The sequence below is a fragment of the Petromyzon marinus genome, chromosome 56 (assembly GCF_048934315.1).
Source record: "Petromyzon marinus isolate PM22_M1 ecotype Great Lakes invasive population chromosome 56, UKy_Petmar_22M1.pri1.0, whole genome shotgun sequence".
NCBI classification, from domain to species: domain Eukaryota; kingdom Metazoa; phylum Chordata; class Hyperoartia; order Petromyzontiformes; family Petromyzontidae; genus Petromyzon; species Petromyzon marinus.
This window is the reverse complement of record NC_133722.1, coordinates 8385871-8506598: the sequence shown is the minus strand read 5'-3', so window position 1 is coordinate 8506598 and position 120728 is coordinate 8385871. Positions and strand designations below refer to the sequence as shown.

Here is a 120728-nt window from a genome sequence, read left to right as displayed (position 1 = left end):
GAGGGAGAGAGAGAGACACACACTTAGGAAGAGAGACACACAGAGACACACAAGAAGAGAAACGCACTGGAAGAGAGACACAGGAAGAGACACACAGAGAGATATATACACACACAGAGACACACACAGAGACACACAGAGAGATATATACACAGACAGAGACACACACACAGAGACACACAGAGGCACACACAGACAGAGACACACACAGACAGAGACACACACACAGGGACATACAGAGACACACACACAGACAGAGACACACACACACAGAAACACACACAGACAGACACACACACAGACAGAGACACACACAGAGACACACACAGAAACACGGTGGTGTAGTGGCCTTGCTTGTGCACCGCTGCCGTCACAGCAGCAGCATCGCAGGTGAGCTGAGTCATTTAAACACAATACATTGGGGGAGCAGCGTCTGCCACTTCATCCTAAAAAACAGTGCAAATCCTAAAGAACAATGTAAAGAACAATGTAAAGAACAATGCAAATCCTAAAGAACAATGTAAAGAACAATGTAAAGAACAATGTAAAGAACAATGTAAAGAACAATGCAAATCCTAAAGAACAATGTAAAGAACAATGGAAAGAACAATGGAAAGAACAATGTAAAGAACAATATAAAGAACAATGTACAGCCCATGGCCTCTGTTGGAAAAATTATCTCCTGCGAAGTTTGCTTTGAAGGTCGGTTGCTGTTGTTTTTATATTGCATATCGTTTAACACGAAGGATGTATGTACTGCATATTATCAGAATAACATGATCCATTGTATGTTTATTAACTATAATTAAGCCGATCAGTGATAGAGACTGCATATTCTCAGATTAACTAGATCTATTGTGTTCATTAACTGTGCCTAACCCAACCAGTGATAGAGACTGCATATCATCATATTAACGATGACCTTCAGACCGCAGCTCTTTCGCTGGCATTGACTCTTAATACCTCTCACACCACGGTTAATGGTATGGTTTACAACATGGAGTATAATAGCGCCTCGCAGCTGTCTCTCTCCCCCTCCTCCGTTCCGACCATGGATGAACTCGTCCGTCTGAACGGAGCCCGTAGCTATCCGTGTTGCTAAAGTTGAGGGTAAGAATCCACCCATTTTTTCGCCATATAGCATTGTGATATATAACGACTTATTGTTGGTAGCTTAGCTGATTGGAGAATATAGAGTTTATTGATAACATTGAGGTAATTTATATTTTCGTTTTTTTTTATTGGTTCACCGTATAGTATTCATTATATATTGTAGTGTATACCCAGTTACTGTGAATAGCTCAGATGTGTAGGCTTTGACTTCAACATAGCCATTTCTGTGAACAGTCACAAGCTAATCACTCAGTTATATCAATGCTAAATTCTCCTAGTTATTTCAATGGTAAATTCTCCTGTTTGATGTGTACTAGGTGCCTCTGTTAATGTGTATGCTCTGACTTTAACATAGCTATTCCTGTGACCAGTCACAAGCTAATCACTCAGCTATTTCAATGATAAATTCTATGCTAATTCCTTTGTTAAGGGGTGCCTTTGCGGATGTGTATGCTTTAACTTTAACATAGCCATTTCTGTGACCAGTCACAAGCTAATCATTCAGCTATTTCAATGATAAATCCTATGCTAATTCCTTTGTCAAGGCGCTTTGTTTCTTCTCACACAGCTTAAAGGTCGCGATCTGAGCGTGGCTTTTTCGCTCCAGCGCTGTCCTCCAGACAGTCTCGTCCCTTCACCTGATGAAGGCCGCTTGTGTTGTGGCCGAAACGTCGTGAGAATTTTATTGTGTTATTTCATTTTATCAATTTATTATTTTATTCTCATTCTACGTGACTTTACCGAAAGAACCAAAGAAGATGATCAATTGTATGTTCATTAACTGTGACTAACCCAACCAGTGAAAGATACTGCATATCATCATATTAACATAATTCATTGTAACTTACATGACTAAAGGCTCACAATTCTGACTATCGCCTGACGAAGCTGGTGGTTGTTTTTGTTGTCATCACCAGTCAAACGTCACGCTACTACTGGAATTGCACATCCATCATAGAGGGTTTTTTTGGGGGGGGTTAAATCGAGTGAATATATAAATGTGTCGATAAACACGAACGCCACCATCCGACGCAGCCCCATTTAGTAAAGGTTTGTCACGTAAAAAAAAACCGAAATATTTTAACATCAATAAAAGTCCGCGACTCTAGGCCACCCCAAGCGCCCCTAGTCCTCGAGCACACTGGACAACCCAGTGGCCTCCCAGGAAGGAGGACCCGGGTGTGATTCCCGACTCGGGCGCCTGTCCGAGTGAAGTTTGTGTGTTCCTCTCCCTGTTCTGTAGAGTGAGAGTGAAGTTTGTGTGTTCCTCCCTCTGTTCTGTAGAGTGAGAGTGAAGTTTGTGTGTTCCTCCCCTGTTCTGCAGAGTGAGAGTGAAGTTTGTGTGTTCCTCCCCTGTTCTGTAGAGTGAGTGTGAGAGTGACGTTTGTGTGTTCCTCCCCTGTTCTGCAGAGTGAAAGTGAAGTTTGTGTGTTCCTCTCCCTGTTCTGTAGAGTGAGAGTGAAGTTTGTGTGTTCCTCCCCTGTTCTGTAGAGTGAGAGTGATGTTTGTGTGTTCCTCCCCTGTTCTGCAGAGTGAGAGTGGAGTTTGTGTGTTCCTCTCCCTGTTCTGTAGAGTGAGAGTGAAGTTTGTGTGTTCCTCTCCCTGTTATGTAGAGTGAGAGTGAAGTTTGTGTGTTCCTCTCCCTGTTCTGTAGAGTGAGAGTGAAGTTTGTGTGTTCCTCTTCCTGTTCTGTAGAGTGAGAGTGAGTGAAGTCTGTGTGTTCCTCTCCCTGTTCTGTAGAGCGAGAGTTAAGTTTGTGTGTTCCTCTTCCTGTTCTGTAGAGTGAGAGTGAAGTTTGTGTGTTCCTCTCCCTGTTCTGTAGAGTGAGTGTGAAGTTTGTGTGTTCTCCCTCTGTTCTGTAGAGTGAGTGTGAAGTTTGTGTGTTCCTCTTCCTGTTCTGTAGAGTGAGTGTGAAGTTTGTGTGTTCCTCTCCTTGTTCTGTAGAGTGAGAGTGAAGTTTGTGTGTTCTTCTTCCTGTTCTGTAGAGTGAGTGTGAAGTTTGTGTGTTCTTCCCTCTGTTCTGTAGAGTGAGTGTGAAGTTTGTGTGTTCCTCCCTCTGTTCTGTAGAGTGAGAGTGAAGTTTGTGTGTTCCTCCCCTGTTCTGTAGAGTGAGAGTGAAGTTTGTGTGTTCCTCTTCCTGTTCTGTAGAGTGAGTGTGAAGTTTGTGTGTTCCTCCCTCTGTTCTGCAGAGTGAGTGCAGAGTTTGTGTGTTCCTCTCCCTGTTCTGCAGAGAGAGTGTGAAGTTTGTGTGTTTCTCCCCCTGTTCTGTAGAGTGAGAGTGAGTGTGAAGTTTGTGTGTTCCTCTCCTCGTTCTGTAGAGTGAGAGTGAAGTTTGTGTGTTCGTCTCCCGGTTCTGTAGAGTGAGTGTGAAGTTTGTGTGTTCCTCTCCCTGTTCTGTAGAGTGAGTGTGAGAGTGAAGTTTGTGTGTTCCTCCCTCTGTTCTGTAGAGTGAGAGTGGAGTTTGTGTGTTCCTCCCCTTGTTCTGCAGAGTGAGTGTGAAGTTTGTGTGTTCCTCCCTCTGTTCTGCAGAGTGAGTGCAGAGTTTGTGTGTTCCTCTCCCTGTTCTGCAGAGAGAGTGTGAAGTTTGTGTGTTTCTCCCCCTGTTCTGTAGAGTGAGAGTGAGTGTGAAGTTTGTGTGTTCCTCTCCTCGTTCTGTAGAGTGAGAGTGAAGTTTGTGTGTTCGTCTCCCGGTTCTGTAGAGTGAGTGTGAAGTTTGTGTGTTCCTCTCCCTGTTCTGTAGAGTGAGTGTGAGAGTGAAGTTTGTGTGTTCCTCCCCTGTTCTGTAGAGTGAGTGTGGAGTTTGTGTGTTCCTCTCCTTGTTCTGTAGAGTGAGAGTGAAGTTTGTGTGTTCCTCTCCCTGTTCTGTAGAGTGAGTGTGAAGTTTGTGTGTTCCTCTCCCTGTTCTGAAGAGTGAGTGTGGAGTTTGTGTGTTCCTCTCCTTGTTCTGTAGAGTGAGTGTGAAGTTTGTGTGTTCCTCCCACTGTTCTGCAGAGTGAGAGTGAAGTTTGTGTGTTCCTTTCCCTGTTCTGTAGTGTGAGAGTGAAGTTTGTGTGTTCCTCCCCTGTTCTGTAGAGTGAGTGTGAAGTTTGTGTGTTCCTCTCCCTGTTCTGCAGGGTGAGAGTGGAGTTTGTGTGTTCCTTCCCTTGTTCTGCAGAGTGAGTGTGAAGTTTGTGTGTTCCTCTCCCTGTTCTGTAGAGTGAGAGTGAAGTTTGTGTGTTCCTCTCCCTGTTCTGTAGTGTGAGAGTGAAGTTTGTGTTCCTCTCCCTGTTCTGCAGAGTGAGAGTGAAGTTTGTGTTCCTCTCCCTGTTCTGTAGAGTGAGAGTGAAGTTTGTGTGTTCCTCTCCCTGTTCTGTAGTGTGAGAGTGAAGTTTGTGTTCCTCTCCCTGTTCTGCAGAGTGAGAGTGAAGTTTGTGTGTTCCTCTCCCTGTTCTGTAGAGTGAGTGTGAAGTTTGTGTGTTCCTCCCCTGTTCTGAAGTGTGAGAGTGGAGTTTGTGTGTTCTCCCCCTGTTCTGTAGAGTGAGTGTGAAGTTTGTGTGTTGCTCTCCCTGTTCTGTAGAGTGAGTGTGAAGTTTGTGTGTTCCTCCCCCTGTTCTGCAGAGTGAGAGTGAAGTTTGTGTGTTCCTCTCCCTGTTCTGTAGAGTGAGAGTGAAGTTTGTGTGTTCCTCTCCCTGTTGTGTAGAGTGAGAGTGAAGTTTGTGTGTTCCTCCCCTGTTCTGTAGAGTGAAGTTTGTGTGTTCCTCCCCCTGTTCTGTAGAGTGAGAGTGAAGTTTGTGTGTTCCTCTCCCTGTTCTGTAGAGTGAGAGTGAAGTTTGTGTGTTCCTCTCCCTGTTGTGTAGAGTGAGAGTGAAGTTTGTGTGTTCCTCTCCCTGTTCCGTAGAGTGAGAGTGAAGTTTGTGTGTTCCTCTCCCTGTTGTGTAGAGTGAGAGTGAAGTTTGTGTGTTCCTATTCCTGTTCTGTAGAGTGAGAGTGAAGTTTGTGTGTTCCTCCCCCTGTTCTGCAGAGTAAGAGTGGAGTTTGTGTGTTCTCAACGAAAATGAAACTATTCTTTTTATTTCACCAGATAAGGCCCCACTGAGCTGCTACGTAGCACTTTTTTGCAGAAGCGACCCTGGCCATCACAAATGATAGCGCAACAGAGTGGCTTATCAAGTGGACATTTATAGCAACCAAATACTCTGAAAGCGTGTTGCTTCTAGATGTGGAGGAGAAAACCGGAGGTCCCGGAGAAAAATCCAGGAGGAGAAGATCACGAAAACTTCAAATATACTGTACAGCAGGCGTCAGGGTCGGTATCGAACCTACGACCTCCTGTATACCAGGCGAGGTAGTTAACATCTCTGCAGTGTGAGTTTTTGTGCGTGAGTGACTTGCGGTGTGTGGGTGGCTGGGGTAGTGGGTGAGCGGTTGAGTGGGTGGGTTCGTAAGTTGGTGAGTGGGTGAGTGAATGGGTTGGTCGGTTAGTGAGTGAGTGATTGAGTGGGTGTGTTAGTGGGTGAGTGATTGAGTGGGTGGGTTCGTGGGTGAGTGATTGAGTGGGTGGGTTAGTGGGTGAGTGATTGGGTGGGTGGGTGAATGAGTTGGTGAGTGCGTGAGTGAATTGATGGGTGAGTTAGTGGGTGAGTGATTGATTGGGGGGGTTAGTGAGTTGGTGAGTCGGTGAGTGAATGGGTGAGTGGTGAGTTATTGAGTGGGTGGGTTAGTGGGTGAGTGAATGAGTGGGTGGGTTCGTGGGTGAGTGATTGAGTGGGTGGGTGAATGAGTTGGTGACTTGGTGAATGAATGGATGGGTGAGTTTGTGGGCGAGTGATTGAGTGGATGAGTTAGTGGGTGAGTGCTTGGGTGGGTGGGTGAATGAGTTGGTGAGTGCGTGAGTTAATAGATTCGTGAGGTTGTGGATGAGTGATTGAGTGGGTGGGTTAGTGAGTTGTTGAGTGGGTGAGTGAATGGAAAATCAATTAGACATGTGTTCTATCGCAAAGGTCCCCAACCTGTTTGGCACCAGGGACCGGTTTCGTGGAAGACAATTTTTTCACGGACCGGGGCGGCGGAGTTCATCATTGGGTCTTTCCCCCTTTTCAAAGAATCTCTCCCGCGACGTTTATTTTACTCACTTTGGCTACTAGGGGTTAGCAGCTTGTGGGCTTACCAACACTGTGACTGAGACACAGTCACAGTGCGGGAAAGAGACGCGGACGGAAGTGGTAAATAAATAAAATAATGGGGGCGGGCCACGTGCGGACTCACCGCTCTCACCTCCTGCTGCTGCTGTGCGGCCCGGCTCCTAACAGGCCACGGACCGGTATCGGTCCGCGGCCAGGGGGTTGGGGACCCCCTGGTATAAATCTATCGGACACGTACTGCCCTCTAGCGTCATACACAAACATTCGGAAAGCAGTAGCTCATGCTGCTGCTGCGTTTGCAGTGACGCCCAAGCACAATCAACAACTCGGCACGCACGTAACGGACGACACTATGAGCTTACAAGCAATGTATATGTAATCTGCGACGTTTCGGGCAATGGCCCTTCTTGATAGCACATAGGGAGGCCAGGAGAGAGACGGAGCGGATGGTAATGAGACTGAACTTGTGTGCACCGTGAGATTGATGAGAATTAACTTTTTTCAAATATTTTCTGATGACCAGTTTTTTTTTAATCGGTGCACGGATAGTTAGACTACTACTACTAGTAGTAGCGATTGAGTAGCAAGACAAACCCCAATTCCACAATCACAAAAGTATTCCTACTCAATGGTAAACTCCCCGGCTTGGGTAGACCTCCATCCAGCAGTGGATTGACCCTGGCTGCTGATGATGGTGATGATGGTGGTGCCTTGGATAGGCATTCATCCAGCAGTGGATTGACCCTGGCTGCTGATGATGGTGATGATGGTGGTGCCTTGCATAGGCATTCATCCAGCAGTGGATTGACCCTGGCTGCTGATGATGGTGATGATGGTGGTGCCTTGGATAGGCATTCATCCAGCAGTGGATTGACCCTGGCTGCTGATGATGGTGATGATGGTGGTGCCTTGCATAGGCATTCATCCAGCAGTGGATTGATCCTGGCGGCTGATGATGGTGGTGGTAGCTTTGGAAGGCTTTAATCCAACAGTAAATTGACCCTGGCTCAAGATGACGACGATGCCTTCAATGGAATCGGTTGCTCACATTTAGAATGTGGAATCAGCGTGCCCGTGGTGTGAGTCTTCCAAAGCGGACAATTCAGTCATCCTGCCAAATCCATCAGCATCCCCCCACCCCTCCCCTCCCCCACCCCCCTCCCCCCTCTCCATCGCCCCCCCCCCCAAACCCCCACCGTTTGCACGGCCCAGTGCTCTGTAGGGGTTAAGGTTGGTACTCCTCCATTGAAGGGCAAAATGATTTCATTTCAACTTGTATCTGCCAAAGACGCCCCAGGCCATACCTAGCAAGCCGAGGGGGGCGGGGGGGGGGGGGTGTTGGGGAGGGGGTGGGGGTGTGGGGGGTTCTAGACATCTGCGGAAGTTCCCCGAGCTGCAAGTGGAACGATGTCCCGCGGTGCAGTGATGTTCAACGCACCGAGCGGATGGCTGTTGATGATGATCCATCCTGCTGGACATCTGTTGAGACATTTTGTTTTTTAAAAAGAGCTTTAGAGCTCATCGGATTCTTCCAGTATGAATACACATTCTGGGTTCCTCGATCTGCCACCAGAAGCTCGAGCCGACATTTAGCCCGATTGATTTAATCCTGCGATATATTATATTCACAGTATATACAATATATACACGGTATATATGCTGTATATATATACACGGCAAGTGACTGATTAACGCGTGGAGTTCACACGATAACGGAGTTCATACGATAACGCATTTTTGCCATGAAGCGATTTTTTTTTACATTCGGGAACACTTTCGCACAACGTGGAATGCGCTCCCGTTATAACGCAGAACACAACCCCGTTATAACGCAGAACACAACCCCGTTATAACGCGGAACGCGCTCCCGTTATAACGCAGAACACAACCCCGTTATAACGCGGAACGCGAGCACCGTTATAACGCAGAACACAACCCCGTTATAACGCGGAACGCGAGCACCGTTATAACGCAGAACACAACCCCGTTATAACGTAGAACGCGAGCACAGTTATAACGCAGAACACAACCCCGTTATAACGCGGAACGCGCCCCCGTTATAACGCAGAACACAACCCCGTTATAACGTGGAACGCGCCCTCGTTATAACGCAGAACACAACCCCGTTATAACGTGGAACGCGCCCCCGTTATAACGCAGAACACAACCCCGTTATAACGTGGAACGCGCCCCCGTTATATCGCAGAACACAACCCCGTTATAACGTGGAACGCGAGCACCGTTATAACGCAGAACACAACCCCGTTATAACGTGGAACGCGCCCCCGTTATAACGCAGAACACAACCCCGTTATAACGTGGAACGTGCCCCCGTTATAACGCAGAACACAACCCCGTTATAACGTGGAACGCGCCCTCGTTATAACGCAGAACACAACCCCGTTATAACGTGGAACGCGCCCCCGTTATATCGCAGAACACAACCCCGTTATAACGTGGAACGCGAGCACCGTTATAACGCAGAACACAACCCCGTTATAACGTGGAACGCGCCCCCGTTATAACGCAGAACACAACCCCGTTATAACGTGGAACGCGAGCACCGTTATAACGCAGAACACAACCCCGTTATAACGTGGAATGCGCCCCCGTTATAACGCAGAACACAACCCCGTTATAACGTGGAACGTGCCCCCGTTATAACGCAGAACACAACCCCGTTATAACGTGGAACGCGCCCTCGTTATAACGCAGAACACAACCCCGTTATAACGTGGAACGCGCCCCCGTTATATCGCAGAACACAACCCCGTTATAACGTAGAACGCGAGCACCGTTATAACGCAGAACACAACCCCGTTATAACGTGGAACGCGAGCACCGTTATAACGCAGAACACATCCCCGTTATAACGTGGAACGCGCCCCGTTATAACGCAGAACACAACCCCGTTATAACGTGGAACGCGAGCACCGTTATAACGCAGAACACAACCCCGTTATAACGTGGAACGCGCCCCCGTTATAACGCAGAACACAACCCCGTTATAACGCGGAACGCGCCCCCGTTATAACGCAGAACACAACCCCGTTATAACGTGGAACGCGGGCACCGCTATAACGCAGAACACAACCCCGTTATAACGTGGAACGCGCCCCCGTTATAACGCAGAACACAACCCCGTTATAACGCGGAACGCGAGCACCGTTATAACGCAGAACACAACCCCGTTATAACGTGGAACGCGAGCACAGTTATAACACAGAACACAACCCCGTTATAACGTGGAACGCGCCCCCGTTATAACGCAGAACACAACCCCGTTATAACGTGGAACGCGAGCACCGTTATAACGCAGAACACAACCCCGTTATAACGTGGAACGCGGGCACCGTTATAACGCAGAACACAACCCCGTTATAACGTGGAACGCGCCCCCGTTATAACGCAGACCACAGCCCCGTTATAACGTGGAACGCGAGCACCGTTATAACGCAGAACACAACCTCGTTATAACGTGGAACGCGAGCACCGTTATAACACAGAACACAACCCCGTTATAACGTGGAACGCGCCCCCGTTATAACGCAGAACACAACCCCGTTATAACGTGGAACGCGAGCACCGTTTATACGCCGTTTCGGAGTGGTGCCCTCGTGTGCCGCGTTGTTAAGCTATCTATTGCGGCCAGGTCGTTTCTGACAACAACAACAAAAAGTTACATTAGCTCAGTGGGGCCTTACCTGGTAAAATAAAATCAGTTAATAGCAGTGACTCGAGAGGTGCCCTGGAGTACGAACACACTGAACCCAACCGATTCGTGGATGACTGCGAGGCATTGCGGGAGATTCCCTGCGCGGTCGGTTTGTGGTGAAGCAAGGGTTAAATGATGTGAGTGGTGGTGGTGGTGGGGTGATAGTGGTTAGGGAGGGTGGCTCTATTTGGCAAGAGGTTTTTACCCCCCACCCACCCCACCCCATCCCACCCGCCACACGTGGAGTGGTGGGTGGGGTAGGTGGGGTAGGGGACTTTATTTTGCATGAAAACACACGCGGGGTCACGGGCTCCAGGCCATGCGATGAATGAATTCCATCGAAGACTTAACGCGTCTCCTCCATCATCATCAGCGGGCACCGTCAGCTGCACAGAATTACGACGTTCAGAAGCAACCATCGACACCGTCATAACAGAACAAAGCCAGCAGTAAATAGCAATGCTTGTTATTATTATTCGGAGTATTGTTATTGTTATAATCTTAATGAATTATCCAGCAGAGCCACGCTGCGTCGTGTGACTCATTTTCAAGAGGATCCTGCCGCCGTAATGCAGGGATTATATTTTGTCGAAGACAGGGTTGTCGGAAACCAAAATAAAAAGGAGAGCCGTGTCATCATTTTAGTTCGAATTCGGTTTAACAACAACAATAAAATCCCCAACTCTAGATATCAAGAGGCAGCAATGCACCGTGGTAGTGGTGATAGTGATGGTGGTGGTGATGGTGCTGGGTCATGTAGCCCGCATGCCCAGCCACCGCATGCCTAAACAGCTTTTGTTCGGCAGGATAGAGAGAGCTAAACGGGCGCGGCACGGGCTGGAGAAGAGATGGAGTGATGTGGTACAGGAGGATGTGGAGCTGAGTGGACTTGCCGATGACTGGTACCAGCGGTGTCAAGATCGGCCTCTGTGGAGGAGGCTCGTGAAGGACGCTACTGGGCAGTTGGAGGCAGTCGCCCTCCAACAACAACGGAGGGCGAAGGAGCGACGCTCACAACAACGAGCGGAGCGCCGGGTGGCTAAAGCACAGCAAGTTGGCACGGTGGTGCATAAGCCACTCATCTCAGTCAGTCGACCCATGGCACCTGGGTCTGCCCCGTCACCTCCTGCCAGAGGGCGTTCGACACTTCACGTGGCCTTAACGTGCACCTAGCCTGGCACAAGCGTCGTGGTGAGGTCACGGCTGACGGCGATGACGGTGATGGGTCCCTGAATAAACAACGGGCGTGAAGCGGCACTGTTAAGAGCCAGCGAGCGGCTCCGATTGCCGCTAGGGTCAGACCTCCTTCAGAGAGAAGGGGGGAGCTGTGTCCCCCTCTCTCTTTATAGGGGGGGGGGCAGAAGGGGGGTGCCATGGGGGGCCACGATAGTTATCGCTTCTATTTGGGGGGGGCACTGGGACACGCGATCATCCTCCTCCTCGTCACGCGTTCAGAGTTTTTTGGCTGCTGCTCGAAACGTCTCGACGTGGTGACGATGAATCCCACTTCGTTGAGCTCGATGTCATTAGCGATTGGCAGGTCGCGTCTGCAACAACACCAACAACAACAACAATAACGAAGAGCCACGTAGCGAGCTCAGTGGGGCGCTTAGCTGGTAAAAATTCAGTAATAAACAAGTCCCTGCAGGGTGGGCTGGTAGGAACATTGGAATTTTGCGCAATTTTATTATACCCAACAGCACGAGATTTCACTTCGTTAAAGTATTGAAAGGTGACGGACGGACGGACGGACACATTAATCTATCGCAGGCTGGTACACTCAGTTTACAACTTCGTTCCTACCAGTAAAAGTCGTCGTGTCGTAGAATTATCAGGAATAAAAAGTCGTCGTCTCGTAGAGTTACCCACTCATTTAACCCCACCGACACGCGGGGACATTGTTGGTGTGGCGAGGCCAGGTTTCAATGATGTGAAAGCGGGGTAGGGTCGTGAGTGGGGGTGGTGATGAGGGAGGAGGGGGCTCGGTAGCCAAGCTTGGGCATCGTCCCGTGCCCAACGAGATGTTAACTCCCTCGCCTGGTACACAGAAGACCGCGGGTTCGATCCCGACCCTGGCGCCTGCTGCTGTATATTTGGAGTTTGTGTGTGTCTCATCATCATCATCACGGTGGCTATGAGATGTTAACTACCTCGCCTGGTACACAGAAGACCGCGGGTTCGATCCCGACCCTGGCGCCTGCTGTATATTTGGAGTTTGTGTGTGTCTCATCATCATCATCATCACGGTGGCTATGAGATGTTAACTACCTCGCCTTGTACACAGAAGACCGCGGGTTCGATCCCGATCCCGACCCTGGCGCCTGCTGTATATTTGGAGTTTGCGTCTCTCTCTCTCTCATCATCATCACGGTGGCTATGAGATGTTAACTACCTCGTCTGGTACATAGAAGACCGGGGGTTCGATCCCGACCCTGACGCATGCTGCTGTATATTTGGAGTTTGCGTGTCTCTCTCTCTCTCTCGCCACGTGGATTATTCTCCGGGTTCCTCCGGATTTCTCGCCCTCCTCAATTAGAATCAACGCACCTCCTCCTCTACGCCCTCGGGAAAGTGAGTTGGAACAGATGGAGGAGTTGTAACAGATGGAGATTAGTCCACGCTTTGCTGTACCACCATCTCCTGGTGACCCAGGGTTACGGCACCTCCTCCTCTACGCCCACGGGAAAGTGAGTTGGAACAGATGGAGGAGTTGGAACAGATGGAGATTAGTCCACGCTTTGTTGTACCACCATCTCCTGGTGACGCAGGGTTACGGTACCTCCTCCTCTACGCCCACGGGAAAGTGAGTTGGAACAGATGGAGGAGTTGTAACAGATGGAGATTAGTCCACACTTTGCTGTACCACCATCTCCTGGTGACCCAGGGTTACGGCACCTTCTCCTCTACGCCCACGGGAAAGTGAGTTGGAACAGATGGAGGAGTTGGAACAGATGGAGATCAGTCCACGCTTTGTTGTACCGCCGTGTTCTAGCGAGCCAGGGTACGGCACCTCCTCTTCCTCCTCTTCCTCGACGCCCACGGGGAAGGGAGTTTATCAGCCCATCTTTGTGTGATCCACCAACCCACTGCTGCCTCCACAGCGCTGCTGGGTCACAGGCAGAGCCACGTGCGTAGTCGGGCTAAACGATTAATCGATTTCAAATCGAAATCGCAATTTGAAACAATGCGGTATAGCAAATTGCAAAGGCTGCGATTTTTTTGCGATTTGAAAAGTCATATTACTTTCTTATTGGTATTGTTTTATTATTTTATTATTCTAACTTTATTTATTTAGCTTAACATTTTTTTTTTATGTTTGAATGTTCTATTTCTTTTAAAACATTTTAATAAATACATGTTGGAAGCAATTAATACATTTTCAGTTCTCATCCTTGCATTAGAATATATCGAGCAGTTCATATTGTGATGGTATCACGTGGTAATGCTCCATCACGTGTTTTAAGTCTATGTCAGTGAATATTGAACTAAAGCTTGACTTTTAAAAATGTAATCGCGAATCAAGTCGCAATCGCAATGTGAGAAAAATCGCAATTAGATATTTTCCCCAAATCATATTCTTGGTTCACGTAGGTAGATAGAAGAAAAAAATGTTTTAATTATAAATTCATTGAAGATTAAAGCAAACAGCCCACGCTTAATGAAGACCGCTTGCGTTGCGATCGAAACGTCGTGGGTTTTTGGCTTTTATTTTTTATTGTTTTTTATTTAACTATTTATTTTATTTTCTACCTACGTGACTTCACAGCAAGAACCAAGAAGGTGAATTCCTGCAGTCACGAAAGTTTTAAAGCCCAAACATTTTTTCCCCCAAAATCGTTCAGCCCGAGTGCGTCTACACTGCGCCACGTGAATCGCGCCCCCTGGCGACTACCGCGTGTGTACTGCACCGTCACAGCCACGTACAGGCCGGCGGGCACTTCAAGTTTAATTTATTTCGTTAAAGTTTCATTTATTAGGTATAGAGCCCTGTGAGCCATGCGGCTCTTGAGTCGGGCGCAACCGCAACAAACAAAAAAAACATGAACAGAGAAGCATCTTAAGGCGACGACGCGCAACATAATCATCCTGGGATAAACCAGTGTGATGCAAATTCTTGGCTCTTTCGGTAAAGTCGCCACGTAGAAGGGAAACGATAAAATAATAAAAATTATAAACAATGAAATTCTCACGACGTTTCGACTGCAACACAAGAAGCAATCATCATCAGGTGTGAAAACCACAGCAAGAAATTTTGAAAAAAGTGGCGTTTTTTTTTAACGTTAGCACCACAAAGAGCGATTTGACAGTTTGTTCAGATGGACGAGTCCATCTATGTTCGGAAAAGAGGAGGGGGGAGACGAAAATAATGGATGCGGTCTGAAAGCCACCGTAAGCGTGAACAATCAAGACCAGAAATGGTTTCATCTTCTTTGGTTCTTTTGGTAAAGTCACGTAGAATGAGAATCAAATAATAAATTGATAAAATAAAATAACACAATAAAATTCTCACGACGTTTCGGCCACAACACAATCTGCCTTCATCAGGTGAAGGGACGAGACTGTCTGGAGGACAGCGCTGAGAATATTATTGTGTTATTTTATTTTATCAATTTATTATTTTATTCTCATTCTACGTGACTTTACCGAAAGAACCAAAGAAGATGAATCCTTGCAGTCACGAAAGCTTTAAATCGAAACAGAAATGGTTTATCAAATCCTTCCAATGATTGTTAAACTGGAATCCATCTTCTCGGTTGAAATTGTCTCTGTGTTTGTATATGTGGATAGCCTCATGAACGAATCTCTCATGGTAGCCAGATGGCTTGCAAATGTTCTTGCTGTGGTTTTCACACCCGATGATGATTGCTTGTGTTGCAGTCGAAACGTCGTGAGAATTGTATTGTTTTATATATTTTTTATTATTTTATTGTTTCCCTTCTACGTGGTGACTTTACCGAAAGAACCAAGAATATTAATCCCTGCAGTCACGAAAGCTTTAAATCAAAATTCAGTGTGATGCAAGTCAAACAATAACAACCATGAGACAATTTAGATTAAAGTTATCAGGCCAACTCCGCACTTCCGCAAGAGACGTGGCTTCTAAAACCATATGTTTTCGAAATCACCAAAATAAAGCTATCAAAACAATGTCACAAAAGTAATTCAATAGTTGGGGCTGATGCTGAGTCCACACGTTAACACAGCGTGAGCTGGCGAGGGGCCTCCTTAGCCGGGGGGGGGGGGGAGAGTCTAGTTCACCATGAGAGTCCAGTTCACCATGGGAGTCAGTTTACCATGAGAGTCAGTTCACCATGAGAGTCCAGTTCACCATGAGAGTCCAGTTCACCATGAGAGTCCAGTTTACCATGGGAGTCAGTTCACCATGAGAGTCCAGTTCACCATGAGAGTCCAGTTCACCATGAGAGTCCAGTTTACCATGAGAGTCCAGTTCACCATGAGAGTCCAGTTCACCATGAGAGTCCAGTTTACCATGGGAGTCAGTTTACCATGAGAGTCAGTTTACCATGAGAGTCAGTTTACCATGGGAGTCAGTTTACCATGAGAGTCAGTTCACCATGAGAGTCAGTTTACCATGGAAGTCCAGTTTACCATGGAAGTTCAGTTTACCATGAGAGTCAGTTTACCATGGAAGTCCAGTTTACCATGAGAGTCAGTTTACCATGAGAGTCAGTTTACCATGGGAGTCAGTTTAAAATGGGAGTCAGTTTACCATGAGAGTCAGTTTACCATGAGAGTCAGTTTAAAATGGGAGTCAGTTTACCATGAGAGTCAGTTTACCATGGGAGTCAGTTTACCATGGGAGTCAGTTTACCATGGGAGTCAGTTTACCATGAGAGTCAGTTTACCAAGAGAGTCAGTTTACCATGAGAGTCAGTTTAACATGAGAGTCAGTTTACCATGAGTGTCAGTTTACCATGGAAGTCTAGATTACCATGAGAGTCAGTTTACCATGAGAGTCAGTTTACCATGAGAGTCCAGTTTACCATGAGAGTCAGTTTACCATGGAAGTCCAGTTTACCATGGAAGTCAGTATACCATGAGAGTCAGTTTACCATGAGAGTCAGTTTACCATGGGAGTCAGTTTACCATGAGAGTCAGTTCACCATAAGAGTCAGTTTACCATGGAAGTCCAGTTTACCATGGAAGTTCAGTTTACCATGAGAGCCAGTTTTCCATGAGAGTCAGTTTACCATGAGAGTCAGTTTACCATGAGAGTCAGTTCACCATGAGAGTCAGTTCACTATGGGAGTCAGTTTACCATGGGTTGTCAGTTTACCATGAGAGTCAGTTTACTATGAGAGTCAGTTTACCATGAGAGTCCAGTTTACCATGGAAGTCAGTTTACCATAGAAGTCAAGTTTCCCATGGGCAGGAGTTGGCGTTTATCCACACTGGGAAATGTGAGCGTGACGTAGTTAGTCACTCAGCTGCGCTTTATATACGCTGATAAATGTTAGCGTTACGTCATTACTCACGCAGTAGCGCTTATCCACATTGGGAAATATGAGCGTGACGTCATTAGAAACGTTAATTTAGGTGACAGTGGAGCATTTGGCTGTTATAAATTGCCACGTGATTGGGGGCCGTCCATAAATGACGTCACGCGATTTTGGACAATTTTTTACCCCCCCCCCCCTCGTCACACGGCGTCACAAAAAGTCAGACCCCCCCTCAAATATGACGTCACAAAGCTCTGCCCCCCCAAAAAATATATATATAAAACATGCTTCAAATGGCTTTAAACTATTGTCATTGTAGTGCGTATTTAATGTGGCGCTGCACTCTGATGTTGCAGGAGAAAACATTTATTAAAAAGTCTATTTAATTAAGTAGAACGTGTTGTCAATATTTATTTAAAGTTGCGCATTTTGATGTGACGTCACATTTCTCAACCCCCCCCCCCCCCTCGTCACACATCGTCACAAATGTCTGACCTCCCCCCCCCCTAGGTGCGTGACGTCATTTATGGACGGCCCCTTAAGCACTACGTTGAGCTATCATTTGTGGCCAGGTAGCTTCTGGAAAAATAGGGGAATAGCTCAGTCCGCCTCACCTGGTAAGATTGAAAAAAATGTAATGTAAAATTTAGTTTTAAAGCTTTCGCGACTGTAGGTATTCCATATTCTTGGTTCTTTCTATAAAGTCACGTAGAAGGGAAATAATAAAATAATGAAAATAAAACAATTAAATTCTCACGACGTTTCGTATGCAACACAAGCAATCATCATCAGGTGTGAAAACCACAGCAATAATGTTTTTTTTCTTCAAAAATTTCATCGAAACGTCGTGAGAATTTTATTGTTTGATTTTTTATTTGTTGTATTATCCCCCTTCTACGTGACTTTATCCGAAAGGACCAAGAATAAAAATGTAATTATTTTTGTTGTACGCCATTTGTTTACCTTTCCTATACTTCTTCTTTGGTTCTTTCGGTAAAGTCACGTAGAATGAGAATAAAATAATAAATTGATAAAATAATATTCTCACGACGTTTCGGCCACAACACAAGCGGCCTTGTTGTACGTGGATGACACTTTTGTCATCTGGCCACATGGCCGGCCTGCTCTAGACCAATTCTTCGACCACATCAATTCCATACACCCAGCCATCAGATTTACCATGGAAGTCGAAATAGATGGCAAGATACCTTTTTTGGATGTCCTAATTAAAAAGAGACCTGATGGTTCAATGAGCCACTCTGTCTACAGGAAAGCTACCCATACGGATGCTTATCTGAAACCGGATTCCCACCACCATCCATCACAGAAGAATTCTCTCATCAAGACTCTGTATCATAGAGCCCAATGCATATCCGACCAGGAACACATAAGCAGTGAACTCAAGCACGTACACCAAGCTCTTAGGGCTAATGGTTACTCCGACTATACAATCCGCAAAGCTATCACTCAAACCATGAAGAAGAACCCTCTTGAGGAGCCTTTCAAAACCATCACTTTACCCTACATTGCTGGGATCACAAAAAAGATCTCCAAAATCTTGAATAAACACAAGATCCAGGTCCGTTTCAACACATTACATAAAATCCGTGATCTGGTTCCGTCTGTAAAAGATGTGATTCCGGACATACAATACCCTGGTGTCTACAAACTAAGTTGCCTCTGTGGTAGTAGTTACATTGGAGAAACCAAACGCCATATCTCGGACCGCATTCGTGAACATAAAGCAGACCTTAAACACGGTAGGACCAACACCTCGGCCGTAGCAGATCATTGTTCTAATTCAGTAGGCTCACATGCCATTGACTTTTCCAAGACGGAGGTTCTTTGTAAGCCATCTGGCTTCCATGAGAGATTCGTTCATGAGGCTATCCACATATACAAGCACAGAGACAATTTCAACCGAGAAGATGGATTCTATCTTAGCAATCATTGGAAAGATTTGATAAATCATTTCAGTTCTTGATTGATTGTTCACGCTTACAGTGGCTTTCAGACAGCATACATAAAAACAAATTTCGTCTCCCCCCTCCTCTTTTAAAAAAATAGATGGACTAGTCCTGGGTAAACTGCCAATCGTTGCGCGTGACGCAAACGTTAATTTTTTATATATATAAATAAATAAAATAAATATGCCGTTTTCAAAATAAATTTATGCAAACCGACACACCTGATGATGACCGTTTGAGTTATGGTCGAAACGTCGTGAGAATTTTTATTGTTTTATATATATTTTGTTATTTTGTTGTTTCTCTTCAACGTGACTTTACCGAAAAAACTAAGAAGATGTGTGACGTGTTTTGTTGGCAGAAACAAGGGGAAAAACCCTGATTTAAAGCTTTCGTGACTGCAGGGATTAAAAATATAAAACAATATTTTTTTATTTCTTTATTTAAAGCTTTCGTGACTGCAGTGATTCATATTCTTGGTTCTTTCGGTAAAGTCACGTTGAAGGGAAACAATAAATTAATAATAATAATATATAAGACAATAAAATTCTCACGACGTTTCGACTGTAACACAAACAGTCATCATCAGGTGTGTTTCTTGCCGTTGGTTTTCACACCTGATGATGACTGTTTGTGTTACAGTCGAAACGTCGTGGGAATTTTATTGTTATATATTATTATTATTATTTTATTGTTTCCCTTCAACGTGACTTTACCGAAAGAACCAATAATATGGGAAACCCCTTTTATTATATTTTGGTACTGGCAAAGGCGATATAATGATGATGGGGGGGGGGGTGAGAAATGTGACGTCACATCAAAATGCGCAACTTTAAATAAATATAGACAACACGTTCTACTTAATCAAATAGACTTTTTAATAAATGTTTTCTCCTACAACATCAGAGTGCAGCGCCACATTAAATACGCACTACAATGACAATAGTTTAAAGCGATTTGAAGCATGTTTTATTTGGGGGGGGTGCAGAGCTTTGTGACGTCATATTTGAGGGGGGGGGTCTGACTTTTAGTGACGCCGTGTGACGGACGGACGGGGGGTCAAAATCCTCCAAAATCGCGTGACGTCATTTATGGACGGCACCTCATCCGATTTCTCCTCCAGTACAGCATAAACACCGTCCTGTGTGCTGAACTCGGAAATTTAATTGTGACGTCATCGCGCAGCCTGGCCTGGTCACGTGCACCTGAGAGAACCGTTGCGCGACGTTACGCGTAGGACGTGGTGACGTCAGCGCGCTATTCGTGGTTGGTTGTTTGGTTACGTGCGGGGGGGCCGAGGGGCGGGGCTCGCTCTTGCCCACTCCAAAGACAAAGATCCCCCGTGTAGCCTTAGCCGACTGCTGGGGCAAGTGCTGTTAGCGAGCCAGCATCCACGCCCGGCCGCCTTTGTCTCCCCAGTGGCGATGTTTATTACACACCGCACCGGGTACTCGTTTTGAGGCTGAGTCGACTTTGGGACAGACCACCAGGACCGGGTTCAAGATAATCGCCACCGGTCTTGGTGACCTCGAGCGGGGAATCGAACTCGGGTCGCAAGGGTTCTCGGAGCGCAACAGCGCGCTAACCGCTGCACCACCGCTCCTTCACCCGCCCGCCCCCACACCGTCAACTAGCGTTAACCACGTGACTCAAACGTGCCAGCGCGAGACGTCACGACTGTCGGATGATAGGAGGGGGCGGGGGCATTTGGGGGGGGGATGGAGAGGGGCGGGGTTTATGGGGAGGGGCGGGGTTGGAAGGTGAAGGGGGCTGGGTTAAATAGGAGGCGGGGTTTGTGGTGGAGGGGCGGAGTCGAAGGAGGCTGGGGTTGGAGGATGAGGGGAGGGGTCTTGAAATAGTGGGGCGGGGTTGGCGGGTGAAGGGCGGGGTTTGAGGGTGAGGGGCGGGGTTGTAGGTGCGAGGGGCGGAGTCGGAGGAGCCCGGGTTGGGGGGCGAGGGGCGGAAATTTTGATGTCGAGGGGCGGGGTTGTCGGCTGAGGGGCGGGGTTTTGAGGTGGAGGGGGCGGGGTTGGTGGGGTGAGGGGCGGGGCAAGGGGCGGGGCCCGCTTCATAAACCTACGTCACTCGCTCCGTGCTATAATCTCTGTCTGTGTCGGGTTAAGCTTGAGTCGACTTCTTCACGGCGTCTGGATTCGACCGAAAGATTCAAGTGCTTTAAACGACCCCCCCCCCCCCCTCGATTACAGGTGACAATAAAGCGAACAACAATCTGTCCTTAAACGCATTACAAGCGTCGTTATTGTTGCCGTGGTTTTGTTTCGAGTTAAAGGAGATTGTTAATTGCGTCATAGATGGGCCGCTGTTCAGGCGACGAGCGCGCTCTGTCTGAGGCCTTGTTGGCCGTTCGTTAAATTATTGATTCGCATTTAGAACGCGAATGACATTAACAGATGGAGCAGTGCAACGCGCGTCCCCAGTTAAACGATCGTTAAATGTACAAATTGCTTAATGCGCGGTGTTTGAAAGGTTTTACGTTTTGTTAATATTTTTTTTCTTTAAAAAATCGTTGGTTGGGCAATGGTAACGCCGCCCCTCCCGTCGGCGGCCATTGCCAGCAAGTGGATAATGGAGGTCTCGTTTGTTGTTGTTGGTTTTAATGGTGGTGGTTTGTTGTTGTTTTTGCCTCAGGAAAAACACGCCATGGAAACCTTGTTGGGAGATCGGCGCTTCAACGCGCGCACCATTTTCGACTTCAGCTGCCTGTGAGGCGTTTCCCCGGGACCGTCTTTGTCTTCCCTCGTTTGCTTTTGGGGGGGCATCGTCACCTCACAACCGTCATCATCATCATCGTCGGCATCATACCATCACACTCCTGTTACACGCCGACTTCTGAGCACAGCAATTGTAGATGCTCAACCCCCGCCGTGCACATCACTCTTCCACTGCTGCTTTGGAGTGTCTGAGTAGCAATCGTGTTAAAATCCCATACCTGTCAACCCCTTATCAGTGTCCTACCTTATTACTGACCAATTCAGACATTATTGGTCACCCCGTGCCCCCTTATAAATCTCAACGTTCATCCTACAAAGTCCCATCACAAGGGAGAAACATAAATAGGCAAAAAAAAACTATTTTTGTTGCCCGTATTGAAATGGCTGTACCACCGTATGGACCTAAAAACTCAATTTCGTTGTTCAAGAATACAGGGTAAACTGTATGGGTTGACAGGTGTGTAGTTTATAGTGCATACCTGGCAACCCCTTATATGTGCCCTACCTTATTACTGACCAATTCAGACCTTAATGATCACCCCGTGCCCTTTTAAATCTCAACGTTCATCCTACAAAGTCTAGTATTGAAACGGCTGTACGCCGTATGGACCTGAGTACTCGATTTCCCTGTACAAGAATACTGGTAAAGCGTATGGGTTTACACGGTATGCAATCTGCACACCAGTTTGGCTACGTACGGTGCAAAAGAAGTTCGACATACAACCAACCACGACCATCTCTCACCATCGCCACCACTTCATTGCCACGCACCCTTCTATAGCCTTGGGATAACGACATTTGCAAACCCACTTCATACATTTCTATCTCGTTCACAACTTTATTATAATTGCCACATTGCAATACTGCCTTCAGCTCAGTTATCTGCCTTTTTAATGTTTAGAACTGCTTTTTGTGTGTTTTAGTTTGTTGTCATTCCCCCGCACCTCCGATTAGCACGTATGGTGCGAACGAACTTTAACATTATATCTATATTCTTAGCTCTTTCGGTAAAGTCACGTTGAAGGGAAATAATAAAATATATATAAAACAATAAAAATTCTCACGACGTCTCGACCATAACACAAACGGTCGTCATCAGGTGTGTTATGGTTGAAACGTCGTGAGAATTTTTATTGTTTGATATATATTTTTATTATTTTATTATTTCCCTTCAACGTGACTTTACCGAAAGAGCTAAGAATATGAATTACTGCAGTCACGAAAGCTTTAAATCAAAATACTATATCTATTTTTTATTTTACCAGGTAAGGCCCACTGAGCTGCTATATAATGTAGCTCTTGTTCAGAAGCGACCTGGATATCCCATGATAGCTCAGCAAAAGGGGCTTAACATGTGGAAATGTAAAGCAGCCAAATACTCTTCAACGCGTGCTGTTGATTCTAAATGTGGAGGGGTGGGGGGGATGGGGAAATCCGAAAGAGCCCGAAGAAAAATCCACGCGAGTGCAGGGAGAGAGACGCGCAAACTCAAAATATACAGAAGGTGTCGGGGTCGCGACCTCCTGTATACCAGTTGACACATCGTCACCGTGGCGCCCCCCCCCCGTTGTAGCATGCAAGTTGTGGTATGACACTTACGGTAACACCAATCTACCATTGGGCCTGGAAAAACGATATTCGTGGGTGGAAAATGAAACCCAGCTCCCCGTGTACCTCCTTGATTTCCTTAAACGCGCCCATCTTCTTCACACGCAGCTGCTGTCACTTATTTCCTTCAACCCACCCACCACCAACCCTCACAGCGTTCACATGCCTGTTGAGCTCATACTTAACCTTTTGCCCTCCCCAAAACCTTGATGTCACCGACCCTCGCCTCCACTGCCATTCTACCCTCATCGACCTCAATTTCGCCACCTTTACCGGCTGTCAAGCTTCCCGCTCGACTCCTCACTCAGCACCCTCACCACAGTGGCTAGGGAGATGTTATCTACGTTGCCTGGCATGCAGGAGATCCTGGGTTCGATTCTGACCCTGACACTTGCTATATATTTGCTGTATATTTGGAGTTTGCGTGTCTCTCTCTGTCTCCCTGTGGTTGCGTGGATTTTTCTCCAGGTCCTTCGGTTTTCCCCTCTACATTTTGAATCAACAACACGCGTTTAGGGTATTTGGATGCTTTACATTTCCACGTGAAAAGTCGTTTTATTGAGCTATCATTTGTGGCCAGGTCCCTTCTTAAAAATAAGTTAGTACCTCTGTGCTTTATCTGGTAAGATAAAAAATAGTTCATTTGTATTTTTTAAGCGATTTGTTTACCTTTCCTATACTTTGCACTCCGAAAGTGTTTTGTTATTGTTTTTGTAACGTTATGACCCCCCTGCCCCTACTGGACATCTGTGAAAAAGAGCTTTATAGCTCATCGGATTCCTCCAGTTTAAATAAAGATTCTGTACTCAAGCCAAAGTGATTTCCTGCTAAAATGAACAATTGAGGTGGTGCTCATCTCTTTACGACCCCACCAAAGCCAGTGGTGGAAATTCCACATTCCAAACCACTTTTCGCTTCTCCCATAATGCAGTACAGCAAATCCATTTTATAGAACCTAACCCTGCAGAGATATATGATGGGCTTGAGTCAACCCCGCACCAGGATTATGAACTCGCAATTGCGAGCCGCCCGCTCTGCCACTGAGACCAACCTGGCCAGTTTTTAATGGATAGAAACGACACCACGTGAACAGGACTCCCGTTATAATCACTTCTGTGTAGTGTTTCCCTTTCCCCCCCCCCCCATATGCAAAGCTGAGCCATTGAGCCCATTCACGCCGCGATTAAGTACAAGTAATAAACGATTTCACCTTTTAAGTTAACATCCCCTCGGGGAGTTGGTGAACCCGCCAACACTGGCGTCCAGCATTAACGTGGCTCCATTTGCCACGAAGCGTGATGTTGGGGCCAGTTTCAGTTTGAAAGGGTGTACTTCTGCAAATAAGTTCATGGCAGCTGGAATGTCATGTAATGGACACTACAGTTTTCCAGTTTTTGTTTAATATTTGGACGTGGTGTGAAATGGGAATGGGGAGTGTGTATTTATATTGGAGGAATCCGATGAGCTGTGAAGCTCTTTTCATCACGGATGTCCAGGAGGTTTTGGTCGAGATGGAACAGTGGTGGCTTGCAATCGGTAGGTGGTGAGTTCCTATTCTGGTTCGTGGTTGACTCGAAGATATAGTGGATGTTCAAGATCAGCCGACATCACTTTCCAGAGGTAGTGCCGGTGTCAAGAGTGCAACTTAACGCATATTTGTAGGCTTTCGCGACCAATATCCATAAAAATGCTTTTTTTTGGTTAGGTCGCATAAATATAAATGTCTACAAACCTGCCACCACCCGACACAGCAAATTGGTAAGGTTTCTCAGGTAAACAAAACGTGCCAATTGGTTACTACAGTACTTCACCACACCGCTGAATTGTAAACTCACAACATTTATAGAGTACCATGTTTTGCTGGTGATTACAACCAGCTTAACCAGGCAACATTTCCTGATGAAGCTGGTTGTAATTGCCAGCGATTGGTTACCAGTAGTAACTAATTGGCACTTTTTGTTTACGTGGCAAATCTTTACTAATCGACCGGGTTTAACGACACTGATATTTGAGAACTCTAACCCAAAAAAACTAATATGGAGTGCAATGTTGCCAGCTTTGAAAATGTTACCCCCCTTACCCGATTGTAATATGGACGGCGAAAGTTGCAGGAGCCCTCCTGAAAATAGTCCTGAGACTTGGTGAGCCTCTGTCTCCTGGTTAAACGAGCGTGATAATAGCAATAATTAACATCCATCAGAAGTCTTATTAAATGGATTCACCTTTGTACGTAAAAGGAACAGTGTGTTGGACTGTATGGACCTGCCGCCCATCATAGGAATGTGCAAATGCTACAGCTTAGGGCTGTAAACAAGAAATGAGCGAAGCCTAAATTCTCATTTGAACGGGAGATCACTTCGACTTTATAGTTACTACTATGCCTATGACTTCGTCTTCTTTCCTATGCCAATAACTAAATGAGCCCATCATCCATAATGCAGCTGTTGGCGGCTCAGGGATGCCAATTGGCCCATCGCAATGACAAAAATGTAATTTAGTAATCGGCGTCCACGATTTGTTTAAATCGAAACCCCCATCGGGTTAGTTTGGATTGATGCCATCGCAAAACATTTTGACCTCGTTTTATAAAACATAAAAAAAAAATTGGCATTTGTACGGGCGCCAGGCCTCGGGCTCGTCCGTGGAATATCTGTCGCTCGTGCTTTGTAATGGGCTCTTGTTCAATTAAAAAAAAAGCACAAAAACAATGGGCATTTGTCCTTCTAAATGTGACAAAACATCCATCAACTTTCGAACGTTTTGATTTTGCTGGTACTGCGGACTTTGCACGTCCTTTTTGAGACCTTGAGGTCTTGCGGTACAGTGCCGTGATAAGATCAAGGTTTTTCGCAAACACAGCTCCGCCGCCCGTGTGTGTGCGCGACATTGTCTAAATAGTTCCGTTAGAGCGCCCCCCCCACCCCACCCACAGAGTGAAAAATAACCTCAACACATTTCGTGAAATAACACAAACAATTGTTCGATATGTAACATTTCATGAAAAAATACGAATAGGTTTTACCCTTTCTGGCAACCAAATAGGTGTTCAAACACCACATAGAAACCTTTTTTTGCAAGGAATCATGTCTGCATTAACCACACGTACCTTGTGGTGAACATGCAAACAAAACATGCCCTGATAATATATGGGCATTGTCCTTGAAACTGATTGGCCTACACCAATGACAGCCTTCTTTCGGGCATAGTCTCGACCAGAGAACGCCAAAAGGCGAACAGCATGGTTCCTCATTCGTGAGCAAGAGGATGACCACCATGGAGATGCAGGAGTGAACTGCGTGGTAACATCACTGGACGATGAGAGATGATGGTATATGGAGGCCTTCATCAGGCAGTGGCTAGGGAATGGCTGATGATCATCATCATCACCATACTCTGCTGATATCTCTTTGAAAAGGGCACCACGGTGGCGAGATGTTAACTACCTCACCTGGTATACAGAGTTTTATCGGTTCGATCCCGACCCTGTGATGCCAGCTGTATATTTGGAGTTTGCGTGTTCTCCCCGTGGTCGCGTGGATTTTTCTCCGTGTCCTCTGATTTTCCTCCACATTTCGAATCAACATCACACCTTTGGAGTATTTGGCAATGAATTTCTACATGATGATAAGCCACTTTGAGCTATCATTTGTTAATGGCCAGGTCGCTTCTGAAAAAGAGCTGTATAGCTCGGTGGGCCTTGGTAAAGTAAAAATTGTTTATTAGTTTAGAAAGGCTCCCTGACTAGACCTCCCTGCTACCTTCTCTACTACATGTTGAGGCACGGGTCTTGTTTTTTTTTTACTCCATTTTACAACTTCACACTCATTCTTTAAGATTGTACAGCAAGGTCTCAGAGTAGGCGGGGGTTAGGTTCCATGTACCCCGCGTTAGCTGGAATTCGTGCAAGTCGGGGTTCGCCTATACGCGTGTAGTATATAATGTATATATACTACTGTATAAACTATATGCTATATACTATATGAGTGTATACAGTGAGGGAAAAAAGTATTTGATCCCCTGCTGATTTTTTATGTTTGCCCACTGACAAAGAAATGGTCAGTCTATAATTTTAATGGTAGGTTTATTTGAACAATGAGAGATAGAATAACAACAACAAAAATCCAGAAAAACGCATGTCAAAAATGTTATAAATTGATTTGCAGTTTAATGAGGGAAATAAGTATTTGACCCCCTCTCAATCAGAAAGATTTCTGGCTCCCAGGTGTCTTTTATACAGGAAACGAGCTGAGATTAGGAGCACACTCTTAAAGGGAGTGCTCCTTATCTCAGCTTGTTACCTGTATAAAAGACCTGTCCACAGAAGCAATCAATCAGATTCCAAACTATTCACCATGGCCAAGACCAAAGAGCTCTCCAAAGATGTCAGGGACAAGATTGTAGACCTACACAAGGCTGGAATGGGCTACAAGACCATTGCCAAGCAGCTTGGTGAGAAGGTGACAACAGTTGGTGCGATTATTCGCAAATGGAAGAAACACCAAAGAACTGTCAATCTCCTTCGGCCTGGGGCTCCATGCAAGATCTCACCTCGTGGAGTTGCAATGATCATGAGAACGGTGAGGAATCAGCCCAGAACTACATGGGAGGATCTTGTCAATGATCTCAAGGCAGCTGGGACCATAGTCACCAAGAAAACAATTGGTAACACACTACGCCGTGAAGGACTGAAATCCTGCAGCGCCCGCAAGGTCCCCCTGCTCAAGAAAGCACATATATATGCCCATCTAAAGTTTGCCAATGAACATGTGAATGATTCAGAGGACAACTGGGTGAAAGTGTTGTGGTCAGATGAGACCAAAATGGAGCTCTGGCATCAACTCAACTCGCCGTGTTTGGAGGAGGAGGAATGCTGCCTATGACCCCAAGAACACCATCCCCACCGTCAAACATGGAGGTGGAAACATTATGCTTTGGGGGTGTTTTTGTGCTAAGGGGACAGGACAACTTCACCGCATCAAAGGGACGATGGACGGGGCCATGTACCGTCAAATCTTGGGTGAGAACCTCCTTCCCTCAGCCAGAGCATTGAAAATGGGTCGTGGATGGGTATTCCAGCATGACAATGACCCAAAACACACGGCCAAGGCAACAAAGGAGTGGCTCAAGAAGAAACACATTAAGGTCCTGGAGTGGCCTAGCCAGTCTCCAGACCTTAATCCCATAGAAAATCTGTGGAGGGAGCTGAAGATTCGAGTTGCCAAACGTCAGCCTCAAAACCTTAATGACTTGGAGAAGATCTGCAAAGAGGAGTGGGACAAAATCCCTCCTGAGATGTGTGCAAACCTTGTGGCCAACTACAAGAAACATCTGATCTCTGTGATTGCCAACAAGGGTTTTGCAACCAAGTACTAAGTCATGTTTTGCAGAGGGGTCAAATACTTATTTCCATCATTAAAATGCAAATCAATTTATAAAATTTTTGACATGCGTTTTTCTGGATTTTTTTGTTATTCTGTCTCTCACTGTTCAAATAAACCTACCATTAAAATTATAGACTGATCATTTCTTTGTTAGTGGGCAAACGTACAAAATCAGCAGGGGATCAAATACTTTTTTTTTCCCTCACTGTATATACAATGTAAGAGTGTATATAACATGTATATAAATGTACATGAATCTATATATAGAAAAGGGAAATTTGTGAATGTGTGTGTGTCTGTTCGAAATGTTTAGCATACTTCCCGACATGCAACAAACTTGAAATTTGGCATGTGGGTAGTTTCCAGACTGCACACCATGCAAAAAGTATAAAAATAGATTTGTATTTTTTTTGGGGGGGGGGTGGGGGGTGCGTGCGCAATGCATATATTTTGCACGGAAAGTGAGCTGGGACGTCACATCGGTCATGTGACCCGCGGAAGCGTTACGCAGTGTGCCTGCTGACGTCACGCATCCCCCCCCCCCAACCCTCCGCGAGTAAAGTGCCATACAAATGTGTTGTAGGTCTAAGGCGTTCTTTGCACAGCATTGCTTTATTATTTGAGTCGTTTACTGCCGTACGCACCCTGAAAGTTGTGTGGTGTGTCTGCAGCAAGCGCGTGTATGTGTGGGGGGAGCGGTAGTGTAGTGGTTGGCGCGCTGCGCTACGAACCCGGCGACCCGAATTCGATTCCCGCTCACGGCCACCACCCGTGACGATTATTTGAACTGGTCCTGGGCATCCCCTAGGTCGACTCAGCCTCAAACGAGTGACTGGTGTGGTGTGAACATCGCCACTGGGGAGACAAAGGCGGCCGGGCGTGGTGAATCCAAGTCCTGGGCGAAGCCGGGTAGTAAAGCTAGTATTTCATCAAGTACAGCAATGTACAGTAAATGATTCACTAATCATCTGCAGCATCCAGGTCGGATAGCGAACACTAGATTATTATTGACACTTATTAACACAGGATTATTATTAACACAAGATTATTATTAACCCTCTATATTATTAACACTAGATTAGAACACCAGACATTGTTTTGGACTCGTTCCTTGCGCGGACGATACCATTACAAGCCCTCAAATCCACGTTCGCGTGATGGCGGGGAGGGGGGGGGGTGACTTAACTCGTTTCCTGCCCTGTACCTGTAGCGGAATTATGAGTCACAAGTGTAAGTGTGAATCGGGGTCGGTCGCTTGTGAGCGGATCCGCGTACTCTTGAGCCCCCCCTCGTACTCTAGAGACCTTACTCTTTTGCTTGCTATGACATCGGTGGAAAAAAAAAATCTCTTCACTCATGTAGAGTATTTTGAAGAATGGGACAAAGATGCATGCTTGGACTCGGAGATGGCTTGTGAGCCAAGCGAATCGGTGGGTACCACGTCGGGTGGCAAATGACACGTGTCCACCATGAGCAGTATCAACTGTGGCGGTCTTCATTCGTTTTCACAGGGGGGCCACTTTTGCCAATAAGACATCAGTGTGAGGGGCCGCCACACCATTTGAAGACATTGGTTAGTCATTTTAACGTTGAGGGTTTTCGCTTTCAATGTTATCCAGTGGTAAATATTGTGGGTTTACTCTTCAACACGCGGGTGTGCTGAAGTAGTAACTAATTGCCACGTTTTGTTTACGTGACAAACTTTACTGATTGGCTGTGTCGGGTGGTGACTGGTTTAACGACACATTTATATTTACGAGATCTAACCCCAAAAAAACCCTCTTCTGAACCTTGGGGCAAAAACTTAGTGTACATGCTGTCTGTTATGCTTTGTATTTATTATCATTTTTTTTTGTAATAGGCAATGTTCTCTATCAAGCATACTATGGCAGCCTTGTTTAAGAGAGGTTTTTCTCATCAGAAGCTACGACAGTGCGTACACACATTTGTGATCGAGAGAGGACATGATTCAAGAAAATCAATGTTGGCATTCGCCACCCTGGGTGTTACTGATAAAGCCATTTTTTTGGGCCCAGTATAGTCAAAGAACCAAGAGACAAATGGCGCCGTGTCAGCTGCTGCGTTACGAATTGACGGAATGGGAAAATTTCTTTATACTGGAGGAATCTGATGAGCTATGAAGCACTTCTTTCATGGATGCCCAGCAGCTATCTAAATGGCACTCATTCTCTTGCCTCTGATCCCTTGTTTCCCCCTTTATTTCCCCCACCCCCTGGCAGGGAGCCTGACACACGCCAACATCTCAAGAATGTCTACGCCACCCTGGCCATCTGCATGCTGGTGGCGGCCGCAGGGGCCTATGTCCACCTCTACACGGCCTTCCTGCAGGTAGGGAGACCTGCAGCAGGGAGTGGGGTAACCTGTTACGTGATGTCGTGATATAGAAGAATGGTAACACTGCTGTGTCGTGCTGTTGATGTCGTGTGAAAGGATGCAAACATTTCACACCGCTGTATTGTTTGGTGTTTTATGGGCGAGTGATCTCGTTAAATCTGATGGGGGGGAGGCGCCTTTGGTTGTTGCCGGGCCTGCATGGTGTCGCTGATGCCGCTGTAGCTGCTGATGCCGGTGGGAGAGCCGTTCACCACCAAACATTTGACGGTGTCATCCTGTTGATCTCGTTTGGAGGAATTGGCACCGCTTGTTGCAGCACGAAGTTATGTTTTTTACATCCAACCGTTTCCTTGCGTGGCGGAAGCCGTCGCAAGATTTCTCCGCCGTTAAGCGTGCTCCGTGAATTTTTGTTCCGACGGTTACTTTTTGCGCGCGAACGAGGGAAGTTGTTCCGGACTTGCCCGAAAAGTTTCGCAAATGGGGCTTCGATCGCAAGTTTTGGATGATGCGTGAACTTTTTTTTTTCTTTCGGGTTGATGCGAAAGTATGGCGTCGTGAAAAATGACGTCGCTTGAAAATTCGGCACGGACGTGGTGGTTTTTTTTCCCACCATAAGCGGCATCCGGTGACATTTATCTTCCCGTACATTTGTACAGCGCCTCAACCAAGGCGCTGTACAGTGAACTAACTACGGTACAAGGATAGTTGGCGAGATGAAACGAGACGGAGTGGATGGGGATGTGTGTAAAATGAGGTGGTGGTGGTGATGATGCGTGGCATAAACGAAGATGGAAATGAGATGAGTGGATTGATGATGGGTAACCACGGGGAGTTGGGGATGGGGTCACAGGTGTGATTCCACCTGGGGGTTGGGGTTGTGTGTGGGTGGAACTAATCCCACCGTATTCATCCATTCCCTCAACATTTCTGTAAGGTGATTACATTTTTTTCCTTCCCCATCCTCAGCACTTCAGCCGTGGATTTTTTTCGGAAAATATTTCTGCCAAAATTGGCAGCCTTTTTGGTTGTGACTCATGCCATACAAAAATGATTGATCAAAATTATCACAAGGTGCCCCAACCCCCCCCCCCCCCCCCTGCTGTCAATCTTATTCTGAATTCTGCTGTTTAAATGTGGAGGTTGTATTGTGCTACCAGCGGTGAAGACGGTGAGTTTTATTAACTGTGAAGACCTTGAACTCTGCTGTTGCTGTTTACTCTGAAGTACAGCGAGTTTTATTATTAACTGTATGTTGAATTATGCTATGACTTGTTATTGACAGTGAAGACATTGCATTGTACTATTAACAAAAAAATGAATTGAATTGTCGCCGTTTACGATGAAGACATTGAATTGTGCAATGACCGTGTCTACATTCAATTGGCTCGCCACGCAGTGCAAACGCTAATAATAATTAACTGGGGCGATGTGAGATGTTAACTCCCTCGCCTGGTACGCTGGAGCTCGTTGGTTCGATCCAGACCCTGACACCTCCTGTATATTCGGAGTTTGCGTGTCTCTCTCCCCGCGGTCGTATGGATTTTTCGCCAGGTCCTCTGGTTTTTCCCTCCACATTTAAGCGTCAACATCACGCATTTAACAGTGTTTGGCCGCTATAAATGTCCACATGATGATAAGCCACTTTGTTGAGCTATCATTTGTTATGCCGGGTCACTTCTGTTGAAAAAAATTGCTAGAATTAGAACTGTATAGGAACTTAATTTGTCCCGTTCACTTGTGTGCAACTGACCTCCAGGGGAACTTCTTGATGACCCTGGTGAGCATGGGCTTGCTCATGTGGCTGATGTTTACGCCTCGCAATGGGCAGAACGACGCCAAGCGACTGGGCATCCTGTGCGGCTTTGCCTTCACCGTTGGTGAGCGGGAACGCAGGCATCTCGGGCGCCGATGAATGATCGATTCTAAAGGCCGACGGCGATCTTTTGAAGGGCGCTGCCGGTGACGTGTGATGGTCAATCCTCCGATTAGCACGGTTGGCTACGTACGGTGTGAAAGAAGTTCTATATAATACATGTATAGACCCACGCAGACGATAGACTCGCACAGATCTATACACTCGCACAGACGATAGACTCGCACAGATCTATAGACTCACACATACGATAGACTCGCACAGATCTATACACTCACACAGACGATAGACTCGCACAGATCTATAGACTCACACAGACGATAGACTCGCACAGATCTATAGACTCACACAGACGATAGACTCACACAGATCTATAGACTCACACAGACGATAGACTCGCACAGATCTATAGACTCACACAGACGATAGACTCACACAGATCTATAGACTCACACAGACGATAGACTCGCACAGATCTATAGACTCACACAGACGATAGACTCGCACAGATCTATAGACTCACACAGACGATAGACTCGCACAGATCTATACACTCACACAGACGATAGACGCGCACAGATCTATAGACTCACACAGATCTATAGACTCACACAGACGATAGACTCACACAGATCTATACACTCACACAGATCTATACACTCAGACGATAGACGCGCACAGATCTATAGACTCACACAGATCTATAGACTCACACAGACGATAGACTCACACAGATCTATACACTCACACAGATCTATACACTCACACAGATCTATAGACTCGCACAGATCTATAGACTCGCACAGAGACCCATAGACTCACACAGATCTGTAGACTCGCACAGAGACCCATAGACTCACACAGATCTGTACACTCACACAGAGACCCATAGACTCACACAGACCCATAGTTGTCTTTCCCCCGCACCTCCGATTAGCGAGGTTGACCACGTACAGTTGATTATACATGCACATATACGCGTGTATTTAAGCAATTCTAGAATAACTCGGGTGGCTCGCTAAAATGCACGGAGGCCTCCAATCGAGACCTTTGATCAGCCTCCGGAATAATATCAAACAAAACAAAAATCCCCTTGTTGCGTGTAAAACAGTTTGCTTACAACACATATGGCATTGGGGGCGGGTGGGGGGAAACTAAAGTGGAAACTAAAGAGGCTGTATTTCACACAATGCAGTTGTTGCAGTGTGATGACAGAATCGTGTGGAATGTGCCCGAGCTTGTTAGAAGCCGAAAGCACAACAGGTTTGAGCCTGGATAATGTTTGATTGGGGTGACCACAATACACACCTAGGCTGACGTGTGGAGCTACATCGTCACTACGTGAGAACGGTTCAAGTTGACCTTGTTTAACCTCCCTGGTGAGAACTCGAGAGACCAGGAGCTAAGCAGGTTTGGACGAGCGACCCGGGTCATGAAAATGACAAAAGCAAATTGCGTAATAATAATAATAATAAGTGGAACAAGTGAACCAAATAGAAATGAAAGTTAGAAAAAAAAAACAGCTGCATTAGAAGACGTTGAAAACGGTGCACTTGCGTAAATAATACGAATTAAAATAAATGTCCTGCAACATATGTTCGCTCAGACTAATTAATTGAAGGAAGGAAAAAAAACCCTCATTGTTGAGTTACAGATAGGTTAAACAAAAAAAATAGTAGTGCGGTGCAATCCACTGTTGCGGTACTGTGTTATGCTCGCACACCTACACGTAGTGCCTTCACGCACCGACACCAGCATGGCGAGATTGCGGTCACAGTGGCCCCGTTTGTGCTACGGGTGCCACTGCGGCTGCAGCGTTGACGACGTGGAGGCTCCGCAAGAGCCTCCACGTCGGACGCCCCGACGCGAACCGCCGTTGGTAACCCGAGGCGTGGCGTGGCGGCTGGTGGCTTGGGGTTAGACCGATGTGGCTCCGCCCACCTCCCCGTGCGCGCGTGCACGCACGCACTCGCGCACGCCCCCCAGCCGTGGCCCTGTCAGCCAATGGCTGCGCGATTAACATCGCAACCCCCCTGCCCCCGCCCCTCTTTTTCCTGTTTCGCTACACCGCTCAACGATTGCGTCAACTTTTTCAACGCCAAACGCGCCCCTGCTGTTTGCGAAGGGGGAGGGAGGGGGGTGCTCTGCCGCCCGATAATGTTTTTCCTTCCGTGTACCGCGCCCTCGCTGTCATTGCATCGCGATCCGTTGACTCCCCCACACACTTGCGGGGTCCGTAGATGTCCATAGACTTGCATATAGACACATGCACACACGTAGACACACACGAGAAACCACCCCTATACACTCGCAAATTAGAGAGACACATAGATGTGCGCTCAAACTATACGTACCAATGTCCCTGTATAGACACATTCCAGGCTGCCTGGGCAAGTGCTGTTAGTGAGCACCTACGAAGGCCAGCAAGGCACACGACGGGGGAGGATGGCCAGCACCACATCCCGACCGTCATTGTCTCCCCAGTGCACAAAGACAAAGATCCCCCGGGTAGCCTGAACAGACTGTTGGGGCAAGTGCTGTTAGCGAGTAGCACCTATGAAGGCCGGCACGGCACATGGGGGGGGGGGTGGGTGGCCAGCACCACGCACGGCCGCCTTTGTCTCCCCAGTGCTGATTATGACACACCTCTCCGGGAGTACTCATTTGAGGCTGTGTGTGTACACGCGCACACACAAATATCCCCCGTGTAGCCTCAAGAGGCTGTAGGAGCAAGTGCTGTTAGCGAGCAATTATGAAAGCACCAATGGCATATACACACTCGCATACATACTAGACTTATACACACACCGGGGCTGCCGTGGTATTAAGGTTAGCACACTCCCCTCACGATCCAGAGGTTGCCGTTTTAACTCCGTCTCCTGGGGCGAGTTGTGGGTATGCCCACCTCCCTTCCAAGAGGTCTTGGTCAGCGTGGAAGAGTAGGCCAAATATCTTCTAGAGCTCTCGTATAAGCCCTTAAACCAGCATTGGCGGGGACGAGCAATTAATTTCTATCTTGAAGTCTCTGACGTGAGGTTCCACTAAAGCAGTGGTTCCTAACATTCACTGCAGCCTTGCACCCGTTTGGTTCTCAGTCGTTAAAACAATTATACATACAGTACCCTGGTGTCTGCAAACTAAGTTGCCTCTGTGGTAGTAGTTACATTCGAGAAACCAAACGCCATGTCTCAGACCGCATTCGTGAACACAAAGCAGACCTTAAACACGGTAGGACCAACACCTCGGCCGTGGCAGATCATTGTTATAATTCAGTAGGCTCACATGACATTGACTTTTCCAAGACAGAGGTTCTTTGTAAGCCATCTGGCTACCATGAGAGATTCGTTCATGAGGCTATCCACATATACAAGCACAGAGACAATTTCAACCGAGAAGATGGATTCTGGCTTAGCACTCATTGGAAAGATTTGATAAACCATTTCAGGTCTTAATTGATTGGTCACGCTTACAGTGGCTTTCAGACAGCATACATTAATTTTTCGTCTCCCCCCTCCTCTTTTCAGAACATAGATGGACTAGTCCTTCTAAATAAACTGCCAAATTGCTGCGCGTGGCGCTGACGTTTTTTAATAAATAAATAAATACACCGTTTAAAAATAAAGAAATTAATGCAAACCGACACACCTGATGACGACCGTTTGTGTTATGGTCGAAACGTCGTGAGAATTTTTATTGTTTTATATATTTTTTATTGTTTCCCTTCAACGTGACTTTACCGAAAGAGCTAAGAACATAAAACAATTATGTTGACAACTACGTAGGGCTTGATGAAACAAAGTAAGTTGTAACTTGCGTACCCGTGCGTAATTTGTATTTCAATTATTTACCTTCTGAGAAAATCTGGCCATGTCTCGCACCCCCAGAATGGGCATCTCGCACCCCCCAGGGAATGCAGCGCACACCACAGGTTAAGAACCACTCCACGAAAGAAATGAGTCGAACTGCAAAGCGTAGCTGTTTCGATGGGGTTTAATTTCAATGCACGATTGTCAAAGTTAAGCAACCTCTCCCTGTTAACATCCGAGCAAAAGAGGGCGCCTGCCCTATCCTGTCTGTTGGTGACCCCACTGTGTTTGGAATGCCTTTACATTCTCGGCTTGCGTCTTGTGTTAATAGATTTGTGCTTCGTGGTGAACGTTTTGTGATGAGAGCTTGGAGGGGGGGGGGGGTGGGGGGACTTGATCCAGCAGTGGATTACCCATGAATGACGACGGCGATATTGTGACACTCCAATGTAAACGTATGTCGACTCATCTTCTTAGCTCTTTCGGTAAAGTTACGTTGAAGGGAAACAATAGAATAATAAAATATATATATAAAACAATTAAAAAAAAAATTCTCACGACGTTTCGACCACAACGCAAACGGTCGTCATCGCCTGAAACGGTCGTCATCACCTGAAACGGTCGTCATCACCTGAAACGGTCGTCATCACCTGATGTCGTCATCACCTGATGTCGTCATCACCTGATGTCGTCATCACCTGAAACGATCGTCATCATCTGAAACGGTCATCATCACCTGAAACGGTCGTCATCACCTGAAACGGTCGTCATCACCTGATGTCGTCATCACCTGAAACGGTCGTCATCACCTGATGTCGTCATCGCCTGAAACGGTCGTCATCACCTGAAACGGTCGTCATCACCTGATGTCGTCATCACCTGATGTCGTCATCACCTGAAACGATCGTCATCACCTGAAACGGTCATCATCACCTGAAACGGTCGTCATCACCTGAAACGGTCGTCATCACCTGATGTCGTCATCACCTGATGTCGTCATCACCTGATGTCGTCATCACCTGAAACGATCGTCATCACCTGAAACGGTCATCACCTGAAACGGTCGTCATCACCTGAAACGGTCGTCATCACCTGATGTCGTCATCACCTGAAACGATCGTCATCACCTGAAACGGTCGTCATCACCTGAAACGGTCGTCATCACCTGAAACGGTCGTCATCGCCTGATGTCGTCATCACCTGAAACGGTCGTCATCACCTGAAACGGTCGTCATCACCTGATGTCGTCATCACCTGATGTCGTCATCGCCTGAAACGGTCGTCATCACCTGAAACGGTCGTCATCACCTGATGTCGTCATCGCCTGAAACGGTCGTCATCACCTGATGTCGTCATCACCTGAAACGGTCGTCATCACCTGAAACGGTCGTCATCACCTGATGTCGTCATCACCTGATGTCGTCATCACCTGAAACGGTCGTCATCACCTGATGTCGTCATCGCCTGAAACGGTCGTCATCACCTGATGTCGTCATCACCTGAAACGGTCGTCATCACCTGAAACGGTCGTCATCACCTGATGTCGTCATCGCCTGAAACGGTCGTCATCACCTGATGTCGTCATCGCCTGAAACGGTCGTCATCACCTGATGTCGTCATCACCTGAAACGGTCGTCATCACCTGATGTCGTCATCACCTGAAACGGTCGTCATCGCCTGAAACGGTCGTCATCACCTGATGTCGTCATCGCCTGATGTCGTCATCACCTGAAACGGTCGTCATCACCTGATGTCGTCATCGCCTGAAACGGTCGTCATCACCTGAAACGGTCATCATCACCTGAAACGGTCGTCATCACCTGATGTCGTCATCACCTGATGTCGTCATCGCCTGAAACGGTCGTCATCACCTGATGTCGTCATCACCTGAAACGGTCGTCATCACCTGAAACGGTCGTCATCACCTGATGTCGTCATCGCCTGAAACGGTCGTCATCACCTGATGTCGTCATCGCCTGAAACGGTCGTCATCACCTGATGTCGTCATCACCTGAAACGGTCGTCATCGCCTGAAACGGTCGTCATCGCCTGAAACGGTCGTCATCACCTGATACGGTCGTCATCGCCTGAAACGGTCGTCATCACCTGATGTCGTCATCACCTGAAACGGTCGTCATCGCCTGAAACGGTCGTCATCACCTGATGTCGTCATCACCTGATGTCGTCATCGCCTGAAACGGTCGTCATCACCTGAAACGGTCGTCATCACCTGATGTCGTCATCGCCTGAAACGGTCGTCATCACCTGATGTCGTCATCACCTGATGTCGTCATCACCTGAAACGGTCGTCATCACCTGAAACGGTCGTCATCACCTGAAACGGTCGTCATCGCCTGAAACGGTCGTCATCACCTGATGTCGTCATCACCTGATGTCGTCATCACCTGATGTCGTCATCACCTGATGTCGTCATGACCTGAAACGGTCGTCATCACCTGATGTCGTCATCGCCTGAAACGGTCGTCATCACCTGATGTCGTCATCACCTGAAACGGTCGTCATCACCTGAAACGGTCGTCATCACCTGAAACGGTCATCATCACCTGATGTCGTCATCACCTGATGTCGTCATCACCTGATGTCGTCATCGCCTGAAACGGTCGTCATCACCTGAAACGGTCGTCATCGCCTGAAACGGTCGTCATCACCTGATGTCGTCATCGCCTGAAACGGTCGTCATCGCCTGAAACGGTCGTCATCACCTGATGTCGTCATCGCCTGAAACGGTCGTCATCACCTGATGTCGTCATCACCTGAAACGGTCGTCATCACCTGAAACGGTCGTCATCACCTGAAACGGTCATCATCACCTGATGTCGTCATCACCTGATGTCGTCATCACCTGATGTCGTCATCGCCTGAAACGGTCGTCATCACCTGAAACGGTCGTCATCGCCTGAAACGGTCGTCATCACCTGAAACGGTCGTCATCACCTGATGTCGTCATCACCTGAAACGGTCGTCATCACCTGATGTCGTCATCACCTGAAACGGTCGTCATCACCTGAAACGGTCGTCACCACCTGATGTCGTCATCACCTGATGTCGTCATCGCCTGAAACGGTCGTCATCACCTGATGTCGTCATCACCTGAAACGGTCGTCATCACCTGATGTCGTCATCACCTGAAACGGTCGTCATCGCCTGAAACGGTCGTCATCACCTGATGCCGTCATCACCTGAAACGGTCGTCATCACCTGATGTCGTCATCACCTGAAACGGTCGTCATCACCTGAAACGGTCGTCATCACCTGATGTCGTCATCACCTGAAACGGTCGTCATCACCTGATGTCGTCATCACCTGAAACGGTCGTCATCACCCGATGACGACCGTTTGTGTTGTGGTCGAAACGTCGTGAGACTTTTTTATTGTTTTATATATATTTTATTACTTTATTGTTTTCCCTTCAACGTGACTTTACCGAAAGAGCTAAGAATATGAATTACTGCAGTCACGAACGCTTTAAATCACAATTTGTACGTCGACTCTTTAGCCGGCCCGTTTTGGCAGTATGCGGCCGTTCTCTCTGCGTTCCTGCAATGTGTAATGAGACGGCGTTGTCCCCTCCTCTCCTCCTCCCCCGTGTAGGACTCGGACTTGGCCCTCTGCTCGACTTTGTCATCGCAATCAACCCAAGGTAAGAGTAAGCACGCTGTCAAATTGCAGTGCCACGTACGGGAATCTTATCGCCATCAACAGTGTTCAGTTTGTTTTTCACGCCTACCCACCCCCGCACCTCCAAATTAGCAAGGCAGGCTGCTACGTACGGTGCGAGCGGAGTTCACACGTACATGCTTGCAACGTCGGGCATGATGCTTGCAACGTCGGGCATGATGGGCGTCCGAGAGTTGCTTCCGTTATCTTCGCGATCGTGCGATGCAGTCACGAACAGCAAGGAAACAAAAGGCGCGTCCCCGTATAGCCTCCACCGACTTCTTGGGGCAAGCGCTGTTAGTGAGCACCTGCGAAGGCTGGCAAAAAACGCACGAGGGTGTGGGTGGCCAGCACCAACACTCCCGGGTGGTGATGTTTACCACACCGCACCCTGGTACTCGTTTGAGACCGAGGCGTCCTAGGGGGGAGGCCCAGGACCGGTTCCGACAATCGTCGCCGGTCTCGGTCGTGAGTGCGAATCGAAATCGGGTCGCCGGGTTCATAGGGCGGAGCGCTAACCGCTGCACCACCACTCTCCGTCTGACGCCTGCACATGAACAGATTTCCGTACTGCCCATGTTTGCGCGCGTACACTCAAGATGGGCGCTTCATAGTTTCATTTATTTGGTATAGCCCCGTGAGCCATTTGGCTCTTGAATCGGGTGCAACCGCAACAAACAATAAAACATGAACAAGAAAACTTCTTAAAGTGACTGTGTGACTGTGCAAACAGAAAATCCAGGAAAAAACATCAAAATATTCCTAAAATAGCACCGTACACCAACGCTGTGTGCAAAAATCCCAGTGGGATGTAAGTCAAACAACAACAACAAGAAAACTTAGATTAAGGCCATCAGTCTAACTCTGTACTACGATAAACAAAAACATGGCCAAACCAAAAAACTTTTAGGAATCACCAAAATAAAGCCATAAATGCAATGTAACAGTGATCATAGGAACTGTGACCAAATTTTTAACAATAAACTACATAAATAACATGTAACACCAAACCCTAGAGCCACAGCTGGCTGCACGAGTCACTCCACAAACACCAGGAGCATCGGCTTATTACCCGGCTGCCACTCACTCAATGGCCGTCGGTCACCGCCCCTTCTAACAACGTGTCCAGCCCCATGTCCCCTTTATTTTTGTCTGAACGACGTCGCTGAGCTGCGGTTTTTGCTCTCCCGAGTCTTACGTGCTCGTTTTTCTGTCTCGCAATGTAATTCCAAGCGTACGTTGTCTCCACGCGACCTGAAATGGTCGACGAATATGCTGTGGCCACTGCTGCATCAACGTGAAAAGGATTTCGCAAACTTGCACGCTCCCCGATCCGTGTGGTGTTCCTCCTGGCTCTCGGTGTAATACCCAATTGTGCACATTTCCATTTTTGGAAGAGAAAAAAACGTCTCGACAATTGTTTACTTTAATTGTTGTGTTCTTGTTATTTTTTTAAATATTTTTTCGGGCCAATAAATTATTCATGAAATGTAAAATTAGTCGCGACAATCGGGAAATATTTTTTTGCTGGGATGATCGTGGATCTTATGTCTTGCGATAAATTTCAGCATCGCCACACGGCAGCAACTCTCCACTGAACCCTTATGACTTCACAAAATTGGTCTTCCTACTGCGGTCAACTTTAAGTTATTCCGGGGTAATGGGAGGGATGCGTAATGTGATAAAACACAATAGGGATGATGCAAAATGAAGACAAATCAAGCTTTAAAAAAAAACAATCGTTTACCTCTGTACAATGTGGGCTCGAAAGCGTTGTCCGTTTTTGTTGCAATTTACAGCAATCGGGTTACTTCCTGACCATGTTTAAGGGGCCGTCAATAATTCAATTTGTGCGTGCATGCGTGTGTTCCCTTGCAGCATCATTGCCACCGCCTTCATGGGCACCAGCCTGATCTTCGGCTGCTTCACCCTCAGCGCCCTCTATGCCCGACGCCGCTCCTACCTCTACCTGGGAGGTGAGGCCGTCGTAGAGTTGTGACCGTTGTTTAACCTTCTTTGGTTCTTTCGGTAAAGTCACGTAGAATGAGAATAAAATAATACATTGATAAAATAAAATAAGACAATAAAATTCTCACGACGTTTCGGCCACAACACAAGCAGCCTTCATCAGGTGAAGGGACGAGACTGTCTGGAGGACAGCGCTGATGAAGGCCGCTTGTGTTGTGGCCGAAACGTCGTGAGAATTGTATTGTCTTATTTTATTTTATCAATGTATTATTTTATTCTCATTCTACGTGACTTTACCGAAAGAACCAAAGAAGATGAATCCTTGCAGTCACGAAAGCTTTAAATCGAAAGTTGTTTAACCTGTAGACGGACGATAGAACCGTTGAGACACATGGAACATCGCCTCTTTTGTGAGGGCGCGTGCGTGCGCGTCCTCACAACAACAACCGCCATTGGCCACTAAGTGGCGGTGACATCACCACGGCGCTTGTGCCAGGCTTTGTGCACTGCAAGGCCACGTAGAGTGTCGAATGCCTGCTGGCAGGAGGCCACGGGACAGACCCAGCAGGTGCCACGGGTTCACTGAGATGACTGGCAGATGCACCACCTGTGCCCCCTGCTGTGCCAGCTTTTTTGCTGTGTTTTTTGCCGCCCGGCGCTCCGCTCGTTGTCGCGAGCGTCACCTGCTCTGCCCTCACACAACTCGCACAGAGTGGTTTCATTCTCGCTCGCGACAAATAACAGTGTCGCGAATATTTGAACCGGTCATTGGCGGTCCCCTACGTCGACTCGGCCTCAAATCAGTACCTGGTGCGGTGTGTAAACAAAGCCACTAGGGAGACAAAGTTGGCCGGGCGTGGTGCAGGAACCTCTTTCGGCACCACGGTGGCGAGACGTTAACTACCGCGCCTGGTGTGTACAGGAGAATCGTGGGTTCTATCCCAACCCTCTGGATATTTGGGAGTTTCCACGTTCTCCCCGTTGTCGCGTATATTTTTCTCCGGGTCCTCCGGTTATTCCCCTCCGCATTTAGAATCGACGTGCGCTTTAGATTGTTTGGCCGCAGTAAATTGTCCACGAGCCCACTTCGTTGAGCTATCATTTGTGATAATCTGGCCGCTTGTGAAAGAGAGCTACGTAGGAGCTCAGTGGGGCCTTACACCAGGTAACATAAAAGTGTTGTTTAGAAAAATATTGCTGAGACTGGGTGGGGCTTTCATGGGTAAACAAGCGTAAATTGTCATCTATTTACGCACATTTGTACGGTTACTTTTGTGTGCAATGTGTTTTGTGCAGGAACTCTGATGTCCGGACTCTCCTTCCTGCTGATGATGTCTCTCTTTAACATGTTCTATGGCTCCGCCCTCCTCTTCAAGGTAGGTCATGTGACCTGTGTACCGCCCTGCAAGTTTCTCCTGGGAACACAAGGCGCTGGTTTTTTTTTACATGAATTTACATTGCGATATATTGTAATACTAGAATATATACATTGTAATACAGGTTATCTCGAATATATATTGTAATACGGATATATTGTAATACGGGTAAATGTGTCAGTCGTGCGTCATTAACAAAATTGTAATTTTACTGCAGTTTAAACTGCGCGGTTAAAATGTTGGCAACTTGTATACCGGCAAGATCATCTTACAATCAACACCGGTTCGGACGGGGAGCCGGCGAAGGGACATGAGCACAGGTTCGTGATGCGATGCTGAAAGTGTGGCGTACCAGTGAAACACCCTGGCGGCGGACGCATTTCAAAGCCGCTGCAGTCTGCTTAGGAGCTGGCTCGGGGTTCCAGAAGAAGCAGCCCGCTACAGGAGTCAATGCGGGAGAAAGACAGACGCGTGGGTCGGCCTTTTCGGCGTCCGCGGGTGGTGGGGATGCGGCTTGAGACGGGATGCGTTTCTCGGGCGGGAGAAACAAAAAAAAAACATTGTCTCCTCACGGTGCTGTTGACATGGGACTGAAAACGTTCGATCGAGAAGGATGCCGAGGTGTGTTGACGCGTGTGAACGTACAAAGACGCAGACAAAGATCCCCCCCCGTCCCCGTATGGCCTTAACGGACCGTCGGGGCAAGTGCTGCTAGCGAGCACCTCCACGAAGGGCCGGCAGGGCTCAACAAGGAGGCGGTGACGGCGGCTGGACAGCTGTGAACAAGAGCTTCGGAGCTCATGGGATATTCCTCCAGGGCAATTAAAGATTCAGATTCCGTGTACGCACCGCACTGACCCCCCAACCCCTTCTCCGCCTCTGTTCTCTGCACCCGATGGGTTCAGTGATGACGACATCTTGCACTTTTTAAGACCAAAAGCACGTGCCATTGCCTCGCTGTTCTGGCAAATTGCCCGATGGTTGCCGCTTGATGGAATTATACCAGCGAAACGTCACGGTACTCGCATGGTAGATGTCGTGGATTTACTCTACCGACGCAACACCGGTGGGCTGCAGTTGTTAAATAATTGTCGCGTTGTTTAGGCGACAAACCTCACCGGCCGTGTCGGGTGCCGGAAGGGTTACGACGCATACTGACGCGATCGAACACGAAAACCTTCACTGTGAAAATAATAATTGTTTCCGTTTGCATCTTCGGCGCAAAGCACGGTTGATCGGAAAACGCGGATGATCATCCCCAGGAATAGCCGAGAGTTAAGCCGCGCGCGGGTCGCTGGGCCACATCAGCCCTGTTGGGGCGGCTCGGAAGAAAGTACTGCGACGAGCCGAACGTGGGGGGGAAAAAAAACGTGACGGGATCCGTTTGTGTACGTGCACGACTTGCGTTTGGGGCGCGTGTGCGTGCGTAGCCAAAACGCCGTTTTAACACGCTCGCCGATGTCGCACGATAAACATATATAGGAGGGCTGCGTTTCAGGGGCAACTGTGCTGGCTGTCGTGTGCGACAGAGCCATTTCCCGGAACGTCGCCTCTTCTGAATGTTTTTTAAGTTTTTTTTTTCTTAGTAAGCGAAATCGACCGGCTGCGCTTTGAGTTTCCGCTAAAGCTGAACTGTTGTCGCAAGCGATAGCGGTGGGGGGGGGGGTTGTGTTTTTTTCCCCACCACGCGTCTCAAATCTGCGAGCACGCTGCAGGTACAGTTGACCGGAGCCGTGAATTATTAACGTGCCTTCGTGCAAAACCGCATGCCGTGTTCCTGCCGTGTCAGCACCCATGGGGGGTGTGGAGGTGGGGGGGGGGCGATGTTACGTGTGTAGCATTGGCTCTCAGTGGCTCGTGCCAATGTCTTCAGTGTGCTACTTTTCCTCGTCCTCTCTTGCCATCATCGTTATCCTCCCATCAATGAGATGTTAACGACCTCGCGTGGTATTCAGGAGTTCGTGGGTTCGATCCCGAGCCCTGACACCCGCTGTATATTTGTAGTTTGCGGTGTCTCTCTCCCCGTGGCCGCGCTGATTTTTCTCCGGATCCTCCGGTTTTTCCTTCCATGCTGTAAATTTCCACGTGGCGGTAAGCCACTTTGTGATGGCCAAGTCGCTTCTGAAAAAAAGAGCTTTGTAGCAGCTCAGTGGGGCCTTGCCTGGTAAAATATATTAAAAAAAAATTGGTTTGTTTGAATTACCCGCAATGGTTGTGGGGGGGGGGAGCACAATGATGCCTGATGGGCTCCCCTCACCTTTGCCGCCATTTCTTCATAGCCGTTTGTTACACGCTTTTATTTAACTCGCTCCGTTGTTGTCGTATCCTCAAATCTTGTAACTAAATTTTAACCCACTTCCCGATGTGGTATCGACTGAAACCGTCGCATACTTGTGTCATACTGATGACAACACTATATTCTATCGTTAAAAATACAAAAATATATATTTTTAAACATTCTTTTTTATATGTTATGTTTCGGCCTGGGTCTAATTGTCCACGCTCAACTGACGTTGGCTGTAATTGGCCACGGTCCCGTACGTTGTGGCAAGCTTTGCGGCCATTTCCTGGAGTCGTGGAGTTCTGCCATTACTCGTACGGTACATTTTACTAAAGCGTGTTTAAAAAAAAAAGTATTTTTAAATATTACTTATCTTGTTCTCCACTCCCGTCACCCACCCACCCACCGGGGTCCACGTTGTCAAGATTTTTGTTGTCCAATTGACCTTCGATTCCTTCTGCCATGCCCTCTTGAGATGATGCCGGATGGGTGTACCGTTTCTTAGCCAGTGCATTTAGTTATTTTCCACGCTGGGCTTTACGTCCTGGAGCTGGTCGGACACGCGCTGAGAACCGGAACAAATGTGAAAACCGTCGCCTGGACTTTCAGACAACCAAAGCGTTATTGTGCGTGCGCACGAGATCATTGGCTTTTGCTCTGTTAACGTCGGCCTCAATCCTTACATTGCTATGTTTGGTTTTCCCCATGCCCCCCCCCTCCCAACACCCCCCCCCCCCCATTACACCCCTCCCCTCACCCAGGCCCAGATGTACCTGGGGCTGGTGGTCATGTGCGGCTTCGTGCTCTTCGACACGCAGCTCATCGTGGAGAAGTGCCGCGCCGGCGACAAGGACTTCATCTGGTGAGCGGCGAGCGCCAACAGAGACGAAGTTCCCCCGTGTAGCCGTCGGAGACCGCTGGGGCAAGTGCCGTGAAGCGAGCAGCTTGCGAGGGCCAGCACGGCGAGGGAGGGCGGGAGGGAGGGGTGGCCGGCACTATGCCCGGCCGCCTTTGTCTCCCCAGTGCTGATGTTTACACACCGCACCAGGTACTCATTGGAGGCCGAATCGACCTAGGGGAGGCCCAGGACCGGTGCAGATAATCGTCACCGGTGTTGGTCGCGAGCGGGAATCGAACCCGCGTCGCCGGTTTGTCGTGCACCGCCGCTCGCCACGTGTGACCGCACACACACACGCACACACACGCACACACACACGCACACACACGCACACGCACACACACGTACACACACACACGCACACACACGTACACACACACGCACGTACACACACGCACACACACGCACGCACACACACGCACACACACGCACACACACGCACACACACGCACACACACGCGCACACACGCGCACACACGTGCACACACGTGCACACACACACGCACACACACACGCACGCACACGCACGTACACACACGCACACGCACGTACACACACGCACACGCACACGTACACACACGCACACACGCACACACGCACACACACGCACACACACGTACTCACACGCGCACACACACACATGCACACACACGCACACACACGCACACGCACGTGCACGCACGCACGTGCACGCACGCACGTGCACACACGCACACACGTACACACACGTACACACACGCACACACGCACACGCACACGCACGCACACGCACGCACGCACGTGCACACACGTGCACACACGCACACACACACACGTACACACACACGCACACACACACGTACACACACGCACACACACGTACACACGCGCACACACACGCGCACACGCACACACACACGTACACACACGCACACACCCTCTTTCACACGCACAAGCGTCTCTACTCGTGAACCCGAAATCCTTTCACAAATGTAGAATCCTTCGTGTCTTTTTTTGTTACTTAAGCCTGTGGTGGCCCGTGTTAAAGTGTACACGGACGTGTGCTGTCCATCCCCCCCCCCCGCCTTGAGGATAACGAATCGTGTTCGTTGGGCGCCGAAATGCCTCGGCAACTCCAAGCGCCTTGCAATCTCATCTCAGTCGTTACAATGCCCTGATCCTGCTGCTGTTTCGCCACACACCGGTTGTGTGTTGGGAGAGTAAACTCACCACGACATTTACAATGCCAGTAGTGGATTTACTCTCCCAACACACCAGTTGTGTGTTGTGAGAGTAAACTCACTACGACATTTACAATGCCAGTAGTGGATTTACTCTCCCAACACACCGGTTGTGTGTTGGGAGAGGAAACCCACTACGACATTTACAATGCCAGTAGTGGATTTACTCTCTCAACACACCGCTTGTGTGTTGTGAGAGGAAACTCACTACGACATTTACAATTCGAGTACCGTGACGTTTCGCCAGTAATTACAACCAGCATCATCGGGTGACAGGACACAATCGTTTAACGACACATTTATTTTTACGTGCTCTGATAAATAAAAAAAAACCTCAATTGTGGACAATATTGGTCGCGAAAGCCCTCCTGCTACGTGTTAAATTTATTAAAAAATTTCCAAAATTGTACCGTGAGCGCCACAACCGTTCCATGGTCACGTGTGACTGCGACTGCAGGCACAGCGTGGACCTCTTCCTGGACTTCATCCACATCTTCCGCAAGCTCATGATCATCCTCACCATGAACGAGAAGGTGAGGGCAGACTGCGGCCTGCACGCCCGTCGCCACGATCTCTTAATGTCGTCGTCGTCGTCGAGACATTCTCTGCTAGGTCTTCCCTCGCTTTCCCATTACTTCCATTTTTGCCCAACAGCAACACTCGTTAAATTTCCCGTTGTCCAGCCCCAACGTATGTGTCCAAAACGTGCCAGTTTATGGTTAATGTATCGGCGCGGTAATCACCCAGGAGTGGGCCCGCTGCATTCCAACCACAAACCTCTGCAACGAGCGGCGAGCGCACCACCGCTGTGCCCGCACTGGAAGCGGGGCGCGATCTATAAAAGTATAAAACCACCACATGAACATCATCATCATCATCATCGAGGCATAGCAGTCCCCCCCACCAGGCAAATCCTATCCTTCGCTCGCCGCCAAGCTGCACGCAAGCAAAGGCCGTGGTGTTCGGAAACACCGCAGGCATTTACAATTTTGAGTACGCCATTCCGCTGGCGATTACAACCGGCTTCATCGGGCGATTTTTTTTTTTGTTTTGTTTTGTGCCATAAATTTTTAAAGAAGTCTTCCTGTTTCCGGTCTTAAATTGAGTGAAGGCGTTGCCATCATTGTGAGGCCTATAAGGAGAGAAGGCGGTTAATGTGATAATCTAAATTAGTGGATTATGTTAATCTTGAGAATATGCAGTACCTCCTGCCGGTTGGTTGGGTTACTCAACAGTTAATCGACAGACAGCCATACACTACGCTACTCCTGACGCAGGTAGCTGGGCTCCACGACCTGACTGTGAAATTGTAGTTGTTGCTCTGCATCGACATCGGCCGTACGGAAGAAGGCCTACAATGGATTGTCACGTTAAACATTCTTCAATGCAATCGGTGCGTGGAGCATTGTACGTGTATGTTGAACTTCTTTCGCGCCGTACGTAGCCAACGGCGCTGATGGTAGGTGCGGGGGAAGGACGACAAACTGAACGCACAAAAGCAGTTCTTAAAGAAATTGTTTTTTTTTCCCAAAAAGAAACGAGTTTTCAAAGCAGCTCACGCGCGACGTCTCTTGCGCCCGTTTGTGTTTTTTTTGTTTGTCTAGGACAAGAGAAAAGAGAAGAAGTGAGAGAGGGATGCAGGCGAAGTAACAACGGAACGTCACACAGAATCTTATTTTTGTGTATTAATCATCGACTTCGTTGTGTGCGTGCGTGTGTACCTTTCTGTGTATTTTTGGTAATTATTTCCGACTTCAAAGTTGACCTGTGAAATGCATCTTTCCCCCCCATCCCCCCATCCCCCATCCAAACAAATTGAGTCGCGGGGTCGAAGGCAGGAGAAACGTGGTTTGCCTAATTCGATTCGACGATTGCATAGGACGAGACACGCCGAGCCGGGGAGACGCTTTTAAAACGGGCGTCGAGCGTGCCGATGACGTCACACCTCGGGCGGGGCTGGTAACTGGACGCATCGTCAAAGATGCACAGGCGATCGATACGTCTTAAAACGGTGTGACGGGACGACAATTTTCTCTTTCATATTTATGCATGGTGCACTTGTTAACACTTTGGCCAATGCATACGTCGTTAAGGGGTTAGGTCGAGGGCGGGGTGGGGCGGGGTAACTTTTGTTCGCTTTGGCACTCACTCGCTACACACGCGGCTTGCTTTGCATCGACATGGTTCGACGAGACATTTCCTAACCGGCCCCGGGGGGAAAAAAATAAATAATAATAATTGGCGCAGCGTTGTTGACGATACTATTTTGTTGGGGGTCCTTGGGTTTGGAAAATCCACTTTAAGAGCCGCGCCGGCGCCATCGCCGTTGACAGAGGGCGCCCGAACGCGTTGTTGGGAGTTGCAGTAAGAACCCACGCTCTTGGGATCGAGTGGTAAATGTACACCTCACCACTTTATTTTATTAACGATAATTTGCTATGAAGGGGTTTCTTAATAACAACTCGCATATCCGAGCACGAAGGAGTACACCGAAAAAAAGTTAGCATCCAATTAACCACTTAACCAGGTTAGAAGGTTTAATAATTAACGTTTAAACTAAATGACTTTGAACTGTTATTAATAAACCATTTAGATGTGCCAAAATTAAACAATGTGATGTCTATTATTGTCACCGTTTCATTTGTGCCACGATCGTGCTTGCGGCCTAACCCCCCCCCCGCCGCCTCGTGTTAGAGGACAGTCCTCGTAAGTCGAGATCTCTTCAAGTGACCTTGGGTCTGCACATTTGACGGCAGCACGTGCCCCCTCCCCGCTCCACTGCGTACGAGTGTGACGTCCCGTCACGTGAAGGCCAAAACCGACGTTGAAATCTCCAAAGAGCTGGAATTGAGGCAAACGGAGCGCCGAGGCAAAATGCAAGGTCCCACGTGGGTTTTTTCGGTGTGTCCCTTGATCGCCGGGGAGTTGGGAGCCATCGGCTCCACTGCACCAGAGAATCCACTTGTACCACCGGTTGCACCAGAGAATCCACTTGTACCACAGGAGGCTGTCCCGAATTCAAATCCAGGATCGCGATGGCACCAGCTAGGTTCTCTGAACTTAAAAAAAAAACTACAAACGAAACAATGTTTTTATTTTACCAGGTAAGGGCCCCCCACTGAGGTATGTGTAGCTCCTTTTCAGAAGCGACCTGGCCATCAACAAATTATAGCTCGATGAATTAGCGTGGAAATTAACGGCAGCCAAATGCTCTAAATGCATATTCTAAATGTGGAGGGAAAAACCGGGGAAAAATCCACACGACCACGGGGAGAGAGACACGCAAACTCCAAATGCACAACACGTCGAGATCGAATCCACAACCTCCTGTATACCAGGCGAAGTTAACATCTTGCCACTGAGGTGCCCCTACCTCTACATGTGTGTATGTTGAACTCCTCTCTGGGTGTCTCTGTGCGAGTCTATGGGTCTCTGCGTGAGTCTATGGGTCTCTGTGTGATTCTGTGGGTCTCTGTGCGAGTATAGGTCTCTGCGTGAGTCTGTGGGTCTCTGCGTGAGTCTGTGAGTATGGGTCTCTGTGTGAGTATGTGGGTCTCTGATTCTGTGGGTCTCTGTGTGAGTCTATGGGTCTCTGTGTGAGTATAGGTCTCTGAGTCTGTATGTTGAACTCCATTCACACCGTACGGAGCCAACCGCGCTAATCAGAGGTGTGGCTTTCATCGGGTGCTACTCGCATGTTGATTCTAAATGTGGAGGGAAACACTTGGGGGGGGGGGGAAATCCACACGACCACAGAGAGACAAACTCCAAATATACAACCGGCGTCGGGATCGAACCCACAATCTCCTGTATGCCAGGCGATGTAGTTAACATCTCCGCACCCTCTGTAGCTGCACCAGGGGCTATGATGAATTAATTTTCGCTCGCACCAGACGTCTTGAACCTGTGGATTTGATAACAAAATTGTCTATTTGATGTTGACATTGTAAAGACCTGCTGGACACACTTGCGATATGGAATTGTCATTGGGACAGCAGCATTGAATTTTATTCACATTCGAGTAAGTTGGCGAATTAAAAAAAAACAGCAAATATTTGAAAAGTAAAAGATACAAAACGAATATTGCACTTGAAACCATTGAGACCACTCGAGAAATTAAAAAATGCCTTTTTTTGACGTAACAGTTGAGTGGCGTTTTGTATATTTGTAGTTTATATTATAATCATTACGATTTATTAAGGGCATGATAAATACAATCCAGTCTGTTCTTTATTCCGAAAGTGAGCGTGGGGGCGCTGCTCCATCTGTTCAGCCCTGCCAGCGGTGGAAATTCCACATTCCCCATGGCAGGGGCAAGTGCAATATCCACAGGAAAAGCAGTCGACTTCCCCACATGTTAAATGAGCAGTGCAGAGCAAGCAACAATGGGGTGATTTTAAGTTGCTTTCAGTTTGTCCCCAATTGTTTTCATAAAAGCAATACTGGTGACTACATTAACAATGTGTTCCCGTACTTCAGATTAATACCAACATCATCTGGAAATCCCCCCCAAAAATGTTTTGTTTTGAAAAGTATGACATCACACAAGTATGACATCACAAGTATGGCATCACACAAGTATGACATCACACAAGTATGGCATCACACAAGTATGACATCACAAGTATGACATCACACAAGTATGACATCACACAAGTATGGCATCACAAGTATGGCATCACACAAGTATGACATCTCACAAGTATGGCATCACACAAGTATGACATCACACGAGTATGACATCACACGAGTATGGCATCACACGAGTATGGCACCACACAAGTATGACATCACAAGTATGGCATCACACAAGTATGACATCACACAAGTATGGCATCACACAAGTATGACATCACACGTGTGATTTCCCCGCCAAAGTGGTGCGACGTCACATCTATCCGCACAAATAACGAGATAAATTACTGCGCAAAGTAAACTGATCTGAAAATCTCAATAGCTTTGAACATGTCTGGACAAGCCAGACATTGGAAAACACCATGATCCTAAACTATTCCCTTTTGTATATCTCAAATCCTTAAAATTATGGATTTGAAAATGTTAATAGGTCGGAACATGCTTGACAATCCCATAGCCGTCAACCCATCACGGTTTTTACCCCCTATTCTTTGACAGGCCAAATTGAGTTTTCAGCTCCATACGGCGTTTCAATTTTTTGTTCTTTGTGTTTCTCCCTTGCGATGGGACTTTGTAGGATGAACGTTGAGATTTATAAGGGCACGTAGTGACCAATAAGATCTGAATTGGTCTGTAATAAGGGGGTTGACAGGTATGCGATCCAGACATTGTAAAAACACCACCTCAAACTCCTCCCCTTTTGTATGTCTGATAATCCTTAACATTATGGACATGGTGCACTACGCAGCATTGTGGTTATAAGTGTGGCTATGCATACAGATTATATATTCATATTCGCATCTTGCATCTACTGATCTACGTTGGCTGCTTGCGATTTCAATAAGCGCATGCTGTAGATTAGACACTTCGCAAGATGTCGGTTAAGGCCCACCGAGCTATACAGCTCTTTCAGAAGCGACCTGGCTATCGAAAATGACAGCTCAACGCAGTGGGCTTATCACGTGGACATTTAATCGCAGCCAAATACTCTAAGTGCACGACGTTGATTCGAATGTGGAGTGGTGGTGGGGGAGGGGGAGACCGGAGGACCCGGAAAAAAATCCACGCGACCACGGGGGAGAGAGGAGACACTCAAAATCCAAACTTACAATCGGGGCCGGGTTCAAACCCACGACCTCCCGAATAACAGGCAGAGCCCATGAGAATAAATGTAAAAATGCGCGACGCCGCGGATTCCACAGTGACCATCGCAGGAGATGAGATTTGAACAAATAGCGGTTCACGATTTGTTCTAATCCTGGCTCGGCTGTGCCCGTGTGATTCGGGTTGCCACTGCTTACCACGAAACCGGGATAATTTCCCAGCACTGGGTCTCATCCACGCTGCGCAGTTGCACTGCAGTAAAATTCAACTCTTCGGGAACAGTACCGGATCTCGGTTACAAATCAATTCCTGCCGACACCCAAACAAGAGGTTCCGTGTCTCAGATAAACCCGGACAAGTGGAAACCCTAAATTTTATTTTCGCCAGGTTAACGAACACTTCGCTATTTAGGTCTTTTTCAAAAGCAACTTGGCTGCCACAAATGATAGTGGCTCATCATGTGGAAATGTACAGCGGCGAAATTCTCTAAATACACATTGATGCTGATGCTAAATGTGGAAGGGGGGAAAACCGGAGGACCCGGATAAAAATCCACGCGACCATGGGGAGAGAGACACCGCAAACTCCAAATATACAGCAGGCGTCGGGGTTCAGGATCAAACCCACAACAACCTCCTGTATACCAGGCGAGGCAGTTAACTCCTCGCCGTCGCGAGGCACCACCCCGCGTGGGCGTGCGAGTGAATGAGTGGGCAAGTTACTGAGCGACTTGGCAGATGAATACGAGTGCGTAGTGGGACTGGCGCCTTCTCTTGACCAAACCCGGACAAGGTGGCTTACCCTAACTTATGGGCAGAGATACACACGGTGAACTGCCAAGTGCGCAATATCTCAAAGAATACGCGTTTGCTATGAACAAGGTCACACGGTGAACTGCAGAACGTGAAGAACCAGTGGCATCTACATCTGCCGAACGTGAAGAACCAGTGGCATCTACATCTGCCGAGCATGAAGAACCAGTGGCATCTACATCTGCAGAACGTGAACCAGTGGCATCTACATCTGCAGGACGTAAAAAGAACCAGTGGCATCTACATCTGCAGAACGTGAAGAACCAGTGGCATCGACATCTGTAGACGTGAAGAACCAGTGGCATCTACATCTGTAGACGTGAAGAACCAGTGGCATTACATCTACAGAACGTGAAGAACCAGTGGCATCTACATCTGTAGACGTGAAGAACCAGTGGAATTACATCTACAGAACGTGAAGAACCAGTGGCATCTACATCTGTAGACGTGAAGAACCAGTGGCCTCTACATCTACAGAACGTGAAGAACCAGTGGCATCTACATCTGTAGACGTGAAGAACCAGTGGCATCTACATCTGTAGAACGTGAAGAACCAGTGGCATCTATATCTGCAGAACGTGAAGAACCAGTGGCATCTATATCTGCAGAACGTGAAGAACCAGTGGCATCTACATCTGCAGAACGTGAAGAACCAGTGGCATCTACATCTGTAGAACGTGAAGAACCAGTGGCATCTACATCTGTAGACGTAAAGAACCAGTGGCATCTACATCTGTAGAACGTGAAGAACCAGTGGCATCTACATCTGCAGAACGTGAAGAACCAGTGGCATCTACATCTGCAGAACGTGAAGAACCAGTGGCATCTACATCTGTAGAACGTAAAGAACCAGTGGCATCTACATCTGTAGACGTGAAGAACCAGTGGCATCTACATCTACAGAACGTGAAGAACCAGTGGCATATACATCTGCAGAACGTGAAGAACCAGTGGCATCTACATCTGTAGAACGTGAAGAACCAGTGGCACATAAAACGATAAAGTGCCAATTCGTTACTAGTACGGCACTATAACCGGTTGCGTGTTAGAGAGTAAACCCACTACAGCATTTACAATTCGAGTAGTGTGAAGTTTCGCCGGTGATTACAACAGCAGCAGCAACATCAACAACCACCACCACCAGCATCATCAGGCGATAGCCAGAATTGTGAAGAAGTCTAGCCGCTTCCCGTCCTAGAAAGACGGAGTCGAGGTGATGTCACCGCTGTGAGCCTGTCAGGTGCGGAGATCACAGGGGTGCGCCTAATGCAGTCACGTAAGTTAATGTAGTCACATTAACGGACCACGTTCGTCTGGGAATGCGTCAACTCCAGCACCGCCATTTGTAGTGATAGTGCCGCAACGGTCGCGGACGTAGTAGAAGCGAGGTGTCGAAACGAGATGCCTTGCACGAATTCCGTTAAGACTAAGTCGGTGCAAGTTTGGTATACGTAAGTAACAAAAACACGCAGAGTGAAATGGCTCATTTCCCCCGCCACCTATATCCCTCTCATTCATTCTCATTCATTCCCCTGGCACCTATATGCCTTTCATTCATTTCTCATTCATTCCCCTGGCACCTAAATCCCTCTCATTCCTTCTCATTCATTCCCCTGGCACCTATATTCCTTTCATTCCTTCTCATTCCTTCCCCTGGCACCTAAATCCTCTCATTCCTTCTCATTCCTTCCCCTGGCACCTATATGCCTCTCATTCATTCTCATTCCTTCTCCCAGTAAATTCCCCCCAAGCCTCCGATCCATAACTGTGTTACGGAGAGGAGTTGCATTGTAATAAGTGCTCCATCTGCAAAGTAGGGAGAAAGGTAATAGGGTGGCAGCTCTTGATCATGTTAATTTGTGCCACATTTGGTATGCGCCATATCGCTCTTACAGCGCAGGGCTGTGCTCTACAGAGAGTCTGCATCAGTCTGGCAGGACGAGGCCCGATGCTGCTATGGGTGTAATCACAATACAGGTGTAAACATACGTGTGTATGTGTGTGTTTGTATCCGTGTGTATGTGTGTACAGCAGTAGTGTGTTGTTACAGCAGCAGCGTAGCGCTTAACTTAGGGCTACGAACCCGGCGACCCGGCTTCGATTCTCGCTCATGGCCACCAACACCCAGTGACGATTATCTGAACCGGTGCTGGTCCTCCCCTAGGTCGACTCGGCCTCCAATGAGTACCTGTTGCGGTGTGTAAACAACGCCAATGGGGAGACAAAGGCGGCCGGGCGTGGTGCTGGCCACCCACCCCATCGTGTGCCGTGCCGGCCTTCATAGGTCGCAACACGCTAACAGCACCTGCCCCAACAGTCTGCTCAGGCTATACGGGGGGGATCTTTGTGTGTGTGTATACACATGCGTGTGTGCGTGTGCGCGTGTGCGTGCGTGTGTGCGTACGTGTGCGTGTGTGTGCGTGTGTATACACGTGTGTGTGCGTGCGTGCGTATACACGTGTGTGTGCGTGAGTGTGTGCACGTGTGCGTGCGTGTATACACGTGTGTGTGCTTGTGTGCGTGCGTGTGTGCGCGTGCGTGTGTGCGCGCATGTGTGCGTGTGTGTGTGTATACACGTGTGTGTGTGTGTGTATACACGTGTGTGTGTGTGTGTATACACGTGTGTGTGTGTGTGTATACACGTGTGTGTGTGTGTGTGCGTGCGTGCGGCAGACGCGGCTGTCTATTTGACGCCGCTGCCGCCGTCGTCGCCGTCCTGCTCCCCCAGCAGCGGCGACCGCTCCGTGGGGGCTCCCTCCTCCGTGCCGCCGGCGCCGGCGGTGACCTCGCCAGCCGCCCGCCGCTTGGTGCTCCTGTTCAGAGTCCCGCCCTGCGCACCGCGGCACCACCGCCGCCGCCGCCGCGTCACCACCACGTCGGCACCGCGGCTACTCCAGCTTCATAGCCTGTGGGGCTAAAACGTTTTGCCGGCTGCCCGCCGACTGGCCGGCTGGCTGGCGCGCGGTGGTGACGTCACCGCGCCGCGCATCTGCGTCGCGGTGACGTCAACGGCATCCCGGGGGCGGGCGGGGAGGGCACGGGGAGCCGGGGGTCGACCTTGCCGTGTGCCCTTCGTCCCGAGTGAATTATTCGCGATGTTGTTGTTACTTGAACGGTGACGTTGGCAAAACAAATGGCCACGTGACTGCCTGCCCCATACTGTCTGGAACTCTCCTCCCTCTCCCCTCCCTCTCCCCTCCCCTCCCATCTCCCCCCTCCCTCGTACCCACCCACCGACCCAACACCGGCGACTTGGGGACACCTTCTTCACCCGGCGGTCGATCAACCGCGGCTCGCTTGACGGCAAACGCGAGGACGGCAACGACTGCCGGCGATGGCGGTACCTGTCTGCTGTCCACGACGTTGAGGAAGAGCGATACGACGATGCAGCACACGGTGTTGACAAGCATGAAGATCATCATGTACTGCCAGCGCTCCAGCGGGATCGTCGCTTCGCTGCGCACACACACACACACACGCGCACACACACACACACATCACACACACACACGCGTACACACACACACACGCACACACACGCACACACACACACGCACACACACGCACACACACACACACACGCACACACACCCACACACACACACACGCACACACACACGCACACACACACACACACCCACACGCACACGCACACACACACGCACACGCACACACACACGCACACACACACACACGCACACGCGTACACGGGGTATACTTAGGCTGGAGTAGGCGGCACGTGACCAGTAGTAGCCACACCTTATAGCGAACGTCTCATCCTGGATGTGGTGTGCTGGGGCCCTGCAGCGGTCAGATGTCGACTACCTCGCCTGGTATGCAGGAGGACGTGGATTCGATTCCAACTCTGTGCCTCTCTCTCCCCTCGTGGTTGTGTGGATTTTTCTCCAGGTCCTCCGGTTCCACCCACCCCCCCCCCCACATTTAGAATCAACATGACGCGCTTAGATTATCATTTGGCTGCTCGTAAATTTCCACACGATGATAAGCCCACTTCGTTGAGTTATCATTTGTGGAGGCCAGGTCGCCTCTGAAATAAAAAAAATAGTTTAGTTTGGAAATACTTTCCGACAGACTGAAGTAAGTGGCAAGTGACTGGCAGCCACGGTCATTACTGGATGTGGTGTGCCGGGTGCGGCTATATTTTCCAGGGGCCCCGCTGGTACATTGCAGTAGGTGGGGGCAGGGTGCGCGCGCATGCAACCAGCCATGAAAACGTGGACTGGATCCCGGATCCCCGGATCCACGATCCCCAGATCCACGATCCCCGGATCCACGATCCCCGGATCCCCGGATCCCGACGACGCGGAGGGATTCACCTGGACTTGGTGCCGAGGATCTGTCCCACAATGACGTTGGACAAGCCGATGCCGATCATCTGAATGGAGGTGGTGAGACCCATGGCTGTACCCAGCGTGGCCTGCGGGACCACCAGCGGGATGGACGGCCACATGCTGGCCTGCAACGGCACGCACTTCATCAAAAACCAGAATCGATTTTTTTTAGTTCACCGGAGCTACCGTATGGCTCTTTTTCAGAAGCCACCTGGCCATCAGAAATGATAGCTCAACAAAGCGGCCTACCGTGCGGAAATTTAATACTCTTAAGCGCGTGATGTTCATTCGAAACGTGGAGGGAAGAACCGGAGGACCCGGAGCAAAAATCCATGCAACCATGGGGAGAGAGACACGCAAACTCTAAATATACAGGCGGCCGTCTGGAACGCTCTTCCTTCCGATATTAGGGATCCACTGGAGCTATGCACTTTTAAATCATCATCTAGCTTGACAAACTCACTTCTAAACAATTTTCATTTTACCAGTTAAAGGCCGCACTGAGTTGCCGTGTAGCTCATTTTCTTCAGAAGCGACCCTGGCCGTCACAAATGATAACTCAACGAAGTGGATCATCACCACCACCATCATCATCTCGTGGGAATGTCTGCCTGCGCTCGTGTCTGGCACAACGCGACCGCTGAAATGCTTGCTGATATGGCCCTCGGTCCAGCCGGGCCGGGCCGGGCCGGGGTATCAGAATCGGAATCTTTATTTAGACTGGAAGAGGGAATCCAATGAGCTATGAAGCTCTTTTTGACAGATGTCCAGTAGGGGCTCAGGGTCAGAACATTACAACAACACAATATAAAAAAAAAACACGATCAGAGCGCAAAGTGTAGGAAAGATCAATTTAACACGTCGGCTTTCGCGTAAGTATAAATGTTTCATTAAACCCGCCACCACCCGACATAGCCCAACTAGTAAGGGTTCGTCACGTAAACAGAACGTGGCCAATTCGTCACTAGTACAGCACCACCGGTTGTGTGTTGGAGAGCAACACACTTGGAAAGTAAAACAAAGCACTTAAAAAAAACATCTTATTTTTATTTTACCAGGTAAGGCACACTGAGCTATGTAGCTCTCTTTCAGCAGCAGCCTGGCTATCACAAACGAAGTGGCTAATCACGTGGAAATATACAGCAGAAGCAGCAAAATAATCTCAACGCGAGTCCATTCCAAACCGGAGGACCCGCAGAAATATCTACGCGACCAAGTGGAGAGAGAGAGAGAGACACACACGCAAAGTCCAAATATACAGCAGACGATGTCAGGGTCGCGATCGAACCCGCGACCTCCCGCATACCGGGCGAGGTAACTAACATCTCGCCACGACGGCGAAACGTCGGCCTTTCTCGTTACGTCGACGACGCGACCCCACCCCCAACCTCCTCCCCACGCCCGTCGCTCACCGCGGCGAACGAGTAGGTGACTCCGAGCCAGAGCGTGCACACGAGGGGCGGCACCGTGGTGAAGGCGAGCAGCGCGAACACCGGCAGGGTGAGCACCGCGCACGCCGTGCAGAACACGCCGCGCAGCCCCACGTAGTCCTGCACCACGGACACGGGGCGTACGGGCGAACGGGCGTTGTATGTTAAGTATGCTGCCGTGTGGCACGCATGTTGTGTGTATGTTGTATGTACGATGCACATGCAGCGACGGTTAGCGCTGCGCTGCGCTGCGAACCCGGCGACTCCAGATCGATTGCCGCTCACGGACAACACCGGTGACGATTATCCGAACCGGTCCTGGGCCTCCTCCCCTAGGTCGGCTCGGCCTCAAATGAGCACCTGGCGCGGTGTTTAAAACATCGCCAGTGGGGGAGACAAAGGCGGCCGGGCGTGGCGCTGGCCAACCCACCCCCTCGTGTGCCGTGCCGGCCTTCACAGGTGCTGCTCGCTAACAGCACTTGCCCCAACAGTCTGTTTAGGGCTACACGGGGGATCTTTGCCTTCGCTTTGGACGATGTACGTTGAACTTCTTTCTCATCGTATGTCGCCAACCGTGCTAATCGGAGGCGCTAGGGGGAAGGACGACAAACTAAACACGCAGCTCCCAGTGACTTCCTAACATCGGAAGGAAGAGCGTTCCAGACGGCCGCGGAAGCAGCGCACGCGCAGGCAAACCCATCGGCCGCTCGGTGTCGGGAAGAAGGCGTGCTTCGACAACTCCTGCTCGACTCCGCAAACACGTCGACCCAGCGTCGCCACCCTGCCCGCTCACCCCCCTCCTCACTGCAGCTTCCCGCGTCTCTCACTCGGGAGTACGGAGCCGATCCCTGCCAGCTCACCCCCCTTCCATCGCGGCTTCCCGCGGCTCTCGATCGCCGCGTTTGCGAGTTCAAATCTCGGTTGAGGGGTCGACTCGGCCCATCATCCCTTTGGGGGGGGGGGGGTGGGGGTGAATAAAACGAGTAGAACTTTGGCGGCGACTCACGATGAGGATGCCGACCGTGGCGGAGAGGACGAGGGAGCTGTCGTAGACGGCACCCGCCACGTACGCCGCCTGCTGCTGCGAGTAACCCACGTACTTGTCCTGGATGAACTTGCTGCGGGGCACGGGGTACGAGTGGCAGCGGCGTCACGAGCGGTGTCACGAGCGGTGTCACGAGCGGTGTCACGAGCAATGATACAAGCAGTGTCACGAGCGGTGTCACGAGCGGTGTCACGAGCGGTGTCACGAGCGGTGTCACAAGCGGTGTCACGAGCGGTGTCACGAGCGGTGTCACGGGCGGTGTCACGGGCGGTGTCACGAGCGGTGTCACGAGCGGTGTCACGAGCAGTCTGACGAGCGGTGTCACGAGCGGTGTCACGAGCGGTGTCACGGGCGGTGTCACGAGCGGTGTCACGGGCGGCGTCACGAGCGGTGTCACGAGCGGTGTCACGAGCGGTGTCACGAGCGGTGTCACGAGCGGTGTCACGGGCGGCGTCACGAGCGGCGTCACGAGCGGCGTCACGAGCGGCGTCACGAGCGGTGTCACGAGCGGTGTCACGAGCGGTGTCACGAGCGGTGTCACGAGCAGTCTGACGAGCGGTGTCACGAGCGGTGTCACAAGCGGTGTCACGAGCGGTGTCACGAGCAGTCTGACGAGCGGTGTCACGAGCGGTGTCACGAGCGGTGTCACGAGCAGTCTGACGAGCGGTGTCACGAGCGGTGTCACGAGCGGTGTCACGAGAAGTCTGACGAGCGGTGTCACGAGCGGTGTCACGAGCGGTGTCACGAGCGGTGTCACGAGCGGTGTCACGAGCAGTCTGACGAGCGGTGTCACGAGCGGTGTCACGAGCGGTGTCACGAGCGGTGTCACGAGCAGTCTGACGAGCGGTGTCACGAGCGGTGTCACGAGCGGTGTCACGAGCGGTGTCACGAGCGGTGAACGCGCTGCGGCTGGGCCGCGTCACCGCCCCCCCACTGCCCCCCCCGCCCCCCCCCGCCCCCACCACCTCACGCGTGCCCGGCCCCTGCCGCTCACTTCTAACCCACGCTGTTCAAACAACAACAACAACAACAGCAACAACAGCAACAACAGTAACAACAACAAAAACAGGGCTCAGGCCACGACGGAGGCGACCCCGGGCAAGGCACCTGGCGTCCGCCACGAAGGGGAAGATGCCGTTGTAGAAGAACATGATGGTGAACACCAGGAGCCAGTAGCGCAGCGGCAGGTAGCGGATGTCCAAGAAGCGCTGCCACAGACAGGAGACAACGCTTCGGTCCCGCGAGCGACACGCTCGAGCGACACGCTCGCGGCCGATTCGCCGCCCCGCGAGCCCTCTCCACCGACGTGGGGGGCAAGGGGGCGGCTCATCGACGGCAGCCGCGGGGGGCAGCGTTCCGCTCGCGGTCGGGGGAACTTCCTCGGGGATGTCTAGACCCCTGCGCCCGCCCCACGCGCCCCCCAACCCCTCGCTGCTGAGCTGTTGATCGCGCTGGAACTGTTGATCACTCACACTGGAACTGTTGATCACTCACGCTGGAACTGTTGATCACTCACGCTGGAACTTTACACTACTCACACTGGAACTGTTGATCACTCACGCCGGAACTGTTGATCACTCACGCCGGAACTGTTGATCACTCACACTGGAACTGTTGATCACTCACGCTGGAACTGTTGATCACTCACACTGAAACTGTTGATCACACTGGAACTGTTGATCACTCACGCTGGAACTGTTGATCACTCATACTGGGACTGTTGATCACTCACACTGGGACTGTTGATCACTCACACTGGAACTGTTGATCACTCACGCTGGAACTGTTGATCACTCACTCACGCCGGAACTGTTGATCACTCACACTGAAACTGTTGATCACTCACACCGGAACTGTTGATCACTCACGCCGGAACTGTTGATCACTCACACTGGAACTGATGATCACTCACAATGGAACTGTTGATCACTCACACTGGAACTGTTGATCACTCACAATGGAACTGTTGATCACTCACAATGGAACTGTTGATCACTCACGCCGGAACTGTTGATCACTCACGCTGGAACTGTTGATCACTCACGCCGGAACTGTTGATCACACTGGAACTGTTGATCACTCACGCTGGAACTGTTGATCACACTGGAACTGTTGATCACTCATGCCGGAACTGTTGATCACTCACGCTGGAACTGTTGATCACTCACACTGGAACTGTTGATCACTCACGCCGGAACTGTTGATCACTCACACTGGAACTGTTGATCACTCACACTGGAACTGTTGATCACTCACACTGGAACTGTTGATCACTCACACTGGAACTGTTGATCACTCACGCTGGAACTTTAGACTACTCATACTGGAACTGTTGATCACTCACTCTGGAACTGTTGATCACTCACACTGGAACTGTTGATCACTCACTCTGGAACTGTTGATCACTCACACTGGAACTGTTGATCACTCACGCTGGAACTTTAGACTACTCACACTGGAACTGTTGATCACTCACTCTGGAACTGTTGATCACTCACGCTGGAACTGTTGATCACACTGGAACTGTTGATCACTCACGCTGGAACTGTTGATCACACTGGAACTGTTGATCACTCATGCCGGAACTGTTGATCACTCACGCTGGAACTGTTGATCACTCACACTGGAACTGTTGATCACTCACGCCGGAACTGTTGATCACTCACACTGGAACTGTTGATCACTCACACTGGAACTGTTGATCACTCACACTGGAACTGTTGATCACTCACACTGGAACTGTTGATCACTCACGCTGGAACTGTTGATCACTCACGCCGGAACTGTTGATCACGCTGGCACTGTTGATCACTCACACTGGAACTGTTGATCACTCACTCTGGAACTGTTGATCACTCACACTGGAACTGTTGATCACTCACGCTGGAACTGTTGATCACTCACACTGGAACTGTTGATCACTCACGCTGGAACTGTTGATCACTCACGCCGGAACTGTTGATCACACTGGAACTGTTGATCACTCACACTGGAACTGTTGATCACTCACGCTGGAACTGTTGATCACTCACGCTGGGACTGTTGATCACTCACGCCGGAACTGTTGATCACTCACGCCAGAACTGTTGATCACTCACACTGGAACTGTTGATCACTCACACTGGAACTGTTGATCACTCACACTGGAACTGTTGATCACTCACACTGGAACTGTTGATCACTCACACTGGAACTGTTGATCACTCACACTGGAACTGTTGATCACTCACACTGGAACTGTTGATCACTCGCACTGGAACTGTTGATCACTCACGCCGGAACTGTTGATCACTCACACTGGAACTGTTGATCACTCACGCCGGAACTGTTGATCACTCACGCTGGAACTGTTGATCACTCACACTGGAACTGTTGATCACTCACACTGGAACTGTTGATCACACTGGAACTGTTGATCACACCGGAACTGTTGATCACACTGGAACTGTTGATCACACTCGAACTGTGTCCACCCCGTCCATCCCTGCGTCCGTGCGTCTATCCATCTATTAATCCGTGTGTGTGTGTGTGTGTCAGTCCGTGTGTGTGTGTGTGAGTGTGTGTCAGTCCGTGTGTGTGTGCGCGAGTGTGTGTCAGTCCGTGTGTGTGTGCGAGTGTGTGTCAATCCGTGTGTGTGCGAGTGTGTGTCAGTCCGTGTGTGTGTGTGCGAGTGTGTGTCAGTCCGTGTGTGTGTGTGCGCGAGTGTGTGTCAGTCCGTGTGTGTGTGTGCGAGTGTGTGTCAGTGTGTGTGTGCGCGAGTGTGTGTCAGTTCGTATGTGTGTGTGCGAGTGTGTGTCAGTCCGTGTGTGTGTGCGAGTGTGTGTCAGTCCATGTGTGTGTGCGAGTGTGTGTCTTACCGTGTGTGTGTGCGAATGTGTGTCAGTCCGTGTGTGTGTGTGCGAGTGTGTGTCTTACCATCCGGCAAAACCCCCTACCTCCTCGCGGTGCCGGACGGGCAACTCTGTCGTGGACGGTGCTGTGGGGAGAGGGCCAATTCCGATTGGCCCTCTCCCCTCATGGCGTCTGTGACCACCACAGTGGCTAAACGGGGGCTCTGGACGGGTACGAGGGGCTGGTAACCCCTCCACCTTCAAAAAATTACCACGAAACCACGACTTAAATATATAACTAATAAGCTTGTGCCGGAGGCCCCGGGGGGACAGGCGTCTATGACATCTCCTGGCCAAACCCCAATTGGCGGAGCAGGAGATTGAATCTCTACCCTCGGGGCTCCTCCAGAAACAACGAAAAGCCACTTCGTGTGGCCACGTGGAATGTTCGAACGCTCACTGCGGAGGAGAGACTGCCACTCCTCTGTCGGGAGCTGGACCGGTACCGCCTGGATCTCTGTGGCATTCAGGAGGTCCGGTGGACCGGTTCTGGCTCCTGCCACCATGAGGGGTGGACAGTCCTCTACTCGGGGCAGCAGACTGCCAAACAACAGGGTGTGGCTCTTCTTTTGAACAAAAGAATGAAGGTGCGTGGGAGCGTGGCGGTGAGGTGTGGGAAGCTGTAAGCCCCAGGCTACTTTGGGCTCGCCTTCCCATCAACCGGAGGCGAGGAGTGGTGGTCGTGGTTACTTATGCCCCCACCGAAGACGAACATCCGTGGAGGGATGCAGGCAAAGCCGATGAGTCAGATGCCTCCTATGACCTCCTGTCACAGGTGCTGGCTAAAGTGGCCCCTCGGGATAGAGTCATATTGATGGGTGACTTCAATGCCCGAGTTGGTCATGATGCTGGCACCTGGTCTGGAGTGATTTGAGGGCATGGGCCACATCAGCTCAATAACAACGGTAGGAGGCTGCTAGATTTTTGTGCAGCCCATGGGCTTGTAATTACCAACACGCTGTTCCGGCATCGGCGCATCCACACAACATCATGGATGCATGCCGGGTCCAAGCAAGAACATCTGCTGGACTACATAGTGACGGACCAGCGGATGCGAGCCCATGTCCTTGACACCAGGACCTACCGTGGAGCTGATCTGCCCTCTGACCATCAACTAGTCATCTGTAAGATGCACCTGCCATGCCATTCTTCCACTCCAGTGATGGGTGTACACCCAGGACCCCATTCCAACCTAAAGTGGCCTGGTTTCAGTTAGCTGATGAAAGTTGCAAGCGAGAATTTCATCATCGCTTGCGGTTGGGGTTGGCATCGTCCTCCACTCCTCCTGATGTCGAGGGTAAATGGGTGAGGTTTAGGACTGTGACTCATGCAGCTGCAATGGCTGCTTTGGGTACGTGGTCCAGACCTCCCCAGAGACCCTGGCTGACAGAGGAGGTGTTCAGGATAGTTGAGAAAAAGCGACAGGCCCACTGTCATCAGCTACAGAATCCCACGTCAGAGAATGAGGAGGCTTACCGCAGCCCTCACTCGGAGGTTCGGAGAGCCGTGAGGCGCTGCAAGGATGGGTGGTCGCGGGTTGCTGAGGAGATGGAGTCTGCCTCAATGGCCCATGATCACAAATCTCTATTTAACTCCATAAAAAAGTAACCTGCAGCGCCACACCTATTACCATCATTAGGGGAAAAAATGGTGTTCCAATCTCCAACCCCCAAGAACAGGTTTGTAGATTTGCTGAGCATTTCTGTGAGGTCCTGGGGGAAGGGAAACCGCTCAGCCAGGAAAACATCGTGGCACAAAGTGAGGATGACCCTGCTGAGGCTGCGGTGCCTCAAATATTGGAAGAAGTCACCCCCTGTGAGTGGCTGGCTGAGGTGCCATCTGTTGAGGAAGTACTGAAGGCGATCCGGAGTCTGAGACCAGGAAAGGCACTGGGTAGAGATGATCTCCCAAGCGAAATGCTGAGGGAGGGTGGCGTTTGTGCACAGACTGCCCTATATGACATCATAACAACAGTCTGGACCACTGGATGGGTTCCGCAGGATTGGAAGGATGCCCTGGTGGTCCCCCTCTTTAAGAATGGGGACCGCACAGACTGTAACAACTACAGGGGCATCTCACTCCTCAGTGTGCGGGGAAAGGTCCTGGCAAGGATTATTCAACATCGCCTTGCCAGGCACGCTGAGGAGAGGCTTGCGGAGCCCCAATGCGGTTTCAGGAAAGGGCGGTCATGCACAGATGCCATATTTTCTGTCCGTCTGCTACAGCAGAGGTGTAGGGAATTCCAACAAGACCTACATTTCTGCTGTATTGACCTGGTCAGGGCCTATGATACCATCGGTAGGCCTGGGCTCTGGGTTGTTCTTCGTGCTTTTGGAGTCCCTGACCCCCTGCTCACGATCATTAAGGACCTTCATGATGGTGAGCGGGCCCGGGTAAAACTACATGGCCGGGAGTAGGAGCCATTCCTTGTACACCTTGGGGTGCGACAGGGATGTCCTCTGGCTTCCACATTATTTAACATCTATTTTGACCACGTAGTTTGTTAAGCCTTCAATAGCTGTACCGGGGGAATCTCCATTTGGTACATATATAATGGGAGGCTGATCGATGCCCGGGTGCGGTCAAGGGATGGCTCCCTATTGCTCAACCACGTTATGTATGCCGATGATTTGGTAATAGCTGCTCATTCAGAGGATGAGTTGGAGACGCTGCTGCTGAGACTGGAGTGTGCCACTTAGAGATGGGGCCTTACTATCAGCCCCACCAAAACTAAGCACCTGCCTGGGTATTTTGTACCATCGGACACTCCACCCCCACAACTCCCAATCGGTGATGGGGCAGTTGTGGAGAGAGTGGAGAGTTTCCCATACCTGGGCAGTGTGCTTATGACCGGCTCCAGTTTAACAGCAGAGGTCTCACTCCGAATCAGTCGAGCGGCAATATCTTTTGATCGGTTGCGTAACGCTGTGTGGAAGCTACCTGGTCTGTCGCTCCGCACTAAGCTTCAGGTCTTCTCGGCCACTGTCATTCCCTCCCTTCGCTATGCTTGCGAAACGTGGACCCCCCTAATGGAACATCTTCGCCGGTTAGAAACATTTAGGCTAGCCTGCCTACTATCCATCCTGGGTTTAACCAGGCTGGATTGTGTGAGGAGCTCACAAATCTTTGAAAGATCTGGGCAAGGTCCCATCGGTGAGCTCCTCCGGCGGGCAAGGCTGCATTGGCTGGGTCATGTAGCCCGCATGCCCAGCCACCGCATGCCGAAATAGCTGTTGTTCGGCCGGATCGAGGGGGCTAAACGGGCACGGCACGGGCTAGAGAAGAGATGGAGTGATGTGGTACAGGAGGACGTGGAGCTGAGTGGACTTGCCGATGACTGGTACCAGCAGTGTCAAGATCGGCCTCTGTGGAGGAGGCTCATCATGAAGGATGCTACTGGGCAGTTGGAGGCAGTCGCCCTCCAACAACAACGGAGGGCGGAGGAGCGACGCTCACAACAACGAGCGGAGCGCCGGGTGGCTAAAGCACAGCAGGTTGGTACAGTAGGGGGCACAGGTGGTGCATCAGCCAGTCATCTCAGTCAGTCGACCCGTGGCACCTGGCTCTGCCCCGTGACCTCCTGCCAGCGGGCGTTCGACGCTTCACGTGGCCTCAAGGTGCACATGGCCTGGCGCAAGCGTAGTGGTGATGTCACCGCCACTTAGTGGCGAATGGCGGTTGTTGTTGTTGTTGTCTTACCGTGTGTGTGTGCGAGTGTGTGTCAGTCCGTGCGTGCCCGCCCGCGCGTACCACTCGCTTGGACTCCTGTCGCACGCTGCCTTCCAGGCCGAGCTGCCTGGTGCCGACGCGGTCGAGCACGCTCACCACCACGGCCGCCACGAAGCCCAGCGCACACAGCAGCGCCCCTACCACACGCGGGCAACCCCACCACCCACGTTCAGCCCCAACAGGCCGCTGGCTGCCCTTTTAACCACGCGAAGGCAATGACAGTTCCCATGGGACATTTACTTTTGCCAGTATCAAAGTGCGAAAAGTAAGAATAGGTTTTACTCTTTCCGGCAATAAAAGAACACGAGTTGTGTTAAACGTGTTCAAACGACAAAAAAAATATACCTTTTGCAAGGAATCAAATCTGCATTGACCACACGTACTAAAGAAGGCCGTCTCTGGTCTAGGCCTGATCAGTTTCAAAGACAATTCGTACATGATCAGAGCCATGTTTGTGTGCATGTTCACCGCAAGTACCGTGTGTGGTCAATGCAGACTTGATGCCTTGCAAAATGTTTCTATTTGTTGTTTGAACATCTTAACACCTCGTGTTTTATTGCCAGAAAGGGTAAAAACCTATTCTTATTTTTCATGCAATGATAGTTACGCCACAAAGACAAAGATCCCCCGTGTAGCCTGTAACAGACTGTAGGGGCAAGTGCTGTTCGCGAGTAGCAGCGCCACCTATGAAGGCCGGCACGGCACACGAGGGGGTGGGTGGCTAGCACCACGCCCGGACGCCTTTGTCTCCCCAGCGGCGATGTTTACACACCGCACCGGGTACTCATTTGAGGTCGAGTCGATCTAGGGGAGGACCAAGACCGATTCACATAACCGTCACCGGCGTTGGCCGTGAGCGGGAATCGAACTCGGGTCGCCGGGTTCGTGGTGCAGCGCGCTAGCCGCTACACCACCGCTCCCCACCAGTTACACCACACACACACACACACACCGCGCAATGGCTGCGGGCAGTTGAAAGAGTCCGCTCGGATATGCGACGGTCGGATATGCGACGGTCGGATTTGCGACGACGCTGTCCTGCGTCAAAGTTGTCGACGAGTTCACCGCCGTACGAGGAGTGGGGAGGAAGAGGTGGGGGGGGGGACACACTGACTGACCGCCCCAGAGCGTCCACTGCAGGCCGAACTGCGCCTCTGCGCGCTGGGTCAGGAAGAAGTTGAGGACACTTCCCAGGCGCGAGAAGGCCAGCGTGAGGCCGAAGGCCAATGCCAGCTCCTTGCCCTTGAACCAGAACGCCGTGATGCGGTTCTGCACGACTGGGAGAGATGATAATTATCGTCGTCGTCGTCGTCGTCATCGTCGTCGTCACTTCGTACCATTACCGATGAGCTGGCCCAGTACCCGGCGGTTACGCGGCCCCGCGTACAGTGGCGTACAGTGGCGTACAAGCACAGGAAGACAAATCACGGGCGGCTTGAACCTCGCCGCCTCCTCACTGGAGGCCGGGAACGCCGCGTGACCTGGGACCCGCGATGGGCCGCACGTGAGTGCGGGTGGCGTTCGTGAGTGCGGGTGGCGTTCGTGAGTGCGGGCGGCGTTCGTGAGTGCGGGTGGCGTTCGTGAGTGCGGGTGGCGTTCGTGAGTGCGGGTGGCGTTCGTGAGTGCGGGTGGCGTTCGTGAGTGCGGGTGGCGTTCGTGAGTGCGGGTGGCGTTCGTGAGTGCGGGTGGCGTTCGTGAGTGCGGGTGGCGTTCGTGAGTGCGAGTGGCGTTCGTAGGCGCGGGGCGTTCGTAAGTGCGGGTGGCGGTGGTAAGTGCGGGTGGCGTTCGTGAGTGCGAGTGGCGTTCGTGAGTGCGGGCGTTGGTAAATGCGGGCGGCGTTCGTAAGTGGGGGAGTTCGTAAGTGCGGGCGGCGTTGTGTGAGTGCGGGTGGCGTTCGCAGGTCGTGCGCTCGAAAGTGCGGGTGCGGGGTGGTGCGGGCCGCCCGTGTTTACTCGTGAGCGAGCCGTTCCCGGAACCGAAGAGCAGCCGCCCGCCGAGCATGATGGGCAGCATGTAGCCCGTGCCCCCGAAGTGGGAGCCCAGCGCGAAGGTGGCGGAGCCGAGCACGCACAGCAGGGAGAAGAGAAACACGCCCACTGCGGAGAGACGAGCGACCACGCCCGAGTGTAAACGCCGTCGTTTGTTGTTCTTCTCGTCATCGCTGTAATTACGGAAACGCCCCGGTAGTGCCCCGGTACTACCATAATACCCCGGGACGTGAAACAACTCGGAGGTTCACTCACCGCGGTTGCCGAGCTTGTCGATCAGAAACCCAGCCGCGATCACCACCACTGCGTTCCTGCAGAAACAAAACCAACGACGTCTTCACCGCGGCGGGTCGGATTGACGTACACAACTGCCTTTTCCACTTGCCACGTTCAGAACCGAGCCAGCACGGGGGCCCTGGCAGCACGGGGGTCCCTGGCAGGTTTGAAGCGGACAGGTGGCAGCCAAGACAGTCCAGGAAATGGCAACTGTGCTCAGGTGGCAGGAATCTATCGGTACCCGAGAGCTGGTGGGGGTTGCTGTGTGGAACTTTACTCCAGAACACTGCACAGTTCTGACAGACCTCGTGCTGGCTGAGAAATAACGTCGGGGTTTGGTCTACACGGTGGCGAGGAGATGTTAACTACCTCGCCTGGTATATGGGAGGTCGTGGGTTCGATGCCGACCCGGACACCTGTATATTTGGAGTTTGCGTGTCTCTCTCCCAGCGGTCGCGTGGATTTTTCTCCGGGTCCTCCGGTTTTTCCCCTCTACGTTTAGAATGAAAAGAACGCGTTTAGAGATTTGGCTGCGAAATATTTCCACGCGATAAGCCAACTTCGTTGCACTATTATTTGTGATAGCCAGGTTGCTTCTCAAGAAAGAGCTAAGTTGCAGCTCAGCGGGGGCCTTACCCTGGTAAAATAAAAAAAATAAACCGTTCTATATTTTATAGCCCCATTACACTCGCCACAGGATTCGGGAATCAGCATCTACGTTTGTTCTGGAGAAATCCATTAAGCTACGAAGCTCCACGGCATGGAACGGAGGAGCCTATACGAGGGCCTACAACATGTCGAGGGCCTTCAAGGCCTCAGTAGCCTCTGGGTTAACCCTCACCCTGGGTGCAGCGTGTGTCTCTCTTGATGTAGGCCTGGGGCAAGCTGGTCTCCAGAGCTTTGTTGCTGAGCAATAACATTCTAAACTGAACTGTGCGCTAAACTGGAAGCCGGTGAATAGTGAAGTTCGGAATCAGAATATTTATTTAGACTGGAGGAGGAATCTGATGAGCCATGAGGCTCTTTTTCACAGATGGTCCAGTCGGGGCCATGGGGTCAGAACGTTACAACAACAAATAGTAACAAACAAAAACAAACAACAGGAGCGCAAAGTTTCGGAAAGGTAAACAAATATTTGTTTCATCTTAACCAGGGGGGGGGGGGGGGGGCAGGACGATGGGCCGGCTACGGGAGCGCTTACGTCCACGCGTAGATGGCGTAGAGGAGGTTGTACTGCTGGGGTGACATGCCCAACCCCTCCACGCACGACGCGCTGCCGTTGGCGTGCGCCGACGAGTTCTGCGGGCAGCTGGTGTTCTGCATTGCGCACAAAGACAAAGATCCGCCCCCCAGCCCCGAAAAGTGTCAATAGACTGTAGGGGCAAGTGCTGTTAGCGAGCGGCACCTATGCAGGGACGGCACGGCACGCGAGGGGGTGGGTGGCCAGCACCACGCCCGGCCGCCTTTGTCTCCCCAGCGGCGATGCCGAGCGCGGTTAATTTTGCAATTATTTCTTAACCTGACGCTGCAGTATTCTCGGATCGGCACGTGCACCGGGGCATAAAGTTCAATTTGGTTAATAGCCCAACCTCCACCACCTTACCCCTCCTTCCACCACCCCCCCCCCCCCCGGTACACACAGCTGCCTCGCCCGTGCGACCAAAGCCAAATTACCAACCAGAAATTAACCGAATTCACCGAGTTCCGCCCATCACGCCGCCAGCATTGTCCACATTCGGTCTGGTCCGGTCGTAAACACGGACGCAAAAATTCCCATTGCAAAGAGTAGATCATATTATTTTTTTTTTCTCTCTCTCTACCATGTCCGACAACTCCTCCGTCTACGGGAATTATTACTCGGCGGCGGGGCGAATGCCCGCACGTTTTTTGACCGCGGATGCATCACCTAAAAGCGAATGTCGCCGCAGTGTGACCACGACCGTCGCCAATATAAACCACACGCCGTAAACCGCCAGATTTGCGATCGCAGCCGCAGCCGCAACAACGTCCGCGTGCAACGGAAGGCGCCACGCACAGCGTTTGCCTGCCCACAAAATGTGGGCTAAATATGTATTTTGTACCGCGTACTTTTTTTTTCTACTATTTTGTCCATCTCAAATTGTATTGACGTAACGCTGCAGTGTTTACATGTGCGGCGCTCTGTGACGATTTCATTGTGAGGGGCGCTGTGGTGGCTAGGAGATGTTAACTACCTCGCCCGGTATGCTGGAATGTCGTGTGCTCCACCATCGTCATCAATCATCACCACGGTGGCTAGGGGATGTTAACTACCTCGCCTGGTATACAGGAGGTCGTGGGTTCGATCCCGACCCTGACGTCTGCTGCTCCATGTTTGGAGTTTGCGCGTCTCTCTCCCTACGGTCGCGTGGATTCTTACCCGGGTCCTCTGGTTTTTCCCTCCACATTTACAAACATACCGCTACACATGTCCAAGCGATGGTCAGCCACTTCGTCGAGCTATCACAAGCGGCGAGGCCGCTTCTGAAAAAGAGCTACACAGCTCAACGGACCTTACCTGTTAAAATAAACATGTTTCCTTCTGATGTACATTCAATGAAGTTTGATTAATTTATTGAAATCTGGACCATACCAATGGAGTGTGAGAGCAAGGCGGGGGGGGGGTGCATGCGAGCATTGCTTAATAAACTGTTCCAGCACGTTCATTGGTGGGGCCCTGGCGCACCGATCGCGAGTGTGTGTGTGTGTGTCTGTGTGCGTGCGATTGTATCTATGGTTGTGTGTGTGGTTGTGTGTGTGGTTGTGTGTGTACGTGGTTGTGTCTATGGTTATGTGAGTAGGCCCCCGAGGAACAGTGCCCACTGTCGCCTACTGGATACCTTGGCCTTGCCCAAGACCACCTGGCGCAAGACCGTGAAGGAGGAGCTGGCAGCAGCGATCAACCCGTCTCAACATGTTGCCAAGGGCAGGGGGAAATGGAAGGGGAACTCATTGCGGCCCTATGTGCCACAGGGGATGAAGCGAATTAACCAACCAATTAAAAAATATATATGTAAGAATGGGAAACGGAGCAAAGAGATCGCTACGTTTTCCGCCAGGTGCGTCTCACCGCCTGGAACTGGTCCTGAAGCACGCTGGGCATGTCGAAGCAGAAGTATGAGCCGAACGTGAGCAGGCAGTTGAAGAAGAGGACCACGAACCTGTAATAGGCTAGCCGCGCACAACAACAACAACGACGACAACACCATCACCACCAGGCAGTTGAAGAAGAGGACCACGAACCTGTAATAGGCTACCCGCGCACAACAACAACGACAATGACGACACCATCACCACCAGGCAGTTGAAGAAGCGCACCACGAACCTGTAATAGGCTACCCACACGCAACAACACCACCATCAGCCATGATAAATCTGCTACTGGATGAAGGTCTGTGGAGACGTCTGTCCATGCAAACCTTTGTTTGACATCTCCGTGTTTTTGCTGTGGTTTCGAATCATCTTACTTGTTCAGATTAACTTTTTAACCCTTACCCCTGTGGAACGGGGGGGGGGGGGCTAGAGTAGGGCCTACAACATACAAGGGCCTAAGGCCTAATTTAGCTTCTGGGTTTGACCTAACCCTGGGTGCAGCGTGTCTCTCATAATGAGGGGCTAGGGCAAGGTTTGTTGGTGGGCAATAGTAAATGTATATGCTGCCGTGGCTTCGCTTGTTACTACAGCGTGGAACGGTGGAGCCTATACGAGGGCCTACAATATGACAAGGGCCTTTAAGGCCTCATTAGCCTCTGGGTTAACCCTCACCCTGGGTGCAGCGTGTGTCTCTCTTGATGTAGGCCTGGGGCAAGCTGGTCTCCAGAGCTTTGTTGGTGAGCAATAACATTCTAAACGGAACCGTGCGCTAAACTGGAAGCCGGTGAATAGTGAAGTTCGGAATCAGAATATTTATTTAGACTGGAGGAGGAATCTGATGAGCCATGAAGCTCTTTTTCACAGATGGTCCAGTCGGGGCCACGGGGTCAGAACGTTACAACAACAAACAATTTAAAAACACAGAAGGGGTGCAAAGTATAGGAAAGGTAAACAAATAACTTGAAAATTTTCTACAAATAAAACCAAACTATTTTTTTTTATATCTTACCAGGTAAAGCATCCCACTGAGCTTATAGGCTTCACTCTCAGAAACGACCTGGCCACAAATGACAGCTGGACGAAAGTGGCCTATCCTGTTAAAAATGTATCGCGGCAAAAACAATCTAAATAATATCGACGCATCTGCACGTTTACTTGACCTGGACCGTCCACCGGCGTTTCCGCTCGCGTGGAGTTGCAGACAACAGGTCGGCATGACTTGTTGTGTTTATTTTTTGTTGTCTTTCAAAATGTAGGGCCCCTGCATTGCACTGTCGCCCGTAACGTGTGGGTTTGTGCTGGTGTCAATCTCCTTTCACAACCTCTGCGTTGTCCACGTTACTTTTGAGGACACCGTCAATCGATGGGGGAGACACGCTTCCTGTCAACCCATTATCATTGCCCCTTACCTTATTACAGACCAATTCAGACTTCATTGGTCACCCGGTGCCCTTACAAATTTCAACGTTCATCCGACAAAACCTCATCACAAGGGATGCGTGGCACACCATTCCCAGAATGTTAAGGGTTATCAGACAGACAGAAGGGAAGAGTTTCAGATTATGGTGTTTTAACCACGTCTGGATTATCAGAGACATGTTCTTCAGACCTATGAAAAATGGGTCTGAAAAAATATTTTAAAATCCTTTTTTTTAAACACACGCTTTAATGAAATGTACCGTACGAGTAATAGCAGAACTCCACGACTCCAGGAAGTGGCCCTGAAGCTTGCCATAACGTAAGGAACTGTGGTGATTTACAGCCAACGTGAGTTTAGCGTGGACAATTAGACCCGTAAAAATGATTGTTAAAAAATATATATTTGTTTATTTTTAATGATAGAATATAGTATTGTCATCAGTATGACATAATTATACCAAGTGTGCAGTCGATACGACATTGGGAAGACGGTTGAAATTGAGTTACAAGATTTGAGGATATGACAACAGACAGAGTTGAGTTAAATAAAAGCGTGTAAAAATGTATAAAAATATATACTTATCATTTTTTTAATGATAGAATATAGTCTTGTAATCAGTATGACATAAGTATACCAAGTTTGCAGTCGATAGCACATTGGGAAGTGGGTAAACATTGAGTTACAAGATTTTTTGAGGATACAACAACAGAGTGAGTTAAATAAAAGCGTGTAAAAAAATAAGGTCTGTAGACTGGATTCCTTTGCAAAAAGGTTTATATTTGTTGTTTGAACATCTTACCACAACTGTTTTAATTTGCCAAAAAAGGTAAAACCTTTCCTTATTGTTTCATACTTTGATACTGGTAAAATAAGGACCGATTTTTATGTTCAGATCTATGAAGATTTTCAGATCCAGAATGTTAAGGGTTATGAGACATACAGAAGATGATGGTGTTTTCCAATTTCTGGATTGTCAAGAGACATTTTATAGCTGTCAACCCCTTATCAGTGCCCTACCTTATCACAGACCAAGTCAGACCTTATTGGTCACCTCGTACCCCTTATAAATCTCAACGTTCATCCTACAAAGTTACTATACACTACTCTACTATACACTACATTACTATACTCTTTGGTTCTATTGGGTAAAGTCACGTAGGTGAAAATAAAATAACAAAAAATCACGAAGTTTCGGCCACAACACAAGCGGCCTTCATAAGGTGAAGGGACGAGACTGTCTGGAGGACAGCGCTGGAGTGAGAAAAGCAACGCTTAGATCACGACCTTTAAGCTGTGTGAGGTCGTGATCTGAGCGTGGCTTTTCTCACTCCAGCGCTGTCCTCCAGACAGTCTCGTCCCTTCACCTGATGAAGGCCGCTTGTGTTGTGGCCGAAACGTCGTGATTTTTTGTTATTTTATTTTCACTTACGTGACTTTACCCAATAGAACCAAAGAGTATGGATCCTAGCAGTCACGAAAGTTTTAAATCTACATTACTATACACTACACTATACACTACACTATTACAAACCTGTCAACCCCTTTTCAGTGCCCTACCTTATCACAGACCAATTCAGACCTTATTGGTCACCCCGTACCCCTTATGAATCTCAACGTTCATCCTACAAAGTCCCATCACAAGGGAGAAACACAAACAAATAGGCAAAAATATATATATTTTAATTGGCCCGTATTGAAACGGCTGTAGGCCGTATGGACCTATACAAGAATGTGGTAAACCGTATGGTTTCACACGGTATGGACATGAAATGAGGAAACATTGTGGAACTACGAGGTTTCGTATTTGGCAAGTTTAACGATTACGTTACTCAATTGGTGTTTTCGTTATTGTTGATGACGCCGTTAAATAAGGAAGTTGGCTCGGATAGCACACGGCACGGTCAAGATTCAAGAATAATAGCGGAACGGCAGCAAAAAAAAAGATCATGGGGATATTTATTCATACCGGAGGAATCCGATGAGCTATAAAGCGCTTCATAGGAGATGCAGCTGACGAAATCGGCTCGCTTGCTGGTGCTTGCAATGTTACATTGCAGGATCTGCGGCTTGGGAAAGTCTTCATCTAGCAGTGGATAGACCACGGCCGATCATTTATTTTATTTGAAAAAAAAATACTCGGTACATTGCGGTATCACCTTGGGGGTCAGGGGAAACATTTGACTCTTTAAGAGAGAGGAATAGAAAGTGACTTGAGTTTGTTATTTTTTTATCAAAACCGCGGATACAGACGACGCTGTGGATCTTCTTTGGTTCTTTCGGTGGCCGAAACGTCGTGAGAATTTTAATTTTAATGTGTTATTTTATTTTATCAATGTATTATTTCATTCTCATTCTACGTGGTGACTTTACCGAAAGAACCAAAGAAGATGAACCCATGCAGTCACGAAAGCTTTAAATCGAGACGCTGTGGATGTAATGCACAAACTTATTAATGTACACACATAGTCACAAATACCCCCACCACCACCACCACCCCTCTCTCTGTACAGCCTTTAACTGCGTGTTGGGCCAAGTGGGTGGTCAGCACTACGCACGACCGCCTTTGTATCCCCCCAAGCGGCGATGTTTACACACTGCGGCAGGCACTCGTTTTAAGGCTGAGTCGACCTAGGGGAGGCCCCGGCACAGAATAATAATCGCCGTCAATGGCGTTGGCTTTGGTGGCCGTGAACGGGACTTGAACTTAGGTCGCAGCTCATTCGACGCTAACCTCTGCAACGACGGAGACTCCACGAAGCAGACACGAAGGCACCACCACCAACAACACCAACAACAACCACCGCCGGTGACGTCACCACAGCGCTCGTGCCAGGCTAGGTGCACCTTGACAAAGACGCCCCCACCACGCTCTCGTGGCAGAGCAAAGTGAATAAAGGTCATCGCTGCGCACGAGCGTGTATGGTGGGACTCCCCGTCCCGGCCGCCTTTGTCTCCCCCTCCCCTCACTCACACAAAAGACTATAAAAGCCGGTTCCACTCACCCTTATGTGGGGATAGAGTCGGCGCCATTTCGTCGCTTTAAAAAAACAACGACAACAACAACAAACAAAAGCAGAGTGATGACAACGCTTAACAACTGGTAGTTAGTAAAGGACGCCGCGCGATAGCTAAGTTTGTTAGAATATTACGAGAGTGATGGAATATCGGGCACCGTTTGCCCACAATAATCACAGAGTCAGATGATCATTGCGGATGGACTCGTCCACTCGTGCACGCGGGGGGTGAGGGGGGGATTTAATAATGAGGTCACACAATTACACACTTTAAGTCAAATAATAGCGCGAATACGATTTGTATTAATACATTTAACAGGAGTGCTGATTATTATATCGATAAGTGTGGGTTTTTTGAGGGTGTGAAAGTTAATAAGGCACTGTTAAATGTGCTTACACAGAAACTCACCCCCCAATCGTTGGTGTAATGGACGAGTCGTAGAGTGGGATTCTTGGGTTTCACAACACCACCGCTTCACACAACGAGACCAAGTTTCAGTTTAAATTTCGATTTAAAGCTTTCGTGACTGCAGGGATTCATCTTCTTGGTTCTTTCGGTAAAGTCACGAAAAAAGGGAAATAATAAAATAATAAAAATAAAACATAGTAAAATAAAATTCTCACGACGTTTCGGCCACAACACAAGTAGCCTTCCTCAGGTGAAGAAACAGAACTGTCGGGAAAACAGCGTCTTAATGAACACTGCTAAGCTTAGCAGCGTATTTTAAGGTGGGTGAGAGGAGCAAAGCGCCTTGATATTGACGCTAAATAACTGCAACTACCCACCTATCATACAATAAACCGATGTGAAAGAACTAAATATAAACTAATGGCCTCATGAACGAATCTCTCATGGTAGCCGGATGGCTTGCAGAGAACCTCCGTCTTGGAGAAGTCAATGTCATGTGAGCCCACTGAATTATAACAGTGATCTGCCACGGCAGAGGAGTTAATCCTACCGTGTTTCAAGTCTGCTTTATGTTCACGGATGCGGTCCGAGACATGTCGTTTGGTTTCTCCAATGGAACTGCTACCACAGAGGCAACTTAGTTTGTAGACGCTCGGGTACTGTATGTCTGGAACCACATATTTTACAGACGGAAGCACATCACGGATTTTATGTAATGTGTGGAATCGGACCTGGATCTTGTGTTTATTCAGTATTTTGGAGATCTTTTTTGTGACCCCCGCAATGTAGGGTAAGGTGATGGCTTTGAATGGCTCCTCAAGAGGATCCTTCTTCATGGTTGGAGTGATGGCTTTGCGGATTGTGTAGTCGGAGTAACCATTAGCCTTGAGAGCTTGGTGTACGTGCTTGAGTTCACTGGCAATGTGTTCCTGGTCGGAGATGCATTGGGCTCTATGGTATAGAGTCTTGATGAGGGAATTCTTCTGGGATGGATGGTGGTGGGAATCCGGTTTTAAGTAAGCATCCGTATGGGTAGCTTTCCTGTAGACAGAGTGGCTCATTGAACCATCAGGTGTCCTTTTAATTAGGACATCAAAAAAAAGGTAGCTTGCCATCTTTTTCGACTTCCATGGTAAATCTGATGGCTGGGTGTATGGAATTGATGCGGTCGAGGAATTGGTCTAGAGCAGGCCGGCCATGTGGCCAGATGACAAAAGTGTCATCCACGTACCTCTTCCATAAGGTCGGGCGTAGAGTGGCAGTCTGGATGGTGTCAGTCTCAATTTTCTCCATGAAAACGTTGGCTACAAACGGAGATAGGGGGGAGCCCATTGGGGTGCCTTCAGTTTGTAGAAAGTTCCATTCTAGGTGAAGTATGTGTTGGTTAAGCAGTGTCTCACCAGGGGGGGGGTACATCAGTATGCAGTCCTTGATGAACCAAGTCTTCAATGATTGCGATGGTGTCAGGTACAGGAACTTTGGTGAATAAGGAAACCACATCAAAACTGACAAGCAGGTGGTCTGGGGACAGGGAAATACCCTTGGTTGTCGATAACAGGTGAGTAGAGTTTAGTACCGCAGAGGTGGTTTTTCCAGTAAAAGGCCGCAGGATTTCAGACAAAAAACAAGCCAGTTTGTAGGTGGGGGAGTTGATAATAGAGACGATGGGATGAAGGGGTGTATCTTCATGTATCTTTGGAAGGCCATATAATCTTGGTGGCCTGGCCGCAGAAGGTTTCAACGAGAACTGTTTGGTTTGATCAATTAATGAGGTTGAATCAGATATGATTTTGTTGGTTTTAGTGACGAGGCTGTTGGTGGGGTCTCTTCTTATTTTTGTATAGCTGCCATCGTTGAGTAGTTCCTGAATTTTGTTGTTATATTCTATGTTGTACATGATGACAGTGGCATTGCCCTTATCGGCTGAGAGGATGGCAATGTCATCCCTCTTTTTTAATTGAGATTTTCCTAGCTGGCATCTTAGCGTTTTTTAGGGTTGCAGCGATTTCAGATCTTGCTACGTCTGCAGCGATGTGACCCAGGCCCTTGAGAGCCACGTCGACATGGGCAATGATATAATTAACTGGTATGTGTCTAGGTGTGACTGCAAAGTTTAGCCCTTTAGCTAAAACGTATTTCAGACCATCAGGAATAGAGCTGTTACTGCGATTAATTACGACTTTGTTAACGTCTAGCTTTTTGGTGTGTTGGAGAGGCGGTTGAATTTGGAAATCAAGTTATCCTTACATTTGGTCGACATAGTTGTCGCTGAAGAGGCAGTCATATTGTCTACATGTTCCCAATCCGATGTGGACATTGTTCCCGTATATTTTTAACGCATCTATTCCTTAAAATCCTGTATTCTAGCCAGTCATTAACCAAATTACTTTTCTGAGCACATGCCCAAGCCTTGTCCCTAGTTTTCATGAGCTTTGTAATCAAAGGATCAAACCACGGTGGGCGGTTGCCTTTAGTTTCAAATCTAACCAACGGAGCATGTTTGTTAAGAATTTGGGGAAACGTGTACCTGAAGGTCTCCCAAGCCGCAGTCAGGTTGGGGATATCACAGACCTTGTCAATATCCGAGTGAAGCACATCATTAGTAAATGCCTGAGTGCTGAAGTGTCTCATAGAGTGCTTCTCAACCAATTTAGGGGGGGCTTTGGGTCTGGCTGATGATCTCACCAATGCTGACTCCAGTGGTTACCTATTTTATCGGCCCTCCGGGGATAATGGGAATAAATAGGTATCCTTCACATGCCTGTCCCTCCACGTAAATAGTTTTTTTTACACACCCCATCAGGCAAACACAGCCTTCTGTCAGTGCGTAATGTCCCAGCAGCATTGGTTCAACACAGGCAAAACTCTGGAACGTCTTCTGCGCACAGGGTCTCATCAGCAGCATCGTCAGGTTTTTCTTGAGCAAATGGCAATTAAATACAGGCAAACTCTCTCGAGACCGGTGTCGACGTTCATTCTCTTATCAGCTTGCTTTGAAACCAATGCTGGGTGGACTGCCAAGATCTTTATAGGGAAAGCATTAATTGGTTTCGACTTTCGGGGTCTCATCAGCAGCACGCTCGTTTGAACCAATGTTGCGAATAGACTGCAGATGTTTATAGGCTAGGACCGTTCTCTTGAAGGATATGGGAGTCCTAGTTTGTCGCAAAAACTACGGAATGCATACGGTAATCATAATAATTGTGCAGAATATATCATTAATTGTTCATTATTTTCTCCACATAAACGCTATTTATATAGATGATGGGAAAGATGATTTTGATAATTTATACACGACATAGATATCCGATTAACCGTGGAGTAAAATTATTCGACGTGATAAATCGGCTCGCTTCCACGACTTGACCAAATGGCGTTATTTTGTTGTTGTTACAAAATAGTTGTTTTGATAAAAAAAATAAACGCGTTTTTTAAAAAAAAGTACAACTTTAAAACGGACTTCCGCGGCCACCGTAGCGCGGCCTAGCATTGCCAGGCGCGCCTTTTAAACCGCGCTCGGTGCGTTTCGCCACGCTGGTGAAGTGGTTTTTTACACCAACGGGATCCTTCCTAGAGTTTATTATTACTCTATTATTACTCTTAAAGTGTTACAGAGCAAACACCCCCGCCACACTTTGTATTTCAACTCTGCGTAAAGATTCGAAGGCTGTTTAAGGTTTTCACCGCGTGTGTCTTTGAGGCAAGCCTTCAACGCGTATCACGTCTTTCTCGGGTACGCAAAGCGCGGTGATTCCATTACGCTTCATTTATAATTGACTTAAATATTTGCAATGTTGTATATAGATATACATTTTTAGTCGTACACGCGTGCTGTTGTTACTTCGCTGGATAGCGGTTGAGACTTTCATCCATCCAGCAGTGGATTGACCATTGCTGATGATGGGCGCTAAATTTCATTGAGTACTTAAATAATAATCTTGTTATTTAAAAAAAAACGGTTTGTAAATCGTAATATTTCAAAGCGCCGACCAATGTTATTCTTTCCACAATTACATATTTACAAGTGTTTAGGTATCCAATCTAAATTCAGTAAAAGCTGATAACATTAAATTAACTCCGATAGAAGCTAAAAATAATTGCTTTTAATGTGTTTAAAGTGCCTTTGTTTGAGCGGTTGCTATGTATGTACGTTGAACTTCTTTCGCACGGTACCTAGCCAACCGTGTTAATCGGAGGTGCGGGGGAGGACAAACTGGGTCTCTGTGTGAGTCTATGTGTCTCTGTGTGAGTCCTATGTGTCTGTGTGAGTCTATGGGTCTCTGTGTGAGAGTATGAGTCTCTGTGTGAGTCTATGGGTCTCTGTGTGAGTCTATGGGTCTCTGTGTGAGTCTATGGGTCTCTGTGTGAGTCTATGGGTCTCTGTGTGAGTATGGGTCTCTCTGTGAGTCTATGGGTCTCTGTGTGAGTCTATGCGTCTCTGTGTGAGTCTATGTGTCTCTGTGTGAGTCTATGAGTCTCTGTGTAAGTCTATGGGTCTCTGTGTGAGTCTGGGTCTCTGTGTCAGTCTATGGGTCTCTGTGTGAGTCTATGGGTCTCTGTGTGAGTCTATGAGTCTCTGTGTGAGTCTATGGGTCTCCACGTGAGTCTATGGGTCTCTGTGTGAGTCTACGGGTCTCTGTGAGTCTATGGGTCTCTGTGTGAGTATGGGTCTCTGTGAGTATGGGTCTCTGTGTGAGTCTATGAGTCTCTGTGTGAGTCTATGGGTCTCTGTGTGAGTCTATGGGTCTCTGTGTGAGTCTATGAGTCTCTGTGTGAGTCTATGGGTCTCTGTGTGAGTCTATGGGTCTCTGTGTGAGTCTATGAGTCTCTGTGTGAGTCTATGGGCCTCTATGTGAGTCTATGGGTCTCTGTGTGAGTCTATGGGTCTCTGTGTGAGTCTATGGGTCTCTGTGTGAGTCTATGAGTCTCTGTGTGAGTCTACAGGTTTCTGTGTGAGTCTATGGGTCTCTGTGTGAGTATGGGTCTCTGTGTGAGTCTATGGGTCTCTGTGTGAGTATGGGTCTCTGTGAGTCTATGCGTCTCTGTGTGAGTCTATGTGTCTCTGTGTGAGTCTGGGTCTCTGTGTCAGTCTATGGGTCTCTGTGTGAGTCTATGGGTCTCTGTGTGAGTCTATGAGTCTCTGTGTGAGTCTATGGGTCTCTGTGTGAGTCTACGGGTCTCTGTGAGTCTATGGGTCTCTGTGTGAGTATGGGTCTCTGTGTGAGTCTATGGGTCTCTGTGTGAGTCTATGTGTCTCTGTGTGAGTCTGAGTCTCTGTGTGAGTCTATGGGTCTCTTAGTCTATGTATGTATGTTGAACTTCTTTCGCACCGTACGTCACCAAAACGTGCTAATCGGAGGTGCGGGGGCGACCAGGTAACACAAAAATCAGTTCTAAACAAATTAATTTGTCAATCTAGATTATTTAAAAGTCCATAGCTACAGTGGCTTCCTAAAATCGGAAGGAAGAGCGTTCCAGACAGCCACAGAAGCGCATCTGAAAGCACGCTAATTGATGTACCTGGGCTACATGAGTTCGATTTCCCATCCACGGCGTACAGCAGAATCAGAATATTTATTTAGACCGAAGGAATCTGATGAACTGTGAAGCTCTTTTTCACAGATATCCATCAGTGGCGAGTGATAGCTGAGCCGTGTTGAAGTATGGTCAAACAACGCCCATGATTGACACGATGTCCAAAGGCCTTCATCCAGCAGTGGATTGAAAAAGTAATTGAAGAAAATAATGTGTTTTTTGTATGCGTTTAACTTCAAATAGTAGACTCTCGTCATAAGCACCTAGATATCGCCATGTGATCGTGTACAGTATGTTTGTCTACCTGTGATTGCGTTGTATATGGGTCTGTATCTGCGTGTACCCATGTGTTAGTGTCTATGTACTGGACTACTGGACATCTGTGAAAAAGAGCTTTATATCTCATCGGTTTTCTCCAGTATGAATGAATATTCTGATTCATGTGTTACACATGCATCGTTTAAACTGGCCCACACTCTGTCTTCCCTCCCTCCCCCACCGTGGAAGCCCCTGTCTCGCGATGAACCCCAACAAGAAACGCCAGCGGCACAGGAGCCACCAGGATTACGGGAAGATTCGTCGAACTGACCTCTTGATGACCAGCCCCAAGAAAGGGCTTGGCCCTGGCGGGCAGGGCGGTGGCGGCAGTGGTCGTGGTGGGAGCAGTGGCGGTGGTGGTGGTCGTGGTGGAGGTGGCGGTGGTGGTCGTGGTGGCGGTGGTGGTCGTGGTGGCGGTGGTGGTCGTGGTGGAGGCAGCGGCGGCGTTCATCAGGGCGGAGGTTGGACACCAAAGCCGGGCGCCGGTGGCTCGGCACAGGCCGCGGCCGGTAGCGCCAACTCAGGGCTCGAGGTCCAGCGCAGGGGCCTGCCCATCTACGCGGTGCGGGCCGAGCTCACCCGCCGGCTACAGGAGCTGCACACCGCCATAATCATCGGTACCGGACATCTGTGGGGGAAAAAAAGAGCTTTGTGGTTTATCAGATTCCTCCAGTATGAATCAATACTCTGATTGATTCTGCAAATTGTAATTTTGCACCGCGAGACGGCCGTCAACGTTGCGGGTAACTTCTAGATCAGGGGTCGGCAAACGAAAAATAACAAGAAGAGCCGTTTTTGTTCGAATTTGGTAAAAAAAAACCCTCAATATTCCAAGAGACGCAATACAAAGTGGTGAATACGAGACGGTGGTCACCTTAATAACGGTCACGAAGCAGCCCTTAAAGAGCTGCAGGTTACCAACCCCTGTTCCGGATCGAAAACTCATTTCTTTAGAATTGCTTTCTGTGTTTAGCCTGTTGTCCTTCCCCCTGCACTTCCGATGGGCACGGTTGGCTACATACTGTGCGAAATAAGTTCTACAGACATACATAGACTCACACGAAGACCCATAGACTCGCACAGAGACCCATAGTTTGTTGTCCTTCCCCCTGCACCTCCGATGAGCACTGTTGGCTACGTACGGTGCGAAAGAAGTTCAACATACGTAAATTTTTACGTTGTTGTCCTCGCCGGAGCTAGATGATTCGGCGAATACTTTCCAGGTCGTTGGTAAGCTTGGCGGTGGAACATCATGAGTAGTAGACACAGCCAGAGTGAGAGGCGTTTCTTCGGATTAATGTAAAATCTATATGCTGGTAGGGGCATGCTGACCATTTATATATAGGGCTTGGGAGGGGCGTGTGGATACAGTAGTTGACAGTCTAGCCAAAGGCACTTCCCTCACTGGCAGCTGTCTCTGTGCAGCTCAGAGATGCATGCAGCCCCAGCCTGCAAATGTGCATGAGTTTAACACATAGGCTTTCGCGACCAATATCATCCGTAATATAGTACTCGGATTGTAAATTTTGTGGATTTGCTATCCAGCACACCGGTGTGCTGTACTAGTAACCAATTGGCTTGTGATGTTTACGTGTACAAACCTTACTAATTGGCTGTGGCGGGTTTAACGACACATGTGTATATTTACGCGATCTAACCCCCCAAAAAAAAAACCTACATTATAAATGGGTTTTAGTCTACCAGTAGAGAGCACATATTGCTACGGTGTTGTTATTTTTCTCAATTTGGGGGAAAGACTCGATGCATTTAAGACGTGGTACGTACAGAATAGACAAGAGTGAGCCGACGTGACAAACGGACAAAGAAAGAGGCACTCAAGATGGGATGGATAGAAGCAGGAATGACTCGGGAATCTAATGAGAAGCGAGGGCGCTGCATAATGGGGTACACATCATCATTAGGGGTTCAGCTCAGCTGGAGAATGGGTGAAGGTGATCATGCAAGGAACATTTGAAGGGCTGCCGGAATGGACGACACGCGAGAGACGGCCGACGATTGTCAACGGTGGAAATCACCGGTTCCGCGTCAACCCCGTCGGGGCCGTGAGGATGACGCTCGGATGATGAACCTTACACACCCCCCCCCCCCCCCACGCCCCCCCACGCCGTGATGGCGCGCAGGCGAGACGGGCTGCGGGAAGAGCACGCAGGTGCCGCGGTTTCTCCTGGACGCCGGCGTGGGCAGCGAGAGAGCCCACGTCGTGGTGACTCAGCCTCGGCGCGTCGCGGCCATCGCCCTGGCGGAGCGCGTCTCGCGAGAGGCGGGCAGCCCCCTCGGCACGCTGGTGAGAAGCACACGCTTCGGATTCTTCTTCGTTTTCTTGCCGTCCATCTCCCCCCCCCGGCATGTGCCGTATTTTCACGCATGTATCCCGTGCGGTATACCGCTTTTTACAAACAAAACAGGACCCTGCGGGGAGGGTACATGGAGGTGCGGGCTATCCCACAAATATTTTACACGTGCGACGTGTCATGACTCAATTCTAGATTTGAAGCTTTCGTGACTGCAAGGATCCATGCTCTTTGGTTCTATTCGGTAAAGTCACGTGGGTAAAAAAATAAAACAACAAAAATCACGACGTTTCGGGCCGCTTGTGTTGTGGCCGAAACGTCGTGATTTTTTTGTTGTTTTATTTTTTACCTACGTGACTTTACCGAATAGAACCAAAGAGTATGCCATGACTCGTTTAATTTGTTCATGGTAGGACTATCCACTATGCAACACTTACCTTTGTTACTTATTTACTGTTTTAAGTTCACTCGTTTCCGGTTAAGTTTGTTTTCTTTGTGCACGTTATGATTTTAATGTTAACAATTGATAGTGGAATGCGTTACAAATGTAAACTTCGTATTAATATGATGGAATTAAGCTGCGGTAACGACGTTAAATATATGAATGCATGCGGGGTATATTGCGGTGCGGGCTATCTGAAATTTGTTTTACACACAACGCTATTTTTGTGGGGTATATGCGTCTGCGGGGTATATGCGTCTGCGGGTTATATGCGGGAAAATACGGTAAACCGGCTCCACACCTGAGCCGATCAGTTGCGCAACTCAATTCACGCGGTCTTCAGCAAAGGTCTCTTTATTGAAAAACATTTTGTGTGTTTAGTTTGTTATCCTTCCCCGCACCCCCATTTAGCACGGTTGGCTACGTACGGTGCGGAAGAAGTTCATTATAGTTACATATCCCTACAAAGTCACACAGCAGGTTATGTGCACTTCCTCGGTCTCCGCACTCAAAACTCCCCTCCTCTCTCTACCCCCTTTCTTCACCCCTCCGTCTGCTCCACCCCCCTCTCTCCTCCACTCCCCAATCCTCCTCCTCTGTTCTTCCGACCGTCCTCTTTCCCACCGTGCCTTTCCTTTGCTTTGGCTCTCCTTGCGCAATGATCGTCGATATTGGCATTCGAAATGTATTGCTATATAGAATGATGCTGCATCTAAACTGGACCCAACAAGCGACCGGCGTAGACGAAAGAGAACGGTTGCACATAGAAGAAGGCGACCTGATGATGCAGGCAGTGATGAGAAGGAAACTGGCACTACTTGGAAACACGTGTAGTAGCATGGACAACAACAGGAAATTGTGTGTTGTTTCATTTCATCTTTATTATTTTTAACATCTTTCAACGTGAAATCTCCACCGTCGCCGCCCAAAACGCTCCGCTTTTTGTCTCTGACAACGGGGTGACACTCTTCAAGGAAGAGGTGGGCAAAGCGGTGGCATAGCTGTCGAGCGCGCAGGCGGGCGGGCGAGCAGGTTGGGATTGCACGGCTGGGTTTCGCAGGTAGGCGCAGCGGTGGCGAGATGTTAACTCCCTCGCCTGGTTTACAGGGGGGCGTGGGTTAAATCTCGACCATGACGATGCCTGCTGCATATTTGGAGGTTGCGTGGATTTTTCTCCAGGCCCTCCGGTTTTTCCCTCCACATGAAGAAACAGCGTCACGCGTTGAGAGTATTTGGCTGCTACGAATGTCCACGCGACGGTGACGAGCCACTTCGTCGAACAATTATAATAGCCAGGTCACTCCTGAAAGAGAGCCACAGCAGCTCGGTGTGACCCTTACCCGGCAAAATAAGAAACATTATGAGAGCTCAAGATATAGTAATAGGTTTTACCCTTTTAACTGGCACAAAACTGACACCTTTATTCAAGGCATCATGTTTGCAATAACCACAACACAAGCAGTCAAGATGCAAACAAAAGAGACAACTCTGATAATAATATTGGCACCGTCCTTGAATTTGATTGGTCCACACCCGAGAGACGGCTTTTCTTAGAGCCTAGTCAAATTCAAGGACAGTGCCAATATCATTATCAGAGTTGTCTCTTTTGTTTGCATCTTGACTGCTTGTGCCGCGGTTATTGCAAGCATGATGCCTTGAATAAAGGTGTCAGTTTTTTTTTGTGCCAGTTAAAAAAGGGTAAAACCTATTACTAAGACAAGAGACATTTAATGGGTGGGGACGCGGTTTATTTCCGCGATGCCGGCCCGGTACGACGACTTGACGGCACGACGGATATTTCGGCGCCCCGCGCGGTTGCGCGCACCCGCAGGTGGGCTACACGGTCCGCTTCGAGGACGTGCGCTCCGCGAGCACGCGTGTGCGCTTCGTGACTGACGGGATGCTGCTGCGCGAGGCGCTGGGCGACCCGCTGCTCTTGGCCACGAGCGCCGTCGTGCTGGACGAGGCGCACGAGCGCTCGCTGCACACGGACACGCTGTTCGGCGTCGTCAAGGGCGCCCAGCGCCAGCGGTGGGAACAGAAGCTCCGCCCGCTCAAGGTGGGGCCGGGCGGGGGGCGGGGGGCGGGGGGGGCGGCTCGTGGCTGCGATTAGATTGGGGGGGGCGCCGCGGTGACGAGATGTTAACTACGTCGCCTGGTATGCAGCCAGAAACAGGAGGATTTCTCCACAACTCTGGCTGTCGCCTGATGAAGCTCGTTGTAATTACTGGCGAAATGTCGTACTCGCATTGTGAATGTTGTGGATTTGCTCTCCCAACACACCGGTGCGCTGTACTAGTAGCGAATTGGCATGTTCTGTTTACGTGACAAACCTTACTAATTGGCTGTGTCGGGTTTAACTACACATTTTTACACGATCTAACCCAAAAAAAAACCTGTGTTATGGATGGATGTTTGGAGTTTGCGTGTCTCTCTCCGAGGTCGCGTGGATTTTTCTCCGGGTTCTCCGGTGTTTCCCTCCACTTTTAGAATCGACGTGCGAGCATTTGGCTGCTCTGAATGTCCACATGATAAGCCACTTCGTTGGGCTATCATATGCGATAGCCAGGTCGCGTCTTAAAACGAGCCATATGGCTCAGAGGGCCTTACCCGGCAAAATAAAAATTGTTTAGTTTTTAGTTTTCTTCCAAGACGTCTCAGAGGGGCTCTGCACAGCTCCCATCTAACGGAGGAGGCCCCTCCACCAGAAGTGGCGTGAGCTGCCCACTGTAGAGCTGCCTCCTCTACCTATAGACGCACAAGTTCAACATAAGCAACGCGCGTGTTTCCATTCGAGCAGACGAAAAAGGGGTAAACGTGGGAGTTGGAACGAATTTGTCTCCCCTAATTTGGTGCTCGTGCCCGGCAGGTGATCGTGATGTCCGCCACGATGGATGTGGACAGATTCGTGAGCTATTTTAACGGAGCTCCTGTGCTTTACGTCGAAGGGCGACAGCATCCCATCCAGGTATGCGCCGCTCTCTCTCCGATTTACACTGGATGTGCCATACAGGACCCACCCACATTGTGACCTCTGCTTAAAATCCAATCTCACGTCACTTTGCCCGATGCAGCAAGCAACGTTTTGGAATGACCGTGTTGCCGCCCTTGACATCGTGAATCTTCCTTAAAAAAATATCCCGTAGCAGACGATTAGTGCTGTAACACAGTCGCATGTGCAAATGTTATTTGTAACTTTGATCGTTACCCCTGTGTTATCGATAGTTTAATGTTAATGTGCCATTTTATTGAGGGCCTACTACTGTGTGGTGTTATCTTGGTGTAGTCTGGGATTGTTTTGTTGATTTACTTGCTGCCTTGCCCATAAATGAGACATCGGACGATTTGTAAAGTAATTTGGGCTTGTTTTATATTTAGTGGAATGCTTAACTTTTTCTCTATTTTGCACTCGTATTGTAACTGTGCTATTGTAACTAGCTGGCCTCGAGCCCCTACTGGACATCTAGTGAAAAAGTGCTTTATAGCTCATCGGATTCCTCCAGTCTAAAATATTGTGATTTTACTCCGAGTTACACGCGCACCGGCAGTGAGTCACCCCCTCATCACTCTTCTTTTGCTACCACTGCTACCACTATGGCTACTGACTCCGTGAACCTCACTCGTTGATTCGATCCTCGCTCGGTGGCGAGCTCGCTAAGCTACGAACCCGGCGACCCGAGTTCGATTCCCGCTCGGGGCCAATGTCGGCGACGAATATCTGAACCGGTCCCGGGCCTCCCCTAGGTCGACTCAGCCTAAAATGAGTAGCTGATGCGATGTGCAAACATGAGTGCTGGGGAGAGGAAGGCGGCCAGGCGTGGTGTGCTGGCCACACCGCCACCTCGTGCGCTGTGCCTTCACGGGTGAGCTCGCTACGTGGGGGGGGGGGGGGATGTTTATCTGTGTGTCGTGTGTGTGTGTGTGCACGCGCGCGTGCCATGCAGATCTTCTACACGCGCGAGCCTCACTCTGATTTCCTTCACGCCACACTCATCACGATCTTCCAGACGCATCAAGTGAGTGCCACGTGTTTTGTACAGAGGCCGTTATTTAAATCGGTGGGCGAGGCACGGATACAGGCCTTTGAAATGAAATGACTCGGTCGGATTATTACCGCACCCATCGTGGACTGAAGCGAAAACGGATGAATGGGTTCTGGAGAAAGCGGGTGCTGAAAGAAATTTTTTGGAGGTGATCAAATCAAGAAAGCTTAGCCCTACTATGGTAATGGCACGTGAAAAAAAATGTGAACTTTTTTGGAAAAGCCGATTTACACAAGGCACAATACCGGGTTGACGTGCGCGAGAAAGACCGAGGCTCACAGTGGATGTGATAACATCAAAGCATGGATGATGCTCACGCCGGAAATGGACAATGAGGATAGCAGAAGACACGAAGTCGGTGGCGAAAGGATTGCCCGTCGTGCGGCCAACTCTCAGATCGTGGGCGGCTGAATACGAGACAGCAATATCTGAACCAGTCATAGGCTTTAACCAACTTGTACTGATCTTCTGTGGTTCTTTCGGTAAAGTGACGTAGAATGAGAATAAAACGATACATTAATAAAATAACACAATAAAATTCTCACGACGTTTCGGCCACAACACAAGTGGCCTGTGTTATTTTATTAATTTATTATTTTATTCTCATTCTACGTGACTTTACCGAAAGAACCAAAGAAGATGAATCCTTGCAGTCACGAAAGCTTTAAATCGAAATTTAACTTGTACTGACTAGTGTGGTATAATACATGGTTCATACTTTTTTTTTTTAAAACATAGCAGGTAGATTTTCACAGTTAACATTGTGTTTTATTATTGAGTATCGGGTCAGGCCACGTAATAGTCTGGCCTCATTTCCGCCTTTAGACAAAGTCAAACAATTTAATATTCAAGTGTACAAGCGTTTAATGCGCCAGTTGTTGTTTAAGTTTTGCCGGTAAGTTGACGAAGACTTTCTTACAGCCAGATTTTATTTTTGCCTGTTAAAGTTGTCAGCAGGAGACCGGCCATGCAGCAAAGTCTATTTTCTTACGCGCGCCGATAACGTCGCTTTATCTTGTACATCGACAAAGAGAGTGGAGTGAAGGCTGAACATTGGGCTAAGAAAGCGTGGGGAGATGCCTACTTGGATTTGCATTGAGAGGCAGAAAGAGTAATGCGTAGAATTGAGAACAAGATGAAATGAACATTTCCAAGTGTCCAGAAAAGTGGGGGGCTTGGGCATTACACGTCGAGAGGACATGTGCTCGGGGCAGAGATGGAGCAGGTAAAATCGGGAACATTTTAGCATCGCAGGATCGTGAGAGATGGCGGTGGCTTGAGGATGCCTTCCATCCAGCAGTGTATAGATCACGGTTGACGCCGATGATGACGAGGAATGGACGCGCCGTCGCGTACGCGGATACGTTTAGGCTCCGTTTATTTTGAAGTACCCTGTGTGAACTAAGAAGCTCTAAAGTTGGGTTTCACCAATCAAAAAAAGCACACGCCGTTTCCGTGACAGACGTAACACATCGGAGGAAAGTAAGTGACCGTGACGTACTGTGCACGGATATACATGTACATTACAGGAAGAAAAACAGCAGCAATTGCACGCTCCGTAAAATTTTTTTTTTTTTAATCCCTGCCATTTTACCGTGCACGTTCTATTTAACACTGGGCACTGTCAACGGCGTTTTTTTTTTTTTACACGCTCGAAAACGCTTCCCGTGCGATGTCCCCCCCCCCACCCCCCGGATGTTCCACCTCCTCCTCCTCCGCCGGCGGCAGGAGCAGGAGGCCGAGCACCACATCCTGGCGTTCCTCACGGGCCAGGAGGAGATCGAGGCGATGGGCCGCGCCTGCAGGGACCTGTCGCGCCAGCTGCCGCCCAGCGTCCCGCGCATGTGCGTCGTGCCGCTGTACGCCGCGCTGCCGCACGCGCAGCAGCAGCGCGTCTTCGCCCGCGCGCCGCCAGTACGTGCGCTGGGGATCTCGGCCCGCTGCGAATCTCTCGCCGCGTGAATGTGCCCCTTAAGCGTTGTACAGGTGGGAGGTAGGCAGCTGGGGATTCCTTCCGTGTTTTCAGCCCTCTGGGTAACGCGCCGTCCCCGGTTGCGGCTCTGCCCTGACACGGTGGCTAGGAGATGTTGACTACCTCGCCTGGTGTACAGGAGGTCGTGGGTGCGATCCCGACCCCCGACGCCTGCTGTGTGTTTGGAGTTTGCGATGTCTCTCTCTCTCTCATCATCATCATCACGGTGGCGAGGAGATGTTGACTACCTCGCCTGGTGTACAGGAGGTCGTGGGTGCGATCCCGACCCCCGACGCCTGCTGTGTGTTTGGAGTTTGCGATGTCTCTCTCTCTCTCATCATCATCACGGTGGCTAGGAGATGTTAGCTACCTCGCCTGGTATACAGGAGGTCGTGGGTTCGATCCCGACCCTGACGCCTGCTGTATATTTGCAGTTTGCGTGTCTCTCCCCGTGGTCGCGTGGATTTTTCTCCGAGTCCTCTGGTTTTTCCCCCCCCCCCCCCCACATTTTAAAACGTGCGTTTCGAGTATTTGGCTGCGATTTCCACATGATAAGCCACGCTCAGCGGGCTTCATCTGGTAAAATCTAAATCGTTCGTGACTGCATGAATCCATACTCTTTGGTTCTTTCGGTCCATCCCCTCGCAGACGCCTCCACGGCGCTTTGCCACAGGCCACGTTTGGCATAGCCGCCGCCCGGCTAGAACCGATCGTCGTTAACCCCAACGCCCGGGTTGTTGACAGCGGCCTGCCGTGACCGTGCGCGTGTTGCCATCACAAGGGAACGAGGAAAGTGATTTTGGCGACTAACATTGCGGAGACGTCCATCACCATCCCGGGCGTTCGAACGGTCATCGACTGCGGGCTCGTTAAAGCCAAGATGTTCAGCCCCGGTCAGTGAGCGGTTGGCGTGGCGGTTGACGGCGCTGCACTACGGATCCTCCGGTTATTTTTATTTTTTTCCCCACCTCCACGTTTAGAATCAACGTCGCGCGTTTAAGAGTCTTTGGCTGTTGTGCATCTTCACACATGGTAAGCCACTTTTGTTGGGCTGTTATTCGCGATAGGCCAGGTCGCTTCTGAAAAAGAAGCTGTACAGCTCAGTGGGCCTTGCCTGGTAAAATTAAAATAGTTTGGTAAAAAAAAAATGACGCGCACCTTCAAGCCGCGGACTGTTACACCGACATTCGATGTGCCTACTCTTGCAAATGACATCACAGGCTCTTTTATAATCCACCACGGAGCAGACGATGCCAATTATTTTTGGTCGTTCATGGTTAATACACCACGCCACCGTGGTGTAATAACCAGGGCGGCCGCTGTATTTCGAAAGGCGAACCTCTGCGGACAAGCGACGAACGCCCCCCCGTTAATCGAGGTTTTTGGGTTGTATCGCGTGAATATAAATGCGTCGTTAAACCCGCCAACACCCTGCACAGCCAATTAAGTAAGGTGTGTCACGTGAACAGAACGTGCCAATTTCGTTACTAGTACAGCACACCGGTTGCGTGTTGGACAGTAAATCCACTACGACATTTACAATTCGAGTACCGTGACGATTCGCCGGTCATTACGACAAGCAGCATTGTCAGGCGACAGCCACGGAGTTGCGGAGAGAAATCCTCCTCCTGTTTCGGGGCCTTGATCGCTCGACCCGAACTGCTGCCGTGTTCCAGGCACGGGGATGGAGGTGCTCGCCCTGCAGAATGCGAGCCAGGCACAGGCCTGGCAGCGGGCGGGGAGGTCCGGGCGAGAAGGCCCGGGCTGCTGCCTCAGGCTTTACACGGAGATGCACTTCCAGAGCCTGGCGGAGAACACCACCCCCGAGCTGCAGAGGTGTGTGCACTTGTGTGGTGTGCGCGTGTGTGGTGTGCACGACGTGTGTGGTGTGCACGACGTGTGTGGTGTGCGCGTGTGTGGTGTGCGCGTGTGTGGTGCGCGCGTGTGTGGTGTGCGCGTGTGGTGTGCACGTGTGTGGTGTGTGGTGCGCGCGTGTGTGGTGTACGCGTGTGGTGTGCACGTGTGTGGTGTGTGGTGTGCGCGTGTGTGGTGTGCGCGCGTGTGGTGCGCGCGTGTAGTGCGCGCGTGTCGTGCGCGCGTGTAGTGTACGCGTGTGGTGTGCGCGTGTGGTGTGCGCGTGTGGTGTGCACGTGTGGTGTGCGCGTGTGGTGTGCGCGTGTGGTGTGCACGTGTGGTGTGCGCGTGTGGTGTGCGTGTGTGTGGTGTGCGCGTGTGGTGTGCGTGTGTGGTGTACGCGTGTGGTGTGCGCGTGTGTGGTGTGTGGTGTGCGCGTGTGGTGTGCGCGTGTGTGGTGTGCGCGTGTGTGGTGTGCGCGTGTGTGGTGTGCGCGTGTGGTGTGCGTGTGTGGTGTACGCGTGTGTGGTGTGCACGTGTGTGGTGTGTGGTGTGCGCGTGTGTGGTGTGCGCGTGTGTGGTGTGCGTGTGTGGTGCGCGCGTGTGCGGGGAGCGGCGGCGTAGCAGTTAGCGCTACGCTATGCTACGAACCCGGCGACCTGAGTTCGATTCCCGCTCGCGGCCAACACCGGTGACGATTATCTGAACCGGTCCTGGCTGCACCTCTACATCAGTATGGAAACATCGCCGCCATGCATGGCGCCGGTCACTCACCCCATCGTGTGCCGTGCCGGCCTTCACAGGTGCTACTCGCTGTCAGCACTCGCCCCAACAGTCTGTTACAGGCTACACGGGGGATCTTTGTTCTTTGTGTAGGTGCAACTTGACCAGCGTGCTGCTGCACCTTTTGGCGTTGGGAATTTCCGACGTCGCCTCCTTTGACTTCATGGACAAGCCCAGTCCGGGTAAATGGTGGCCCACACTTGCACATGAGCGAATGCGTTGTCTCCTTGCGCCTCGCTACCCTAACCCCTCGTACGCAATCGTTTTTGTCGTATTATTTTCATGCAGTACTACTGTAGCCGGTCCCATTTTTGTTATAAAAAATATATATAGTAGATAGAACCCGTTCTTAACGATGTTTATTGGTTCCACGAAATCGGGCGTTAAGCGATTTGGTCGTTAAGCGAGTTTAGGAAATGCACGTTAAAAGGCTTAATTCGTTACGGTAGCATCGAAAGTTACCCCTTTTTCACGCAAAAAAACTTACTTTATAATATTTAAACAATGGATATTGATACATAAAAATATACTAACGGCATTATGAACACGTACTATTAAAAGAAACACGGTTAATCGATGCATTAAATAATATTTACTGCACCTACAACAGCCCCTCGTTAACAGGGGAATGGTCGGTAAGCGAACACATTGGGCTCTATGGAGGCACCACTACTATACACTACACTATACACTACACTACTTTACACTACACTACTGTACACTACACTATACACTACACTATACACTACACTACTATACACTACACTCTATACACTACACTATACACTACACTATACACCACTACTATACACTACACTACTATACACTACACTCTATACACTACACTACTATACACGACACTACTATACACTACACTACTATACACTACACGGCTATACAGTACACCACTATACACTACACGGCTATACACTACACGGCTATACACTGCACGGCTATACACTACACTACTATACACTCAACTACTATACACTACACTACTTTACACTACACTACTATACACTACGCATTGAGCTCTATGGAGGCCCGTTGTTAGGCGATTAGTCATTAACGGGTGGTCGTTAAGACGGGTTCTCCTGTTTATGATTGAGAAATATATTTTCTTTCAACGTTGCTCACCGACACTTTCCGATTGGACACTATTAAACTCCGTTCTGTCCCGGGCACTCAGAGAAACCCATCAATGTATTGTTAGTTGAACTTTCAGTGGCGGGCTGTAATACTCAATTTACTGCTACAGAAGGATGCTTCATCTCTAAGCTGGACCCAAAGAGTGAAATAAGTAGACGTAAGAAAAAGGTTGCACGTAGAAGGAGACGACCTGATGATGATGCGGGTAGTGATGAGAAGGAAACTGGCACTACTTTGGACACGCATGTCGGATGGATGACGAGAGGAAAATTAAAATTGTTGCTGTTCGGGAAAAATGGAAGGAACCTGGAAGACCCAACAGAGAATGGCTTGACGAAGACATCGTAAAGAGATCGGTGCCATAAGCATGCGGCCGCTACTTGAGCCATATTGGCACAAGATGGAGGAAAAGTTAAAACAAATGACGAAATGTTATGACGATTATGTGATACTCCCACCCGCCTTCCAAGACATCGAGCGAGCATGGATGAAGAGGAGGCCAAATGCTACCCCCGCTCAGAGGGGGCTCTCTCTAGGGCTCCCCTCGATCTTGTGGAAGCACATCCACGGGCAGTGGCGTGAGCAAAGCAATCGCAGGGCTGCGCCCAGTGATCTGAACCCTTTCCCGTTTCCGACGACGTACGTGGGCGTGCACACGTCATCAGCCGTTCTTCCGATTCCGTTCGGACGACGTAATTGTACGTGTGCGTACGTCGTCAAAACGAAACCGGGAGAAAAACCAAAATAACTTTTATCGGTGCCGAGGCTCCCAGAGGGCCATGGCGGGGAGGGTGAGTGGCACACTTTGCCGTTGGCTAATGTAGAGCGCGGCGGTTCTCCGCGGTGAACACGACGTCTTTAAATACAACGGGCGCCACTACGCCCCTCTAAATAAACCTCATGCTGAGCCGCTTGCCCGTTCCGAGATGCGGCGGCGGCGGCGGCGGCGTGAACGGGACACCCAACCAGATGTCTCGGAACGGCGAAGGGCTAAGCGACATGTCCGGCCCTTGTCCTGCAGAGGCAGTGCAGAGCGGCCTGTCACAGCTGGAGCTGCTGGGAGCTGTGGAGAGGTCGGAGGGCCAGGCCACCCTGACGCGACTCGGCCGCCAGATGGCCTCTTTCCCTCTCGACCCCCCTCTAGCCAAGGTACCGTGTGCGGGCTCCCCCCCCCCCCCCCCCCTGGGTGCCGATAGTGGCTCATGGGGGGCCTAAGGAGAGATGCGGGGCGGGGAGGTGGGGTTGACATCTGTGAAAAAGAGCCTCATGAGCTCATTGGATACCTCCAGGATGAATAAACATTCTGATTCTGATGCTGTCAAATTCACCTTCGTGATGAGCTTCTGTGCGGCTGAGCAGTGTGATCCAGCACCCGGAGCGATAAAGTAACGCGGAGGGACGCGGTAACGTAGAGTGACGCACCTCTGATTAGCACGGTCGGCTACGTGCGGTGCGAAATAAGTTCATCATACAGATGATATTAACTATTTCGCCTGGTATGCAGGAGTTCATGAGTTGCGTGGATTTTTTTCTCCGGGTCCTCCGGTTTTTCCCTCTACATTTTCAAATTAACATCACGCGTTTAGGGCATTTGGCTCCTATACATTTCCACGTGATGATGATAAGCCACTTCGTTGAGCTATCACTGCTGGACATCTCTGAAGCTACTGGACATCTGTCAAAAAGAGCTTCATCGCTCATCGGATTCCTCCGGTGTAAATAAACATTTACGTTTCTGATTTACGATCGCCAGGTAGGTCGCCTCTGAAAAAGAGCTCTATAGATCAATGGGTCTTCACCTGGTAAAAATAAAAATAGTTTAGTTGAGTAACCCTCTCCTCCGCCCCCCTCTCCTCCGCCCCCCTCTCCTCCGCCCCCTCTCCTCCGCCCCCTCTCCTCCGCCCCCCTCTCCGCCCCCTCTCCTCCGCCCCCTCTCCTCCGCCCCCTTCTCCTCTGCCCCCCCTCTCCTCCGCCCCCTCTCCTCCACCCCCCTCTCCTCCGCCCCCCTCTCCTCCGCCCCCCTCTCCTCCGCCCCCCTCTCCTCCGCCACCCTCTCCTCCGCCCCCCCTCTCCTCCGCCCCCCCTCTCCTCCGCCCCCCCTCTCCTCCGCCCCCCTCTCCTCCTCCACCCCCCTCTCCTCCGCCCAGACGATGCTGGAGTCCCAGGCGCTGGGCTGCACGGAGGAGGTGCTCACCATCATGTCCATGCTGAGCGTTGACTCGGTGTTCGTGTCGCCGAGCACCGAGCGCCGGGACGCGGCGCAGAGCGCCCGAAACCGCTTCACGTCGCCCGAGGGAGACCACGTCTCGCTCGTCAACATCTACCGCGCCTTCCGTGCCGTCAACGGCAACAAGGCAACCCCGCCTACCCCCCCCCCCCCCCGCTCGCTCAACCCCCTCCCCGCCGCCGCCACCCCCTAACCACTCCGAAGGGGCTTTTACACTTTCCCGGTCGTGGGTTCGATACCGAACTCTGACGCCTGCTGCTGTATATTTGGAGTTTGCGTGTGTCCCTCTCCCCGTGGCCGCGTGGATTTTTCTGTGGGTCCTCCGGTTTTCCCTCTGCAACATCACGCGTTTCGGGTATTTGGCTGCTATAAATGCCAACGTGATGATGATCCCACTTCGTTGAGCTATCATTTGTAATAGCCAGATCGCTTCTGTGGGACCTTAACCTGGTACAATAAATAAAAAAAATAGTTTAGTTTTAGCGTTAGAACTGCACCGGGGCCGTGCCGAGCCAGGTTCTTTTTCCACTGCAGGAGCCGAGCTGAGCCGGTCTACGAACCCGCCGACCCCAGTTCGATTGCCGCTCCTGTCGAGCACCGCCAGCGATAATTATATGAACGGGTTCCTGGTTCCTCCCCTGGATCGACTCGGCCTCAAATGAATACCTGGCGCATCGTGTAATCATCGCCGCTCGGGAGCCGATGACGGCTGAGCGTGGTGCTGGCTGCCCCGTCTCCTTGCGTGCTGCGCCGGCCTCCCTAGGTGGTACTCGCTAACAGCACTTGACTCCCCCACAACCCCCAACAGTCTAATGAAGGCCTTACGGGGGATCTTTGTCTTTCCTTCCGCGCGTGACAGGAGTGGTGTCAGGAGAACTTCATTAACCACCGCAACATGCTCACGGCCGTGAAGATCCGGGAACAGCTCCGAGAAATCTGCCTTAAGGTAGGCGCCACCACCACCACATTCAAATCCATCTCTCTGTAGATTGTGAGAAAACCAATCAAAACAGGACACCAGCTTACGGGTTGATAAACACTGATGGCTGTACTGTTTAGTTCATTCAGCGTTTTGTCCGTAGACAGGTCCGAGGCACTATAAGCTAAACTCTAAAACTAAACTATTATTTTTTTATTTTACCGGGTTTAAGGCTACCTTAGCTCTATAGCTCTTTTTCAGAAGCAACCTGGCCACAGAATATAGCACAAAGAAGTGGCTTATCAACATGTGGAAGTTGATCGCAGCCAAATACTCCAAACGCACATTGAGTCTAAATGTGGGGGGGGGGGAACAGAGGACCTGGAGAAAAGTCCACGCAACCACGGGGAGAGAGAGACACGCAAACTCCAAATATACAACAGGCGTTAGGGTCAGGATCGAACCCACGACCTCCTGTATACCAGGCGAGGTAGTTAACATCATGCCGCTGCTGCGCCCCTATCTTTACATATGTGTGTGTGTATGTATGTGTGTAAGTGTGTGTGTGTAAGTGTGTGTGTAAGTGTGTGTGTATGTGTGTGTGTAAGTGTGTGTGTGTGTATGTGTGTGTGTAAGTGTGTGTGTATGTATGTATGTGTGTAAGTGTGTGTGTATGTATGTGTGTAAGTGTGTGTGTGTGTATGTGTGTGTGTAAGTGTGTGTGTGTATGTGCGATAGTGTAGCGGTTTGCGCGCTGCGCTATGAACCTGGCGACCCGGGTTCGATTCCCGCTCACGGCCAACACCAGTGATGATTATCTGAACCGGTCCCGGGCCTCCCCTAGGTCGACTCAGCCTCAAATGAGTACCTGGCACGGTGTGTAAACATTGCTACTAGGGAGACAAAGGCGGTCGGGCGTGGTGCTGGCCACCCACCCCCTCGTGTACCGTTCCGGCCTTCATAGGTGCTCGCTAACAGCACTTGCCCCTACAGTCTGTTAAGGCTATATGGGGGATCTTTATCTTTGCCTTTTTGTGTGTGTGTGTGTATGTATGTGTGTGTATGTGTGTGTGTAAGTGTGTATGTGTGTAAGTTGAACTCCTTTCTCACCGCACGTAGCCAACCGTGCTAATCGGAGGTGCGGCCTTCACCGCGTGCCACTTGCTAACGGCGCTTGCCCCCAACAACAGCAGCATTCTTGTCGATGCTCTACATGGGGTGTTGGGGATCTTTGCCTTCGTCCAGTCGGGCCTGCGGGTGGAGTCGGCGCGGCACGACACGGCACGCGTCCGCCGCTGCCTGGCGCGGGGTCTGTACACGCAGGCGGCCGAGCTGAGCGCCGACGGGCGCTCCTACACCCTGCTCGTTCCGCTCCGAGCCCCGGCAGCCTCCGGCGGGGCCGACGGCGGCCGCGGCCACAAACGGCCGGCAAACTACGGCGGCGGCGGCGGCGGCGGCGGCGCCAACTCGGGCGACAACAACCCCACGAGTGTTCACGTGCACCCCGAGTCGGCGCTGTTCCGCCGCCAGCCGTCGCACGTGGTGTACACCGCGCTGGTGCGCACCTCGCGCTGCTACGTGCGGGGGGTGAGCGCCGTCGACGCGGCGTGGCTGGTGGAGGCGGCGCCCAAGCTGTTCCGGAGGCTGGGGGCCGCGGCCGGCGAGGCCGCCGAGGCCGCTCTCCCATCGTGATCGTTCGCTTTCGTCGTCGACGGCGGCGGCTTGGGGTGGGGGGTTTTGTAAACCAACCGGGGGTTTTGCCGTCGCGAGCGAACCGGTGGCGCGCCGCTTTGTGTGTTGAACTTCTTTGGCGCCCGCGCCGTGCGTAGCCACCAACCGTGCCGGTCGCAGGTTACGGGGGAAATGTAATTACAGAACCTGCCGATGATGTTGAAAATAAACGTTTTATTTATCGAGCATCTTTCATGCCGCAGTGTTTCAAGGCGCTTTCACGCAAGCTATGGTAAAAGACAAACATTGAACAAAGATGCATTTTTCATGAAATACTTGGAATGTTATACAAATAACGGAAAAAAGAGAAGCAAATCAAATAATACAACGGTAAAAAAATATAATCGTACGATGCCGGGAATACAACTCGAAAAGTTAGATTATAGGAGGAGGCCTTGAAGCCTTGATTTAAAAGTAGGCGATGTGGGGCCTTAGAAGCTCTGAAACCAACCGCCCTCTAAGGCCACCTCGCCACCAGAGCTCCTCAAGTGCACGTCAGTGGGCCCACAGGGCCTTGCAATGAAGACGACTGCCCCACAACTTGACTCGGATGCACACCGTCGACACCACCGGTCAACGATTATGAATGCTTTCCCTCGAATTGCCCCAGTGTTAGTAATGTCCCTTGAAATAGCTGCATGGGGTGTTTTTTCCTCTTCTTAAGTAGCCGTTTTAGCTCTCGAGTTTATTATGGTACAAATTAATGAAAAATGTACACGGCAACTCGAAATTTCGACGTCGCTCTCACCACATTGACCATCACTCGGCCAACAATAGCGGCGCGGCTTTTCTTATCTGCTTATTCCCATCACCGTGGCGCAAGGCGCGTGCCTTGCGTTGCATTTTCTATTCACCTTCACAACATTCTCATCGGATTCGCAGCAGACGTGTAAAGAACTCGCAACTGTCCAGCTTGACGTTATAGTGGTGGGGCTGCCAATATCCATCGCATGTCCGAGTGTGTGAAAATGAGTATAGGTTTTTTTTACCCTTTCTGGCAATAAAACACGGGGCAGTAAGATGTTCAAACACCAAATGGAAACCCTTTTGCAAGAAATCAAAGTCTGCATTAACCACACACGGTGCTTGTGGGGCCCATTTTGTAGCTGCTCACCCCGAGCTATGAATGCTGTGACACGTGTGGCATTGCCTCTGCACTGGTCGCCTTGTGGCGTTATTCTCTGGTCTGACACTGGTTGAGACTAGGCCCTAAAGAAGGCTGTCTCTGGTGTAGGCCAATCAGTTTTAAAGACGATGCGTATATAATCAGAGCATGTTTGCATGTTCACCACAAGTACGTGCGGTTAATGCAGTTACTTGATTCCTTGCAAAAATGTTTCTATTTGGTGTCTGAACATCTTAACACAACTGTTTGTATTGCCAGAAAGAGTAAAACACCTAATTATTTTTTCATACGGATTATCCGACCTTGCAAACCGATTCTACCGCAGTGTTGTGGACCGCCGAAACATTCTGGGCACGCCCCGGATCGTTGCTCTGCAATGCCGACAGGGTGTGTCCCATAAGTCTGGAATCGTAGGAAAAATAATACAACGCCGTTATTCACAGAACGTGCTCAATGTGCCCACCGTTGTTGCTGATACACAACTCCGCGAAGGTTCGCTGCGCGGTCTGCCTTGCACGGATTCCGTTTCCCGAAACTTTGCAATAAGTTTGCTGACAGCTCACTGTGTTATTGGCTCGCGGTCTGGATGCCAAGTCTGTTAAAGTCACAAGTTGAAATTCACAAATTCACAAGTCTGTTAAATTCACAAATTTAAATTAACAACACTGTTAAAATTTAGATTTAAAGCTTTCGTGACTGCATGGATTCATATTCTTGGTTCTTTCGGTAAATTCACGTAGAAGGGAAACAATAAAATAATAAAAATATAAAACAATAAAATTCTCACGACGTTTCGACTGCAACACAAGCAATCATCATTAGGTGTGAAAACCACAGCAAGAAAATTTGAAAAAAGTTGCGGTTTTTTTAACGTTAGCACCGCGGAGAGCGATTTGGCAGTTTTTCAGATGGACAAGTCCATCTATGTTCGGAAAAGAGGAGGGGGGAGACGAAAATAATGGATGCGGTCTGAAAGCCACCGTAAGCGTGAACAATCAAGACCAGAAATGGTTTATCAAATCCTTCCAATGATTGCTTAACCAGAATCCATCTTCTCGGTTGAAATTGTCTCTGTGCTTGTATATGTGGATAGCCTCATGAACGAATCTCTCATGGCAGCCAGATGGCTTACAAAGAACCTCTGTCTTGGAAAAGTCAATGTCATGTGAGCCTACTGAATTATAACAATGATCTGCCACGGCCGAGGTGTTGGTCCTACCGTGTTTCAGGTCTGCTTTGTGTTCACGAATGCGGTCCGAAACATGTCGTTTGGTTTCTCCAATGTAACTACTACCACAGAGGCAACTTAGTTTGTAGACGCCAAGGTACTGTATGTCCGGAATCACATATTTTAAAGATGGAACCAGATCACGGATTTTATGTACTGTGTTGAATCGGACCTGGATCTTGTGTTTATTCAAGATTTTGGAGATCTTTTTTGTGATCCCCGCAATGTATGGTAAAGTGATGGTTTTGAAAGGCTCCTCAAGAGGGTCCTTCATGGTTGGAGTGATAGCTTTGCGGATTGTGTAGTCGGAGTAACCATTAGCCTTAAGAGCTTGGTGTACGTGCTTGAGTTCACTGGCTCTGGTCAAGAGGGGGGAGATAGATTGCTAAGCCAGAATCCATCTTCTCGGTTGAAATTGTCTCTGTGTTTGTATATGTGGATAGCCTCGTGAACGAATATCTACGTGACTTTACCGAAAGAACCAAGAATATGAATCCCTGCAGTCACGAAAGCTTTAAATCGAAATTTAGAGGATTTCCCTCCATATTCTTGGTTCTTTCAAATGTTCTTGCTGTGGTTTTCACACCTGATGATGATTGCTTGTATTGCAGTCGAAACGTCGTGAGAATTTTATTGTTTTATATTTTTATTATTTTATTGTTTCCCTTCTACGTGACTTTACCGAAAGAACCAAGAATATGAATCTCTGCAGTCACAAAAGCTTTAAATCAAGATTTCCCTCCAGTTCTGACATTCATGGTTGTCATGAAACTAGAGGATTTCCCTCCATATCTGGCATGCATGGTTAAATGAAACGAGAGGATTTCCCTCCAGACCCTGGCATGTGGAGCTCGCTGAAGTCTCGACCCGGCATTCGCAATGCCGCGAGCGTCTTTAACCCTCAGCCCTGAACTTGACCGCCCGCTCTGCGCGACGAACATTCCGCCGCTTTAAGTGCCAGCTGTTTATCAAGCAACGCGACGACAACAACGACGAACAACAGCAGCAGCATCAGCACGTCTATCACGAGCCATGTATTGGCTCAGTCCCGTGGCGCTGAGCGTCACCCGAGTAGGCCGCACTCGGGGTCCGCGCAGCCTACCGTCTTGCCTGGCGGCTTTGCGGGGTCACGGCGCGCCCTGGGCGGCCGGGGAGTGCAGGGCGGCGGGGACCGTGCCTCGGCGGGGACCGCGTGAAGAGGCCCTTCGCTGCTTTCGGCTGCCGCAGCGCGAGGTCGTGAGGGTGGACGGGAAAGACTCGGCCAGCTTTCTGCAGGGGTTGACGACTGGCGACATGGCCCCGTTCATGGAGAGTGGTGGCGGTGGTGATGTAGAAGGAGGTGGTGGTGGTGATGCTGGTGGTGGTGATGGTGGTTGTGGCGGTGTTTATGGACACTTCTTGAACGTGCAGGGACGGGTTATGTACGACGCGTTGTTCTACCGGTGAGTGGCTTCGGGTTCACGCTCATCTGCATCATTCGTCGCTTTGTGAATAGTCGAGCGGCGTTGTGGTGGTCCTTGCCCCGCACCTCCGACTTGCACGTTTTGGCTACGTACGGTGCGAAAGAAGTCCAACGTACAGTACATAGACTAACACAGAGACCCATAGACTCACACAGAGACCCATAGACTCGCACAGAGACCCATAGACTCGCACAGAGACCCATAGACTCGCACAGAGACACACAGACTCACACAGAGACCCGTAGACTCGCACAAAGACCCACAGACTCACACAGAGACCCATAGACTAACACAGAGACCCATACACTCGCACAGAGACCCATAGGCTAACACAGAACCCCATAGACTCGTGCAGAGACCCATAGACTCGTACAGAGACCCATAGACTAACACAGAACCCCATAGACTCGTGCAGAGACCCATAGACTCGCACAGAGACCCATAGGCTAACACAACCCCATAGACTCGTGCAGAGACCCATTGACTTACACAGACCCATAGCTTAACACAGAGACCTCAGTTTGTTGGCCTTCCCCGGTAGGCTACGTACGGTGCGAAAGAAGTTCACCATACAATGAACTCTCATGGATAACCGACTACCATCATCCTCCACTCAACATTTTGACTACCACAATGACAACAACAACTTTGAAATACATCGAAGCGTACAACGCCGTCCGTTACTCTCCACCTGCCTCTCGTGGGCGGCGACGCGGCCTATGGAGGTGGCGCGCATTCCCCCCACGTGTTGCATAAGTTCACGGTTCGACACCAGCCTCCGCCCCTGATTAATATTTGCAGGTGTAATCATCTTCATAATAATAAATGATGATGCTGATGCTATGCGCCGCCTGTAATCTGAAAGGTTAGGGCCATTGTGTACCGGTGTCAAACTTAAGAAGAGAGAGAGGAAAAAAATAAAAATATTGACACCGCAAATTACACAATTGGACCCACAGCATACGCCTTAACGGAATTTACAAAGGTGAACGCAGCGGTGGAGACGATGTGAACGAAATAGATGAGAGGGAGGAAGCGATGGGGGCGAATCTGTGATGCCGTGGCATCGGTGGAAGCGAAATTGATGACGGTAATTGACGATGAACGGATTGAATGAATGGGGGTGAATGAGTGATAGCCGTGTCATGTGAATATGAAGAGGGAACGGGAACGGTGGTGGTGGTGGTTATGAGGGGGGACAGGGGTCGTGGGGGTGAGCTTGGGGTAACGATGAGTCTTGATTGCGGAGTCGATACTCGTGAGCGAAGGTTTTAATAATAATTTCCATTTATTTGTAATTCGCCCAACACTAATGTCTCAAGGTGACCGCTTAATATGGACGGGGAAGTTTGTTCCAATGAAGGGGGGGGGGGGTGGAGAGAAGAGAGAGAGAACGGAAAAATCATTGCACCCTACAGGAAAACTCGTGTCCCACTCAGATGGCTCTTGCAAATTCTACTCATCCTGGGTGTCTCCGTGTGCTCAACCGGTTAAACAAAATATTCTTTAAACATCTTTCGCTCCGAATGGCTGCCGATCGTAATGGTCATCATCGATATCTCTCGAGAGCATCGGACTACGTTCTTTTGTCATTGTTATTCGCTCCCTGAATGCCCCGGTAGGATGAGAATGGTTTAGTGTTGTATCTGTATGCGTTTAGATGATTTGTTTACCTTTCTGGTACTTTGCATTCCTATCGTGTTTTTGTTGTACTGCTTGTTGTTGTAACGTTCTTACCCCGTGCCACTGCTGGACATCTGTGAGAAAAGGGCTTTATAGCTCTTCAGATTTCTCCAGTAGAAACAAATGTTCTGATTCTGAACATCATCTTCAACAACTTTTAAGAACGTTTGACCACCATTGAATTCATAATATGAACAAGTGATGATGATGAAGGGAAATAATCGATGGTCACGGTGATAACTTCTAGATTTGAAGCTTTCGTGACTGCAAGGATCCATACTCTTTGGTTCTATTCGGTAAAGTCACTTAGGTAAAAAATAAAACAACAAAAATCACGACGTTTCGTCCTCTACACAGCCTGATCCCTTCACCTGATGAAGGCCGCTTGTGTTGTGGCCGAAACGTCGTGATTTTTGTTGTTTTATTTTTTACCTACGTGACTTTACCGAATAGAACCAAAGAGCACGGTGATAACTGTCATTCAAAATTAGTTGATTGCGAAAAGTTCGCCGGAAAACCGTGGACCTTTCACCATCACTGCCACCCCCCTCCCCACCTTTCTCAGGATACAGGTGGCCACTCAGCCCGACCCCAGCATTCTCATAGAGTGCGACTCGAGCATCACCCAGGAGCTGCAGAAGCACCTGAAGGTCTACAAGATTCGGCGGAAGGTCGCCGTGCGCGACCCCGACCCGCCGCTGCACGTCTGGGCAATCCTGCCGCCCGATGGGCAGCTTCTTCTACCGCCGCACCTGGGGGTCACGTTGAAGGTGGACGGGTCGAAGGTGGTGGCGGCGTGCCGAGACCCCAGGACGGAAGCCATGGGCTGGAGGCTGGTGCTGGACTCTGCGTGCACGCCCGCAGAGTGGCTTCCTGACTGCGAGATTGGAGAGCTGGCGGATTACAACAGGCATCGCTACCGGTTGGGTGAGCTTCTGACGTAGCAACGTCAATCCCCCCCCGCCCGCCCGCCCGCCCGCCCGCCCGCCGCTGGCAGACTGATGCCCCCGGTGTGCTGTGTCCGCCTTGTGCCACACAGGGACAGCTGGCACCAGGTGGCCCCTGGTGTAGGGCCACTCGGGATGGAGTCGCGTGTAAATATTAAGTTGTGGTGATGATGATGCATGTATGTATGTATGTGTGTTGAACTTCTTTCGCACCATACGTAGCTGACCGGAGTAATCGGAGGTGCGGGGGAAGGGCAACAAACTAAACACACAAAAAAAGTTCTGAAGGATTGAGTTTTTACATCGAGATTTAAAAGTGCATAGCCCCAGCAACTTCCTAATATTAGAAGAGACCCACAGAGACCCATAGAGATCTAGAGACTCATAGAGACCCACAGAGATCTAGAGACTCGTATAGACCCATAGAGATCTAGAGACTCATAGAGACCCACAGAGATCTAGAGACTCGTATAGACCCATAGAGACCCACAGAGATCTAGAGACTCATATAGACCCATAGAGACCCACAGAGATCTAGAGACTCATATAGACCCATAGAGACCCATAGAGATCTAGAGACTCATATAGACCCATAGAGATCCACAGAGATCCAGAGACTCATATAGACCAATAGAGACCCACAGAAACCCACAGAGACCCATAGAGACCCATACTTATATTTATGTTGAACTTATTTCGTACCGTACGTAGAGAACCGCGCTAATCACAGGTGCGGGGGGAAGGACAACAAAATAAATGCAAAAATTTGTTGAAAGAAATGAGTTTGTCAATTTAGACGATGATTTAAAAGTGTGCAGCTCCCAGTGGCTTCCTAATATCGGAAGGGAAGAGCGTTCCAGACGGCCGCAGAAGCAGCGCGTCTGAAAGCACCGCGCGTTGCGTTGACCGCCGCCTTTGAGCTCACGCCTCTTGGCTCGGAGGTGAGAGCGCTGATCTGGCACGGCTGGGGTTCTGTCTGGGTTTCGGCAACCTGTGAGGTTAAACCGGGTTGTGATGGTCTCAGTCCATCGGCTTCTACTGGCACTTTATACTTTGATGTTACGTGTAATTGGCTGTTTAAAAATATCTATATCTGAGCACTTAAACATCAAAGAAAGCTATAAATTGGGTGGATTTGGTCTTCATCGAAATAATGGGGGGGAAGTTTTAAATAAAACCGATGAACCGGGGCACACCCAACCGCCCCTTGAGCCAGCCCCGCTCTTTTGCTGACTCGCCTGCAGTGAGAAATCTTGCCACTGCATTTGCCCAGTGTCCAGATTCGGCTTCGATCCCAGCTCCAAAGCCAATCCGTGTCGCTTGGAGTGCCGCTCCATCGGTTGACTTCGACCCAACGCAACGACGAGATTGCGCAAGAAGCCCCTTTCCTCGCTGTTGGCTTGCGGGCGCGTGAGACTGTGAGATACCGCGGACAGCCGCCCCTCAAGTCGGTCCATCGATCCTCGTTTTTCGCGTGCCGACATCGGCCGCGGAAAATGTCGGCGGCGGTGCACGTTGCAACGGAACGGGAACGGGCACGGGCGGAGCCAACGCGGAAACTTGCGGGAGTGAAAGCCACGTCCTGCGATATGCCCTTTTCATTCTGCCCGTTCTGTCTTAACTGAAACGGAACTTGGGCAGCGCCTTAACCAAGGTGCGTTAACGGAGAATTAACAACGGCACAAGGCGCGTGTGAATGTGGCGGTGGGGACGAGGTGAAGGGAAGAGATGAGAGGGAGGAAGCGATGGGGGGCCGAATCTGTGATGATGCCGTGGCATCGGTGGTAGGGAAATTGATGACGGTAAATGACGATGATTGAATGGCGGTGAAGGAGTGATAGCCGTGTCATGTGAATATGACGAGGGAACAGGAACGGTGGTGGTGGTGGTTATGAGGGGGAGACTGTGGGGGGTCGTGGGGGGTGAGCTCGGGGTAACGGTGAGTCTTGAGTGAGGTGCGGAAACTTGTGAGCGAAGGTGGCAATAATAATAATTTTGCACTTCGCCTTCCACTAAAGTCCCAAGGTGACCGCTTAATGTGGAGGGGGAAATTTGTTCCAGTGAAGGTGGGGGGGGGGGGAGGGGGGGGGCAAACCTCGAGGACACGCCTCGGCAACCAAGTTGCCCGCAACTCTCCGCTCAGGCGCCGACGGCGATTTTCGGTTGTGGCGTCGTCCAATCGGCCGGCCTCTGCTCCGTCGCCCGCTTCCAGGCATGGCCGAGGGCGTGAAGGACCTCCCCCCGGGAGTGGCCCTGCCGCTGGAGTCGAACCTGGTCTACGCCAACGGCGTGAGCTTCAGCAAGGGCTGCTACCTGGGCCAGGAGCTGACGGCGCGCACGCACCACACAGGCGTCATCCGCAAGCGCCTCATGCCCGTGTCTCTGCTGCACCTGCCGGAGGTGAGCTGTGGGGCCACGGCCGTTTGTTACACAGGGCGTGTGGAATCGCTTACGGTCGGGTAATATTCGCGTCAATCCACGAGTGCAGGGCCCCAAAAGGCACAAAAACGCGAGGCAGCCAGCAACAATCGGCACTGTCTACGGATGGTGTAATCGCTTACAGTTGCGTAATATTTGTTGCTTTATCGCAATTGATGAGTACAGGGCCCCATCGGGCACAAAAACGCGAGGCAGCCAGCAACAATCAGCACTGTCTACGGATGGTGTAATCGCTTACAGTTGCGTAATATTTGTTGCTTTATAGCAATTGATGAGTACAGGGCCCCATCGGGCACAAAAACGCGAGGCAGCCAGCAACAATCGGCACTGTCTACAGATGTTGTCATCGCTTACAGTTGTGTAATATTTGTTGCTTTATAGCAATTGATGAGTACAGGGCCCCATCGGGCACAAAAACGCGAGGCAGCCAGCAACAATCAGCACTGTCTACGGATGGTGTAATCGTTTTACAGTTGCGTAATATTTGTTGCTTTATAGCAATTGATGAGTACAGGGCCCCATCGGGCACAAAAACGCGAGGCAGCCAGCAACAATCGGCACTGTCTACGGATGGTGTAGTCGCTTACAGTTGTGTAATATTTGTTGCTTTATCGCAATTGATGAGTACGGGGCCCCATCGGGCACAAAAACGCGAGGCAGCCAGCAACAATCGGGACTGTCTACGGATGGTGTAATCGCTCACAGTTGTGTAATATTTGTTGCTATATAGCAATTGATGAGTACAGGACCCCATCAGGCACAAAAGCGCGAGGCAGCCAGCAACAATCGGCACTGTCTACGGATGGTGTAATCGCTTACAGTTGTGTAACATTTGTTGCTTTATAGCAATTGATGAGTACAGGGCCCCAAGTGGCCCGAAAACGCGAGGCAGCCAGCAACAATCAGCACTGTCTACAGATGTTGTCATCGCTTACAGTTGTGTAACATTTGTTGCTTTATAGCAATTGATGAGTACAGGGCCCCATCGGGCACAAAAACGCGAGGCAGCCAGCAACAATCAGCACTGTCTACGGATGGTGTAATCGCTTACAGTTGTGTAATATTCGTTGCTTTATAGCAATTGATGAGTACAGGGCCCCAAAAGGCACAAAAACGCGAGGCAGCCAGCAACAATCAGCACTGTCTACGGATGGTGTAATCGCTTAAAGTTGTGTAACATTTGTTGCTTTATAGCAATTGATGAGTACAGGGCCCCATCGGGCACAAAAACGCGAGGCAGCCAGCAACAATCGGGACTGTCTACGGATGTTGTAATCGCTTAAAGTTGTGTAACATTTGTTGCTTTATCGCAATTGATGAGTACAGGGCCCCATCGGGCACAAAAACGCGAGGCAGCCAGCAACAATCAGCACTGTCTACGGATGGTGTAATCGTTTTACAGTTGCGTAATATTTGTTGCTTTATAGCAATTGATGAGTACAGGGCCCCATCGGGCACAAAAACGCGAGGCAGCCAGCAACAATCAGCACTGTCTACGGATGGTGTAATCGTTTTACAGTTGCGTAATATTTGTTGCTTTATCGCAATTGATGAGTACAGGGCCCAAAGGCCCGAAAACAGAAAAGCTCAGCATTACGTAGGGCATAGCGTGTGGCGCGATTTTAATTTTCTCGCTTAATCTATCCCCGCACCCCCCCCCCCACCCCCCCCCCCACCCACCACCCCTTCCGTCCCGTCAACAGGGCACGAGAGTCGTAGAGGGGGCGGCCGTCACGACCGCGGACGGGAAGTCCGTGGGGAAGCTGCGGACCCACGACGGCGACGTGGGTCTGGCTCTCGTCCGATTGGCTCACGCTAACGAGCGGCTGCACGTGAGCGCCGAGGGCGGCCACGCGCTCGAGCTGAAGACGTCCGTGCCCGACTGGTGGCACAAAGACGGCGGTGGCGACAAGAATAAATAATTTATTATCGTAGGTTTTTTTTTTTCTTCTTCTTTCCCTTCCCTCCACCAACTGGCACAACGGAAACTGTGCCAGGACTGTGCCCAAGCCAGCCAGGAGAGGCACGAGATTGTTATTGTTTTTCCTCTCTTCTCCTTCCCCCCCCCCCCCCCCCGTGGTCACGTGGATTTTTCTCCGGATCCACCTTTTCTCCCCCTCCCCACCCTCCGCTTTCAGAATCGTCGTCACGCGTTTCGAGCCGTTTGGCGATTTAATTTCCACGGCGCCGGTGGCACCCCGCCTCTTCCTTGAGCCGCCGTCATTGGCTGATGGCCACTGTCGCTGCTGAGGAGAAGAGCGACGGAGCAGCTCAGTGGGGCCTCGCCTGGTAACAACAATAACAATTGTTTTGGGTGCGTCGTTTAGCTCCACCCACCCCCCCCCCCCCCGACACTTGGCGATGGCAGCGGCCGTACCGCAGTTTTGGCTCGGCTCAGCCCGGCCGGTGGGAAGACAAAAAAAACAAGCCACCCGTGCCGGCTCGGATGTGCCCCCCATCCCGCGGGGGAGAGAGAAGGGAAATCGGTGGCGTGGTGTTGTCACCCTCCGCGCGGAGGAGGTGGCGTTGTACATCGTTGTTGTACATCGTTGTTGTACATCGTTGTTGTACATCGTTGTTGTACATCGGGCCTTCTTGGGTTGGGTTACGAAAACAGCCGGGAGCGTTTGCGCTATGAGGGGGCGACGGGCGTCGGGTCATCGCCGCTCGGTTTTCGCGAGCGGGGCTCCGCTCGGGGATTTCGTGTCCAGCCCCCCCCACGCACACAAGCACGTCCCGGTGTGCCTCGCACTGTGTGGCCGCTGGCTACCAGTCGCCTGCCAGCTACTCCACGGTTTGCCAGGGACCATCTTAAGTGTTGCTGCGTCCTGCACGCCACATCCACGATACCACTCGCCCGGGCTGTGGCTACCGGGCACGAGGCCATCTCTCCACTGCTGCTCCACCAGTGACGCGGAAACAAAACGTTGAGAAGTTAAGCAGCCTCCCCCCCCCCCCCCCACCCGGCTGTATGAATTCATGCACTTATTTACTAAAGTCTCAGGAAATTGAAGGGGCTAAAAAGTTGAAGGATGCTGCTGTTGGGAATTGAGTGGCATTATACACCTGAGCAATTCAACCCCCCCCCCCGGATGGCGTTGTTGTTGTTGGCAATCGTTGCTGGCAATTGTCACCGCCAATAGTTGCTGTTGCTGCACCGTTTTCCATGCAAACCAATTGATGTGCCAGCCCCAACCCCCAATTACGGACAAATCTGACCCATCCCACCCTGCCCCATTCGCCGGTAACTTTTAACGGCGGTGCCCAGTCGCCGTTCAAACGGCGCATTTCACGTTCTGCAGATGTAGACGCCACTGGTTCTTCACGTTCTGCAGATGTAGATGCAACTGGTTCTTCACGTTCTACAGATGTAGATGCCACTGGTTCTTCATGTTCTATAGATGTAGATGCCACTGGTTCTTCACGTTCTACAGATGTAGATACCACTGGTTCTTCACGTTCTGCAGATGTAGATGCCACTGGTTCTTCACGTTCTACAGATGTAGATGCCACTGGTTCTTCATGTTCTATAGATGTAGATGCCACTGGTTCTTCACGTTCTACAGATGTAGATGCCACTGGTTCTTCACGTTCTGCAGATGTTGATGCCACTGGTTCTTCACGTTCTGCAGATGTAGATACCACTGGTTCTTCATGTTCTATAGATGTAGATGCCACTGGTTCTTCACGTTCTGCAGATGTAGATGCCACTGGTTCTTCACGTTCTGCAGATGTAGATACCACTGGTTCTTCACGTTCTGCAGATGTAGATACCACTGGTTCTTCATGTTCTATAGATGTAGATGCCACTGGTTCTTCACGTTCTGCAGATGTAGATGCCACTGGTTCTTCACGTTCTGCAGATGTAGATGCCACTGGTTCTTCACGTTCTGCAGATGTAGATGCCACTGGTTCTTCACGTTATGCAGATGTAGATGCCGCTGGTTCTTCACGTTCTGCAGATGTAGATGCCACTGGTTCTTCACGTTCTGCCGATGTAGATGCCACTGGTTCTTCACGTTATGCAGATGTAGATGCTGCTGGTTCTTCACGTTATGCAGATGTAGATGCCACTGGTTCTTCACGTTCTGCCGATGTAGATGCCACTGGTTCTTCATGTTCTGCAGATGTAGATGCCACTGGTTCTTCACGTTCTGCAGATGTAGATGCCACTGGTTCTTCACGTTCTGCAGATGTAGATGCCACTGATTCTTCACGTTCTGCAGATGTAGATGCCACTGGTTCTTCATGTTCTGCAGATGTAGATGCCACTGGTTCTTCACGTTCTGCAGATGTAGATGCCGCTGGTTCTTCACGTTCTGCAGATGTAGATGCCACTGGTTCTTCACGTCTACAGATGTACATGCCACTAGTTCTTCACGTTCTGCAGATGTAGATGCCGCTGGTTCTTCACGTTCTGCAGATGTAGATGCCACTGGTTCTTCACGTTCTGCAGATGTAGATGCCACTGGTTCTTCACGTTCTGCAGATGTAGATGCCACTGGTTCTTCACGTTCTGCAGATGTAGATGCCACTGGTTCTTCACGTTCTGCAGATGTAGATGCCACTGGTTCTTCACGTTATGCAGATGTAGATGCCACTGGTTCTTCACGTTCTGCAGATGTAGATGCCACTGGTTCTTCACGTTCTGCAGATATAGATGCCACTGGTTCTTCACGTTCTGTAGATGTAGATGCCACTGGTTCTTCACGTTATGCAGATGTAGATGCCACTGGTTCTTCACGTTCTGCAGATGTAGATGCCACTGGTTCTTCACGTTCTGCAGATGTAGATGCCACTGGTTCTTCATGTTCTGCAGATGTAGATGCCACTGGTTCTTCACGTTCTGTAGATGTAGATGCCACTGGTTCTTCATGTTCTGCAGATGTAGATGCCACTGGTTCTTCACGTTCTGCAGATGTAGATGCCGCTGGTTCTTCACGTTCTGCAGATGTAGATGCCACTGGTTCTTCACGTCTACAGATGTACATGCCACTAGTTCTTCACGTTCTGCAGATGTAGATGCCGCTGGTTCTTCACGTTCTGCAGATGTAGATGCCACTGGTTCTTCACGTTCTGCAGATGTAGATGCCACTGGTTCTTCACGTTCTGCAGATGTAGATGCCACTGGTTCTTCACGTTCTGCAGATGTAGATGCCACTGGTTCTTCACGTTCTGCAGATGTAGATGCCACTGGTTCTTCACGTTCTGCAGATGTAGATGCCACTGGTTCTTCACGTTCTGCAGATGTAGATGCCACTGGTTCTTCACGTTCTGCAGATATAGATGCCACTGGTTCTTCACGTTCTGTAGATGTAGATGCCACTGGTTCTTCACGTTATGCAGATGTAGATGCCACTGGTTCTTCACGTTCTGCAGATGTAGATGCCACTGGTTCTTCACGTTCTGCCGATGTAGATGCCACTGGTTCTTCATGTTCTGCAGATGTAGATGCCACTGGTTATTCATGTTCTGCAGATGTAGATGCCACTGGTTCTTCACGTTAAGCAGATGTAGATGCCACTGGTTCTTCACGTTCTGCAGATGTAGATGCCACTGGTTCTTCACGTTCTGTAGATGTAGATGCCACTGGTTATTCATGTTCTGCAGATGTAGATGCCACTGGTTCTTCACGTTCTGCAGATGTAGATGCTACTGGTTCTTCACGTTCTGCAGATGTAGATTCCACTGGTTCTTCACGTCTACAGATGTAGATGCCACTGGTTCTTCACGTTCTGCAGATGTAGATGCCACTGGTTCTTCACGTTCTGCAGATGTAGATGCCACTGGTTCTTCACGTTCTGCAGATGTAGATGCCACTGGTTCTTCACGTTCTGCAGATGTAGATGCTACTGGTTCTTCACGTTCTGCAGATGTAGATTCCACTGGTTCTTCACGTCTACAGATGTAGATGCCACTGGTTCTTCACGTTTTGCAGATGTAGATGCCACCGGTTCTTCACGTTCTGCAGATGTAGATGCCACTGGTTCTTCACGTTCTGTAGATGTAGATGCCACTGGTTCTTCACGTTCTGCAGATGTAGGTGCCACTGGTTCTTCACGTTCTGTAGATGTAGATGCCACTGGTTATTCACGTTCTGCAGATGTAGATGCCACTGGTTCTTCACGTTCTGCAGATGTAGATGCCACTGGTTCTCTTCAGATTGTAAAGAACCAGTGGCATCCACATCTGCAAAACGTGGTTCTCTTCAGATTGTAAATGTTGTGGCTTGTCTCTCCAACACACCGGTGTGCTGTACTAGTGACGAATTGGCCACGTTCTGTTTACGTGACAACCCCTTACTAGTTGGCTGTGTCGGGTGGTGGCGGGTTTAACGACACATATTTACGCGATCTAACCCACAAAAAGTTATAAACAGCCGTTTACAAGGCCGTGTGGACATCGTTTTGTACATGGAGAGCTGCTCTGACCGTGCTGCTTACTGTGTGGATGTTCCATTTGTTTCCGCACGTCGTCCGAGCACGATGTCCGACGTTTCGCTCCGCGTGCCGGGAGCTTCTTCGGGAGTGTAAACCCAACCGGGCAGGAGCTTGTTGATGTTCATTTGCTGTTACACGTCGCGATGATTCAGGGTTCCGATTGTGTGTATATATGTGTGTGTAAATGTATATGTCAGGAAATTAATTCTGAAGGTGGCGTGGAGTCGAAACGTCGGACAATCGTGCGCTGTACGTACGGAAAACACTTGGGGTGGGGGTGGGAGGGGTGGTTGGGTGGGGAGAGATGGCGTTGCACGGATTTTTGTTTAGGCCAATGGAAAGGAAGCACTTAAAATGAACTTAAAATAAACTGCTGCTCGCTGCTGAGCGCCGGAGACCCTGCAACGGATGGGTGTGATGTCGATTCCTGCCTTTTGGTGTGATGTCGATTCCTGCCTCTTGGTATGATGTCGACTCTTGGTGTGATGTCGATTCCTGACTCTTGGTGTGACGTCGACTCCTGCCTCTTGGTGTGATGTCGACTTTTGGTGTGATGTCAACTCCTGCCTCTTGGTGTGATGTCGATTCCTGACTCTTGGTGTGACGTCGACTCCTGCCTCTTGGTGTGATGTCGACTCCTGCCTCTTGGTGTGATGTCGACTCCTGCTTCTTGGTGTGATGTCGATTCCTGCCTCTTGGTGAGATGTCGACTCCTGCCTCTTGGTGTGATGTCGACTCCTGCCTCTTGGTGTGATGTCGATTCCTGCCTCTTGGTGTGATGTCGATTCCTGCTTCTTTGTGTGATGTCGACTCCTGCCTCTTGGTGTGATGTCGACTCCTGCCTCTTGGTGTGATGTCGATTCCTGCCTCTTGGTGTGATGTCGACTCCTGCCTCTTGGTGTGATGTCGATTCCTGCCTCTTGGTGTGATGTCGATTCCTGCTTGGTGTGATGTCGACTCGGTGTGATGTCGACTCCTGCCTCTTGGTATGATGTCGACTCCTGCCTCTTGGTGTGATTGTTTAGGTTGTTTAGGTGACTTTAGGTTGTTTTTTAGATTGTTATTTAGGTTATTATTTATGTTATTTAGGTTGTTATTTAGATTGTTATTTAGGTTATTATTTATGTTATTGAGGTTGTTATTTAGATTGTTATTTAGGTTATTATTTAGGTTATCTAGATTGTTATTTAGGTTATCCAGATTGTTATTTAGGTTATTTATGTTATTTAGGTTTTGTTTTATAGGTTATTATTTAGGTTATCTAGCTGCTTATGAATGTACACGCGATGATGATGGTTATGCGCCACTTTCGTTGAGATTTCATTTGCGGTGACCAGGTCACTTCTGAAAAAGAAGCTGAATTACCCACGTGGGCTTTTTTAACCTGAAATATATATAGTGACCGCCCTGGGCCCCGGGATTTGGGGGGGGGTGGAGGGGGCCCCGCTCCCCGCTGCTGCCACTTGCTGCTGTCACCTTCCATTCGAACAACTTTACAGGGACTCCTCTACTTACGAACGAGTTGGGGGTCCAGAGGTATGTTCATAAGTCGATTTGTTCGTAACTTAACTCCTGTCGATTCCAAACACGTACAGCATATACACTCAAGACGGGACATGGATTTAAAGTTGTATATTCTCCTGCAGATGTAGATACCACTGGTTCTTTTTACGTCCTGCAGATGTAGATGCCACTGGTTCTTCACGTTCTGCAGATGTAGATGCCACTGGTTCTTCACGTTCTGCAGGTGTAGATGCCACTGGTTCTTCACGTTCTGTAGATGTAGATGCCACTGGTTCTTCACCTTCTGCAGATGTAGATGCCACTGGTTCTTCACGTTCTGCAGATGTAGATGCCACTGGCTCTTCACGTTCTGCAGATGTAGATGTCACTGGTTCTTCACGTTCTGCAGATGTAGATGTCACTGGTTCTTCACGTTCTGCAGATGTAGATGCCACTGGTTCTTCACGTTCTGCAGATGTAGATGCCACTGGTTCTTCACGTTCTGCAGATGTAGATGCCACTGGTTCTTCACGTTCTGCAGGTGTAGATGCCACTGGTTCTTCACGTTCTGTAGATGTAGATGTCACTGGTTCTTCACGTTCTGCAGATGTAGATGCCACTGGTTCTTCACGTTCTGCAGATGTAGATGCCACTGGCTCTTCACGTTATGTAGATGTAGATGTCACTGGTTCTTCACGTTCTGTAGATGTAGATGCCACTGGTTCTTCACGTTCTGCAGATGTAGATGTCACTGGTTCTTCACGTTCTGCAGATGTAGATGTCACTGGTTCTTCACGTTCTGCAGATGTAGATGCCACTGGTTCTTCACGTTCTGCAGATGTAGATGCCACTGGTTCTTCACGTTCTGCAGATGTAGATGCCACCACCACCACCGCCATCTGTTGCGCGGGTGCGGTCGATCTTGCGACAGTCGGTCCGAACGGACAGCTGGACATGCAGGACAGGGTTTGTTCGCATCTCTGAAAGTTCGACTGTTCGTAAGTGGACGAGTCCATGTACAGAAACGTGTTAAACACACCCAACCTGGCGGGGGGGGGGGGGGGAAGTGGGAACCGAGTCTACCTTACCCAAGCACATCGGTGGCTCTCTAAGCCGGGTTTGGAGAAGTCCCAAAGCTATTTATAGATCGCAGCTGTGACACACACCAAAGACAAAGATCCTCGTCACCCCACCCCCCCGTGTCGCCTGAACAGGCTGTTGGGGCAAGTGCTGTTAGCGAGAAGCGCCTATGAAGGCCGGAACGGCTAACACCGTGCCCGTCCGCCTTTGTCTCCCCAGTGGCGATCTTTTAAACACCGCAACCGGATATTCATTTAAAGCTGAGTCGACCTAGGGGGAGAGGCCCAGGACCGGTTCAGAGAATCGTCACCGGTGTTGGTGGCCGTGAGCGGGAATCGAACTCGGGTCGCCGCGTTCGTAGCGCAGTGCGATAACCGCTCCCCGTACAACACCACACGTACACACGTACACCACACGTACACCACACACACACACCACACGTACACCACACGTACACCACACACACACTACACACACCACACACACCACACACACACCGCACACACCACACGTACACCACACACACACTACACACACCACACACACCACACACACACCACACACACCACACGTACACCACACACACACTACACACACCACACACACCACACACACACCACACGTACACCACACACACACTACACACACCACACACACCACACACACACCACACACACCACACACACACCACACACACCACACGTACACCACACACACACTACACACACCACACACACCACACACACACCACACGTACACCACACACA

At 49.7% G+C, this 120728-nt stretch overlaps 4 protein-coding genes across 10 annotated transcripts; 3 read left to right on the top strand and 1 right to left on the bottom strand.

Moving 5' to 3' along the window:
- The first annotated feature begins 20442 nt into the window (after positions 1–20442).
- On the top strand, positions 20443–50175 carry TMBIM6 (transmembrane BAX inhibitor motif containing 6). The gene is made up of 10 exons (XM_032975626.2): positions 20443–20583; positions 21026–21099; positions 30338–30446; positions 32209–32329; positions 39744–39792; positions 41688–41785; positions 43074–43153; positions 46196–46296; positions 48010–48085; positions 49157–50175. The coding sequence occupies exons 2-10, from the start codon at positions 21038–21040 to the stop codon at positions 49178–49180; spliced, it is 720 nt and encodes a 239-aa protein (XP_032831517.1). The 5' UTR covers positions 20443–20583; positions 21026–21037; the 3' UTR covers positions 49181–50175.
- Positions 50176–51525: 1350 nt separating this feature from the next.
- Positions 51526–78588, bottom strand: LOC116954658 (lysosomal dipeptide transporter MFSD1-like). 6 transcript variants are annotated; one of them, XR_012929688.1, is made up of 14 exons: positions 78347–78588; positions 73902–74002; positions 72015–72130; positions 70793–70848; positions 70502–70645; positions 69668–69826; positions 68571–68686; positions 60892–61003; positions 59868–60005; positions 58441–58580; positions 57448–57559; positions 55803–56933; positions 55684–55763; positions 51526–55642 (listed from the first exon to the last, which is right to left on the bottom strand). XR_012929688.1 is itself a non-coding variant. In XM_032975346.2 (13 exons), exons 1-13 carry the CDS (start codon positions 78372–78374, stop codon positions 56787–56789), a joined length of 1470 nt encoding a protein of 489 aa, XP_032831237.1. In that variant the 5' UTR covers positions 78375–78585; the 3' UTR covers positions 56701–56786. The 6 variants fall into 6 exon arrangements, 2 of the variants coding, with proteins under 2 accessions (XP_075908648.1, XP_032831237.1); XR_012929687.1 differs by having other exon boundaries at positions 55684–56933; XR_012929686.1 differs by having other exon boundaries at positions 51526–55763.
- A 3641-nt stretch (positions 78589–82229) lies between these two features.
- On the top strand, positions 82230–102238 carry DHX33 (DEAH-box helicase 33). Its single transcript, XM_032975340.2, has 14 exons — positions 82230–82500; positions 84810–85237; positions 86762–86925; positions 89206–89433; positions 90244–90342; positions 91319–91390; positions 93146–93331; positions 94171–94282; positions 95066–95225; positions 96120–96208; positions 98197–98324; positions 99323–99529; positions 100262–100348; positions 101567–102238. The coding sequence occupies exons 2-14, from the start codon at positions 84823–84825 to the stop codon at positions 102011–102013; spliced, it is 2394 nt and encodes a 797-aa protein (XP_032831231.2). The 5' UTR covers positions 82230–82500; positions 84810–84822; the 3' UTR covers positions 102014–102238.
- A 119-nt stretch (positions 102239–102357) lies between these two features.
- IBA57 (iron-sulfur cluster assembly factor IBA57) lies at positions 102358–117783 on the top strand. Of its 2 annotated transcripts, XM_032975407.2 has the most exons (5): positions 102358–105848; positions 108118–108479; positions 110712–110899; positions 112642–112869; positions 113077–117783. In XM_032975407.2, exons 1-4 carry the CDS (start codon positions 105439–105441, stop codon positions 112858–112860), a joined length of 1179 nt encoding a protein of 392 aa, XP_032831298.2. In that variant the 5' UTR covers positions 102358–105438; the 3' UTR covers positions 112861–112869; positions 113077–117783. The 2 variants fall into 2 exon arrangements, with proteins under 2 accessions (XP_032831298.2, XP_032831297.2); XM_032975406.2 differs by having other exon boundaries at positions 112642–117783.
- Positions 117784–120728: the final 2945 nt, after the last annotated feature.

Bases quoted from the DNA above. Each gene is read 5' to 3' on its own strand.
- TMBIM6 (XM_032975626.2), top strand. From the start codon at position 21,038: ATGGAAACCTTGTTGGGAGATCGGCGCTTCAACGCGCGCACCATTTTC. The intron at 41,786-43,073 runs GTGAGGCCGTCG...TGTTTTGTGCAG, and splicing joins CTCCTACCTCTACCTGGGAG to GAACTCTGATGTCCGGACTC. The intron at 48,086-49,156 runs GTGAGGGCAGAC...TTGTTTGTCTAG, and splicing joins TCCTCACCATGAACGAGAAG to GACAAGAGAAAAGAGAAGAA.
- DHX33 (XM_032975340.2), top strand. From the start codon at position 84,823: ATGAACCCCAACAAGAAACGCCAGCGGCACAGGAGCCACCAGGATTAC. The intron at 96,209-98,196 runs GTAAATGGTGGC...CTTGTCCTGCAG, and splicing joins CATGGACAAGCCCAGTCCGG to AGGCAGTGCAGAGCGGCCTG. The intron at 100,349-101,566 runs GTAGGCGCCACC...GCCTTCGTCCAG, and splicing joins TCCGAGAAATCTGCCTTAAG to TCGGGCCTGCGGGTGGAGTC.
- LOC116954658 (XM_076052533.1), bottom strand. From the start codon at position 78,374: ATGGCGCCGACTCTATCCCCACATAAGG. The intron at 74,003-78,346 runs GTGAGTGGAACC...GTGCGCGGCTAG, and splicing joins GACTCTATCCCCACATAAGG to CCTATTACAGGTTCGTGGTC. The intron at 70,646-70,792 runs GTGAGTGAACCT...GTCTCTCCGCAG, and splicing joins CGACAAGCTCGGCAACCGCG to TGGGCGTGTTTCTCTTCTCC.
- IBA57 (XM_032975407.2), top strand. From the start codon at position 105,439: ATGTATTGGCTCAGTCCCGTGGCGCTGAGCGTCACCCGAGTAGGCCGC. The intron at 108,480-110,711 runs GTGAGCTTCTGA...GCCCGCTTCCAG, and splicing joins CAGGCATCGCTACCGGTTGG to GCATGGCCGAGGGCGTGAAG. The intron at 110,900-112,641 runs GTGAGCTGTGGG...TCCCGTCAACAG, and splicing joins CTCTGCTGCACCTGCCGGAG to GGCACGAGAGTCGTAGAGGG.